This window comes from Poromitra crassiceps (genome assembly GCF_964638095.1).
Source record: "Poromitra crassiceps genome assembly, chromosome: 22".
In the NCBI taxonomy this organism is placed as follows: domain Eukaryota; kingdom Metazoa; phylum Chordata; class Actinopteri; order Beryciformes; family Melamphaidae; genus Poromitra; species Poromitra crassiceps.
Window position 1 is genome coordinate 1,263,587 of NC_139647.1, and position 120,000 is coordinate 1,383,586.

Sequence of the window (120,000 nt, forward strand, 5' to 3'; positions counted from 1 at the left end):
TGCAAACAGATTTGCATGGCATTGATGAAGATTGTATGTTGTAAATCAGCAGCAAACTGCTCCTGAACGCCCCCAGCAATACTCAGTGCTACAGAATGAGATAAGGCTTTGTGCCTACATACTGAGGCAATTTGACACACAGTGCTCTGCAAACCGCCGCAATCAGCCTGCTTGGATTTGGTGTTTCATTCACACCAGACCAAGTTAATCAAACTAAGAGCCACTGAGTCAAATGGAGCGAATCGCCGGCGTGATTAACATGCTGCATAGAGAGAGATATGAGGTGGAAAAGTCCAAAGTCACGGCACTGGAAATGAGGCCCTGATAGACCCACAGACAGATCCGACGTGACAGTCAGAGAGCGGGGACTCAGAGAGAGAGAGGTCCTCTCATTTAGTGGGAACCAGTGAAAGGAAATAAGTAATCCTAGAATCACAGAGCCACAGGGGGTTTCAGGTCATCTGCTTATAAAAGCCGGGAATAAATATGTGTGTCGGTGACAGTCATGTGACTCTGGTTTCCCCAGGTCCGATTCTTTGTCAGGGAAAGTAATTGTGAAGATGGAATGTATAGTCTGCAGGGCGGAGACATGTAAAGATCAGATGCTGCTCACAGGGTGGAGACATGTAGGTACAGATCACATGATGCTCATTAAACATGTAGACTAGAGAACAGGCCATGCATGGCTTTAATGCTTGGTCGCCATGGGCAACCGGCGCAGTCAAAGTCGACAATGGCTGCGAGGAATGTTTGCAAAGTGGCTGCTGAGATTAGAGACAATGTTGCTATGCATTATTAAACTCTATTTTTCATGACGTCTCTATTATGTTATATACGTCATCGTGCTGTAGGGGAGACTGGGTACGGTTGTAACACATTTTGCCTTGACTCTGAGTGTGTTTGTGTGTCTTTGACGACACGGATCATTTTAAAGTGAACCGTTTTAAAATGTCTTACATGCATGAATGGGTTGTCTTAACAAAAACAACTGAAATCTCAGTCAATTAAATTTTGCAATGTGGTGTTCCATCACATAAGTGTTTAATAAATGAGTCACATTAACACCTTTTTCAACAGTGTTACAACTATCCTCACCCCTGGTGATACAGTGGTAGCCTACAGCAGTGGTTCCCAACCATTTTTGTGTTATGTACCCCTTGAGCTGTTTTACCATGCCGATAGTACCCCCTCACTCATGTGTGTCCATAATTCTCCTAAAGTTGTTGCATTAAACTTATATTAAACTTTTAGTAGGCCTCTCTAACACATCTCATTAAATGAAAATAATTTGAATGACTCCTCTTTAATACAATTTTGACAGTTTTCAATTGGGAAAAAGTCGCCAGTTATTATCATTTTGGAAATACATTGTAATCAAATCTTTCCAAGTACCCCCTGCAAGTACCCCTAGGGGTACACGTACCCCTGGTTGGGAATCACTGGCCTACAGTATAGTGTTCCTGCCTCGCACTCCCGCCTCACAGCAAGAAGGTCCTGGGTTTGTTCGTTTCCCGCCTGGGGGCACTGGGGGTATGTCTCCCCATGCCTTCGGTGCTTGGTGCCCAGGTGGGCTATCTCATTGAAAGGGCGAGTTTGCATGTTCTCCCCGTGCTCGGCTCCCCTGGGCGTTCTTCCATACTACATCAATATGGACATATGGTCCTGAAAGACCCCGCGGATACCCTGATATGTGTTAATCAAAATATAAACTTGCTTTAAAAACGTTCTTGCCTCAAAATCTTAATTTTTTTGCTTTCTTTCTATAAAATCAGCAGTTTTGTTTCCACATCGATGAAACTGCACATGTAAGATCAGGAAGGAAATGGGTGTGTGTATAGTGATCATATGACTCTAGCTTATCCCTGATTGGTGGAAATTGTGCTGTTACAACTAACCCCGGTGTTACAAGCATACCCGCTCTCTCCCCATAAAGGCTTCACAAACCTCAAAAATGCATTATCAGCAAAACAGAATGCTTTGTGTTTGGCATTTAGCATCACAAAGTGGGAGCTAAATTCATTCATACTTAGTTATATTATTAGCCAAAAACAATATGCTTTATGTTTGAAATGAGAACATGAAACAAGTTAAAGGCTTCAAAGAGCAGTCGCAAAAGATGTCTAATTTTGATTTCATTCCAGAGAGAGAGAGAGAGAGAGAGAACACACACACAACATCAACACAAATGCTCAATAATGCATGTGCTACTAAAATGAGAGATAGCATGATGGGGAAGCTGCAGGGAGAAGTCAAAGTTAGACCACTTATAAATAATGACCAGTCTTCTCGGTCTGATGTCATAATGTGCTTCATCGTGCGCTGGCTTTCCTGTTAGCATAGCTGTCTCTCTCTCTTCCTAATGATATCCAATCAATAGCAATACGGCTCACTCTCAAGCACAACAAAGACACATTTGGATTACAAATAATCCAGTTCCTTTGGGTATTTTAAGTCAAGTCAGTATCGGCACTATAGAGAAGCGGTTATACTTCAGTGCCCAAAGGTCTGATTGAAACTTTATATCATGAAGACAAAATCATTGAAAATGCCAAAGTGAGGGCCAATTTGGCCCGGCCAAATGCAATAAAATATAGAGGAGATTTAAAACGTTTGAAAATGAAAAGTATGGACCATCTACCAATCAGTAGAAATCAAAACGTGTCAGACACAAGTAGGTGTAAAAGTGCTTATATATGTAGCCGATACTGCCCTAAAAAGGTAAACAAACGAAGCCTCAACATTGTACAGGACTTTAATTTCTTTCCTTTTGAAAGGAAGAATTGAGGGAGCTCACACTCTGAAATCTTATAGCGCTATAAATATTTTTGTCCTGTGAGGCTGACAAAAGGTCTTTTAAATTGTGATTATCTTTGAAGAGGTAAGGCACACTTAATATACTGTCATTGTGAGCGTGAGTATGCGATACCAAGAGGTAATGCCACTTGATTCCATGTTTCCTTAGGGGGGTAAAAATATCTTTCTATTTTTCTTGATTGGATTTTTTTTTATGTAATGCATTTTGCTTGTTCTTTTGAGTATGATCTTTTTCACTTTGTCTCGCAGTGCTTTTAATGTTTTATAAAGCACTTTGAAATGCCTTGTTGCCGTAACGTGCTGCTATATAAATAAACTCGCCTCGCCTTGACGGAACATACAGTCGACTACAATGGTCCGAGTCTACTAAGTCGCCAGCGGTTGTTTGTCAGAAAGTTCAGATCCTCCACAGTGTGTGTGCTGATATGACAGCCTGGATGGAACATGAGAAGGATCTGTCCCAGTGATTGGCTTGAATAACATAGGCTTTTGTTTGAAAGTGTAGTTTTTAAAGATTTGATATGCTCTCTTTACCGTGCTAAACACAACGTATTACGTTTTCTCCCTGACATCTTAGCTCATTCGAGGCACATTCAATGGAATGGAAAATTTCCGTTGCATCAGTGGAACAGGACAGTGTGAGAAAAAGGTCATTTCACTCAGGTTGGGCTTAGTCTCGCCTGCCAGACTCTCTCCACACAGGCTGGTGCTCATAAATCACATTTAATGAAGAATTATTGCTTAACAGTTGACATAGAAATGTAGTTTATATACATATATATATATATATATATATATATATATATATATATATATATATATATATATAAAATCATTAACAAGTAGATACCCCGTGCACAGCGCTGTCAGCCTTTTAGCGAGCCTGAAGAAGCCAGCAGGCAAAATGCGTTGTTCGCATGTCCTTTTTTTGTACTTGTTTCTAATATGAATTAAAGTCAAGAAATTCAGCCTACCTGTGTGCGGTGACTCTCCTTCAACTACTCATATATATATATATATATATATATTTAGAACACGGCTCTCTTGAATACTCGATTCTGATTGGTCAATCAACAAGGTCAACAAGATTCACCGGTCATTATTTCTCGACAACCGACCGCTGCTCTGCCACACCTGGATTAATCAGTTGATAAGAGCCTTTTGTCAGCAAGACACTACTAATTAGGCCAACCAGTTGCAGCTGTGGTGTCTTGTGTGCCAATTACGAATGAAACCGCTTTGTCGTTGAAAACGCTATTAAAAAATCTATTTGAATAATTATTTTTGTCAGATTATTGAATGATTTAGTTGTAGGCCGTGTTCTAAGCGGGATAATGTATAGTGAGCCGGTGATTACTGGAAATAATGACCTTCAGGTGAATGATTAATTCACCATTCACCTGTCGGTCATTATTTCGCCAGTAATCACCGGCTCACAATACATTATCCCTTACTTATACAACAGGTAGTTCCGGCCGAGCAATTTGATTGGACAAGAGGGATCCTACGAGTGCCGTTATTTCATGATAATGCACTGGTGCTTCACTGTGTGTAGATCACTCCGCTTCACAGCTGCTCTAATCAACAAAACGCTTCACAGCTGTAGAGTAGACAGTAGTAAAGTAGACAGCCTGCAGTTAATTAGGCTGATTAGGCTACATTTTCAGCAAAGCAGAAAGCTGAGGGGACTATTTTTGTTGGCGGAGGAATAAATACAGAAATCATATATTTTCTCAGCTTTTTGTCATTTTTTTAATCAGCTTTGTTTAATAGAACTGTTGTATAAAAGCAATATCGCACTCCCTCTCATGTGATATTGCTTAAATATATATATATATACTGTATATATATATATATATATATAGAGAGAGAGAGAGAGAGAGAGAGAGAAACCCATATACATATACTATATCTAATACAAGCCCAGCAGAAAGTATAGGGTCTACCTCTACATTAAGCTTGAAATATACATCTAAACTTGCTGTGTAAAGTGTTAACGCTTTGATAAAGAACAGCGCGTCTCAGCAAGATTTGCCAAACATCACGGCTTCTCCTGTCCCCTTGAGAGAGCAGATCCGTTTCTGCCTCCCCTAGCAATAAATCAAAACCTAAATGGAACAGTGTCCAGGCTCCAACTTCAGGTGGTGCAGAGCAGACTCACACAGGCAGAGACAGACTCTCTTGTGCCGCTCACAGTGCTAAAGGCCTTTCAGATAAAGACGGGGCTCAGATGACCGAGGAGGACTGAGAAATTTACTGTAGAGATGAAATGATACGTTACTCTCCCTATAGTTCAAATAAGCTTTAACGTGTGCTTGCTGCCCTTGCAATCAGTGCTGAAGTCTGTCTTCACTCACTTGACTTAAAGGGATAGTTCACATTTTTTTAAGTCTAGTCCTATTTGCTACTTACCAATGATGATGTTGATTGGTAGCAGATTCCACGCTGTTCCTCCTCATAGTAACAACTGGAAAGTTGTGCAAAAATGAATGCAAGGTCAATGGGGTCACGCTCACGGAAATGTACTTCATGTGCACTGTGGACTGGACACTGGATAGTCCTGGCAGTGTTGCCAGATCTCGCAAGAGAAACAAGCAAATTGATGGTATTTATCTAGACCTGAATAAAGACAATAGATTTAATTAAACTTTTTATTTAAAAAAAAAAGAGCTTTCAAACAACACAACAATAATCACAACATGAGGATATTTGCATTACTTTGAACTGATGGAAGAAAAGGATAAGAACATGTTACGGGGTTGCGGAACGGATCCTGCAATAGGGCCATATAATATATGGAATCATGGAAATTGGTAATAAAAATGGAATAAACTGTAAAATATGGAATTTCAGAATTTTCCATAATCAAAATCAAAAGTAGACCTAATTATTGTAGTAACCTAAATGATTTGACTGGTACTCTAAGGCCTACAGGATAGCCCTTCAGCCAGAGGCAGAACTCACCATCGTCCTCTTTGGACTTCTCTACAGCTGTGTACAGTGTATGACACAGGGGACACTCTACAGCTGTGTACAGTGTGTGACACAGGGGACACTCCACAGCTGTGTACAGTGTGTGACACAGGGGACACTCTACAGCTGTGTACAGTGTGTGACACAGGGGACACTCTACAGCTGTGTACAGTGTGTGACACAGGGGACACTCTACAGCTGTGTACAGTGTGTGACACAGGGGACACTCTACAGCTGTGTACAGTGTGTGACACAGGGGACACTCTACAGCTGTGTACAGTGTGTGACACAGGGGACACTCTACAGCTGTGTACAGTGTGTGACACAGGGGACACTCTACAGCTGTGTACAGTGTGTGACACAGGGGACACTCTACAGCTGTGTACAGTGTGTGACACAGGGGACACGGGACAGGTGAGATGCTCCTCTGATGTGGAAGCCATTTTCTCTCTGAGTGAAGCTGAAAACAAATCAGACAGAGATGAGATCATATTAAATGAGGGACGATACTGATAGGGATGTAAAATATGTCACTTAAAACACCAATCACCAGCAAGTTGCCTACAGGGGTGTAGTTCCATGGCCCAGTGTGTAGCCTATTTAAAGATGGCGCGCTGAGGCCATCCGCTGGTTATACAGTGTATTACACTTTGTAGGACAGAAAGAATCAAATGGCACAGCTGCTCAGATAGATCATCATGGTATAGATGTATTTGCATTTCCAAGCAATTTCCAATTAGGTTAGCCTACAAACAACAACAACAACAACAACAACAACAACAATTAAATAGAAAAATGTTATTCTTGCCTTTTTTGCTTCCCTATTTTTGCACACTGTGGTGCCAAAACAGTCATGGAATTGTATGATTTGGGTACGACTACAAAGCTGAGACTCCTGTGATTCCAAAGAGCCCAACCACATTAATGTCTGATGCCATGGCCTCATAGTAACGATTTCAAAATGTGATGATACAATTTTTCTTACTTGACCTTATACTGTATAAAAAATTACCTATTGTGAGCTCTATATTCTCTATATTCACATCCTGAACATCATTCCAAACAATGTTGGGAAATTTCCCTTTTGTTATTTTATTATTTTACTTTTGTTTATGTTTATGTTTTACAAAGCAAATGTTACTTTGTACTTGAGTTCTTCCCTGGAAGTGATTTGTGTATAGATGGGCCACCATTGTATTTAAGCGAGCAGTGTTCTACCTACCATTCTACCTGTATGCAGAATATATATAGCGAGACTATTGTTTTTTCATCATCATTGTAAAGCAACAGAACAGTAAAGAGGATATTAATGTGATGTGTGTACTTCTTCAGAAATATAGCCTCTTCATTTTGCTCTCAAAGTGCACCAGATTGATTAATTTTTACTTTAAAATGTACAAAATTGTCTCCCGGGGGGGGCATGCCCACGGACCCCCCTTGGGGGACTGCAGTCCAGGATATTCTGATTGGGGGCTGAGCCCCACCCCAAAGATCTAATCCTGAAACCGCCCCTGATTCAATCAATAGGCCTATCAATCACAACAAAAGACAAATTAGAATTACAAATAGCCTAATCCAGTTTCTTTGGGTAGGTTACTTTAAGCAATGTCAGTAGGCAGTAGGGAGAAGCTAGCTGTAACCTACTTTTTCTAGGAGAAATTTTCTCTGGGAGCTAATTTTTAATTCAGTGACCAAAGGTCTGTCTGAAACTCTTGTTGGTCATGCACGCTACTGAAGACATCATCATTGGAAATGCCAAAGCGAGGGGTCAAATGTATTAGGCTATACTGTATGGAGGAGATTTAAAACCAAGTTTGAAATGAAAATATGGACCACCACCACAGTATGGCCACCATCATAAAAACAACATGGTGTAAGTGCGTATGCTGTTCTAAAAAGGTAAATAGCACTGCTTATGTTTTTCAAAGGTCAAATATCATGACTGATTTCATTGATTTCATTTTAATAATGAAACCTGAACCATCCACTTCTGTAGGATATGATAGCTCTTTGGGCAGCAGCTAAAGAGACTATATAGGTGAAGTGGTAAGGAGGTTGGTGCAAGAACATGTATTAAATTATCCTGTAGACTAGAGCCTACATTTGTGTGTGTGTGTGTGTGTGTGTGTGTGTGTGTGTGTGTGTGTGTGTGTGTGTGTGTGTGTGTGTGTGTGTGTGTGTATGGCTGGAGGTGGAGATGGTATGCGTACGTTCAGAAGTGAGAGAAGTGTATGGATCGGATTATATCAATATATCTGAATAACAGATGTTATTAATAAATGATATCCGATTATACGATTTTTGACTTTAAATCATAAGCTACCCCCACTCGCCCACACAACATCCTTATGACACATGCACATACACACATAAAAATGCTACACTATACAAAATAATTTCATAGCAAAGTTTGAATTGCACAGTAGGCTATACCTTAGGCTCTCATTTCTTTCCACCAGCTAAATCAAGGTATGAGTTTCTTGCAGCTGGGTCTGTTTACTCTTAAATGATTAGCCAAAAGGCTAATAATTATATAATACATTTCAGAGTAATATTGGCTACAGGTGGCACAGCAAGAGTATGTGTAACACTTTATTAGTCTTACAGAGAGTCAGCATGGCCACCCAATTTGGGGCCCACAGGCCACATTACATTACATTACATTACATTACGTCATTTGGCAGACGCTTTTATCCAAAGCGACTTACAATAACACATTTTTTGTCAGCAATAGAGCAATCAACTATGGAGCACAGTCTATGACAACTACAACTTCTGAAGGAACAGTGGTACAAGTTTAGGTTAGTGGTACAAGGTTAGGCCACGTTTGCTTGTTTGTTTGATGGGGAATAGGTCCTATGGGTAGGTTTAGGGCTACGCACCTTGATTTGCAATTGCATGCACTGTCAGAAAGGTGACTTTCCCTTTAAATATGTTTAAATGCTCCCAAAAAGCATATGATTTTCTTTTAATCAACTATGCAAATTAATAAAATTACTGTTAAGCAGACAAGAGTAGATATTTTTGAAAATTTATTTTAAATTGAATGTAAATTGTCTCTATAATATTGATGTAATGTCATTTCATATAACATTTACTTTTGGCCCACAGCCCTCCATCCACATACATTTTTAGCCCTTCATAGGAAAGAATTTGGGCACCTCTGTCTGGTCTACAGCCTATTTGGAACATTTCAAAAGTTTAAGCCTTTTGGTTGACATTCAACAAATCAACTAGCACCTACTGTTGAATTAACAGATGATGTGACAATTCAGTATTATGTGCAGGAGGTGTGACAGTGTGGAACGGGAAGCAAACAGAATGTTGTTGAATCTCATCTAATAATTGTTGAAACAACATGACACACAATTGCGAAACAGTTGAATTGATGAATGTCAAATAATACCAACTAATTTAAAGCCGTTAAAACAACATCTCGTCACAAAGCGAGAAATGTCAAGCTGTTGAAATGTTACAAATAGCTACTTTGTCAACTCTGGGCGGACTATGCAAACAAGCGTCAGTTCATTAAGTGCGTCAGTTCATTTAAGCCTACCGCAAACACATAGGCTACTTTAAGTCCCTGTAGTAATTTGTAGGTCAACACTGGAACATATGCTTATAGGAAAACTAAAGATGGTCCTGAAGTTCAAAGATCCTGACCTTCTTGAGCCCAAACCGCAGCCTACGTGACGTGCCCTACGTGCCACTGACGATCTCACGATTTGGTGCCGAAAGTGTGGGGGTGAAAGGAGTGGGTGGGGGGTGATGTTGTTGGGACAAGTTTTCGGTGGGTGTTGTTGGGAAGCCACTTCATCAAAGGGGCCCACTCTATGTTACTAGGCAGGCAGGAGAGCTGTGGGACGTGTAGCGAACCCCATTGGTTAGGAAATACAGTAGGAGGGGCTTTTCAGCGTCGGGTATTTAACGCTTTGTTCCATTGTTGCAGCAGTGTGTTTTCCAGCTGGTCTGGCCGACTCCGAGGGACGCACTGTTACACCACTAACTGCCCAGTTTGCACCCGTATCGTTTTGTATCAAAAATGTCTTTTTCTTGCGACCACTCTCTGGACGGCAGCTTTCCGCCGTCCCCGGCGGAGGACAGGGGCTCCAAGCGGCTGTCCTGGGACAATCTGATGCACAGACTGGCCGAACTGAAGGGGCTCAACCACAGGCTCTCTGATCACTACAGCAGCAGGGAAACGGGTGAGTGTTGCAGGCTTTTGTCTGGAGATAGAGAGGCTCTGCGTTAGCTTGCAGCAATGGATTTTTAAATCGGACTGTAACACTGTCTTCTTGTAGTCAGATCTTATTTCTTACTGGGATATTAGATCTATGCTATCTCTTATAGTTATTGGTAGTTTTCAACAATGGAGCAACTCTTTCAGCCAGTTGGTTTCCTTTTGAGTTTATAGCATAAATCATTATGAATGGTTTTAGAATGAACTGATTACATTGTAGAGCTGCAACGATTAATCAATCGATTGAAACGCATTGCCAACTATTTTGATATTCGATTAATCGATCTCAGTATAACAATTATTTGATTAGCTTCTTAAATGTGAATATTTCCTGGTTTCTTCACTCCTCTATGACAGTAAACTGAATATTGTTGGGTAATGTGGACAAAACATGACATTTGAGGACATCATGGGCTTTGGGAAACACTATTGACATTTTATAGGCCAAACGATTAATCAAGAAAATAATTGATATATTGACAATGAAAATGATCGTTATTTGCAATCTGAATGACATGTGACCCTGTGTGTGGTCTTGTTTCAGGCTCTGTGACAGACATGTCCATATCGGAGTCGGAGAGCAGTGTGTTCTGTCGTCCCCTGGAGGAGACTTTGGCTGTTGAGGTCGTGGCCACCATCGCACAAAGGCTAAGCGACGCATCTCCTGCCCTGGGCTGCTCCCAGCTCATCGTACCCGACCGCCTGCTGCAGAACATCGGCGAGGTGCTGCTCCGCCTGGCTGACAATGAGCCCTGCGGCCTCAGGGGAGCGCTCATACACCTGTGCGTGGACCGGGGGGAGCAGGGCTCCATGTGCAGCGTGGACGAGTTGGCGGCAGACGCCAGCCTAGTCCCAACGTTCCATGTGACCCTGGTGCTGCGGCCCGAGGCTGGCGGACTGTGGCCTAAGGTGCACAAACTCTTCAGCGGTAACAAGTCCTCTGCACTTTCAAGGCACCTAAGACTCAGTTCTAGCTTCAGGGCCATCAGGAAGAAACTGTATTCCTCAGGGGAGCTGCTGATTGAGGAGTGCTGCTGACCAAGCACTCCTGTTCCCTGATCAATTCAACCTGATTCATCTGGACTGTGAAGAAGGCTGATAGTGATAGGTGAAGCATTGTCATGTTAAGAACGTCAAATAGCACTCAAAAGGGCTTCTCATTATAAAGTGGCATGCTGCAATGATGAACAGTGCTTTTTGGACCTATGTGAGTTAAATGTTTTTAGGCTGGACTGCAGCAGCAGGTCCAGCGCCCTATAAGGGTGAATGTCTGTCACTGATTGAGTGATGACATTCACATTGGTTGGCCGTGGGACGCCCATACACGGTCCAGCAATAGGTTATGACCTAGTCTTATAGGTCAATTAACAAGTGATTTGTCTTTATTACTGTATTATGAAACAACAATGTATCCAAGTTTTATGTGGAATTAATGTATGTGTCATGGCAGCTACTCCACATGAGTACAAGAAAAGTTTGCCATGACTCATCAGTGAATGAACATAGTTTTCAATTTGTTTTGAACGTAAATTCATGCCTGAGTGAGATGGTTTTATGTACGTCAAATATTCTCCTGAAACGGTGCTGCTTTTTGTATGACTTGACTATGTGACTTGAATCATGAACAAATAAATTATTTTCTGATAAGTCTTTGCACTGTTTTCCTTCTAAAGCCTTAGTAATGAATACATAAACACGTCAAAATCATGGCAAGTTGTGTGTGTGTGTGTGTGAGAGAATATGCAATAAAGACGGTCAGTCATTGGACAAATTTAATTGAAAGAAACTTTTATACAATTTTAGCATGATTAATTTAATAAATATGGGTTTACTTTTGTTTGTGCAATGATTTTCAATACTTATAATCCAACAGGCTACAAGCAAATCCACAGAAATAACATTAAATTATATACTAAATGATATTAGCTGAACTCAGATAAACCCTGCACTGTTAAAAGTAAATGTTTATTTACACTGGTATGAATGAACTATAAAAATCACACTTTTTTTGTAAGTGGCTCAGATGTCCGTCTACGAGAAGGCCAAGAGGTTTCTCAAAGCATGTCGCAAAACAAAGGGATCGGGGGACAGAGACGGCTAAATCTTAGCAGCTTCGTTTAGCATTCAAAAAGACAACTATGCTCTTACTTTCAACCGTGACGCCAAGTGGACTCTCACCAACCTGAAGACACAAGTGTTTTAAGAACATCTCAGCAGTCAACTCAAGGTTCTCACAGTTCTACAGGAAGTCAATCTACAGGAAGTTGCAGAGAGGTTCCCTGACGAGATCCGCTGCCCACCGTGAGTAAGGCATTCCCGATTCTCTTGGTTTGCTGCAGTAATATGCTCCAATTTGAGTGGGCTCCAACAGAGGGCTCCGAATTAGATTCAAGTACCGAAGAACCTGAGAAGAACAGAAAAGCACCAGTGACACAGTTATGCAGTGATTCTACACGGGGTCAACTCTTGTTTGGATTAATACACACACAAACAAAGAAGACCACAAATCAAACCAAAAATTTGTATTTCTCATGTACAGCTCAATATCAGTGGAACGTGTACAACAATAGAGAGGCAAAGTGAAACGTCACTTCCTGCTTTTCTCCCTGTACTACCAGCGCTGGAAAGAATATGAATGGCGGTGAACGGAGAACAACGTTACTGTTTTGATCCCGTTTGAATTGTGCCACAGGGTGCCAATGTTAATTTTGTCGCCAAACTGTTGCACTACAAGTTATAAATCAGAAAGACTACATACACTGTCGCCTAAGTGACGTCACTTTCTCTACCGGCAAAGCTGAAGACCGGCGACATGCCACAAGCTTCCACGAGCTATGTAGTTTTTATACGAGACTAACACCTACGTTTCAGTTTGGCGACAAACTGCGACTTTCTTTACATGCAAAGTTGTGTTTTAAATGGACAAAATTAACGTTGGCACCCCCGTGGCACAATTCAAACGGGATAAAAAAGTAATGTTATTCTCTGTTCACTGCAGAGCATGTGAGCGGAGCGTGGGGATTTTGGCTTGAGCGGTGAGCGGGGACCAGAGCGGGGACCAGAGTGGTACCGGAGCGAAAGTTGGAGCGGCACCGATCACCCGCTCAGTCCCGCTCCAGTTTCGATCACATGTTCGAACCAGAATGCATCGGTGCGTGGCCATGTGCACGCCCACTATTTTCTTGCCAGCTGCTGCGAGACGAGAAGGAAGAGAAACGAACATGCAGCCGACTCTGCTGAGCTCATGTTATTTGTAGTGAGCAATGCCCATTGCCCAGGCGTTTAAACGCAAATGAAAACACCCTGGCCTTTTGATCTTTTTTATTCTTTTGAGTGGAGCGGAGCGGTGAGTGCGAGTGGGTGAAATCTGTGTCGAGCGGGGAGCGGAGCGGTCTGGAGCGGCTGTGAGCTGGTGGAAAGGGCCGCTCCATGAGCGAGGAGCGGTAATTATCACCGCTCCACTCCGCTCACATGCTCTGGTTCACCGCCATTCATATTTTTTTCAGCGCTGGTACAGGGAGAAAAGCAGGAAGTGACGTTTCACTTTGGCTCTCTATTAAGGCCATGTACCGCTTATGGCAGCAACTATGTGTCAATGTCACAGTGAAGATTGTGGTAACTTACCCATATGTGCCAGTGGTTTCTAGCCATGTAGAATAACCTGAATCTCAGATAGTCTGGAACAGCTAGGAGTTCCCATCCTCTGTGCCCTTTGGTACAAGTCAGAATCCCCAAAGTAACGAGCACGATACAGTAAACCTTCCTCTGAGAAAAGGAGAGGGAGAGTACGTCAGTAGAGGGAGAGTACAGTACGTCAGTGAGGAAGGCCTCAATCGAATCTTCTAACACTCTTGAATAATAAAGCAATAAACAAATTAGCGCCAAATCTGTCACAATGATGCACCGAAAATACACTGAATATAATGGAGCTGCTGTCTTGTAGTAGACTCACTCTGTTGCTTCTCCTTCCAACAGTTGTTTCTGAGGTTGGAGATGTAGTCTTCTTCCACACTTTTCTCAACGTTTCTCAGGTTACTTCCGGAGAACTCTTCGTTGAAACGGTCTCCCACATAGAAAGGCACCTTCAGGGCTGGCGTATGCCTCTTTTGAATATGGCCAGCTGACCTGGTCCGCAGACAAGATACAACAGCCGAGAGTCAGAGACAAACGATGCCGTGTGCTTTGCAGAATGACACAATGGACACAGACTTACGGGCGGTAGCTAAGGCTGTAGGGGGGCTGGGACACCATCATCTGGCTGAGGGCAGAGACGACGATGAGGATGAAGATGGGCATCAGCTGGACAAACAGAGCCAGACCTCCCTACACAGAGAGACAATATGCTGATTTATACCATGGTCTGGGTGAATACTCGATTCTGATTGGCTGCAAGGTGTCCATTAATTTGTGATAATGTACAGTGATAATGTACACCTAGCTAAATGGTCTGTTCACCGTTCATATCAATGCGCCAGGATCACGACAGAGCCGTTTGAGCTCTATACCACCGTTAACGCTTAATATGGCACTTTTATAAGTTTAGAAAAAAATGTAGTCGGTCAAAGTAACTATTTAGATTACCCCTGAGTGCTCAGTTTATTAAAAATAACGGCTATTTAGAAATCTGATTTTCGTTCTGGTCAGCTGACAGAAGCCGGGCTCTCAGCTGTCAACTGTCAAACCCTCTGTTTACAACTTACAGCAACCAGCAGCCAGGCGCTCTGGGAGAGCGCGCGCTGCCTCTTATCACTGATACAAATCAAGTCGAAGAGGGAAAAGACGAGATCAACAAACAGAAAACAACGAAATGGGCAGTTAACAGCAACACACTGAGAGACATCCTTGCACAAAACATACCTGGACTCCCACATAAGACAACCGGTGGTTTTCAGTCTACTCCAGCCTCGCGCCATTTACGTCGTATAATTCCCTTGAATGCGAGAATTAACGAGCCAGTTACATGGCGTTGCATTCTTAGACATTGCCGTTTGCTTTTATTTTGTATGTTACATACAATTGGCTAAATTATTAGTTAGCTTGACTCTAGAATTGTGCCAGGGGCAGGCACTAAGCGGCCATTTTATCCAATGATAGCCTAATCTTGAGCAGCCGAGGGGACTATTTTGTCTCGCCGGTTCTCAACTCATATTCAAGGTTATGAAAACTAGATTTTGATTGCAAAATGCATGGAAATATAAATTAATGGTCTTGTTTTGTTTCTTTGGCAAGTGACCATGGTATAAGCGGGTTAATGCACTTCGAGGTGTCCATTATCAGAAATTATTGGACGACGTGGAGGCGTGAACCGTCTGAGGCGAAGCCGAGGATGGTTGCCTCCGCGAAGTCCAATAATTACATACTATACAGTAGTACAGTAGTATCCTTTCTCCATGCACCATGGAAGTAGGTGAAGTTGTGCTAGAAACCTCTACTCTGCCTACAGATGTACAGTAGGTGCTACAGTTTCATTACAGGACCTTCATACACAGCTGGTAAAAAATGCAACCATTATAAGGACTTACATCTCTCTGTTGTTCTCCTCTCCTCTCCCCTTGTCTATTCTGTTGGCCAAAGTGCATTCTGCCATTTCTGTAAACGTGGACATTGCCTGAAAAAGAATATAAGAAAGAAATGAGATCATAAACATACACATTATCAGTGGTTCTCAAGCATGTGCCACCGAGGCCCAAAAGCAAGCTGGTGCTCATTCCTAGAGCAAAAACAAAAGTGTTGCGTTTGTATTTTGTCATAAGCTACATTTTGATCAGAGGTTGCGTTACACTTTCTCGTTGTCTGCCATTTTGACAGACATTATGTCTGTCATTTGACAGGAATATTCAGTTAATTTGTTTAATTATGGCAACAGGGAAACTCAGTCGCAGGGTATCAAAAATTAATGTGAACAGCTTGACCCGCATAAGACTATAACCAGAATATTGCCAATAGCCAGGTTGCTCTGTGCATGTAAATGTAGCTAGAGATATAATAATAATTAATAATAATTGATTGGATTTATATAGCGCCTTTCTAGACACTCAAAGCGCTTCACATATCAGGGGAGGGAGGGGGAGGGAACTCAACTCAACCACCACCGATGTGTAGCACCCACCTGGGTGATGCACCAGTTGGCATGGTGTTTGAGTGGAACAGAAACCAAAATACTCTTAGGCCTTGATTGGCACATGGTTGAAAACCAGTGCACCAAAGTACAATACGAGACCCTAATTGACAATGTATACATCTGTCTTCCACTTACTTGATGGAAAGCCTCCACCAAAGAACATGTTGAAGAGGTCCTCAGGTGAGATGTCTGCTTCAAAGTCATGACGTTGGTGCCTCTGTCTGGTTGGGTGTGATTTTTCCTCTCCATACTGGTCGTACTGCTTCCGTTTATCAGTGTTACTCAACACAGCATATGCAGTTCCAATAGCTGAGAAACACACAAACACACATATTCAGTCAGAAGTTTACGCACTCACTCATTCACATATTTAGAAGGATTGAGGATTACTTTCAAGTTACCTTTGAATGCCTCTGTGGCTCCTGGTGCGTGGTTTTTATCTGGGTGGAACTTCAGAGCCAGCTTCCTGTAAGCCTTTTTAAGATCCTCCTCAGAGGCCGTCTTTTCAACTGCCAGAATTTGGTAGTAATCTTTACAGCTCTTAATCCTACAGGTGAAACCCCACCAGAGATGATTAGCAGATTGCATCACAAAGATAACAGTCATTTCATAGTAACGATGTGACAATCAAATAAGTTATCAAGCCCCAAGTAAAGATGCCAACCTACCTCTGAACAGAACATACACTGATCAATTTAGCAGCTAGCTATACATATGACAATTCAGACATTATAGATAAATCGAAATGAAAAACAAAGCTACATGGACTAACTTTTTCACAGCGTCCAGCTGGTCTGCGGTATAGGGTTTGGCTGTGTCTGTGGCCCCCTCTCCCGACACATGGGCCTCGTCTCCGTGGTTGCGATGTCTCATTCTGGGAGCATCTCCGTTCATAGGACTGCCATTCTCATCTGGGGGCTTCCCATTCTGTGTTAACGACTCCAATAAGTCTAAAAAATAAATACGGAGAAAGAAAGCGGGGTAATACGATATATGATTAAGTGCACAGGTTCAGTTTGCCACATTATTCCAAATGCCTTTCGTCAAATACGTTAGCTAGCTAACGGCTATCTGTTAGCAGCAAAGATGCTAGGGAAGCGACAGTCAGACTGCGAACGTGAATACAACAGTTAACTAGTTCCAAGCACCACACGTAAATCAATTACCAAGAAAATTAAGACGCCGGGGGCAGGGAGCTGGGAGAAAACTACAAATACCAGTGTCGGCGACGAGGTGCTAACGCTACTACTCATTATGCTAACGTTAGCTATTTTCGCTTGTGCAGCGATGGCCCACAGACTGAGATAAAATCATTGGTGTAACAGAAACAGATTCGACGTACTTTTGGCTTGGTCTGTTGGAAACAAGCGCTGTGCCTTTTCCAGAAACTTCCTGGCTTTGTCCGGCAGATTATTGCTGATCGCATTTAGAGAGATTTTAATGCACCGCTCAGCTTCGTCCTTGTTTGAGTCCATCGCGACACAGCGGAACTGTTTACTTGCCCCTGGACGCACCGAGATGACGTCGATGAGAGAAACTGCTTCGCTCGTAAATAATACGTCATATCAATGACACGCTCTGAACTGTCTGAAACGCTGGAAAAGAAGCTGCTGTGTTTCCATTGAAATCGAAACCACACTCGAATGATTCGTGTAGCCTTCTTCTGAGTAGGTTTGCTATTCTTTGAGATACTTCTTGGTGCCTTCAGCCCTCTGCAATCACTTCCTTGAAAAGCCTTAATGTCATGATGGCGTTAGCAGCTGCATGCAGGACGCATGCATTTGTCAAACACAAGATTCCTGATTCTCTGACGAAAGCACGTCTGTGTTTTTCAACTAAGGATGTTATTTCAGGTGACCAGGGGAAATCACCACTAAAGAAACGGCGGAAAAGAACTCCTAATAATGAGCACCTGCCCTGGGAAGAAAGACTGGCTGATGCTGTCACCCCTCTGTGGAGGCTGAGCTATGATGAGCAACTCCAGCTGAAACAAAAGCATCAGGAGAGGATACTGTCGCAACTCTCATCATCATCATCATCACCCATCACCGGGAAACTCGGCTTCCCTCTCCTGCCTATTCTGCCATCACCGGTCAGGGATGGCTACCGCAACAAGTCTACTTTCTCCGTCAACAGAGGGGTGGACGGCAATCCAAAGACGGTTGGGTTATATGTGGGTACAGGAAGGCAAAGAAACATTGTCTGTGTCAATGGAGACCACCTGCTCAACATGCCAGAGAAACACAAGCTGGTGGCCAGATGCTATCAGGACTTCATTCGCCTTTCTCCACTGGAGCCCTGCCTGCTCTTCTACACCGGGGGTCACTGGAGGGAGGTCACGGTGAGGACCAACGCACAGGGCCGCACCATGGCTATAGTGTACTTCCACCCACAGGCGCTCACCCCAGAAGAGATAGCTGTCCATAAGGCTTCTCTCGTGGATTACTTCACCCGGGGTCCAGGGGCGGTCTGTCAGCTGGATTCACTGTACCTCCAGGAGAGCTCCATGACTCGCTGTAGTCACGAGGAATCCCCATACCAGCTGCTACACGGTCAGCCACACATATACGAGGAGGTAATTGACACAGTATCAGGACAGTGGGCAGTGCCAAGGCGTTGAACCATCCCATTCATCTGTTATAGTTTCTGACTGAAGCAGCAGGCATATTTGAAGTAGAAACTCATCATAAAACTAAAGTGACCAAAACCCAAGTACAATGTGTTTGGTGATGATCATATTGCTAATCCCATTCCTATGTTATGCTATCATTCACAGGTGCTGGGTTTCAAGTTCCGCATCTCCGCCGATGCCTTTTTCCAGGTGAACCAGGCAGCTGCTGAGGTGCTGTACGGCACAGTGCGAGACCTGTGCCTGCCAAACCCAGAGGGAGAGGGAGGAAGGGCGAAGGCAGGAGGTACTCTCCTCGATGTCTGCTGTGGGACAGGTGCTATTGGCATTACTACGTCTCCCAGAGTGGACAGAATCATCGGCGTAGAGCTCATCGAGCAGGCAGTGGAAGATGCCAGACACAATGCGGCGCTCAACGGTGTGCTGAACTGCGAGTTTCTCCCCGGAAAAGCAGAGGCGGTCCTCCCTGGGCTTATGCCCCAGCTGAGCACATCAGATGGAGGCCTCACGACCGTGGTGAACCCCGCCCGAGCTGGCCTGCACTACCGCGTGATCCGAGCGTTACGGAACCAACCCGCTATTCGCAAACTGGTCTACGTTTCCTGTAAACCGGATGGAGAGGCCATGAGGAACTTCAGGGAGCTTTGCTGTGCTCCAGACCCAGAGAAGAAGCTTACAGGACAGGCATTTTCCCCAACTCTGGCTGTGCCTGTGGACATGTTCCCACATACTCCTCACTGTGAACTGGTGCTACTTTTTGAGAGATAGCAAATACTTCTTTGCTTTTCTTCCTCACCAAAATGGTCTAAAGAGCCTAAATCTTGAGCATTATTTAGCCACCTTCCTGACAAGCTAGCATGACATGGTTGATAATAATAATACAATCAATGTCTTACGTCTTCTAGTTTAATATGATACCAGAAACGTCACTCTGGCTTTAAAACGGAGCCCTGCTACAGCCTCTGAAAGCAGATTTTCAAAATCGTGATATTTCCAGAATATCGCAATATTTCCTAAAACCGGCCCAAGCCTACTCCTCAGGGTTAATGTGTATGTGTAAAAACTGTTGTCTGTATACAAATTAAATAAAAAAAATCCAATGCTCTGGTGGACCACCAGGCGGAACCACTGCCACACACTTCTTGAAAACTCAGCAATTGGAGTCATTTATCCCTTCTGAGTCAGAGACAAACGATTGCTTTGTCTATCCTGCAGCAGCAGTATGTATACAGTAGATGGCGCCATTTTCACTTCTGCAGAGCCATCTACAGCCTTTAGGGCAGAGTTGGCTAAATATAACTGTTGCACAATATTGAACATGAGTTACAATTTTAGCGCAGTTGACTAAAGTTCATTCAGAATGGGCACAGTGAGTCGGCCAGATTTGCCTCCAGAAAGGTTACGTCTGGGTTATGTGTCGTCACGCATTGCGACAAGGTTGAAGATAGGGTGTTCTTTTTGCTCTCGAGTGAGGTAATGGGATGCTCATGTACTGAGGCACCAAACCCTCAGGCCACATGGCAGGTTCAGCACAAAGAATGGTCAATACATGCACTTCACAGCACTGTTGCCACAATACTGACAGCATCAAGAGGTAAATGCAGGTCAGTCACACAACTCACACATTTCATCCCTTTTGTGCTGTCAAGCTTCAAGGTTGAACACTTTCATCATTTTTGACAGACAGCCAATTCTGTTGTGAGCAGTATCTGCTCAAAAGAAGTGAAATTCCCTTGTGAAAATATAACCTTTCTTAGTCCTGTTCAAAACGGGTCCCTATTACAGAAATAGTGGACAATATAGCGTGTTTGGCATTTTTTAATAGTGTCCGAATTCTCAACTGTTAATTTGATTCACTATATACAGCCCACTATAAAATACCCACAATGCACTGCAATTTCTTGTGAACAGCGAATGTACCCTATGTTTTCTCCCATCTACCACAATGCATATAGTGAACAATAGTCAATATGCCAATTCCATGCTGCCCCAAAACGTGCGACATAAGTGGCATTGTGTTGTGATCAAACTGCACTTTCCAAATCATCCACCTGCCCTTCAGACTGCATCCCAGCTTGGTTTTTAGAAAGCTGTATTTCAGACGGTTGGTCCAGATATTTTAGCATTATTAACTGCTCACTACCCCCTTAAAGAAGCCTTCTCTAGATCTATCTGTAATTTTAGACCATCTCCATGCTGCCATTTTTATTATCGAAGATTTTAGAAAAAAAAATGTCTCCACGCCATCGCTCGATTGCTTTTATGAGCAACAATCACATTTTTGAAAAATGTCAGTCTGGTTTCCGCTCCCTTCATACATGACATACCTTCATAGCACGGAGACTGCTTTGGTCAAGGTCACAAATGACAAAGACCTGTACTTCATTTTAATTATCCTTGACCTCAGCTCAGCATTTGATACAGAGTAGACCATAATGTCTTGATCGACCATCTGAAGAACTATGGTGGCATCAGTGATGTGTCTCTGGATGGTTCTTGACTATTGCAATGTACTTACTCTGGTATCAGCAAGCAAACATAGACCACAGTTGATACAAAAATGCTGCTGCCATGCTTTTAAGAGAAGCGACCATATTACACCAGTCCTTGCTGCCCTTCACCGGTTACCTATGAGTTTGAGCATTGATTTTAATATTTGACTATATATTGTTTTTAAAGGTCTGCTAACTGATGAGCCTGATCACTACCTGAGATCCTCCATCAGGGCCCTACTGATGGTTCCAGAATCTCCACTTATCACTAAAGGTGACTGGTCCTTCAGCTGTGGAACTCCCCAGGCTCATTTTTATCTTATGTTGTTTTCTTAACTGATTGTATTGAAACAATTTAAAATGATTTTGATCTTGTTTTATCTTATTTTTGGATGTTATTTTATTGTTTGTTTTATCGTCAAGCACTTTGTTTTTAAAAGATGCTATAGTTTATTATTATTACATTTAAGAGTGGCCTTTTATTGTGACCAGCATAAGGCACGCCCATACAATAATCATGCTGTTTAATCTGCATCTTGATATTCTACACCTGTCAGAGGAATGGATGATCTTGGCAAAGTGCTCACTAGCACAGCGTTCAACACATTTGGGAACCAAATTTGAGAGAAATAACCCTTTTGTGTGCATCGAAAAAGTCTTAGATCTTTTATTTCAACTCGTGAAACAAAAGTTTTGTGTTTATATTTTTTGTTCACGTATTCTCCTGGAAATTAACATCGGGCGGAAAATACAGAACAATTGACACCCTTGTTCTACATGGTTTACTGGTTTGTACAGTTATTTGCACTTTTCAACTGTGTTTTGAAATCAGTGTAGCTTACAAAACCACAAAAAGTCCCCACTGGAGTGGAAGCTGTACTTTGTCATTTGGAAATGACAAATGAGCGAGATAGATAGGAGCCAAGGGGCCAGTCATGTGTACACTGATGTCTTCATCATGGTGCCAGGTCAGACAGGCTGCTGGTCCTGACAGCAGGAGGATGCTGCATATCAGATGAGCTGGCCTGTGGTAACCTGTGTTACACTTTGTAATCAGCCATATCAGATTGCAGAGTCTTTTAATCACATGCCGTTTGCTCAAGCCCACTAACCAATAAACATATTTTCACATCCACACTACTGATGTCACAATTGGACTAACACACCTCTTATCCAATATCTTGTTCAAGTTATCTTGCAGTTTATTACCTCCGCCAATTACCTGTGCCAATAAGGTTATGTTTTCAGTTCTGTCTGTCTGTCTGTAGACAGTCAGTCAGTCAGCAGGATTATGGAAAACCCCATCTGACTCACAAAATGTGGATATCATAGCAGACTATTGGGCCTTGGCTGAGGTCTGCTATAGTTTTCTTTATTGCAATAAATAATTAGTTTTTTTCTCATGGCCTAATGGCCTGGGTTATGACAATATATGACAATTATGACAAGATCGATTGTTCAATCTCTAATATTGTCTGTTTTTGATTATGGAGATATTGTATATATGCATGCCTCATCAACTGCTTTGAAGTCGCTCGACACTGTGTATCACAGCGCCCTGCGCTTCATAACAGGCGATTGTTTTCTTACTCATCATTGTATTTTGTATGAAAAAGTGAGCTCGCTCTCTCTGACGGCTAGAAGAGAACAGCACTGTCTCTTATTTATCAAGATTGGACAGCTTCCACTGTATCTGTCTTCACTTCTTAATCACATTAACACCAGTTATTGTACTGCATCTCTCTGGACTCATTTAGAGTTCTCCTTGAGAACACACTGCACGAGGAATGCACATGTTTTAGCTGATTATCATTTGTTCTTATTGCTCTTATCTTGTCTGTCTGTAAACCCTTGTATATGTTCATTGTAACAGGGCGCTCTTGAAAATGAGAGCTTGCTCTCAAGAGCCTTCCCTGTATAAATAAAGGCAAAAAAAAAATGCATCAATATACAGTCTTCTTCAGATTGGAGGTGACTTGCTGTGAGTTAGCTGTGTGATCGGATTAACTCCATATTAGACACTTTTAAATCAACTAGGAATCTCGCACGCGGGTGGAGACTGGAGGTGATGCGCCACTTGTCCTCTTCTCCCTACTTATACCTGTATACTCCCACCACTTATACCTCAGCCAGGAAGCACTGATGACATCACAATTGCTCAAGCGACATCACTGATGACATCACAATTGCCCAAGGGACATCACTGATGACATCACAATGGTGACACACACCACCGCCGCCACCCACTTAGCAATTTTAACTAGAATATCCATCCATCCCAAGCAGTACTGTACATTTCAATTTGAAGAACAAAAGTACCAGTGTGAACTTGATTCATTGTTATTGTTTCGTAGTCGATAATGGAGTTATCCATCTCCAACCAAATGGATTACAATGTAATTGCTTTGTGGAACCACATAAACCATTTGACTTTGGGACTGACACGCAGCTCCAATTGGTAAGGTATTGTTGGCTAAACTGGGTGTGTTATATGAATTGCCTTTTCTTGCCAGCGAATGATATCATGGCATCCATCTCTGCCTCTGACAATAAAACAAACTGCAGGCCTACAGGGCATGTCTAGATGCAAGTTCGGGAAAAAAAAGTTGGGAATAGTCTTCCAGTGACACAGACTAAATTCCCTTGGGAAAATCCAGATGCCACAGCAGCAATTGGCAGACAATGCCAAATATGTCATACCCATGGATGATGTCATGCCCCACAATCATCGAGTGGTATCCTCTGGTGATGTCATACGCCACACTGACTGATGATGTCCCACAATCATAGAGTGGTGGCCAGTGGTGATGATGATGTTATAGCCACTGATGATGTCATAGCCACTGATGATGTCATAGGAAGCGGCTGCACCGCTTAAAGAAACATGACTGAGAGACAGGATGCGGAACCCACAATACTATTAGATACGATCACAGTTGCTTGAGTGACTTCACTGATGACATCACAATTGCTTGAGTGACTGACATCACAGACCCGCTTACTAATTACTTGCTGCATCCGTTTATATCTGGCAATTGGCAAATTGCCAGTTGCTATAGCAAAAATCATAAATCGCCACGGTAAGTGGGAGTTTCTACTCGCAAACTTGGGTATACCCAAGTTCATCCCCTTTTCCTACAACCCCCCCAAACACCTCCCATATCCCCCACCCACCCCTCGAATCCCAACTCGCTACCAGCTTCCTATCCCTATGGCCCTTTAACCAAACGTCCATGAGTGACTGACTGAGTGACTGTCCTGACTGTTCTATCTCACTCGCTGTGGTAAAAACAGATTAGATTCATCAACAACAACAGTGAAGTGCCTGGTCAGTTGATGATTTGTGCTTGATTTGTGCTTCTGTGGTGATCATTTAGATATATGACCATCTATATTCTATAATGTTTCTATGGTGTTTTCCTGTGAAATGCGCTCTGCAGCACACATCTGTGCACCGGCACCGCGCTGGCATTAACATAGGTGCGGTTCCGCCACTGTTCCGCAGCCATTCTGCGGCCAGCGCTGCCCCTAGGCGACCGTGGCAACTGATGGCACAGTGGTAGCGCTGTCGCCTCACAGCTAGAAGGCCCTGGGTTCGATTCCCGCATAGGATGCTGCCCGCCCCATGTTTTCAGTGTCTACTGCCTGGGTGGGCTATCTCATCAAAAGGGCCTTTTGCATGTTCTCCCCGTGCTCTCCTGGGCGTTCCTCCATAGAACATCGGCATGGACCCCCACTAAAAACATGCAGAAGGGGGCATCCTGGTGGCTAACCTGGTAGAGCGCGTAACGCAAAGGCTTAGTCCTTCACACGGCCGAGGCGGGTTCAAATCTGACCCGTGGCTCCTGGCTGCCCCCCGGAGGAAAGACAAGCCTGGATGGGAGAAATGGAGACTATATTTCATCAGCCACCGTCAGGATGCGTGCATGGCTGGCCTCATGCGTGTGTTGGGTTGTCGTGTGATAATAAAGACGGCTTGACTTTGACATAAATGTGTGTGTGTGTGTGTGTGTGTGTGTGTGTGTGTGTGTGTCATGGCTGAGCAACTTGAGGTGGGAGTGGCCAGTTTGTCAGGTGTGCTGGGAGTGGCCACCTACTTATAGAAGTTCTCAATCTGCTCCTTGTACATCTCCATGACCACCGACCTTTTCAGCTTCATGGTCGAACCCAGCTCTCCTCCGGCGATGGAGAAGTCCTGGTCTAGTACAATCCATTTCTGGATGCGCTGGGCGTTTGACACAGCGTTCTCGTTGACGCAGTCGATTGCCTTCTGGATGGCGCCATAGATGACGTGGTCTTGGCCACCTGAGATGTCAGAGACACGCGTGGCACTGCTGCCCATCCTCCTGCACAGTTCCACGCCAGACGCTGTGAGCTCATCCTTTGGTGCGCCTGTCTCGCTGTTCTCCTGGCACTTAATGGTGAGCAACATGGAGAGGAACTTCCTTTCATCGCCGATCAGCATGGCGTTGCTGATGAGTGGCAGGGCCTTCTTCACGGCATCCTCAATGGGGACAGGAGGGATGTTCTCTCCTCCTGCTGTGATGATCATCTCTTTGATTCGGCCAGTGATGAAGAGGAAGCCATTCTGGTCATGTTTGCCCAGGTCGCCAGAGTGCAGCCAGCCGTCGGTGTCCAGAGCCTCCTCAGTCTTGTCAGCCCTGTTGAGGTAACCCATGAAGATGTGGCGGCCCCAGAAGCAGATTTCCCCATTGTGCAGCAGCTTGGTCTTGCACCCTTGGAGCTCCTTTCCACAGCTGCCGAGCCTGAAGACGTCAGGCAGGGAGATGGTGTGAGGACCAGTGCTCTCGCTCATGCCGTAAAACTCATACAGAGGAATGTCCAGGCTGAGGAAGTATTCCAGGGTGTCTTTGCCGATGGGGGCGGCGCACGTGTAGCACTTGTTGCAGCGCTCCAGGCCCAGCGCTTTACGCACACTCTCGTACACCAGCTTCTTGGCCACGTGGTATTTGAGCGGCATGCGTCCAGCTGCTCCGTTTTGGTTCATCTTGGTGAGATGAGTCTGCAGACCCACACCCTTGGCCCAGGCAGCGACCTTCCTGCGCACAGTGGACAGCCTGTGCCCGGCAGCTGTCATCTGCTCCTTCATCTTCTCCCAGACTCGTGGCACGCCTATGAAGAATGTGGGACGCACCTCCTTCATGGTGCTTACCAGAGAGCCCTTGAGGGCGTCTGGCTGGGCGAAGTAGGTAGCCCCGCCAACTGCCATGGGAGTCCAGATGTCAGCCAGCTGAGCTGCGATGTGGCTGAGCGGCAGGTAGCTGACCACATGCTGCTGGCCCTGGGTGGCGTCTGTCAGGCGCAAATTGCGGCTGATGGCCAACGCTGTCCATGTCAGATTGTCGTGGCTGAGCATGACTCCCTTGGGCTGGCCTGTGGTTCCTGAGGTGTAGATGAGCATGCAGCACTGGTTGGCCTTCTGGCTGGAGATGATCTTATCTAGGAAAGCGTCTGGCTCATCACATCCGAGCTCCATAAACTCTGCCCACGTGTACAGATTTGGTCTCTTCTCTTTAAGAGCTTCTTTGTACTGGATAATCGCTTTCAAGTGTGGCAGCTGGTCTTGAACCTGAAGTATCTTCTGCAGCTGTTTGTGGTCCTCGACTACAATGACATTGGCCTTGCAGTTCTCTGCGACATACTGGCACGCTTCAGGAGAGTTGGTGCTGTAGATGCCCACAGGAAAACCACCTGCCAAAATGGCACCGATGTTGGAGATGAACCACTCAGGGGAGTTGAAGCCGAGGATTCCGACACCGTGGTAGCGCTCCAGACCAAGCTTGAGGAAGCTCTTTGCTGTGATGCGGCACTCCTTGTAGTAGTCTATGTAGTTCATACTGCTGTTCTGCTGCTCGCCCTCCTTCCAGCTCAAAGCGGTGTAGCTGCCGAAGCGCTCCACGGCTGAGGTGAACATCTGGTTTACTGTCAAAGGGGGCTCGGCAGCCATGCCAGACTCCCCCAGCCTCAACTTCACCTCCATGTTGCCCTGGGAGGTCCACAGGCCGGGCTCCCCTGCTGCTGTCTGTGTGGACATCATGGCTCTCACTTGACAAACAATTGTTCGAAATGTCCTGACACAACACACTTTGCTCATAAATAGGACAATGTCCATGACATCACTGATGACATCATCACTGATGAGTGACATCGCACTTGAGGGGGACATCACTGATGACATCAGCACTGATGTCATATTGTCCTTTATGACGAGCAAGTGTGTGGTGTCATGGACATTGTCCTATTTATGAGCAACTTGAGCAACTGCAACCAATTGTGTGCCAAGACCACTGATGACATTCGAGTGACATCACTGATGACATCATCACGGATGACATCATCACTGATGAGTGTTGGGAGGGTTATTTTTAAAACGTATTCCACTAATGTATTCCATTAGATTACAATTGCTCAAGTGACATCGCTGATGACATCACAATTGCTCAAGTGACCTCACTGGTGAGTCGTGACATCGCAATTGCTCGAGTGGCATCACTGGTGACATTACAATTGCTCGAGTGAGATCATTGGTGACATCCCTGGTGACATCACAACTCCCCAACTGACAGCTTCGTTCTCAGCAACATCTTATCCCCTCAAACAGTAGTTGTATTAACAGTGAGGTGGCTAGGGCCTAATCACTGAAGCTGTATACAGTCAATAAGTTACAGAGCTGTATGTATTGTTTTATTTGTTTGTGCCCCTCTGGGGCCGGTTGCACAAAACACCTCGAGTTAAGATTTTCCTTAGGGTCCGAGTTAAGGCGTCCATAAAATAAAATCAGCTGCACAAAACACCCTTAAATCTTGTCCTTAAGTTTTCCTTAAAATGTTTAATCTTGAGGAGAAGACTCGAGGGTGTTTGGTGCAACCGGCCCCTGGGCTTTACTATGTTATCCTGAGTTTTAGCTGCGACCAGCAAGGCCAGCAGCTCTAGAAGTCATTCTATTGGTCGGTCCACAAAAGTGTGTGTGTGTGTGTGTGTGTGTGTGTGTGTGTGTGTATGTGAAGGTGTGTGTTTGTGTTCATGCCAATTGGCTAAAAGGGGGCAGTGGGGGTTGGGGATTTCACAATGGAGCCGCGTAGCGGCCTGATAATCTAGTGAGACATGTTGCCTCTACCAGACAAATACTAACAGTCTATGCACAGCCTTTTCTGCCTGGAGCTGCAGAATGCATGTTTGCCAAGATCAGTGCAGACCTTGGGGACGGTTAGCTGGTAATATACATTAGGTCATAATAAACAATAATTACTGAAAGCTTCTGTATAGGCTACTGCTTAGCAGCCTTTGTGATAATAATCACGTTTTTTTTTGTTCATTTTAATTCAGTTTTGCTCCTTTTCTCCTTCACAACTTCACACCCTGGCCTCAGCATTTTTCTCCTTCACAACTTCACACCCTGGCCTCAGCGTTGCCAGGGCCACGATAATTATCGTATTTGTACGATAATTTTGCCCTCTGTACGATGTACGATCAATAATCCCCAAATTCCCATAATGTACGATAATTTGATCATTTTGTGACACTTAGTTGCAACAATATACTAATATGGATCATATTGTCTGTTTATACAGTACATGACTTCTCACAACGTCAGCCAATCATGCATTCATGTCCCCTAGGACAAATCTCATTTTAGTTCCTACCGGTAGAGTGCTGGAATTTCCTACTCAAGTAAACTCAAGTAGAAGTATTATTATTTTGCTGTTCATTTATCTTAGTGGTATAAAATGTAGGCTACTTTAAAAGTAAAAAGCACCGAATTTAAAATGGAAAGTTGAACGTTGTGTTGTGATTTTCATCATGATCATCATCAGTGGGCGGGCGGTGTTAGTGGGCTGTCTGTTGATGTAACGATTTGTGACATCATCAGTGATGTCATAAATCAGTGAATTGTGATGTCATCAGTGATGTCACCTGAGCAATCGTGATTTCATCATTGATGTCGCTCAAGCAATTGTGATGTCATTCGAGCAATTGTGATGTCATCAGTGATGTCATAAATCCTTCCTGGCTGATGCTATAAGTGGTGTGGAAGCATGGCCAGAAAGCAAGAAGAACAAGAATGTTCATTTGGACTCTCAGGTATGATAATTCAACATTTCCCACCTGGCAACACTGCCTGGCCGAGACATCATTTAAGGCAGGGGTTTTTCAAAGTGGGAGGCGGGCCTCCCCAGGGGGGCTCCAAGCAGTTTCAAGGGAGGCCCAGTGAATGGAAGTGAAAAAATATGACATTAAATTAGTTATCAAAAAGAGATCACATGAGATGCAGCAGTTTTGGGGAAATTTGACTGTTTTCCCCACTTTACCAGAACCAGAAACAAAGAGGGAGGGTGGGGACACCTTTTCCCAAGCTTTGTCTTGGGGGGGAACCCCACAGTCTCAGACTTTTAAAACCCCTGATTTACGGGATGTAAGATAAATGGGTGAAATTGGACATGTTCAATATTAATAAACTTAGAATGGGGTTTGCGCGCTGTGCAGCAGTGAAATTAATTTGGGACCCCCAAAGACCCCTGGTTTGGGGGGAACCACTGACTGGCCTATCTATACCACCCATCCTCCTCAGCCTGGTGGTGGTAGTAGGCTACATGAGAGTTGTCTTCCTGTATGTGCGTCCATTGCAGGCAGCTGAGCAATGACTCTGACTGAGTCATGCAAAGAAAAAAAGAAAAGAAAAATGAGCCAGCGCCCTTGACATAAACGATTATGTAAAAGATACCCGCTGAAGCTAATTGTGTAATTCTTTATATAATAAAAACAAAAAGTCATGATCAACACAGGGGGGGGCAAAAAGAAAAAAAAGTGAACGCGACTCATCATCACGCAGGGTGGTACACGTGAACATCAGATAAGCGGGCAGCCAATGAGACACGCAGGGTTAGTGGCATCAATTTCCCCTCGACCAATTGCTATAAAACGACGTCGGAGGCTTTTTTAACCGGCATCAACATCAGCAGGCAGCAGCGTTGTTTGCTATTCGCATCTCGTTGTTATCGCACGGTGTCCGGAGCAGCATAGAGCCGCTACAGCAACTTCCTCATTAGGGAAAGTGGTCGGAGAGCAGCACGAGCACATCTCATACTAGCCTGCACGGTGAGTACGTAGGTAGGCTGGCACAGCGCGAGAGAGAGAGAGCGCGAGCGCAGCCATATTTCTGTGACTTCACTGTTACATTTGGAACATCTGCCGCTGCTTGCACCCGCCCCTCTCTGCATCCCGCTAAGCCTGTAGTACAGCTTTCTAACGTGCTGCTGTATATCGTGGTAACTGAGCACCATCTCTCTTCTCTCCCCATCTCTCTGCCTGCCTAGGTATTAGCTACAGAACAGAACCCCCCCCCCCCTCCTCGCGCAGCACCAAAAATGACAGAGACGGAGAGCAGCAGGAAGCATCACTCCAGCAGCAACAAGCAGCAGAACGGAGATGCCATGGTGGCAGAAGAAGCCTCCTCCTCGACGGGGGACGATGTGTTTGACGACACTTATCGGGAGAAAGCGGGTCCGAAGCCGCCGAGGAGGCTGGTGTGGAGAAACATCATCCTGATGTCGCTTTTACATGTCGCCTCACTCTATGGATTCGTACTGCTTCCTTCCGCGTCGGCGTTAACCCTTGCCTGGAGTAAGTAGTACCTCCACCAGCACACACAGTTAGCTAGTCTTCATTTTGTTGAGTTTACCCCCCCCCCCCCCTCTCTCTCTCTCTCTCTCTCTCTCTCTCTCTCTCTCTCTCTCTCTCTCTCTCTCTCTCTCTCTCTCTCTCTCTCTCTCTCTCTCTCTCTCTCTCTCTCTCTCTCTCTCTCTCTCACTGCCTGTGCTGGAGCTCGGCTACAGTCAGTACAGAATGTGCTGACCCAGTGTGTTCATTGCAAAGTGGGTGGTACAGCCCGGTGTTATAGCTCAGACTCGTGTTGTGTTGAATGGGCCTATATGAGTCATAACTACCTCTGTTCACCGTTTGCCTATAGGCATCTATTTTAGCACACACCTTCTCCAGAGCTCAGACCTGTGACGACGACAGGCTGCTGCACTAGTGCTGCAAACTGTTTGGGCTGTTTGGAATGTGTTGTTGTTGCCATTCAAATCCCCCCGTTTTATCCCAAATTAGAACCATCTGCATGTTTGTGGTGGTGGTGTCCAAACTGGCAACAGAATAATTAAAATGGTGTCGTGCCCCTCTATAGGTAGACTGGGTTAGTCGAGGCATGACTTGAATTAGTGAACAGCCTCAACTCTGTTTCCACTCTGTCACTTGCATAATTTTCCCCTCTCTTTGCAATGCTGAGCTGCATATTATTTCACTGGGAGGAAGACAAAGCACAATCGGCCCATTGCAATAGGCGTCCCATTGTGAGCTGCATGGCACCGCCAACAGAATGTTCTTTGCTGCTAGTCGCAGGCCCCCGGTTCTCAAATCCTTGGTAGCCTTGTCTGGCTTCACATAGAAACACATTCAGCAGTTTTACAACAACAAATGTGAGCAGAGCAGACCCCGCACGCACGTCGCACCCACTGTCCCATCTCCACCTAAACAACTCCTGCTGCTCCAGGGAGAGAGAGAGAGAGGCTTGGGAGAACATGACGTCCGTGTGATTCTTACTGTCATGGCTGTGAAGTGTGTCACAGTGTGGTGGCAACAGTTTTCCCTGAAGGTTTTCTGTATCTCTCTCTCTCTCCTAGCTGCAGTCTGCTTCGTCGTCAGTGCTCTGGGTATCACTGCGGGTGCGCACAGACTATGGAGCCACAGGTCCTACAAGGCCTCCTTACCCCTGCGAGTCTTCCTCGCTCTCGCCAACTCCATGGCCTTTCAGGTAAACACAAACTAATCCGATGGAGCCGTCGGTGTGAAATTAAGTCATGTCTTGTGTTGCATGTCTGGCAGGCATCGTGTCGGTGGTCGCCACATGTAACCACACCTCTCTCTCACTTTCTCTCTCTCTCTCTCTCTCTCTTTCATACTCTCTCTCTCTCTTTCATACTCACTCTCTCTCTCTCTCTTTCATACTCTCTCTCTCTCTCTCTCTCTTTCATACTCTCTCTCTGCAGAACGACATCTTCGAGTGGGCCAGAGACCACCGTGTACACCACAAGTACTCTGAGACGGATGCGGACCCTCACAACGCCGTGCGTGGTTTCTTCTTCTCCCACGTCGGTTGGCTGCTGGTTCGCAAGCATCCCGACGTCCTGGAGAAGGGCCGCAAACTGGAGCTGACGGACCTGAAGGCCGACGCAGTGGTCATGTTCCAGAGACGGTAAGAAAACCAGAGACGGACCTGAAGGCAGACACAGTGGTCATGTTCCAGAGACGGTAAGAAAACCAGAGACGGACCTGAAGGCAGACACAGTGGTCATGTTCCAGAGACGGTAAGAAAACCAGAGACGGACCTGAAGGCAGACACAGTGGTCATGTTCCAGAGACGGTAAGAAAACCAGAGACGGACCTGAAGGCAGACACAGTGGTCATGTTCCAGAGACGGTAAGAAAACCAGAGACGGACCTGAAGGCAGACACAGTGGTCGCGTTCCAGAGACTGTTCTAGTTCTAGTTTTGCTGGCACAGAACTGCCTTCCTGAGGGTAGTTTTGTTTTTTGGAAAAGATGCATTTCCAGGATGAGAGCGATCGGTGGTGATCGGATCCTCCTTGCCTGTTTCCTGACCCTGGCCTCATACAGCTCACTCGTTTCTCTGCTGTGTGTTTTCTTCACAGAAGTTTTTTTTTTTTTTTACGTCACCTTTACGTCCTCTTCACTGTTTTGTTGCCGTTCGTGGTTCTGAATGTGTCTCTGTAAAAGGTGCTCACATTTGGACTGAACAAACTGAGCTTCCGTTGGCCTGACATAATGAACTCGCTGTGAACTTTTAAGGTTCCTATGCAGGAGTGGCATTTTGAGATAATACCTGCCCTCGCAAGGCTGATAAACAGAGAATGTCTAATTACACATGTACAGGCAGTCTCCAGACACATGTGCAGGCAGTCTCCTGACACATGTGCAGGCAGTCTGCAGACACATGTACAGGCAGTCTCCAGACACATGTGCAGGCAGTCTCCAGACACATGTGCAGGCAGTCTCCACACACATGTGCAGGCAGTCTGCAGACACATGTGCAGGCAGTCTCCAGACACATGTGCAGGCAGTCTCCAGACACATGTACAGGCAGTCTGCAGACACATGTACAGGCAGTCACATGTGCAGGCAGTCTCCAGACACATGTACAGGCAGTCTCCAGACACATGTACAGGCAGTCACATGTGCAGGCAGTCTGCAGACACATGTGCAGGCAGTCACATGTGCAGGCAGTCTGCAGACACATGTACAGGCAGTCACATGTGCAGGCAGTCTGCAGACACATGTACAGGCAGTCTCCAGTCACATGTACAGGCAGTCACATGTGCAGGCAGTCTGCAGACACATGTGCAGGCAGTCTCCAGTCACATGTGCAGGCAGTCTGCAGACACATGTGCAGGCAGTCTCCAGACACATGTACAGGCAGTCACATGTGCAGGCAGTCTGCAGACACATGTGCAGGCAGTCTGCAGACACATGTACAGGCAGTCACATGTACAGGCAGTCTGCAGACACATGTACAGGCAGTCTCCAGTCACATGTACAGGCAGTCACATGTGCAGGCAGTCTGCAGACACATGTGCAGGCAGTCTCCAGACACATGTACAGGCAGTCACATGTGCAGGCAGTCTCCAGTCACATGTACAGGCAGTCACATGTGCAGGCAGTCTCCAGTCACATGTGCAGGCAGTCTGCAGACACATGTACAGGCAGTCACATGTGCAGGCAGTCTCCAGTCACATGTACAGGCAGTCACATGTGCAGGCAGTCTCCAGTCACATGTACAGGCAGTCACATGTGCAGGCAGTCTCCAGACACATGTGCAGGCAGTCTCCAGACACATGTACAGGCAGTCTCCAGTCACATGTACAGGGCAGGCAGTCACATGTGCAGGCAGTCTCCAGTCACATGTACAGGCAGTCTCCAGTCACATGTACAGGCGGTCACATGTGCAGGCAGTCTGCAGACACATGTGCAGGCAGTCTCGTCAGTGGAGTGATGTTGAAGATACTTTGAACTTTGAAACAGGCAGATGTCCCCAGACCACCCCTCCTGCCGACGAGCCCGGCTCATAAAACACTTATCAGATGACATTTGGGGTGGTTGTGGGGACACTAAGTGGGTGTAACTGTGAAAGCCTTTTATTGTTGGAGAGTCTCTGATCTGCTGTATGTTGCATCATAACGTAAACATTTTCTTCATAAATGGCGCTCATATACATGATCATGCCAGTGGAAAGTTTGCCAACAGTAGAGTAACATTAATAGCCAGCTAGCGGAACTATTCTCAAGTGGGCAAAGCCAGCAGCACCTGCTGTCAGCTGAGGCAGAGGATGAAGAGAGGATTGATGAAGCTCTCCTCCTCATCTCAAGTCAACGATGTGCTATCTATCATAAGTGATTGATTTGATAGTTCTACCCAACATTGGTTACAGTTGGTTACATTTGCTAATGGGCTATTTGTCACCTCTAACCTCTATTTTGTTAACTTAAATAAGTGCACTGCAGACGGGAGTGCAGATCTACTTGAGCAAACGGAGACAATGCAGACAATAATATTAGTTTTAAATAAACGTTCATTTAAAATTAGCAATTTTCTGAAAAATCTATTACTATTTATTATTAAATTGTATTTTTTAATAATTAAACAACAACAATAACATATCGGCATCATATATGGGCCACCCCGCTCTCTAAATATCTGCATTTGCCATGGGAAAAACCCATTTTCAGTCGAGCACTACTACAGTATGCAGCCTCAGATGAGCTTACCCAGATGCTTAAGGGACATATCAGGGCATTTGGTATCGGATGCTTTAGGGGAATAGCAGGATATTGGTATCAGGGCTCCTCCCATGACAGATGTGTTATTGAATTAGGCTGCACAACAGCTTGGAAATCTGATCAATAAATTCCAGCATTCTTGCGCTAGAAAGAATGTAGATGAACCGATAAGACTTCATGTGACTGATTTTGTGATGCAACCGCAGCCTGGTGCTTTCCCTCGTAGGGAGGCACTAGGCAGTGGCAGTGCTGCTGTGGTCGGAGTCGTGACTGTCTGTGTCTGCCGTGTCGTCCTCGGCTGTCTACTGCAAAAGACATGGATACATTGACTGCAGGCTAGAGAAAATGCACCAGGGAATTAACACTTTGTGGGTGTTATGACTTATTGTTGGCTCTGTCTGTGTGTGTGCATATGTCTTGTGGTTGAAAGTCAGTTCCTCTCTGGCCCAAGCTGTACAGGAAGTTGTAGTCTGGGTCAATGGCGTGCGAACACTTTAGGGCAGATCCACCGATAGGGTTTGTGCCAGGGACCGAGTCACACCATGCCCTCGCAGCGGGCAGCGACTGGCCCATTTGGTCGACTCTGGAAGCGGGCCCAGATTTGTATCGCTGCTCTCAGGGACAGATCATTACCATCCACCAGAGCCAGCTGATCAGAAGGTCCTGACAATGTGTTAAAGTGCAAATGGAGATATAATGTATTAACATGTTTCCAATTGCTCACTGGGATTACATTTGTGGCCTTTTGGATTTGTTTTTGTCCATTCAATGAGTGCCTGTTCTGGAAATGAAACACATTTGATACAAACTCCCCCCCCCCCCCCCCAATCCTGGCGTTCTCCTATGTCGCGTGCATGGTCGGGTGTTGTACACAAAGATCATATATACGGAAGATGAACACTCCAACTTCCTTGACGGCAACATCCACATTTTTCTTCTCACCAATTCTCAATGGCTTCCTTGTTTTGCTCGGGAGTACAAAAAAACTTTTTTACATTTGTCTGTGCAGCCCACCACCACACAACAGCTTTTAGCTATGTTTAATTCAAGGTATGACGCTGGTGTGTGGAAGTGAACGGGTGTGGCCTATTTCATGCAGTGTCTCTATGGAGTGACTGGTGTTCACTGTCTTGCTTATATGGGATTTATACAGGCACATATTTTATTTTGTGTCACAGATACAACGTATTAATTTTTGGACAAATCCGAAATCTTAAAAAAAAATATTCATATCACATATGTGGTTAACACTGTGTGCAAATGCAGCCCCTGACAGTTCCAGACGTTCTCACCTGACCGTAGTTTGCTCAATTCTAATAGTCATCTCTCACCTCAGGCACTACAAGCTGTCCGTGCTGCTCCTCTGCTTCCTGATGCCCATGTTGGTGCCCTGGTACCTGTGGGGGGAGTCCCTGGCCGTGGGCTACTTCCTCCCTGGACTCCTGAGATACACGGTGGTGCTGAACGCCACCTGGCTGGTCAACAGCGCTGCACACATGTGGGGAAACAGGCCTTATGACCAGACCATCAACCCCAGGGAAAACCCATTCGTTGCATTCAGCGCCTGTGGTAAGAAAAAGGGAGGCTTCTACTGCCTATGGGAATCCTTTTTATTGAAGTTATTTTTTGCAATAATAACAATCTGTTTTATTAATTGGACCTAATCTGCTCATGTTAGGATTACTGTAGCATGTCATTTGGTGTCTTTTTGTGCTTTTGGCACATTTGAATGACATTTCCATGACTGGCTGAATGCTTGTCATGCCCAGTTTGCCACACCGGGGGCTCTGTTAAAGTTGATGCATGCAGTCTGGCATTCACGGTGGGCGGAAGCTTGCTAATCCAGACAGCTAATGTTGATTTTGTTCAGGATATCCCCCTGTTTTAGTACGGAGAGGTGCTCAGCTTTGTAGCAGTATGTTGTAAAGCTGGCCACTGAGATGATGGTTCTAGTTGCATCTCTTTTGGTTTGCATATACAGTATACAGTTTCATTTGCAGATAGGCCAGTGCTTTATTGAACCAGCTGCACACGGGTGCATAATAAGTATTATGCAAAATAGTCATCAGTCTGCTGATTTATTTCTAAAGACTAACTGATAAAAACATCAGATCTTTCTTCAACTCCAGATGGTTTAACTTTGATCTCGGTGTAAAATAATTTCCCCGGGCTTTTTCCACCTAAACGCTCTCCTTTGTCCAAAACTCCCTCTCTCCAACAGCTGATCAACCCAATCGCCAGAATGATACATTGGCATTTGACATGATATTATGTATCAACATCAATTTGAAACAAAACTGCAAAATATGGTTCTAAAAATGGCATTTTACGTCTATAATCGCAGCATAAATTTGAAACAAAAGACTGGTTAATTTGAAAACATCACTGCCTTTCCAACGTTAACGCAAATAAAACAACTTTTATTAGGTTTAGGCAAGTAAAACAACTTTGTTAGGTTTAAGCAACTTGTTTAGGCAGCTAAAGCGACTTGGTTAGGGTTATGGTTGGGGTTAAAACCAAAAGTAAAAACACGTTCCTCCCTCGCTCTCACCTGCAAGACAGTGACACTACAGGACAGTTCTGGTGGTTTGTAAATTAGTGTGGACACTTACAGATTTGGAAAACAAACTGGAATTGCCTGCTGTCCGAACACGGCCTCAGGACAAAATGATCAGTCACATGCTGTCAGGATATCCAACATGCAAAATGAGTGTGAAGCAGTTCCAAATAATACATTTAATTACCATAGCTTGTTGTATCCTCAACAGATATTGGTATATTAGTCGATTGGCAGAAAATTAATGGCAAAATATTTGTTTTATCATCGATTAATAATTTGGACTAATTTTTAGGGGGGGGGGGGGGGACTAAATTCTATTGTTCCAGCTTCTTAAATGTGAATATTTTCTGGTTTCTTTAGTCTTCTATGACGGTAAACTAATTATCTTTGGGTTATGGACGGTTGGTCAGGACAAAAGAAGACATTTGAGGATGTAATCTTGGGCTTTGGGGAAAAAGTGATAGACATTTTTCACCATTTTCTAACATATTATAGACCAAACGACTAATCGATTAGTAGAGAAAATAATCAACAGATTAATCGACAATGAAAATAATCGTAAGTTGCAGCTACCCACAACTGTTATTTTTGAATTGATGCTTATGAACCTACTTGCTAATTGGTGCATATTCTCCTCCTACATCACATTAAGTCTGTGATATTGTCAATATTTAGCATATGTGGGCAATGTTTGTTCTCTGTTCTCTCCGTTTAAATTTGTCACACTGATGATGTAATCAGTGATGTCATAAATCACTGATGTCATAAGTGTTGTCATCAGTGATGTCACTTGAGCAATTGTGCATTGTGACATCATCAGTGATGTCATGAGAGCAATTGGGATGTCATCAGTGATGTGAAGTTGTGACATCATCTGTGACGTCATAGGAGCATAAGGAATCCTAGGAATCGATGCCTAGTCACAATAAATACGACTGTTTGTTTTCACAGAATTGTGGCGTGCAGTGAACATTGTAAAATCACTAAAGCACGGCCTCTTGGGGCTTATTGCTTAATTGGAAACCTAGCTTATTTCCTGTCGGCTATTGTATTAGCAAACACTGCAACAGGAAGTGAGATAGGGGCAACTTAGAATGTTGAGTCAATGTTGAGTCTTCTATACCTGTCTTTTCTTCTTGATTTCCAGGAGAGGGCTTCCACAACTACCACCACACGTTCCCCTTTGACTACTCCACCAGTGAGTTCGGCTACAAGCTCAACCTCACCACTTGCTTCATAGACCTCATGTGCTTCCTGGGTTTGGCCAAGGACCGCAAGAGCGCATCCAAGGAAATGATCACCGCTCGGGTGCAGCGCACAGGTGACGGCCACTTCAAGAGTGGCTGAGTTGCGCGCCACGTGGCATAACTCCGTAGTAGATCCCAGCTTGTCAGACCAAGAAAGAGCTTAGCAACAGTTAGAGCAGCGTTTGGGTGGGGCCGTAGTGGTGGAGTGGTGGTTGCCATGGCTCTGATCTCTGCTTTCTGTTCATGAGTTAAACCTGTTCCTGAGACTAATATCGGCTTTAAACGGTCCTAGACCTTTCCATGAATTGTTATTATTTTTGTTTATGTTTTTGAAATATCTTCTCAAATTATTAGCCAGTGATGCAAGCACAGCGTTTTCACTATAATATCAGACAGGCAGTAGGAGAATGAGAGAGGCAGGTTGGGATGTCAATGGCCTAATGGCCGACAATATGTCAACCAAACAAGTCTGTGAGCAGTGATGAGAGAATATTAACCTCTTATTTATTCATGTGCTATTTATTAATACTCTGTGGCACTTTGGAATCTTCTGTGAAAACCTTTTTTTGAAAGGTGAGATTTATTTACAGGCAAGATTTAATCACATGTCTGTTCAATTGGGGCCGTTTGCTCTAACTTGTGGGGATAAAGTCGTGCTTTGCTTCATTCCATAGGGGTGGAGATGAATCTTGATATTTTGTTCAGTTTGATTGTTTTCGGTTCAAGTTTTTGTTATTTTGTTTTAGTAGTCTTACTAAATCATAAGCTGATTGTGTTTTAAGGCCAACGCCCAGAAAGTCAACGTACTGTGGAACTGCAGTTTGTCAGCTGCGTTATACTTTGTGATAATAATTAGTCGTCCCATATCCAAGGTGCTCTTGAAGAGTCTTCTTGGAGGACGAAGTTCTCTGGATCTTAGGGTTTGTGTATAACACAATGTATACCTCCTGGTGGAGTGAAGGCGCGTGCAAGTTCAGTTTAACACCTGAAGCTGTGGCTGGTCGCCCCCTGCCCTGTCGTCATATTGAAACATTGGTCAGGACTCGTAGCCCAAATGCCTTATGAGGGTCATGTACTTTCCAGTTGCACATGAAGGCACCACCTGTCCTCCTTATGAGGGTCATGTACTTTCCAGTTGCACATGAAGGCACCACCTGTCTCAAAGCAGACATGTGCAACTTCTTGAAATTAATTAGGGCTTGAAATTGCTGTCCAATCACGGTTGTGTTGTGACTGTCGCTACTATTTGTAAGAAGAAATTAGAAAAAATAAATCCCTTATCATACAACATTTATAATGAAAGAAAGGGACCATTTAAAAAAAGGGTAATGATGGTGGATAGATTTTTGCATAAGTAAACATATATTTTGTTCTAAAACAAGATCCAAACTTGTTATCTCGTTAATGATATTCTCTCATTAATTGTTGTAATATTTGTCACACTTGCTCTTTTTCAGTGCAATTATTTTTTACAGTGTTAACTTCTTGAAGTTGGAATGCCTTAAAAAACTGGCACATTTTTTTCAAGGAATGTTTTTTGCCCACTGTATGTACCGTAAATAAACCAAATTTTCTACTTGTGCAAAAGCTTTGCTGTTGTTCTTGTTGGTATTCTGTAATACTCCTAAACTGAATTGAATAGGTCTGTTGTACTGTTTCTGTAACATTCTGTGTTCATCAATGGCTTGGTGACAGTGACATAGGTTTTTATTAATGAATAGTTATTTTATAGATATATATTTAAAAAAAGACCTGTGTGACGAGTCGTCTACAGAGGACAAATAAACTGTGTTCCAAAAGCATCCCAAAACGACACCTTAAGAACAATCAAAAACGTTCTGACTTTTTGGAAGTATGGTCCTATTGTTTTATCGTGCGTGTAATTTTTGACACATGGAGTGGATTATGGATAGCATCTCCAATGTCTCCCCGGCCTTTCAACAAAACCTGTTTTGGGACGTCTTGTACTTGTTAATGATACTGTTGTGTGTCTACGTGCCACGCTGATGGCGATCATCCTCTGCTGGTCATGCTCAGCTCGCTTATGGCACACAAAGCACAATGTTGTAAGACAACTTGTGATAGGCTACCACACCATGCACATTTAAAATACTTCCAGGTGTTATTTTAACCATTTGCTCTCCAGGATTGGGTGGTCAGGAAATTCTGTTTTATAATTCTTTAAGTAGGATAATGACATCATGGTCATGCATTTAAGTCTGTTTCCATCATGGTGCAGAATGCTGGCCTAGTGGTTACAGTAGGTTCTCCATTCTTCACCTGGATGAATTTATCCCCATCAATCGCTATTAGCATGCAAGCCTCTGTCCTGCTGAAGTGCCCTTGAGCAAATCACTGAAACCCTACCAGCTCCAGAGGCGCTGCTCTGTAGACCCTGACCACTGACCGGCAAAAAATTAAAATGTCCTTACTGGGATCAATAAAGCAGCATTCTCTTATTGATCATATCAAATCATCAGTACTCTCAGCCTAACGAGCAATGTTTTTTTAAGAATCTGTGCACTTGCGCCATCTGCTGGAGAGTATCTTTAAGGCAAGTTAGAAGTGATATAATCCTTGTTATAAATGGGGTAAAAAAAAAAGATTTGAATGTTTGTCAGATAGTCTTTGGCAAGGTGTTGCGCTACAGGACAGAGTAGTCCAGATGCATGGTCCCACTCGGGTGGGTCTGTCTGGCTGGGGGAGCTGCATAGGCCCAGGCAGTGACATCAGCCCTCTCTCCATTGGCTGCTGGGCGGTCAGACCATCCTCTCCAAGGCATCTAACACGTCTGTGTGGTCCCTGCCAGGTTTAGCCCAGACACTTCACTGTGGTCTGTCACACCACCACTCTTTTTAAACCAGCCACTAGTGTCAAAGTGCACACAGGCACTTGTGTGACATACTGTTAAAATATGTAGGCTATAGGTTAGCCTGGTTGTTATTCAGGAAAACGCTGTGTCAATTGATCATATGGGCGTTCTGGATCTTGCTCGACCACACCCACGTTTGTCATGCGCACATAAACATTTCCATAAGTTTTGAATGGCATAGCCTCTATGCTCTCGGTGGTGGAGGAGGTGCAGTGTGTGTGTGTGTGTGTGGGGGGGGGGGGGGGTTGGGGTAGGTCAGCGAAGCAATAACCTACAGGTATGTCACTGCAAATATGCCTACAGATAGAAGCACTGCTATTTTTGCACATATTTCTGTGGAAGGTTGTTTGCTGAGGTTTCTGGTTTAGTTTCTCGAGTCTGTGCATGTGTGCGTGTGTGTGTGTGTGTGTGTGTGTGTGTGTGTGTGTGTGTGTGATAAGAGTCCATGTCCTGGGCCTTGTTGAGACCAGAGCCAGGCTGCAGACAGGAAGAAGCTGTTCTTGTGGCGTGTTTTGGACCTGACTCCTGACCACAGGGGGGGAGTGTTTCAGAAAAGTTTTGTTTCCAGGATGGGAGGGCTCAGCCACAATCTTCCCTTCATCAGTTCGGTTATGTTTATATCCCCTTATCACAAGCATGTCTCAAAGGGCTGACATAGCATCGTCACAGTCATTATACTACATCATATATCTACAGTACACACAACATAGGTTACATACACAACATACTATTATGGATGATAATCAAAGCTGTTTTGGAAACTGATCTATACAACATGCTGTAAAGTAGTGGAACCATTAACATCCATGCAGACCAGTATCACCTGTTATCAGTGTTGGGCAAGTAACTCAGGAAGTGTAATTAGTTACACATGACTGATTACTCATTTAAAAAGTAATACAATTACTTTACTTATTACTTGGTATCAAAAGTAATTAGTTACGTTAGTCAGTACTTTGCTTTAGCTACCCCCCCTTCCGTATGTGACGTACAACCTGTTTAGCCAGCTCATTTTAGAACTGACTCCACTTCATTGGAACAATAATTACGCTTACAGGGGGAGTCAGCTATCTGCCAGACTTCGTTTTAGTGTTTTAGTCCAGTGCGCTGGAGAAAGTAATGCAGTAACTTGAAGTTACTTGGATTAGTAACTGTAATATAATTACTTTTAGGAAATTGTAATCCCTTACATTACTAGTCACTGGGGAAAGTAATACAATTACACTAGGTTACTGCCCAACACTGATTATAATACAATACATTAACACATTTCGCTGCCTCCCCCCCCCCCCCCTCTCTCTCTCTCTCTCTCTCTCTCTCTCTCTCTCTCTCTCTCTCTCTCTCTCTCTCTCTCTCTGAGGGGAACGTATGCCAGTGGAGGGTTGACCAAACTGTTGAAATCCTGGGCCAATATTTAACCATGGTCCTCAGCCTATGCATTTCATCATAGCATCAGTGTGTCTTTATTGACCCCTGGATGATCACTCTTCACAGATAGCAGCAGGGCACACTGTACCTTTGCTCGGTGGACTGATCAACTGATGGAGCCTCGCCCGGCTTCGTCACCGTCAGGCTGGAAAGGTGCCCCTCTTATCAATCACTTTGATCATTGTCTTGCCTCAAACTATTTGAACAGTGTCAATGTGTGTTTCTACTATATCAACACTTTTTAGTTAAAGAGTGTGGTGCAGGTTAATCTTTTTTATGAATTAGCATTTATTATTTATTCATGATTAGTAGGAACAAACAAACAAACAAAAAACAGATTTTTATGGGCCCCCAGGGGAGAAATATGGAGAAAAGGGTGGCTTTCTAAATGGGCGATCTCCTCTTGGGATATCACTTGTTCCTGGATGTTCTGCTGGGGCCGACAGCAGGACGTTCTGCTGGGGCCGACAGCAGGACGTTCTGCTGGGGCCGACAGCAGGACGTTCTGCTGGGGCCGACAGCAGGACGTTCTGCTGGGGCCGACAGCAGGACGTTCTGCTGGGGCCGACAGCAGGATGTTCTGCTGGGGCCGACAGCAGGATGTTCTGCTGGGGCCGACAGCAGTGCTTTACAAAAACCAGTCTAGATGCAGCTATATGTGTGATTTGACCCCCCCCCCCCCCAAACACACACACACACACACACACACACACACACACACACACACACACACACACACACACACACACACACACACACACACACACACACACACACACACACACACACACACACACGTGGCCTCCAACCTGCACCATGCTCTTTATAGCCATCCACATTTGCATCATCATTTGGGTCCAAAGGTCCAAAAGTACTTTGTGATATTTTGGTGAAACTTTGTTTACGCGTCATGCCCTCTTCTCTCCCTCGCCACTGGGTTGGGCTTTATCAGCAGATTTCCACCCCGGAGACTAGTTGCGGCCCCCCGCTGGGTTCCCATGCTCTGGTGTTTCCTCTGCTGAGCTGAGCTGAGCTGAGCTGAGCTGAGCTGAGCTGAGCTGAGCTGATCCCTCTGATGCTCCTCTCTGCAGAGATCCATGGCCGCCCAGGGGATTGACCACCCTGCTGAGCCCCAACAGCTCCTATCTCCATCCTGCTGATATACCACACACAGCCCCGCTCTCTTCTTCTCTCCACACAAACAAAGCATCTCCGGAAGAGCTAGAGACTGTTGCAAATGCAAGGCACGCGTCTCCCCCCATGACCGGAAGATTTTTCTGTAAATAGTTTGGATGTTTTTAGAATTTAAATTGGCAATGCATTAGTGCACGTCGTGTAACGGTGGATAGCAAAGTCATCATCGTGCACGATGACGCCGCAGTAACGGCAGATTTCCGTCGATTTTTGTGAACTAATTTGGGAGTGACCCATAGATCGTCCACTCGCCTGTTCTCTCACATTCATGCTGACCTCTTGACCCTCTAGGTGTTGTGTGTCCAGAACCTCTAAGCCGCAAATCCTATTAGTCAAGAAGTCTCTGGAGCATCAAAGTACTTTTCCCCATTTCTCATCGATTGCGTCATCAATTTGCAACACCGAGTGAATCTCGCCCCGTCTTTTTTTAATTAAATCTATTTATGGAACCAAATGACGAGTAGCGGCACAAAGGTATTCATTTAAACAAACGCAGGTGAGAGGCTAAACATCAATGGTGGTATACATTAATAGCTTAAACACAAAAATCTAAATCGGACCGTAATCAATAATTGTATTGCCGGTGTCACGTAATAAAATGGACGGTCCAAGCTGTGACCATGGTGGTGTCACCTCTCTCTTCCCGGCACCTTGGGCTCATGCCTCATTACAAACTGGAGCTGGCAGGGCCCGGCACCCCCACCCAGACCCCCAGAGGGCTAAGACGGAGGAGGGCCGGAAGTTCAGTCCCCTCGGCTCGAGGTCGTGTCGACCTCTGGGTGGGGGGGGGGGGGAGTGGGGCCCCTGCTGCTTGAGGGTCTCTGAGCACCATCGCTCCGTGTTTGACGTCGCTTCACGCGTGCTCATCAAGGGGGAAGCTATGGGATTGTGGACATGCGATGTGTACATCTTTCACTTCCTCTTCCTCCCTTCTTCGTGGGTGTTTGTTTGCATGCGTTTGTGTGTGGTGATGCATTGCATATCGTATGTGTGCACTTTTGGTTTCTGTCTTCTTCTTCTTGTGTGATGTAGCACATTTTATTGCTGCTGTCGTCTGGGCCAGGTCTCCCTTGTAAAAGAGATCTTGTATCTCAATGGGACTTCCTGGTTAAACAAAGGTGAAATAAATTTGAAGGCATGTGATTGGCAGAGAGGGGGGGAGACTGTGACAAAGAATGAAATGGAGAGCGAGAGACTGAGACTGCATGTTTTGTCTGTGTTTAAGGCTTTTGTCTAGTCGGTCTGGTTGTTGGTCATATGAAGCTCTGTCCATATAAAAATGATGTTTATATCGTTTTTATTTATATTGTCTGTAGAGACCAAGGACCACAATGGCAACAAGTCCCTTGTCTTTATTGTGCTATCCTCAATGTTTATAAGATGCATGTATTTTGTAGGATGTATTTTAATCAGTGTAAAATAAAATAAAATAAACTAAATTCCAGATCAATCTTTGAGGAGAAGTACAGCAGGGTTGAGGAGGTTAAGGACTCTATGGTCAGTGCTTCTCTAATGTTCTGATGTTCTGTCCCTCAGGCCGCGTAAGTCTCCTCCATCCTGTCAGAGCAGAGTGAGCATGCAGATCAGGACCTGAAGGTTAAGCATGGTATTATCTTCATATCCCACCCACTAGCAGAGGATTAGTCTTCTTAACGCTGCACTTTCATCTCTGCTGCAGATGCAGAATTGACCCTGACTGGACAAGTGGACAGTGTCACAGGTGTGACTGGACAAGTGGACAGTGTCACAGGTGTGACTGAACAAGTGGACAGTGTCACAGGTGTGACTGAACAAGTGGACAGTGTCACAGGTGTGTCAAACAGTTGGGCTTTTAAATGTGAGGCTTTCCTACCCACCCACCGAGTGCTGTCAGCAGGTACTGTCCTGCCACACCAAGGCAGATGTCTTCCTAATAGTATATGTCCTTATTTTACATATGGGAATATATCATAAATAATATTACCTTTCATAAACAACATGCAGCTTACAGTGCTTTACACCAATAGAAGATAAACAGATACAATTATGTAAAATTGCGAGCAAAATACATTGGTAAAAAAGAAAGAAAGATAAGAATATGCAAATAAATAGCCAAAGTGCATTGGATTAAAAGAACACAATCACACACACAAAAAATAAAAACTACTAACTAAACTGAAAAGATGCATTTTTAGCAGTCGCTTGTAAGCTTGTGCTTACAGACCTTCTACCTCTAACATTCTTTGGTAGGGTGTAGGCGATTTGGGAAATTTTCTATTCAGAGCGTACCAGCATAATGTCGGTATCTATCACTCAGATTATTAACAAAGGACAAAATCTGAAATAATACATTGTTCCAATCTGCACACCATGTTGAAATTGGCTTTATTTATTTATATTTAGGTCCTAATTACTCTGATAGCCTATATTGTGAATCCACCTTTTGTGGTTCTTCGGTACAAGGGAGGCTCCTCACGAGTTCCTCCCTGTCACAGTGCAGACTGCAGAGCCTCCACAGAGCAGCAGTCTGTCACAGTGCAGACTGCAGACAGAGCCTCCACAGAGCAGCAGTCTGTCACAGTGCAGACTGCAGACAGAGCCTCCACAGAGCAGCAGTCTGTCACAGTGCAGACTGCAGACAGAGCCTCCACAGAGCAGCAGTCTGTCACAGTGCAGACTGCAGACAGAGCCTCCACAGAGCAGCAGTCTGTCACAGTGCAGACTGCAGACAGAGCCTCCACAGAGCAGCAGTCTGTCACAGTGCAGACTGCAGCAGAGCCTCCACAGAGCAGCAGGGCAGGGGTATGGCATGCTGGTGGTTCCTTTGTTGGTGAGAAGGTTTTGCTGCATGGTAGCTGCATGGCAGCCAGGCAGAGCAATCCATCCAGCCCACTAGGGGTCACCAGAGAAGGGAGGAGTTTTGATTATGATCATTATTTGGTCAATAAGATGTCAACAAGGTGTTTCCTTGACACTTTATTGAGTAAAAAAGAGAAAGGTGCAGAATTGAAACGCCCCCTTCTCAATGGGACCTGTAATCTCCTCTTTCATGTGCCATCTCAACTGAAGGGCCCTTGGCTCCGGCTGCCTGGCTGCTGCGCCTGGCACTTTTTACCCGCAGGTGGGGTGAGTATCCTCGCAGGCATTTGTTTATAAAAACCCACTTGTTTGGGGCACAATACTTGAACTAACTTCTTTTGAGGGAACAGTGTGAATCTGCGCAAAGCCTTTTCCCAACCCCCTTTGGAAGGCGACGGCCCATTGAGAGCCGAAGAAGAAGGGATTATACCTTCCCTCGACAGCGGTGCATTTCCGAGAGGGCTGATTAGCTCGGCATTCATTGTTAAATGGAGCAAAGGAAGGCCCTAGAGGAGTGAAAGGAGCCAAATAGGTGGGCCCGGCAATAAAACAGCCGCAGGGAAGCCCAGCACAGCACAGCACAGGCATCCCCGACTTTTCCCAACGTTTCTTTCCCCCTCATGCGCTCCTGAGGAGGGGCGGCGTGAAAAAGGAGATTAGCATAGAAAATTAGAGGCGGGAGGATTTTTTTTAAAGGGCAATTTGCCTCATGCCCTCCACCCGCACAGCCCCACTCTGTCTGGACAAAGTTAATTAAACTAGTATTAAACAGTAAAGAAACGTCCAAGCGCTGAGGAGTTAGGGGGGCTCTTTGAGGATTACCAGAGGTATTTGTAGAGGCGAAATTGAGAAAGGCGCGATGGAAGGAAGAGCATGGTGAAAAGTTTGTGTTATGCTGTGTGTTGCTTTGCCCCAGGGTATCCTATCTATCCCTAGCCCCGTCGTCGGAACTCTTTCGGCTAGCTATGCTAGCTACCCTAGAAAGTCTTTCTAGGGTAGCTAGCACGACCTAGCCCCGTCGTCGGAACTCTTTCGGCTAGGCTAGCACGACCTAGCCCCGTCGTCGGAACTCTTTCGGCTAGCTATGCTAGCTACCCTAGAAAGTCTTTCGGCTAGCTATGCTAGCTACCCTAGAAAGTAGGGCTAGTATAGCTAGCCGAAAGACGGGGCTAATCTATCCCCAATGTGAACACTGTGAAGAAATAAGGTTCTGTGTACCCGCGGACCATCAATGGATGCGTATGGTCTGAAGAAGCGGAGCGTTGTTCAAAGTGAAAGATATTGATAGTATTCTGTTACATCACTACACATCTTGGTAGGAGAATAACAGGTGATTGCAATCAATTAACAGGTGATTACAATCAAATGACCAATAAGCTGTGTGTATTGTAAGGCGCCATATTGTTATAGGAAATGCGTGTGACATCATGGGAATACTATGAATATCAGATTGGAAGAGTCTTACATTTTTTTTAATAAAAAAACAAACCACAAAGGCAACTAAGAATAAAGCAAAACTAGGAAATGCTGTGCAATAAATTAACAATGTACAGTACAAAGTGCTTCATTTTATATACAATTAAATACATCAATAGGGCAGCAAAGGTCAGGGCAAGTCAAGAGGATGGGAGAATGGACTATGCCCCGAAACGTCAAAAAAGTATGTTTGTAAAACCCAGTTAAGATATATAGTAGCCTATGAGTGCTGGGATGAACTTTGTGGGGAGTTAAAAGAATCAAACCTGGTCAGCTCTTGAGAATAATTCTAGAAGCTTATCATTCCAATGCTTGGTCAGATCCTTGACCGCTCAAAAAAACGATTAAATTATTTCCCAAAGCATTTGTTTATGAATGCAAATAAATAAAACGTGGCCTGGAGAAATTTTGAGTCGGATAAATATGCTTTAAATGCCCAGTTGCTGTCCAAAATATTATTGTAAAAAGTACAAAAATATATTTTAAATACATTTATACCAAAAGAATTCAGAAAGAAAAAAAGTTCTAAAAGTCCCCCTTCTCATATTGTATCATGTAGTGTTGTGCACATCTCCCCACCCTTAACCTTTCACACAAAACTGACAATTAAGATGGTCTGAATTTGCATTTTGGATCACTTTTTCCAAAACACATTTTCTGTGATGAAAATGATGATGATGAAGGTGATGATGATGATGTCATGTCAGTAACTCAGTGCTTCTTCCTCAGCCTGTGGCTCTTCCTGCGGCTGCCGGCGCTCTCCTTCCTCCCCCTCTGCCCTCCCCTCTTCACGCAGAAGTACTTGGTGACCGTCTTGCGACACTGCTCGCACTTCACCGCGCAGCACCAGTGGAACTTACAGTTACAGCTGGACACCGTCTCGGCCGTGCGCTCCTCCACGGCCAGGCCGCACTCTCCGCACAGCCTCTTGCAGCTCCTCTTCTCCCACCTGCTCAGGTTCTTGCCCTTCTTGAGGCACTCGCGGCCCTCTGTGCCCGGCAGGCCCAGCGTGCCGTTCTCCAGGCAGTAGTCGGGCGAGTCTTCCAGGTGGACCAGCTCCTTGCGGGAGATGGAGCTGAAGGTCTGGGCGACGGCGCCCCTGCTGGCCGCGCTGTTGCCCGCTCCGCGCAGCAGATCCACCTTCAGCGCCCGCTGGTACTTCTCCTTCAGGTAGTTCCCCACCTCCCTGAACTCGGGGAGCTGCAGCCAGCAGGTCTGAGTGGTGCAGCTCCCCGAGACGCCGTGGCACTTGCAGGTCCGCTGCATGGTCCCCTTCACAGCCTGAGGGGGGCGACAAACACAGAAGATTGACTTTGTTCAAATCCATCTCGAATTCATTCAGAGTCTGCTATATACAGTTTAGTGTGGAAAGAAATGTCCCGTATTGTGACGGCCACGTCGTCGCGGCATTTGGAGTTGTCACGATCAGGGACACGTCATTCTGTCACGTTGAATTCATGAGCGGCCATTGGGCAGAGTAAATGTCAGTCAAAGTCACCCATTTTAGAGGGTTTGGGCTGTGATTAGTTCAGACCAGGCTGAGAAGGCGGTCCGACCGAGCTGTCAATCATCATTACCGCGGGAAGCGTTAATGATGATTGACAGCGTGTATGCTTTTTTTTTTTCTTTACCATTATTTATTCAGGGGGAGTGTCACTGCTCATATAGGAGTGCCCTGTTCACATTCACACACACATTCACACCTGGAAGCTGACCAGTACAACCACAGTCTGATCTGCTGGCCACTGAGCAGCTCCACTGGAGCAGTTGGGGTTAAGGGCCTTGCTCAAGGGCAGCTCAGTGGTGGTAATGCGGGAGGGGCAAGCGCTGCCTTTTCACTTTCCCCACCCAGATTTATCCTGCCGGTCGCAGGGATTGAACCGACAACCTTCCGGTCACAGGCTCAGTCGCTTCTCTAACCATTGGGCCACCACTGCCCAAAGCGTGTGTATGTATGTATGTGTGTGTGTGTGTGTGTGTGTGTGTGTGTGAGAGAGTGAAAGGCAGGGTATATGCATTGTCTCTTGATTGATGTGTTGTCAAATTAACTGATTGTATTCTCAAGGTTTTCCAGTTAACGGGCACGGATGAATGCATTGAAAGGAAGAAATAATAGTTTTTTTTCCTGTCGCCCTCTAGTGTCTCCTGACTTTACCCGACACAAAACAGCTGTCGGTTGAAAAGGAGGAGCGCTTTTTGTCCTTCGGGAGGGGATGAACTTTCTGTCGAGGTGAGGCCTGAATCAAAGTTTCACATCGAGTCCCATTGTCCCTCCAGAAGAAATAGGAGTATTTATTTAGCGTGTTCATTATCAACATGTTTTCTAGTGTGTGAGAAGACCCAATGGAGAGTCCCACTGAGTGGAGAAATTAAAAAGGAGTTTTTCTCTCTTTCTCTCCCCCCCATCTTTTTTTTCTGTTACAATGATGCCTCCAGGTGCCGTGGGGATCCTCGAGCCCGGCGGGGCGTCGCGCAGCCACGGTAAACAAAGAGCACTTCAGCTGCACGCCTGTGGTCCCCTCAGAGTCCCCCAGGGGGCCCCAACAAAGACCAACATAAATGTGGGATCCGTATTGCAAGAATAAAACTAAACACTTATTTTAAAAAGCAGCATAATACAGAATGCTGTTGCAATGTCCGCCTCCCCAGGAAGTCCAATTAAGCCCGCACCAGCGATCCTGAGATTCTTGAGTTGGGCTATTGTCATAAGCGGCATTGAGCAGTGGTAAATAGGCCCTTCTGCTACAGCGAACACACTGTTATTATTGGGGACGAGTGGCACCTCACTTATAGGGATGTGAAAGCGATGCTTGGGTGGCACACTCAGTGGAAAAATGATTCAAAAGGTGCTTTACGTTGTGCACTCGGCTGAAGGGCCAGGGAGAGATTCATCAAATTGCAACCCACTTCTCTCACTTCGCCCCCCCCGACTGAAAGAACACGACAGATCTACAACTACTGTCGGGGTTTAGGTTGAGGTTTGGACGACGACAAGAAGTGAGCTCTAAAATGGGTCCAAAAATCCAAAGCGTTAAACATCACATCTTCCACTAATCATCCTCAAGCTTTTATACCAGTGTTTGTGTTTCATCCGGCACCTCTCGTTAAGGACCGGTAACTGTACTGTACCTTGCGCCCGGCTTCGTTATTGTGGAGGTTCATGGCCGCCCGTGCGTCCTGCCCCGTTTCCAAGGCGTCGACGAGCTGTTTGGAGATGGCCTCGCCGAAGCCCACGTTGTCACTGCAGCCGCCCCAAAGCCAGCCATGACCACCTGAGAGGGAGAGGGATGAAAATAGAGAGGCAAAGTGAAACGTCACTTCCTGCTTCAGCGCTGTACCCCTTTATTTTCCCATAGACATTTTGTAAAATGCTTCTAAAAATTGTTTTACTTGGTCAAACCAAACGGTTCCGCTATATTTAGAATCGGGAGAGACCATAGAACATTTCACTCGGACCAAAACTTAAAAAAAAAAACATCATCGAAAACATATTTTCTTTAAACCCGCATTTTTTACGTTTTGGTCAGAGTTCAATGTTATGCGATCTCTCCTGTTTCTAAATATATCTGTATCGTTTGGTTTGAACAAGTAAAACTATTTTTTATAAGCATTTTACGAAATGTCTATGGGAAAATAAATGGCGGATGAAAATCTCTGGTACAGTGCTGAAGCAGGAAGTGACGTTCCACTTTGGCTCTCTATGTAGTTCCCTGTGCTATTTGGCTGTGAGAGCATCTCACGTACTCACTAGTTATTTCAGAATGCACCAGCATTAGGACTCTTAACAGAAGGCACCAGCATTAGGACTCTTAACAGAAGGCACCAGCATTAGGACTCTTAACAGAAGGCACCAGCATTAGGACTCTTAACAGAAGGCACCAGCATTAGGACTCTTAACAGAAGGCACCAGCATTAGGACTCTTAACAGTTCAGTGTTTCTCTTACCCCGCTGTCCGTTCCTGCTGTCGTCACAGCCACAGTTGTCGAAGTCTCCGAGGCTGCAGTTCCTGGTCAGAGTGTACATCACTCCCGCCGAACTGATGGCGTGGACAAACGCTGTCTCCCGATTGGCTGGTGGTGACAGAGAGGCTCATTTACGATCCTTTCTCATTTTGGCTTATTTTGTCAGAGTGTCAGGCACTGATTACTTTTCTGATTGTGATCGGATAGCTGCTGTGTGAACAGACGCTATTCTTCCTGGGGTCCACACATAGATACCACATCCAGTTACAACATCCAATGATTAAAAGAACGGAAAATAACAGCAACAACAATGACAATAGTTCACTTCAATATTTCATTATACAAAATACAATACAATACTCATACAATACTATCCATACTATACCAATTTCCCACCACAAATTTCACTCAATAGCTTGACAGTAAGTGATGTTTTAAGTTTGAATTTAGAACTTCTTTACTGTATTTAAATGAGCAATTTGGGAGCGTAAACAATTTGGCTGTTGTATGTGTTGTTGTGTATGTATGTACTTTATGACTAATGTCAAATGCTTTGTTTGGTAACTTTAATACTGATGTATTCTTCAGAAATAAATCTGAGAAGGTTATGCATCTGGTAGTTTGCAAAGCCAGACGCAGGCCCGGTTCTACGGGGGTGCAAAAGCATGCATTGCACCCTTATTTTAATTGTCTGCATGCTCAGTTGAAAAGTAAAAAAAAAATTTTTTTTTTTTTTTTTTTAATAAATGCTACAGCTGCACACTTACTGTTTAAACTTGAATTATCGTTGTTGTTTTTCTTTGTTCTTTGATGTGATTTTATGGCTTTTTGGCACCTATATGTAACCTTTTAAGGTTGAGATAATTGTATTATCATTATATGGTCCAAATATTTCAGCAAAGCACTTGAAACACTTGAAATATTCTTGCTTGGGTGGTATCATTCTACTTGAAATGATGGTCAAATGCATTATTTTTAGTAAAATAACATGTCAAATTTTTCGAGTGGGCCCGGCCTTCGGCCGGGCATCTGCACCCCTTCCTATCTTGGATGCACCCTTAGTCATCTGGTTCTGGAACCGGCCCTGGCCAGACGTGCTACGTTGTTTTGGAATAGTTGTAGTCTATTATCATCACCGCCTATCTCCTACCTTGTCTATGTCATCACTACGATCTCATCACTCCGAAGTTAGAAACAGTTCACTCTTTTGGGAAATCCAAAATTTGATCCAGATTTTCTACATGCCGCCCCGGGGGTATTTATACCTCTGCTCATAAACTTCTGAATGAAGCTGATCTTGTCATGCAAAACACAGTTGTGTCTTTGTCTTGTGTGAATATCATGTTTTTACAAAGCCCTGAATGGACTCTGTGGCTCTGTAGGATGTTGTGACTTTGGATTAGTGTGTTTGTTTTGGCCCAGGGCGACCGTGGTCACTGTAATGCTCCTTAAGGGCAATGAATCTAAGCAATCTAAGCAAACGTCTCAATTCCAAAAGAGAGAGAGAGAGAGATACAAAATCAATTCCCCCTCTGAAAATACAGAGATCTGGAACAAACACACGTTGTTACTTACAGTCACAAATCTCACCAGAAATAGAGATAAGATAGCAAAAACATTTTAAACGGCACTATAAATTCATTAAGGGTATTTGTCCTGGTGTTGGCTAGGGATGGTACTTGTTGCATTATGAGTTCTTCTGAATGAATATATAAAATATGTGATGACGATGTTATTTGTCCAATAAGATGCTATCAGTATTATGCTTTCTGTCAGTGTAGGAATTTAGCCAGGGGCAAGGGCAAAAATGCCCCCCCCCCCCAAAAAACAAAAGTTGCCCCCAAAATATATTTTTTAATTTCCTACACTGTTTCTGTAATATCTGTCCTAGTTGTTGGTGCTATCGGGGAGGCTGAGGACTTACCGCTGCGCAGGCTGCTGTGTGTGGACAGCTGCAGAGCTCTCTCGGGACAGTTCCAGCGGTCCCATGCAAACTGGTATTTGCACTCCTCGATGCCACTCTGAGCCCCAGCTGCCACACTGCTGGAGTAGATCAGGTAAGCCTGCAGGGGGCAGGAGCGAGGAGGAGAAGGTGAGAACCAGAGAACAACATGCAGACATACCACAGCTTGGGCGTCCGGGTAGTGTAGCAGTAGATTCCCTGCCTACCAACATGAGGGTCGCAGGTTCGCGCCTGGCTGTGTCTGCGGGTGGGAAGCCGGAATGAGGGTATGTGTCCTGGTCGCGGCACTAGCGCCGCCTCTGGTCGGTCAGGGCGCCTGTTCGAGGCAGAAGGGAACTGGTGGGAATAGCGTGATCCTCCCGCGTGCTACGTCCTGCCAGTGAAGCTCCCCGCTGTCGGGTGAAAAGAAGCGACTGGCAATTGCACATGTATTGGAGGAAGCATGTGTGCGTCTGCGGCTCTCCCTGGATCGGCAGAGAGGGGGTGGGGCGGCGACGGGGCCAGCAGGGCAAATTAGCCAAGTACAATGGGGGGGGGGAAATCAGAAAAAAAGAGACATAGCACAGCTTGGAGCAGTGGGGAGATGGCTCAGAAGAAACGGACATTAATACATTAAAGTGACTGACACACATCCTGAATAGATGGTTTCCCTGATGCCCACGTGATTTTCAACATTTTTCATATCAATCACCTCTGATCAAGTCCACATTAGGGCCACGGACCCCCATTTGGTGAAGTTTTGTGAATATTCTTTTAATTGGCAGATATGAGTTTGTCCAGAATTCTGTATTGTAGGTAGAGTGGAACTATGGGCAAAATGGTCATTCTAAAATGACAAAACAATTAAGTTGATCAATTTGCTGGGGACCCCCTGGAATGCACCCCGGTGGTCCCGGACCCCACGTTGAGAACCGCTGACTTAAACTGAGTGAGCAGCCACGCTCTTCCTCAGTGGGACCTCGGCAGCTGATTCAACATGTAGAAAGGTCATCATGAGTCGTCAATGAGTCCTGAGCAGAGCCAATCAATCAATCAGAGCAATTTGGACATTTCTCCACAGACTGAGGGACAGCAAAGTCCAATCTGCTCTATATAGGGATGATCTTCTTGGTGTCAATTTTTTCCTTGTCAACTCACACTGTGTGTGTGTGTGTTTGTGCGTGTGTGTGTGCATGCGCGTGCGTGCGTGAGATCTTCAGACTCTAATTTTCCCATCATGTAGGATCGCCATACCAATTTTGTCTTTATTGATTTGCAAGTGTGGTGTTTTACATTGACATCCCCCTTTGAGGAAGTAGAGATGACAAGAGCTGGACATTTTAAAAAGGCGAGTGTGCTCAGCGTATAATTCTCTGGGAGCAGTCTCACTATTTGGAGGTCTTCTCACAGCAAATTCTGAACACCACAGTGTATATAGGGCAGGCTAACTGTAGGCTACATACATCACATACATGAAAAATATCTTTTGGAAGTCATTACAATAGATTGTCAATCTAATAACAAAAAAACAGCCTAAACTGACTCAAACTGAGTTAAAGTAATATTATATTTCTTAAACTTTATATTTGTCACTGTGAAGACCCGAGCGAAATTTGGCTGGTGGTTTATTAACATATGATGTTCCTGTGGTGTGAAGAACTCAAAATGCATATTTATTTTGGGTTTCCAGGGTCTTTAAACCAGTACGCTGTCGCCTTGGCTTTGGCCTGTGCTGCTTGAAGGCTATGTGCTAATATGTCTCAAGTGGCTTTGGGGGAGATGGAGCAGCACCTCTTTCACAGGAGTCTGGTTCACTAATGATGACCACCCACTAGAGCCTCAGCCGTGCCTGCCCTGGCCTCTCCTCTCCTCTCCTGCCTGCCTCTTCACACACTCAACCCAGGGACACAGAGCCGAAGAAGGTCAAGTGTATGGAGATAGGAAAAAGAATCACAAAGGGCCAAGAGACTATCACTGATATATCATTAGCGCCATTGTTGCATACAGACAGGGACCTGGGCTTGAGTTGAGATATCACAGGGGCAGCTGAGGGCCTATATGATGGCTCTGGAAAAAGGCATAGAGAGAAAAGATCAAAAGGAAGTTGGCTTACCTTGGGTCCAGTCATCAAGAAATTATTCACTGACCTGGAAGAGGAGACCGCTTATTAAGTCAGGGAAACCAAGTGTCCTTCACAAGACGGAATGCGTCTGTCCCCTGCTCACATCTCTCATTAGCCATCCCATCCACAGTATAACACAACTGACACTCCTGCTCTGGTCAAGAATGCCCGGCAAATGTCAGAACTGGTGCGGACTGAGTGCAAAGCATGCTAATATGACGATTTGAAAAAAGTATAATATAATATAATATAATATATTATTTAATATAATATAATATATTATTTAATATAATATATAATGGAGAGATTTTAACTATTCAAAGCAACTTCAAACTATTTTACATAGCCTACTGTATGTTGTAGGGTTTAGAGAGTTAACTTTAGGCTATAAACTCATCAAATGTTTTTATATTTTTGCAACATGAATCTTGAGCAATTTAATAATATAGCCTCTATAGTGAATTGTTAAAATGTTAGTGCTGTTCCAATTAGCTACTATTTATGTCATAAAAAAACTAAATTAGCCTACTGAATAAATTAATGAATTATCAAGAATTGAAGTTATCTTTTTTTTTGTAAATAAAGTTTTTATTTATTTACACACATAGACAGCATAAACATAACCAAACATTTTTACTTTCACTTATACATTTCCAGGCCTGTAATAAATGAACATACTTGGTTTCGTGATATATACACAACAAAAAATAAATAAAATAATTAAAGCAATATAATATAATATAGCCACATCACAGTGTCCCAGTCGTGCTATGAGCAAAGAAGCGGTCCCATGCAATTTTGAAATCCTCATTTCTATCATTGACTCTTGCCAACATGTGTTCATATGATACTATTTCTAACATGAATTCTACCCACTTTTTTAAATCTGGAGAGGATGTACTTTTCCATAATCTGAGAATCATTCTGGCAGCCGTGACCACGCAAGAATTGAAGTTATCTTATAGGTCATGTCAGGCCTTTACAAATAAAGTGTTGAATAGTGAATAGAAAAAGTGGATTAAGAGAACATTTAGCATGTTTGTATTGTATTGCAGTGATTGGCACTTTCCACTGCCATGGCATGACGTGCTTATAGAGCTAAACATAAGAATACAACATGTAACTGTAAAACCATCATCATCATCATCACCATCATCCTCATCATAAACCAAATGAAATGTAACTCACCAGCAACAGCCAGACCTCATGTGAGCCAGCAGAATGAAGATGTAGTAGAAAACCTCCAAACGCATGAACATCCTGGCAGGTGAGATGGGGTGCAGACGGTCTCACGGTGGAGAGGATACTGAGCTCCCAAAACCTACCGAGGGTCCCAGAGACCTTCAAGGGGGGGGGGGGGGGGGGGGGGGCTCTGAAATGGAGCCGCTCTCCACCCAACAAGAGATTATCTGCTTAATTAAAGATTTTCCCCCTTCTTACTCTCTCGGCCAATCACAAGTATTGCACCAAGGAGAGGCTGAAATGATCAAAAGGGCACCCCTGGGCCCACAGGCCGGCCAATAGGCTCTCTGCCTGGGCTCCATCCATCCAAGAGCGAAGGAAGAGCCGCTTAGTCCTATAGGAAAACTGTGACACTGATCCCTTGAATTTCAGTTTATTTAGACTATCTAGCATGTTGAAAGAGTCGTTAACTGATCATCACGGATTAGTAGAAGATATCTCCTGACGAATTGTTGTTTTGATAGGGCTCCAAAAATTAGGCCGATAAGGTTTGTTCTTGAGGAAATAGATCTGTTTAACAAAGGTGTGATTAAATCATTGTCATTGTTTATCACTGAAACACAGCAGGGCTGCTGAACTCACATGCAAGTTGCAACGCGCTATTATTTCTCATTTGACCATACATTTCACAAAGCCTCCCCAATAGCCCGAGCAGCGTGCCAATCATTTCCCCCACATCTAGGAACTAGTTCTTCTACTTAATTAGGCTATCGAAAATGCTCGTAGTGAGGAATAAGATTTGGCAATTTCTTCAGCAAAGAGCACTATAGGCCTACACCATAGATAGATTTATTATTTTGCAGTAGGCTAATAAAACATAACATGGCCTTTTGTTGTTATGTAGCCTACCAGTGAACTCGAATCTGAGGAATTGCAACCATCAACATGTTCCATGCAGGCTGAACTAAGAAAAGCAGCCAAGCAGTAGCTCTATAATGAAAAGGTAGCAATTATTTATTTATTTATTTATTTATTTATTTATTTATTTATTTTATTAGGGTGTGTAGGGGCCTGGGTCGTTTATATTATTATTGTTGTTGTTATTGTTGTACCATATCATTATAATATTCCAATACTATTGATATTTGTATCATTTTCTAAAAGATTCCTGGCCCAGGGCGCTTGCTAATAATAGCCAGTATGCTACTGGATTGGAGCCATTGATCACATGGGGTATTTGCATCACTAATCCAGACGGTCCTACCTAACTTTGGATAAGGGTTATTCCCTAATGACCCCATCTGACCCTTAGGTCCCTCTCCTTCTTGTGTGCAAATTAGGATTAGAGAGAAGTGATGTGGGGGCTTCTGAGGGAAGTTTTTGGATTAAGATTTCAAGAGGAATGACGGTAACCTAAAGCAAAAAGAAAATACATCCTGTTGTTGTTTTTTCAATAAAGTTGATTGAATAAACAATCAACTAAAGTAGTTAGAGTCCATCACAGAAAAGTGTCACCACACACGCACGCACGCACGCACACACACACACACACGCGCACACACACACACGCACGCACGCACACACACAAGTCCCTCACATCTGACTCAATGCGTTATTAACGCAGATTTTCTGGATTGTTTGCACATTGCATGTTAGACCCTTCTCACAGGGCCCATTTTGTGTCGAAAAGGCAGGGTAAACACAGCTGCAAGCAAAACACTAATGAGGGTTTCAAACTTCCATGATTGGAATTTGGAAACCCTCATTAGTGTTTTGCTTGCACCTGTGTTTATTCTGCCTTTTCGACACAAAATGGCCCCCGTGAAAAGGTGTCTATTCAGCTACCTCATGAGCATTATTTTCGCACATTCCATGGTTCATATTTGGCACATTCCGGAACTGCTCAATTATTCTTGACTTGTAGTAGCTACGTCCCGTTCTTATTATATATATTACTATTGTTATGTATGAAAAAAATGCAAAAGAAAATTCCTTGTAGGCTATGTGTAAACTTACCTGGCAATAAAGACGATTCTGATTCTGAAACAGCTGTTCAATCACTCAACGAATTGATGTGAAATAGCTCCCTCTGGTGGTAGCTAAAGTGTCTTGCAACCCACCCCAGTACACAAGGTGGCACTGTCGTATACTTTCCTTGACTCTTTCAGATGGAGTCGTTTGCTTTCGCTTTCTGCCTGTCAACGCTGTGTTTACACCGTTTACACCAGCACACAGTCAGACCGTGAGAGCGCCGTGGCTTTCCAAATGTCCTGCTCTTGGTTGTGAACGGGACCGCGTGCCGTGCATGATATCCCCGCTGCAGAGCCACGAAGAAGAGCGCATTTCGGACTGTTTTAGTGAAAGCAAGGCGGACTAAAGGCGACGGTCATGGCGACGGCAACGGTGGTGGAGGCTGATCCGACCACGACCGAAGGCACCGCCGCCGCCGCCGCCTTCCCCGAGGTCCACCACCACCCGGGCTGGGACGAGTCTCAGCTCCGCAAGTATCCTTTCACCACCAAGCCCATCCCGAGACTGTCCCACACCGACCCCAGAGCCGAGATCCTCATCAACAACGAGGTAAACTCACCAGCAGCAACACACCTGACCTGGCTCTAGTCTAGCTACTGTACATCTAACGTTATAGCTACTGCACATCTAACGTTACCTCTCATCATCACTTTGCTTCAGATTGAAACCTTTTCATACCAAAGATGCTCAAACATCATACCACTCAATCCTGTTTGCTAATGCGAATGTTTGTTGCTATATGACCTGCTGCAGACGTGCAGATAACAGCTGTTTGTGTTCTAGGTGGAGAGTGATAACAATGGGGGAAAATAAAATACATAGCCTAAAGCCTACATCATCTCGTTGTGCTAAAGTCTAGTGAATGAATGCATAGACAGCGAAAATAAACTATTCATCGTTTGGCTGCAGGGCTCATGGGGGTCCCCTTGATTCCAGTTTTTAGGACCACCAGCATCGGGTCCTGGTCTTGAAATGAATGACAAATGGCTCAGGTGTTGTTGGCTCAGGGTCAGGTCAGGAGCACATGATATCATACAATCCAGTAGAGATCAGGTTGTTGTTGCTGCTGCTTTATACTGTAAACAAGTGTCTTATTATGCTACATTTTCAGTCTGGAAGTGGCAGGTGAGTTATCACATTTAGCCTATAGAATGTAGGTCTCCAGAATAGGATAATATAATATTCAAATGCTATTAAATCAGTATTGGTTAACATAAATAACCTCCCATAGCAGGCAACAAGACTAGAGATATGTGTCTTTCGTTGGAAAAGGACATGACAGTGCATGAGGTGTCTGTCTCCCATACATTGTTAGTGGAATAGTTTCAGGTTGCACTTTAGCATGACAAAACAAGCAGAATAAATTACAGTTTTTTTCCTCTGGCAAAGCTGGTTTTCTTGGAATGTTTGTTGCATGTCAGAATAAGCCTAGACAGACCATGAAGAAGTTCAGAAGAAAAGTGTGGACGTGATGGGAGGGACTGGGAGGACCTTGGTTGGGACAGTGATGTCTGTTTTGATGATTAACTACAGGTCAGTATATACAGTATACGAGGGATGTCTTTACAGGGGTCAAGTTAGGAGAAACGTTGACATGTTTGCAGGTTGGACTGCCTGCTAGTGCAGCATAGTTTTTCTTTTCACAAGGAAAGTTCCCTATCTTTCACGCTAAATGCCACGTTATCGCTAATCAGCTTTTGGCCTAATTACAGGAAGCTCATTTTCAATTGGTCTCACTCTGATCCAGGCCGTGTAGATTGATAGTGAATCAGTGATAATCAAACACAACATGATTGTTGTTTCATTTAATCCACATTGCTACTGCTGCATAGAAATAGAGATGTTATTTCCAGCACTATTTCAAAATGGGCTGGCATCAGAAGACGCTTGTCACTCGCCCCAGGCTCAGTCTCATGATTGTGCTTATTAGTAAAAGCTATATCCATTTTCTGCACTTTGAGAATTGTTTGGAGGAAAGGATCAGATCACAACGGAAGGGGAACAGAACAGTCTTGTCAAAGAAAGCCAAAGCCATGCACCTCACTTGAACTTTGGAAGTGGAAAACTTTGCTTTTTAAATGGAAATTCCTTATGCCAGATGTAAACTAAAGGGTAATTCTGCCACATGACATGAAAACCTGGTTCAGGGGCATTTTTCAACAGGCCTTTTCTTTGAAGCTACAGTGTACCATTTCTAAACACTGGGCGAAAACAGGTTTTTGTTCCACCTGTGAGATGGAAAATGTGTTGTAGTGTGTAAATAGGCATGTGAACTAGAATGTGCAGAGAAAATAGGTTAAGATGAACAGCTGGATCAGTCACACTCGGGTATTGGGGGGAAAAAACCCTGCAGATTTGGGACAATAGAACGATGTTGGAACTTTGAGTATCTGATCCAGAAAGGCAGATTAATGTTATTCAGGAACACATGGTGAACAGCTGTATTTTTTGTTTGTTTTGCCAGCTTTGTCCTCCTTACGCATCCTTTTATTGTCTCACTGCAGTAAGTAACCTACATAGTGTTGCCTATAATAGCTTGCATTGTGTCATTATTATGACCTAACATTAGCATGCAGCAAACATGGGAGAGGTCATCTTGTCAAAACAATGCATCACGAGGCCTTTATGATGGTTCAACCTATGGATCCGTCAATGTATCCAGCATTAAACACACCTGACTGGCTTGAGCTGTTTTATGGAGGAACTTCCATTGAACTTGGAATAGAGGAGTGACCTATATATTTGTGACTTATATAGACTGAGTTGATCATGGCTCGTTTCAAGCATATTATTAGATTTGCAGAATTCTAGGACTCCCAATTGCCACACGCACGCACACACACACGCACGACTGAGGCAGCTTTCCAGCAGCTCCGTATGAGCTTGAGCAGGTGCAGAATGCTGTTGAGATGTCCAAATATGGCCCGTCCACACAGACGGTAAAGTAGCTCGTCCATAGCAGCGTCGCCACTCGTTCCAGATGGTGTTTGCTTAAAGTTTAATCCAAATTGAAATACACCTGCGCACAAGTGAAAGCGTGTGTGCAGTCTGCAGTCTGCAGTCTCTGCAGCGCAGCGGAGGCAGAGAGAGAGAGAGAACGGGAGCGCGCCCACTCACCGGGAGCGCGCCCAGCCCACCGAGCTACGTTCAGTCAGTCACGTAGCCCTCGCTCAGCTGATGGGATGTGCGTGTGTGTGTGTGTGTGTGTGTGTGTGTGTGTGTGTGTGTGTGTGTGTGTGTGTGTGTGTGTGTGTGTGTGTGTGTGTGTGTGTGTGTGTGTGTGTGTGTGTGTGTGTGCGTGTTGCGTTTCTCGTAAAAAGGGAGACTAGTTTAAAAAACACAGACACAAAAGAAGCTCCCGTTATATATAAAATAAAATAATATATATATATATATATATATATTATTATTATTTATATATTATTTTATATATATTATTATTATTATTATATATATATATATATATATAAATATATATATATATATATATATATATAGTGTTACCGCCTCAAAACGGCTGCTGTGAAATGGGTCTTTATTGAGTACCACACACAGTCCCTTTAGCAATATTATGGTGATTTTTAGCACAGGGATTTATTTGACTCAATAGGCCTCAATACTTGTATTATTTATACGCGAGTCCGTTAATTAGCAGGATAAACAGTATGCATTTGTATTATGGTATATCAATTGATTCAAATGCCCTTTCTCTTTTGTCTAGGAACCAGTGGTTTTAACAGACACAAATCTTGTGTATCCGGCGCTCAAATGGGACATTGGGTACCTTCAAGAGAACATTGGGAGCGGAGACTTCTCCGTATACATCGCAGAAAACCACAAATTCCTCTACTACGACGAGAAAAAGATGGCCAACTTTGAGAACTTTGTGCCCAAATCAGAACGACTGGAAATGAAATTCTCTGAATTTGTGGACAAAATGCATAAAACAGAGGAAATGGGAGGAGAAGAGAGGTAATGCGTATGTATACAGTTTGGAATGTCTGTGTGTTTTGAGCTCAGTGCACCGCTATATTCAAACGAAATCCGATGCAGGTTAGACTTTCTGAACGTAATTTGGTCCGATGCTCAATCAAAACAAAGTCTCTCTCTGATCCATGAACAGACCTGCAACCCAAATGTGATGTGAAATATCTCTTTCCTCTCATGACATCCAATGCAGCAACGTGAGCTGGAGGGGATGACTAAGCATTTACACAGCAGCATCTGGGCAGCAGCCGAGCACTGCGACCTGACTTGGCCTGCCCCCCCCCCCCCCCCCCACACACACACACCCACCACCCACACACACACACACACACACACACACACACACACACTGTGTCACTTGAAGCAAACCCTCCCTTTGACTCATCTTATGATGATTTGTTTTGTCTATATGGATTTACACTGTGCCGTATTGTTCTTTGTGGTTTAAAAAGATGTGGAAAAGAGAAAACAAAGATGGACATTTGCTGAGCTAATAAAGAACTATCATCATCATCAGTATATAAATGGGAGCTAGGGCTCTGTCTGTCTGTTACTCTATCTGTCCCACTGATGACATCATCAGTGATGTCAAATTCACACACACACACACACACACAAAGTCACGAGAGTGACTGAGGGAGAGAGAGAGGGAGACACTGTGCGCCTGCCAGTAGGGCAGGCAAGCTCACAGCAGCCGCGCAGCGGGCAAGGCCGCGCGGTGACCGAGCTCCGAATGCGAGCTGCAGGACAGGCGAGTAGCGAGCCCGCCCTAGGAATCGAGCGCGCGAGATGCCTACAGTACCTAGTACTGTAAAAAAAACAGAAATGACGCTCTCCCCCATCATCATCTGACTGTAGTGAAACAAACTAGAGATACTTTGTAACACAGAGAGAGCTTTTTCAAACATCTGAAATGTTTGTCATGAGCAATGTTACATTTGATTCAGTTTTATCTGTTTACAAGCACACAACTTCTGCATGTCAACGCCCCTTCTGCCTGAAGGGCTGCCCTGAAGACTGGATTGGTTATGCAATGCCGTTTTTCTTTTATTTTTTACTCTCTAATTATTAAGTATTTTTCTTAAGTTTCTTAAGTTTATGACTTTTGAAATCTAAATGCGTTTTTTTAGCGCGATTTTTAGAAAATGCTTCAAAAAGGCATAAAAGTGATTCACGTTCGTGAAGATTATCCTGCTGAACCCAAATTACCACTCCCATAAACTTGTTAACCACAGACCTTATTTTATGCATTTAAGTGAAATCCCCATTCTAAAACCCCATTGACTTTTTCCCCCGTAAGATCCAGGAAGTCCGGGACTTCGGGCCTTCCGACTACAAAAAATGTCATCCCTGCGGTCCTCTATTGTTTCCACCAAGTTTGAACAACGAAAGCTGGGAGAAACCTCTCAGTCTCTAGTTCAGCGAGTCTCATCTTTCAGACACTTTTCAGCACTTTTGAAAGTCAAGTCAACTGCATTTTGCTAGGTGTGTGGGTGCATCACGGCAAAGCAGCTCATACAGTCTGTATCCGTTTGTCTCTGTTCCGTGCTGTTTGTCTCTGTCCCATGCTGTCTGTCTCTGTTCCGTGCTGTAGGGTTTACCTGCAGCAGACCCTGAACGACACAGTAGGGAGGAAGATTGTCGTCGACTTCCTGGGTTTCAACTGGAACTGGATCAACAAGCAGCAAGCCAAGAGAAACTGGGGACAGCTGACATCCAACCTGCTGCTCATAGGCATGGAGGGTAAGAGATCTGTGGGCAGCTGTTATCCACTGAAGAAACAACATCTCCATCGTCTCTGCTGTATGATGGATGATATGACTTCGGATGTAGTCTAAGCAATTTATCATGTCCCTAATTTTAAACGCCTGTCGCTGTTGTCAGATGAAAACGTTGTAACTCCGAGCTTGGCGATTGTCGTTTTTTTTTTTTTTTTTTTTGCATCAGGTGGATGCATACATGCTTTACCACCCTTGCTTTTTATGAAACCATTTCAAAGCCTGTTGCATAACCTTCCACTTCTTGAAAAGCTGCCATTTTTGCCGTTCCACTCAAAGCGTTTCTTTCACATCCACATTTTGTACGAACCCTCTCTCTCTCTCTCACCGTAGGAAACGTGACGCCGGCGCATTACGACGAGCAGCAAAACTTCTTCGCACAGATCAAAGGTCACAAGAGATGCATCCTCTTCCCTCCCGACCAGTTTGAGTGTCTCTACCCGCACCCTGTGCACCACCCGTGTGACAGACAGAGCCAAGTAAGACATCGACACACACAAACCCACTCAGGCTTTATTCATTAATTAATTAATAATATCTTAATGTGATAATGCGGAAGATTTCAGTTTTGTTCTCTTGGGTGACACCTATTGGCGATGAGTGGTAATTACAGGTGCGATCCAAACAGCGTTATTATGTGACATTACTCAGTTTGTTCGGCCATAGTAACCACCCGTAATGCTAGCAGAGAGCGGAAAAAAGTAGCTTGTTATCCTACTTCACACAAGAGTTGTCAGGAACCTACAGAGTGAGTCTATTGTGTTAGCTCCGCCCACCCTGTGAACCTACAGTAACCTACAGAGTGAGTCTATTGTGTTAGCTCCGCCCACCCTGTGAACCTAACGTGACCTACAGAGTGAATCTATTGTGTTAGCTCCGCCCACCCTGTGAACCTACAGTAACCTACAGAGTGAGTCTATTGTGTTAGCTCCGCCCACCCTGTGAACCTACAGTAACCTACAGAGTGAGTCTATTGTGTTAGCTCCGCCCACCCTGTGAACCTACAGTAACCTACAGAGTGAGTCTATTGTGTTAGCTCCGCCCACCCTGTGAACCTACAGTAACCTACAGAGTGAGTCTATTGTGTTAGCTCCGCCCACCCTGTGAACCTACAGTAACCTACAGAGTGAGTCTATTGTGTTAGCTCCGCCCACCCTGTGTCACCACAGACACCAAGTTCATACATGCTGCAATACTGAAAATGCAAAGGCTTCCATCAATGAGCCATAGTCTCAATCACCTATTAAGTCACTATCAGATAGATAGTGACTTAACAGACATTTATTTAGATGAACATCTTCTGTATTATCACTTTAACTGTTGTAATTCAATTCACTTCAGTGAAACACACTTGTGGCAAGTCTCCAATCCAAAACAAGTGTAAACAGATAAGAGACTGCGTTATGTTGATATTTTCTAACAGATATATATTTCATTTTTTAGGTTGATTTTGATAACCCTGACTATGAGAGGTTTCCCAATTTCAAAAATGTAGTCGGCTATGAGGCAGTTGTGGGCCCAGGAGATGTGCTCTACATCCCCATGTATTGGTAAGAAGTGATTTTGTATGACTTGTTTAAATCCAGTGCCCGAGTATGTTACATTACCTAATAACCATTAGCTATTCATATAGAACTTTTCATACATAACCAAGTCCCCGCCCCTTTTCTCCCCAATTGTACGTGCCCAATTGCCCCTGCTGTCCTGGTCGTTGCTCCGATCTGGGGAGAGTTGTAGACTAGTAGCACAATGCTTCCTCTGATACATGTGCAGTCGTCAGCCCCTTCTTTTCACCTGACAGCGAGGAGTCTCATCGGCAGGACATCGGCGCGTGGGAGGATCGCACTATTCCCCCCAGTTCTCATCCCCCCCCCGAACAGGCTAGTGCAGCGATCAGGACACATACCCTTAATTTGGCTGCCCACCCGCAGACACGGCCATTTGTGCCTGTATGCACGCCTGACCAAGCCGGCGGTAACCCGGGGCTCGAACCTGCGACCGTGTTTGTAGGGAATCTATTGCCTGACTGATTGGCCCAGATAGACATCTGCTCAGTCAAAAGTAACAGAATACTGCGGTTATAATTCTTTAGGAATAAAGCTAGTCAATAGCAGGAAGTGGCAGTGATGGCCCAGGCCCACACAAGGAAATTGCATCACCATGCGCGCGGGCCGGCCAGTGACGGCTCCTGTGTGAGGGAACTCACACTCACACAATGTGCAATATTGCACATTTGACAGTAACAAATTAAATGTATATGGACACAGTGGCCCAACACTGAGCCAGGCCCTGACTGTCCAAACTAGATGGAAGTTGCTGATTTCACCCTCAGTGGTCTGGTTTCTCTTGAACGTGCAATGGTGTCATTTCCTTTTGTGGGCAGTCCTTGTGCTCGCATTCTCATTTGTTCTCCTGAGTGTTGCCATGGAAACGCCACCATAGAACAATTATACCAAACCACTGTTTAATGCTACCTACCATGCTGCGTCTCTCTCCCCCCACAAACGCTGCCTGAGATTACATAGATAAGTCCTCTGTTGATCCCTCACTCTGGAAATTAGCAAGTGATAAAATAAAGTGACAATATACATTGATTGCTTTGGGTAGAAAGGAAGACTGTAAACTTTATTTTTTGCAATTGCATTTATAGAAACAATTCAGATGTGATGGTAAAGGCTTCGAGAGTCTGGAAACCTTTGGTTTAGGTACCTTGAAAGTGCCTTGAATTTTCTTGAAAAGCTGTACGACCCCTAATGTGCTTTGCTGACTGTACTGTCACCAGTGTTGGGCAAGTTACTTTCAAAATGGAATATACTACAGTACATATTACTAGTTACTTTCATCTGAAAGTAATATCTTACTTTACAATATTACTGTCTGTGTAGAGTAACTCATTACTTATTATTACACTACTTTTGCATTACTTTCATCAAAAATAACAGCAGTAGCAGAATGACATCGCCGTCCCGGAACCATCCCGAAAAAGAATTTCAACCGTCTTGAAGTCATTGTAAACCATACAAAATTCTAAATGTTATCCTTTTCCTTTGTTATTGTCATCTATAGTGGTTATTTGCATAAAAACACAATTTGATTAGGAAATGATTGTATCTTTATTTAAATGTGTGCTTCGATAAAATAATAATAATTTGTAACTTGTGTTACTTGACAAAGTAACTGGTAAAATATTACTGAAATCCTATTGGTAACCGAGTTAGTGCTAAAAGTAATATATTACCTGCAATAAATATGTTACTTTTAAAATGCGTTACCAACAAACACTGACTGTCACTCTATGACACTCGTCTTCAAAGGTCTTATACAAATAATGTTTCACTTCCTTTACACACTTAAACACTGACATTTACAATGTTGACATAAAGTGGTTGTTTTTTTTCGTCGTCCGAAAAAAATCGCTACGCAGTCTGATGCGGTTTATTATGATGTTGTTGCCGTTCTATTCGCAATACGAGACAAATAGTCATCCTCTTTTTATCGTTTGTCGTTTACATGACAACATAGGGTGACCTGCAGCAGCGGTGCTGTGGACTGGAGCAGGCAGATGGCAGCAGGTCAGGGAAGAGAACCATATCGTACTGGACAGGGGCTCCATACTCGCCTTGACAAGCCGGGGCTGTGGTGCTCCGTGGCCGGGTGCCGCAGCACCGCTCCTCGGCTGGGCACAGGGGGGCCAGTGAGGTGGAGCGAGCACAGACGTCTCTCCAGCACAGACACAGACGGGTCAAACAGCTCGCAAAAAGGCATTTGACTGATGCGAAAAATGCAGAGAATCGAACCTGTTCCGAAAACTTTAGTGACGGAGGAAAGTTTCGGGAGTCGGTGTGTAAAGCTGCGAACATGCTCCAACGTCAGCCTCGACTTGGAGCGTTCCCGACGGCAGCTACACCTATATACTCGAACGTCAGCTTGACGCTTGAGGGGGTTGCAGGGGCGTCCCCAGCAAAATGAGTCAATTGTGTGATTTCACTAGGGTTTCAATGACTAGAAGTTAACCCAGGTAAAGAATGTAGTGCAGATATTTGGTAATAGCTTTTACTCTCTCTGCACGTCAGCCTCGGCACATTCGGCAAGGGCTCTGATGCTGTAGCATGTTTTCCGCTTAAACATGAGCCTTTAGGCAGTTTGTCTGATTGCAAGACAGAACCTGTCGAAAAATACGTTTTGATAGTCAGCCAGGATATGTAAAAAAAAAGTAATAGATTCTATTTTGATTTCTTTTCTTCAGGTGGCATCACATTGAGTCACTGTTGAACGGTGGCGTGACGATCACTGTCAACTTCTGGTACAAAGTATGCACCTTAAATTCACGGCGACTTCTTTCACTTGAATATTTTGTCTCGTCTTCACCAGGTTTTTTCTTGTAAACTCCAGTACATTGAATCCTTTGTGCAGGGCGCCCCCACGCCCAAGAGGATAGAGTACCCTCTGCGCGCTCACCAGAAGGTGGCCATCATGAGGAATATTGAGAAGATGCTGGGAGAAGCACTGGGAGACCCACATGAAGTAAAAACCCCCTTGCATTTATATTTGCATTATATTTAATTTCAGATTATATTTAATTTGATTTATTTGCTAATCATTCCATTCGACATTGTGCTGATTGCAGAAGCGGAACTTTGAACGCCACGCTGCTGCTTCAGTTTCTAGAACATCAAATCAGATTTCCAAGCAGCTCCTCCACATTTAGGTCATCTGTTGGGAATGGCGCATGCATGAAATCCCAGTGGCACGCTGACCCTTTCCAGCAACCCACTTACCAGGAATATTTATGGCTTACCTTATATAGTACAAAGGGAAGGGCTACTGCAGACAATATTAAAGGACACCGAGTGAAAGAATGCTAAATGTAGTCGTTCTATTTGATTGCTTTTGGATGTATTTTGACTCCAGACGATATAAAATTGCTTCTCCTAACTAAGAATCCCTGTGTTTCTCTGTAGGTTGGACCTTTACTGAAGACGATGATCAGGGGGCGATATGAGCAGGATTCCAGTTAGGACCCCCATCATCAAAACCGCTAACCAGACTGCTGCTGAACGTGTGTGTGTGTGTGTGTGTGTGTGTGTGTGTGTGTGTGTGTGTGTGTGTGTGTGTGTGTGTGTGTGTGTGTGTGTGTGTGTGTGTGTGTGTGTGTGTGTGTGTGTGTGTGTGTGTGTGTGTGTGTGTGTGTGTGTGTGTGTGTGCGCGCGTGTGAAACTGGTGTATATGCACTCTGACTTTGGAGCTATCATTGCATGGCAATAAGCGGACACATTGGAAGACATTGAAACCACTCTGCTTCGACCGTCTCTGAGCAAATCCAACGATTACAAGAGAAACATTTGACTAGGAGCTCATGGAAATGGGCCCTACTTCAACTTTTTGGGGGGATTCATTTAGCTTATCTCTGTAAAGTCTCTAGATATATCGATGTGATACATCGCTTCATTTAGCTTATCTCTCTGAAGTCTAGATACATCGATGTGATACATCGCTTCATTTAGCTTATCTCTGTTCCAACACATCAACAGGATGCATCGGTCGGGCAAATCTGCCAACCTAATGTGTACAACTGGTCCTAGACGAGTATCATTTGGGGTAACTTTTACCTCAATAGTGTAACGGCACAAGTGAGAGTTGGTATATGTACGAATCAGAGAATTAGAAAACACCTCTTCAACTACTGTATTTTATAACTGAAAACAAATTTTAAACTGATTTTGTTTGTACCTGTAAAGACGGCAGATCTTTTATTTTATTTTTTGAATAGTAATTTATCCATCTGTCTGCTGTAAGCGGAGTCCTCTGTGGGTCCACTGATGATGTGGTGTTTTGGGAGTGATCAGCAAGAATTGTCTGAGGAAGTTTACTTGCACAGTAATACAACATAGAAGCAGAGTGATGAAAACAGTATGAATATATGATTATCAAAATCAGACAGAAAAAGATGCAATCAATCTGCATGGGTGAGTGAGATGTCAAAACTAAACAAGGGGCTCATAGATCCACTTCGATGAATATGTGATTGCTTGCAGTTCATTGATTGTAGTTGAGTGGATGCTTCATGTATTGTTTATGCTGTTGCTTGTTTGATTCATACTCCAAGAACCTTACTGGATGTGCTTTTCTACATACCAGTAAGAACTGAAAATTGCAATTTAAGTTGCTAATATGGCTAATTTGAAGATAAAGAACAAGATAAAACTACTGTTATGATTTGGGGAATAATTACTGGTGATGATGTGTTTGGTATCTGTAGATGCCAGCTTGTGAAAATGTAAAAAAGATCAAATTGACTAAATAGAATATGTTGAATTGTTGATAGCTCTTACTGATCTCGTAGGACCACGTGGAACGCAGCAGTCTTTCTGCCTCTACAGTGCAACATGAGCCCCTTTCAGACATGCAGCCTCACAGGAGTGTCCTGAGACAGTCCATGCAGGAATGTCCTGAGACAGTCCATCCAGGAATGTCCTGGGACAGTCCATGCAGGAATGTCCTGAGACAGTCCATGCAGGAATGTCCTGAGACAGTCCATCCAGGAATGTCCTGGGACAGTCCATCCAGGACTGTCCTGGGACAGTCCATCCAGGACTGTCCTGAGACAGTCCATCCAGGAATGTCCTGGGACAGTCCATGCAGGAATGTCCTGGGACAGTCCATCCAGGACTGTCCTGGGACAGTCCATCATGCATGGGGTCATGTATAAATGGCTACAGGGATCGATATCCAGGGAAATTCTGTAGCACCGATTTCCCACCACGAGTCATAGTAACATTCCAGGGAATACCCCTGCATGGCTGATGTCTGAATGATGGCAGTAACATTGCAGGGAATGACACGGGATTTCCCATGGCATGTGTGAATAGACGCACGATGGCAATGTCCCCGAATGTAGCTGCATGTGTGAATAGTGAAAATCACTAGTGCCCAGTGCCCACTGAAAGTTTATCCCAGTAATTTACTGGGAACTGTCTGAAAAGGGCTATGATGCCCTCTCAACACATTCTCACTCCCAACCCATCAATAACTGATGTTTGGTCATCGTCATCTGGTCCACAGACTACACCGCTTAAATACAAACAGTCACTTTCCTAGTATTCTAAATGCAGCAGATGAGCTACGTAGTAAATTAATTGTGTTGCAATGTGTACAAAAATCAAATTCTGGGTGAGAAATTATACCGGTATTTGCACTTAACAAGCCTCAGAAATGCACTTATGTATAGTTTCATGCAGCCATATTTTGAAGGAGATCCAAATGTGAGAGCAACTTGGAAGATCATTGTTATTGTGCAATTTTTGAGCACTCTCTCAACCACTTGACAAAAACAGTACAATAGCGCATCAGACGGAACGTGCATTAAACAGAGGAATATAAGAATTGCATTGTGCTCTATGTGCCAATCCAGCAGTGTTGTACCGACCTTTACATGACTATTTCAGTGTGTAGAAAGCGGTTTGGTTGCTCTGTGACACTGGAGGAATGAGTGGATATGTGGTGAACTGTAAAGAAAGGAATATTGCCATGCTTCATATACCAGTAATATGTACATCTTCAGGGCAAGTTCTTCAAGACCTACATTCAGTCTAGTTTTTAGGATTCAATCTTTGAGGTCTTCGAATTGTCGTCTATGTAATGTGCATATCTGTTCTAATGTACAACTTGATGGAACGTACCATTTCTTATGTAAAGACTGAATTTACCTGATGTAAATCAGAGGTTTGATCTTCCTCCTCTCATAGGTTACACCCTGTTTACTGTACTGTATGTGCCTTGCTCAAAAGTGGCATGGCATTAAATGTTGCAAGAACATTGATTTTTATGTCAAGATTTGTTTTTTTACTCTGGCATGAAACCGCTTTAATTGAATGAACATAGTCTCACTATATGCCTGTTTTTTGTTGCTTTGAACAAAATGTGCTCTTAGTTCCTCTGATTAAAGGTTGAATTTGTTTGCAGATTTGTGAATGACTGCTGAAAGATGTGATCATTTCTTCTGCACGTAGCTTTTAAATAAAATCTAACTTAATGACGCTTTTGAATTAGTTCATGATTAGGCAGGTTGAATAAATCAAAGAATAAGATGGAAATACGATACAAAAATTTGTATTTATTTACTATAAATTGTGGCAACAATTATTTCTCTCAAAGCGAGGTCTAGGGTGTCAAAATGCATTACTTGTGACTTGAACACAGCTTGACTAAATGATTCATACCAGTATGCTTTACACAAACACAATCACATTACCTATAGTAATTAAAGACAACATTGATACTGATGACAAGATCAGTATCAGAAAAAACATTGAACAAAAAAAAAAAGTTTTCAGATCCCCCCCACCACCCCCATTTTTCTCCCCAATTGTACTTGACCAATTCCCTGTTAGGGTGTCCACCCCCTCTGCTGATCTGGGAGAGTTGGAGCCTAGCACATGCTTCCTCCGCTACATGTACAGTCACCAGGCGCTTCTTTTCACATGGCGGCGAGGTGTTTCACTGGCAAGACGTGGCGCATGGGACGATGGGAGGATAATCACGCCCCCCCAGTTCCCCTCCCCCCCGAACAGGGGCCCCGACCGACCAGAGGAGGCACTAGTGCAGTAACCAGGACACATACCCTTGATCCGGCTTCCCACCCGCTGACACGGTCAATTATGCCTGTATGGACGCCCAAACAAGCCGGCAGTAACACAGGGGCTCGAACCTGCGACCCTTGTGTTGGTAGGGAGGGAATCTACCGCTGCACTACCTGGACGCCCATCTTTTCAACACTTGTTTGTGTTACACCTAGACTCAAATGGGAAAATACAAACATTTTCTACCACTAACTAAAAACAACTGCCTATAGTGTCTGCTCCAGCAGAATGCTGAGGGCACAAATACACACACAAAACTTGGTAAAATTTTTTATAAATAATTAACAACCAATGTATCCTAATTGACAGTTAAGTGCAGAATTCAGTCACAATTAAAATGTTCACAAGCAAAGCAAACTCACTGAGAACATAGATGAGATGAACGTAACAAGAGTGGTCAATTTCAGTAACATTGTAAACCTGTATCCAAAAGCACTCTTCACACAAAAATCCTTCAACAATTTGAAACAGTGCAAATCTAAACATCTATATCAAAAATAAAGACAATGCTATTTGACTGAACTTATCTGACGTTATTTAAAGTCCAAGCAGTATTTTTTTTTAGCTTATATTTTTAAAGTGGACAATCTTAGTCCTCCATTCAAATTATCATGCCAATAATTGAGATGATGAAAAAATATAATTTTGGATGAAAAACATCTTCATTGAGTGAATTATCTCCATTATAAGGAGTTAAGAATTGTAATGTCCAGATGAAAATCTACAGCACCACTAGACATAAATTGTAGCTATTTACAGCAATGAAAATACTGTTATTCTTATTAATCTCAGTGACTTTAATGGTATAATTAATTAATTATACCACATCATCAGTTTTAGAAAATACAAACAAATGGAAACCTCGAGCAAAGAAAAGTATCTCAAAGCAATGTCAGAGCTAGTAGATTCTACTAAATTAGTGGTCCATATGAAAAAAGGTTGAGAATCACTGGCCTAAGAGTTCCACAAACAAAAACACAAACTACGACATCTCCATCAAAATACCACACAAAACAAGGGGTAACCCAGGGGTAAAAATGATAAAACAATAAAATATACAAAAATAATGAGGCAGATAACGGTAACAAAAACATACGGCTATCTTCCCCTGTATGAGAAATATCTCAGACATTCAGCCAAACTAAATAAATAGGGATGTAACGATACCAAAAACTTGATAATATATGATAATATTCCATATAAAGTCCATCATCATACTGTATATACAAGGGAGTAAGTGGGCTGTTTGTTTCAATTTTTGTCATGTCTATTACATCATTAGTGATGTCACTCAAGCACTCGATTATGTCATCAGCGATGGTCACTTGAGCAATTGTGATGTGCATGCCAGTAGAGCAGGCTAGGCCACGCAGCAGCCGAGATGCGGGCGAGGCCACTCTGCGGGTGAGCTGCGTATGCGAGCCCACGCGGCTGGCGAGCTGCAGGGCAGGCAAGCCTAGAAATCAAGCACGCGTAGCGCACAAGATTTCTAGTGATATAGCAGCTCTATAAGTCACTCGAGTTTCTGCATTAGGGACATAATCATCACCATTCATTAAGAAGCACTGATGTTATCAGTGATGTCACGTTTCGATTACATCATCAATGTCACGATACTGAGCGACATCATTAGGGAGCCGCGACGACAGGAAGATTGTCAAAACCATCCAGTTAGCGTTAGCATCGCAGTAGCATTAAGTTGACCGCTAGCTTCCCTGAAACAACAGGAGAGAAGCCACATCACAGCTTTTTTAATAAAGGAAAATGGGAGATAAGGAATTGATGTGGGCATTGGAAAGCGGGGACCTGGACGAGGTGAAAGCTCTACTGGTAATGACAGAGGATGTGAACAGGACTCTGGAGGGCGGGCGGGAGGAAGCCGCTACACTTAGTCTGGGCACCTTCCACCCCGCTTTTTGTCATGGGGGCGTAAACCCCGGACCCAGAATTAACACCGGATGGCAATGCGCCTAACAACGTCTTTGTTGCCGTTAGCTTGACGCGGTGATGTTACCTAAACTAGAGTCTGATCAAAACAAAGCTAGCGTTACATAAAACAAAACGTTTATGCAATATGGCATCTCCGCCACCACCGCCTGACACACCGGTCAAAACGGTGAAAGAGGATTCTGATACTTGGGTCAAATTGTCAAGTTAACGTGAAAGTTGACGAGCTAGAAACGCTGCCATCCGGTCTAGGGCGGGCTCTAGGCGGGAACCAGTAGGGTGACAAAATCAATTGTGGGCGGGAGCCAGGCTCTTTCTCGCCGAGAAGAGCCTGGTGACGCGAGGTTAGCTACACTATGCTGCAGACTGTGGCCAGGCAGACATGTTCGACTTCCAACGCCCCAGACAAACATGGTCACTCCGCTGCTCTCCGCCATTTACGAGGGTCACCTGACCTGACCTGGTCACCTGACCTGCGTCAAGATGCTGCTCGAAAAGGGAGCCGACAAAGTGCGAAAAGGACCGGACGGCCGCAGTGCCTCTGAAGCTGTCGAGAGCGACAGCATAAAGGCTCTCCTGAAGTGAGACGTCCCGCGACGGTATCGAGATATTTTTTCCTATCAAGGTATCGCGAAATGTACGATATCGTTACATCCCTACAAATAATAAATACATTAAAAACAATGTAAAACAATAAAGTCAATAGCTGCTCTTATAGTATTGTGCTACTAATCAATGGAATCGGTACTTCCGTGCGGGCTTGAGGCTGACGTACGTCTTCTTCATGTCATCAGCCTCCTCTTTCTTCACAAGCTGATACCTCTCCCCTTTTGTGGTTACCACCTGGTTGCTATGGTACCGAACTAGCTTCTTTGGAGCCTGTAGAATTCACAACAGAATGGACACATTGTATCGTATGGAGCAGATTTGATATAAGCTCAATTTCAAAGATGAAGTATGAACAGCGTGGACTTACATCTTTGGGGGCGACAGGCCGGTGAGTTTTCTTATCATCTTCCCTGTCTATATGCATGTACCTGGGGAAGTCAAAACAGACACACATTGCAACAAAGTAGTGAAGCTAATTTCTCTCAGCAAGGGAGATGAGAAATGTTGGACTTACTTCTCAAGGATGCTCTCTTTCAGTTTCTTCTGGTCCACCACTGAGGACACAGCCTTGCCATGGTTCACCTGAGGCAACAGAATAGACTGGTTGTTGACAGTTTGCTATACACACCATGTTGCTTTGCAGACTGCTAACGTGCACGGAGTGGGTAGGGGCCGACACCAGGAACACTCATCATCAGGGTTCCTTTTCAAAGACTTTCCAGGCCTGATTCCCTCAAATTCAAGGACCCAACATGGCAGTTTGAAACATGGATCAAGGTCAATTACTGTTACAACACAGCATTTTCATGAGAACTAGCAGCTTTCCAGAAGCTCACAGACAACTATTAAAGAAAGAGAGGCTTGAATGTGTGAACACTTCACAACTGTGCTGGGTTAAAAGTAAAAGAAATATCAATTCAGAACTTCAATTTCTATTCCTGCACAAAATATATAAATTCAAACACTTTCAATGACCCATGTCTAGTTATGTCTATTTAAAGACAACTTTGAAGGCCTTGATATTTTTAGCTGTGACCAGCAGCTCTATAAGTCACTCTGTCAGTCGGTCCACAAAACGTTCACCACCCTTTACCCTTTAGCGGGTACAGTTTTCGCCTTAGGAGGCTGAAATTTGGCATGGAGGTCGAGTGTGTGTGTGTGTGTGTGTTCATGCCAACTGGCTAAAAGGGGGCGGTGGGGGGGGGGATTTTGAAATGCAGGGTGGCAGAGGCAGAGTAGGGTGGGGCTGTCCTTGCCATCCTGCATTTTGGAAATTTGCATAATGTGGTCGCAGCTATCGCGAATTCGCGCTTGTTTTCCTCCAATTCACAAACTTTGAAGGATTTAAAGCAGAGGTTCTCAAATGTTTTTCAGCCAAGGACCCCTTACAAGATAGAAAATATACCGGGGACCCCCTCATTCTGATTTGTGATTTTGGGCTAAGCTTAATTGTTTCCACGGTAACGTGCTCGACTTTTAATTTGATAGGTTTGTTATTAGAATGTAATCCATGAACCATTTTAGATTTAAAGCATAAACTATTTTCGTTGAACTATGAAGATTTTGCAAAAAAATATATATACATATTTTTTTTACATTACATTTACATTACGTCATTTAGCAGACGCTTTTGTTTTGTCCAAAGCGACTTACAATATCACAATTTGTCAACAGTACAGAAAACCACTATGCAACACAATCAATGACAGCCAAGATATTTTGATAGACTAGCACCATGTAGGAAGTAGTTTGAGAAGGAATAAGTAACATGTAGCATTTTGTTTTTTATCATTTTTTTTTTTTTTTTTTTTACCTGAAAACTTTTCGCGGACCCCCTGGCAAAGTGCCACGGACCCCTGGGGGTCCGCGGACCCCCATTTGAGAACCACTGATTTAAAGGACGCGCCGCGTGGGACCCGTGATAATGGCACTCTCTCAGGGTGCTGCAGAGACTCACATTGAGAGGAGAGGGGCTGAGCTGGACATCCCCTTCGATGATGAGGCGCACGGCCTCGTCCATGTCTCCTTTGGCGATGGAGAGGGCGCTGCGGGCCTCTGACAGACTACACTTAGGAAACATCTCCAGCAGGTGCTGTTCCTGGGCCTCCCATTCAGGCACTGGTACCTGGACAAAAATCACATTCATACATAACGACTATAATGATTATTTTCATTATCGATTAATCTGTAGATTTATTTTCTCTATTAATCGCTGAGTTGTTTGGTTTGTAAAATGTCCGAAAAGGGTGAAAAACGTCGATCGGTGTTTCCCAAAGCCCAAGATGACGTCCTCAAATTTCTTGTTTTGTCCACAACACAACCCAAAGATATTCATTTTAGTGTCATAGAGGAGTAAGGAAACCAGAACATAATATTCACATTTAATAAGCTGGAATCAGAGAATTTTTACTTTTTTTCCTTAAAAAATTACTCAAAACAATTAATCCATTATCAAAATAGTAAATAGACAAAAAAGTTGATTGATAAGCTGTAAAATATCCTGCCTACATTACATATCTCAAGTCATGTCAAGTCATATCTTTGTCAAGTGTTTGATATTTGAGGGATCATTGCAAGTCGATTGTCTGTCAATCGACTAATCGTTGTTGCAGCTCTAATTGCTTTTATTTCATCTCAATATGAACAATATCAAGAATAACAGACAAATGCAATTCCTCATAAGACATATGTGAAATGATGTATTTTCAAAGATTCTCTAATCAATCTAATGCATAAGATATTGCTGATATTAATGTGCTTGAAGTTCATTACCTTGGCAGTGGCGCCCTCTGTCTGTGCATTAAGGCAGTGCATCTGTTTCGTGGGTCTTGAAGGTCCAGTCGACAAGGCTGTGAGTTTCACTGAAATATCATCTGCTCTTGCCATCGACACACTGTTTTCTGTGTCAAGTGAACAGCAAGCATGCAAATTAGGATCAATAAACTGTAGCAGTGATATCATCAGACTATGTTCTCCAGCTAATATGAATGAGCATCTTTATCCAAACAAGGGTCCTAACTAAGATGATCCCCCCTTCCCAAGTTTAATTTGATGCCACTTTCATAACTGCCCTATAACAAAATTATAATATTCACTTGAATTTAGCCCTAATATAGGTGATACTCCTATCATATACATAAGATGCACACGTGTTACCTGAGCTCCGAGCTGTGGCTAGCTTTGAAGCCAAGCTGAACATCATTTCACAGACTTTGACACTGTGAAATTAAAACACGACATTGTAAATAAGTATAACAGACAAATGCGGTGGTTTAATCTCATGTATCTGAGACGTAGCAACAAATCAGAATATAGGTCATGTGCGGTCATCTCTTTACCTGTCGATTTCTGCAAAGCCAGGTATGTACGCCTCTAGCATTTCAGCAAAGTCCTCCACATCAAAGTTCTCCTCCACACTCTCCTGGGAGCCGAGGTCCTCCAAGACTCCAGTGATGTAGGACAGGAGGACATCATCCAATGTGCTGCATAAAATGGTGAGAGTTGCGTGCACGTGAGGTGACTGTAATGACACATTGCATACCTTTTGATTTGAAAGAGGATATATAAATGGGAGCTAGGCTATTTGGCAACATTCTTATGGCAAACATACTTACCTGAGATCCGCACCAGGGATGAAAGCCTGAATGAACTCGTGCAGCGCACCATGGATAATTTTCTGGAGGTCCATAGCGTTCTCCTAACTGCAGGTGAGACAAATCAATTGATGTATGCTACGCTAGTCGCTGGTGTGGTGGGTGGCTGGTAGGCAGCAACGGCGTAGGAGTTCTAACCTCAAAATACCAAACACAACTGTTACAGTTGTCAGCAATGCTGCTGGGCAGTGAGCACAGCGACCTCGCATACTAATACCATCACAGAATGTTATCAGCTTGACAGCTTCACACACAAGTGAAAGAGAAACAAACGAAATGCTAACGTTAGCAGGTAAGCTAATCGGACATTAGCACGTGTGTCAATTAACGCTGCAGCTAGGCTAGGCTAGCAGGAGAGTCGCGTGCGGTCAGTCGCCTAAAAGTTAACGTTGTTTTGATGGATTTTCTCACCAACATCGGCCATTCATTACCGCTAATCCAAGAGGAAAAACCGTTAACGTTAGCTTGTTAGCTGCCCAATGTTGGCTAACAACGACTGCTGACGATAGCTAGTTACACGCTTAAATAACATTCGTTTGTATCGTAGTCGCCCAGATAAAGCAGACTTACTGTCACGGAAATGATTGGGACATGAAGGTAAGTGTTTTCCCCAAATGTATGATGCTATGCGCGTGGAGGTAAGGCTGGATAGCTTCACCTCGTTAGCTCCTAACACAGCTGTTAGCTCCACACACGCTTCAAAACATCACTACGTCATTTCCTCTTGTCTGGATGTAAACAAACTTCTGCATTGGCTATCAGAGCTGTAAGATTTGATGCAGTTCTTGGTCAAAATTCGGCTATTTCATTATTTGTATTGTATGATATCATATAGTTTAGCTGATGTTTACACAACATGTAATGTTACATTAGTGTTATATATCCATAGATATTATATAAGAGTGTAATCAACCTTAGCCTGTGGCGGTTAAAGGGAACATCAACCCAAAATATAATCAATCCACGTTATTCCTATTCCTAACACACTGCCAAGCCCACATATAAAAAGTAGAAATTCTTTAAAATTTCGAATTATTTATTTTCAAAGCTAGAATTGGTTGAGCTATTACAGTGTGTGTTGGGTTGGGTGTGGTCTTGTGGCGGTGGTGGTGTGTGTGTGTGTGTGTGTGTGTGTGTGTGTGTGTGTGTGTGTGTGTGTGTGTGTGTGTGTGGAAACTGTGACCTGGCCCAGGGCAATGTGTTGGTGATCTGACGACGAGCCAGATGAACACCGGTCACCAGAGATGAAGGAATGAATGGACCAGTGTTTAGTGGTTAACGTTCTGCAGCTGCTCCGTAAACACGGCATCAGAATTGGAACTAAACCACACCTAGACTAAAAAAAAAGTAGCCTATTATTGCTAAGTGTTGTTGGTTTCATCCAGACTTCACTCTCTGAACTGTCCAAAAATCAACGGCATATTAGCATAGTATGTGAATTCTTCCATTTAGGCTCTTGAGTTGTTGTTCAGTTTTTTCTCTTGGGAGATCACATTTCAGAATTTTGTCGTGACCCAGTAGTCTATTTTTGCACATTGTGTGCAGGCTAATCAAACCATCCATCACCTGTTTCTCCATAGTAAATTAGAATTTTAAACTTCCTGCAACACACGTTTGGGTGCTGCTGACTCAGTCTCTGAACATTGGTCTAGGCCTACGTTAGACTATAGTCTACTCTCACTCGGACATAATCTCATATCTTTTGCCAGATCCATACATAGTTGATGATCAAGGTGTTATCTGAGGCAACATCAATGATGTCATTAGATCCTACTCTCAGTTACCTCCGCCTGTGTTGTATTATAGCAGATATGTAGCGGTAAATCATTAATGCCCATTCAATTGTTTCCTCGCTCCCTTGGCAGCATCTCCTGCCAGCTGTAGTATTTCATCAAGCCTATGCAGGAAATATGCTGCTGATAAAACGAGTAAGAACAATTCTCAACTTGGCTGAACTCCGTTTCAACTCTGCGGTCACGGCTAGACAGGTGGAGTGAGGTATCAGGAGGAGAGCGTGTAAAATCTACAGCCAAGGAGTGCATCTCGTTTTCCCCCACATTGTTCACCGTTGACACTGAGAGGAGTCTGCACAGGCCCAAGGGGGGAAGTAACTAATTACCTACACTTACTCACGTTACTGTAATTGACTAGCTTTTTTTGTTTATTACCAGCCGCGTCAGCGCAGGGCTGGTATTGTTTTCACCTTGTGTGTGTGTGTGGACACCTATTGTAGCACGAACTATACCACATAAGCCATTTTGAGTACTTTGTCAGGCATTTATATGCCTGTCTGTGGACAGATTTTGGGAATGTGATAGCGTCAAAACCGTGCAAGATGCAGTCCCAACACTTGACAGGTGTGTAGTAGTAGTCCACACACACCTGTCAAGGTAACTGCTGCTCCCACAAGTTATTGGTATCACCACCAAATGTGAGGTTTCGGGCAAAGTCCTTCCTCAGACTGATATTATAATAATTATAATATCAGTCTGAGGAAGGACTTTGCCCGAAAAAAAATAATATTATTGTTATTTTCAGTTGCACTTCGGTCCTGCACCTGAGGCCTGTACTACGAAGCTAGTTTAATGCCTTATCCGAGTAAGTTTGAGTTTAAACCTGGTTTAGCCGTACTACAAAGCAAGTTAACTTTCAATCACCATGGCAACTGACGCTGCAAAGCTAACCTGGTCGCGACCAGGTTAGCTTCAGAGGATAAGATCAAAATCCATGACAGACCCATATAATCGGCTCTCTGGAGTCACTCACCGTTCATATAAGATCGCCATATGAAAAATAGATTGCAGTCAACTGAGAATATAACAAGAAAAACATTTGTGGCTCTGTAGGCTACATAATTAAATTAAGCCTACTTACCACTTTATGTCTTAACAGCTCAACGATGCGTGGAGAAATATGATCACTATTAATCACCGCGGAGCATATCATGAATGGACCCTCAAATGGAGTGAGGGTGATATTCTCCTACATGCCAGAAAAGCCTATACATATAATATAGATATGGGATAAATATGGATAGCCCCAGCAGTTTTCTCTTTTATAGTAGGCTATTAGGCTTTATACTAGGCTATTTTATATATGAATTATTCGATCAGTGCAACCACACACATGAGTGATAGAGATCATTATTCATTGAGCATGCGTTTCTAAATCTATGGTCTAAATAGGCTTACAGATTGTGGAAATGTATAGACTGAGATTACACATTTACATGTGTTGCTGCTGCCTGTATCAATGCAGCTGTATCAATCGCTGATCAAAGTAAATCAAATGACTGATGTGAATACAAGCTGCTGCCTTAGACAGCCCTTCAGCAGACTATCCAACGCGGATTTTCATTCTGACATTAAATCGCGGATACATTAAATATCCGCTAAAACTCTGATCATGCACTGCGCTTCATTGAGGAAATGGGTGTGGAAATGGGTGTGGGCGTGGATAAACTCAGCTGTTCATATTGTGATTGGCTAGCGCACCTCTTTCGCGTGGACGCGCGCCTGTGCACGAGCGAAAAACGTGCGCGTGCACAGGCAGATCCCAGGTCCACTTACCTAGTAAAAAACCAGCGTCGTAGTATCAGTTAACTAGATAGCTTTGATCCTGTTCAGTCAAACCAGATCAAAGGGACTTATCGCGGATCTGTTAAACTAGTTTCGTAGTACAGGGCTCTGGTTCTTCAACATTTGGATGTGCATGCTTTTTGTTTACCTTCATGTAACATTTGCCTAAACTTTTATATTCAAGTGAAATTTATATTACAGTGTCACAGAAAATAGAAAATAAACCCTCAACAACAAAGAACAACCCTGGAACCTGTATACAATCATCTGCCTCATCTTTTCCAATTCAGAATTCATTGGTGATGAAAGAATAACATTTTTTCAAGCTGAAATTCAGTGGCATTCCTCTTTAATATTTATTTTATTTTTCACAAGAAAGTGTCCTAACACTAGGTGGCAGCATTGAGTTACTGGTGACAGCAGGATCTCTTCCACTTTTCTGAGGTGGTTGTTCTCTCGGGAGCTGCCAGTAAAAACAACAAAAGTGATTTGTAGCTATCAGAGCAAATCCAAAATTATTTATTTCGTGTTATGATGAATTACTTGTATTATTTATTAATTTTTTTATTCATCCCCTATTGTTTATTCTGTTACTCACCTCAACCTTGGAAACACAACGTTGTGTGTGTTAAGTCAAACCGCAACCTCACAAGACTCTTCACAGCTGCTCCAAGATTACTTCCAAAACAGCAACACGCCCGCACTTTAATTAGGATAAACACATACAATTATCTGCCACGGTGTGAAAATCATTCTAGCTCAGTTATGTTAGTTGGGTTTAAGATTATAACCTTTGAGTTTGACTTTGAAATGAGAAGCCTAGGGGAACAACAACTCCAGGATTGCTGCAGTTGTGAACTTCTGGGCAGACTTCCTTAGTTTCAGCTCTCTACTTTGCCTTTTTTTGCCGTCTTTGTGCTTGTAGGCAAGTGGTGTACGAGGGTGTGTGTGTTCGTGCACGCGTGTGTGTGAGACAGAGAGAGAGAGCGAGAGAGAGACACGCGTGTGTGTGAGACAGAGAGAGAGAGCGAGAGAGAGACATGGTGCACTGGCTAGCGTCCTTAGCCAGTCATGCACTTCTCATTTCAGTCATTTAAACCATGCTGAAATTTGTGCAGAAGTATGAGAAACAAGACATATTTTTTTTAACCAGGCGAAAACTGAACATATAACTTCCAGAAGGTGACATGAACCTACATTTTAAGATAGAATCCTCATATTTATCGGCTATAATGTTGTGCAAAAACCATATCATCAATCACTGTGTGCGTGACAGTGCTTAAAATAGAGGATAAGTAAATCATATTTGCAATACATTGTATTTGAAAAAAACAACAATTCCAGTTTAATATAGACTGTTTTAGCGTTCCCAAAGAATGGAGACAGCGAAAAATTGGCAACATCATCATAATGAATACAAAATTGATTGCATTTTTCTGCTTTTAGGAACAAGAACAATGCTCTCAAAGCAACCATTTATGCTTCATAATCAGAGAAACATACCCATTAGTTAATTCATATTGTCATCTCAGGAAGTATTTTTTTACAATATATATGAACCGACTCGCACAAATCAGTTCCAAAAGTTCTAAAATGCATTAGTTATACGTCTTGTAAGTGGAAAACAAGCCTGCGTGTGCGTGCTAATGGTATGTTGACACGTTAGCGCTCCTATATGCCGGGGGTACGATCAAGCATGTCAAGCAACAATGTCGAGTCAGGGCACATAATGTGGATATTGTACTGGTGGCACAGATTTCCATTTTTACACAGACAATGGGGACTGGGAGCAGGCAGGGGCATGTCTGAGAGAGAGAGGGGGGGGGGAGAAATCTAATTTCACTATTCTCATCAGAGTCACCAAACACTGTGTGTGAATGATTTACTGCCAAATTAATTACCTTTTACCCAACTTTAGACAATAATGTTCAGAGCTGTCTGTCGGAACAGTTCTGTAATTATTCTATTAATGTTCAATTTGCAGTTCAGCCAGAGTGACTTCATATTTAGATTTTTATTATATTTTCTTAGTGAACGTGTAGCATTGCATCCACAATAGAAAGGCGTAGAATTATTCGATATTTCTTCAATTGAATTACCTGTGCAGCAAAGATGGAATCAGCACATTACAGTATTTGGTCTTAACACAGAGGGGAGAGAATTTGTTAAAATGTTTAAAATACATTACGCATCTGTTCCAAAGCATTATAAAAGGGTGCATTTAGTGAGTGAAATCATGCACAGTGCAGTTTAATTAATTTAAACTTTCACAATATGAGGTTTCCCGCACAATTATAAGCCAGCTTTAATCAAATCTAATACGTTCAAGGAAGCATTTCACCTCTCTCACCTCATACATTTGCCATTCAAGGCATTGTGTTCAAACAAAATGTACAGACTTAACAAGTTGTTTTGTATTTTTTAAATTTGATTACTGTGTATGTTTACTTCAGTTTGAGTCACTGTTTTACTTTTTCATTTTATTTTATTTTCAACCATAGTATACATTTACCATAGTTTACTCATTGTATAATTTTTTTTCTTTTCTTTTGAAGAACAAGTCAAGTGCAGCACATTAGCGACTTGAATGGACGTCGGAGCACCAGTGGAAGCTGGCTTGTTGTCGGAGGGCGAGGCTGACCTGATCCAGATCCGGGCCACCTGTGTGGGCTAGCCTGCCCTCCCGTCTGCCTCCTGTGCTGTCTCCAGGAAGTGGTCACAGGCTGCCCGCTGCCCCTCAACCCCCCCAGCCCAGCCCAGCCCGCTGCCCCTCCACAACCACCCCAGCACACACAGCCCCCCGGACCAGACACAGGGTATGTGAGACTACAGGGTCCAGACGGAATACACACACTCACACTCAAGCGCACCAAAATATAAGAATCTAGTCTCAAATCCATCTGAACAAGTACAAAACATTTTTAGAGAGAAGAGTGGGTTCACCTCGAATGAGTTATAAAGTGTCAATACTATTCTTAATATTAGCATTGTAGTAAAATTAGTACACAATCTGTCAGAATTTTCTGGAAATGGCCACGGACATTCTTGTCGATGCATTACTTCATAGCATCCTTAGAAATAGATCCATTTGTAAAGCTGGTGTAAGTGGCTGACTTATAAGGTGTTATTTTGATTGCAGTTTTTGCAGAATTTTGTCATAATAAGTAGATGGGGCAGAAGAATAAATAGGTCGATTCAATATAATGTATTAATACTAATCTCGGGGCCCGTCTCAGTAAGTGGGGCTGGCCTCCCCTGTCTTGGTCTATGTGTCTCTGTTCAGCAGTCGATAGGTTAACCTGCCCCGCGGCATCCATCTTGTGCGGGCCCCCCTCGCATTACCATTGATCTGAGGGAAATAAAGAGCACACGTGTTATTATATACAGCCAGGGAAAAAACAGCCTCTCAATGTGATGGAGTGAGCCGGCCAAACGTATGAAAGATGGCCTCTCCCACATATTCTGTCTTCCTGTCAATAGTACAGCCTTTTGCCCACAACCCAGATCGATAAGGACTTATCTTTTCATGATAACGCCTAACGACGTCGCCTCTTTTCTTCTTCTGATATCGAAGTTCTAATTCACCACCTTTTTTTTTTTTAATCGTCCATGCCGCGCTATGTATATTTTGGACACGCCGATATAACGATATCTTATTTTTTTGCTTACGTTATATTTTGTTTCTAAAACGTCCTGAGAAATAAATAAAAATCGCTGTGTATATAAGCCCACCAGGTTTTGAGACGTGGCAGTTATAAATTTACATGTTGGTTTTCTGGACGTTTTCTCTGAAGCTTTTGGGGGTCTCTCATGTGTGAGACTGCTCAGCGGAGAGAAGACACCCCTCTGTAGAAACATCTGTTGTGGAAATGGCTGTCAGACTCTCCTTTTTGTGGCTCCGTCTCTTCTCTGCACAGAGACTGTCATTTGTTTTGATCATTTATGTGGGTGAAAGAATAATGGTGAAAAATCTAGAGGAGGCGCCCATGCAGTCGAACAGTCTACACTTTCAGGTGTGTGTGTGTGTGTGTGTGTGTGTGTGTGTGTGTTTTTTTAAGGCAAAGTGTAACATTTCTCTGTGATTTAGAGAGGCATCGTGGTCTGCATATTGAAATCTCATATCATATAACTGTGTTGCTCAATGCAAAATCAAAAGTATTGCACGTGTGGAATTGTAATGGTCTGACAAAGTTAACTTTTCCGAAATATTCTGCGATGAACCATTTCGGTAAGCATACATTCCCTGTACATTTGCTTTATGGACAAGCTGCTTAATATGATAACCAGATTTGTATATGCAAAGAAGTGACTGGAAAATAGAAACTCGCATTTGTATTTTATTGTTTGAACTAGTTTCCTTGTGGAAAATGCACTGCTGGCAGCAGGGATACAATGCCTATTGTAGTCTTGTATTGTGGCAACTTTAGGAAGGCTCTGATGAATGGATGTTAGCAGCGCATGTTATTTAATACAAGTCAACCCAGGCTAACTGCTGTGAACAGATACAACGTCAGCCACAGGAAACCATTCGTCTCCACGAGAATGACTAATATTATCTGAATGAGTATGCCAAGTATAACAGGTGACAGTCCTGAAATATATTTCCGAAGCGTCGGGTGACTTTCTCTCAGACTGGCCCTGTGTGTGTGTGTGTGTGTGTGTGTGTGTGTGTGTGTGTGTGTGTGTGTGTGTGTGTGTGTGTGTGTGTGTGTGTGTGTGTGTGTGTGTGTGTGTGTGTGTGTGTGTGTGTGTGTGTGTGTGTGTGTGTGTGTGTGTGTGTGTGTGTGTGTGTGTGTGTGTGTGTGTGTGTGTGTGTGTGGACGCCGCGACACAGGAAGTGTTTTGAGAGCACCTGTACTGTCGAGCCGCGAGGCACCTCACCTCTCTTGTCTCCAGGTCAACTGCCATTTATCTTAGTCACCCCGATACTTCAGCTCCTTCCTTTACACTGCTCGACAACACCGTGCAGTCACAACACAACAGCTAACACTGACACTACAGCCCCACTGCAGGGTATATCAGTCACAACACAACAGCTAACACTGACACTACAGCCCCACTGCAGGGTATATCAGTCACAACACAACAGCTAACACCGACACTACAGCCCCACTGCAGGGTATATCAGTCACAACACAACAGCTAACACCGACACTACAGCCCCACTGCAGGGTATATCAGTCACAACACAACAGCTAACACTGACACTACAGCCCCACTGCAGGGTATATCAGTCACAACACAACAGCTAACACTGACACTACAGCCCCACTGCAGGGTATATCAGTCACAACACAACAGCCAACACTGACACTACAGCCTCACTGCAGGGTATATCAGTCACAACACAACAGCCAACACTGACACTACAGCCTCACTGCAGGGTATATCAGTCACAACACAACAGCCAACACTGACACTACAGCCTCACTGCAGGGTATATCAGTCACAACACAACAGCCAACACTGACACTACAGCCCCACTGCAGGGTATATCAGTCACAACACAACAGCTAACACCGACACTACAGCCCCACTGCAGGGTATATCAGTCACAACACAACAGCTAACACCGACACTACAGCCTCACTGCAGGGTATATCAGTCACAACACAACAGCTAACACTGACACTACAGCCCCACTGCAGGGTATATCAGTCACAACACAACAGCTAACACCGACACTACAGCCCCACTGCAGGGTATATCAGTCACAACACAACAGCTAACACCGACACTACAGCCCCACTGCAGGGTATATCAGTCACAACACAACAGCTAACACTGACACTACAGCCCCACTGCAGGGTATATCAGTCACAACACAACAGCTAACACTGACACTACAGCCCCACTGCAGGGTATATCAGTCACAACACAACAGCTAACACTGACACTACAGCCCCACTGCAGGGTATATCAGTCACAACACAACAGCTAACACTGACACTACAGCCCCACTGCAGGGTATATCAGTCACAACACAACAGCTAACACCGACACTACAGCCCCACTGCAGGGTATATCAGTCACAACACAACAGCTAACACCGACACTACAGCCCCACTGCAGGGTATATCAGTCACAACACAACAGCTAACACTGACACTACAGCCCCACTGCAGGGTATATCAGTCACAACACAACAGCTAGCACTGACACTACAGCACCACTGCAGGGTATATCAGTCACAACACAACAGCTAACACCGACACTACAGCCCCACTGCAGGGTATATCAGTCACAACACAACAGCTAACACTGACACTACAGCCCCACTGCAGGGTATATCAGTCACAACACAACAGCTAACACTGACACTACAGCCCCACTGCAGGGTATATCAGTCACAACACAACAGTTAACACCAACACTACAGCCCCACTGCAGGGTATATCAGTCACAACACAACAGCTAACACTGACACTACAGCCCCACTGCAGGGTATATCAGTCACAACACAACAGCTAACACTGACACTACAGCCCCACTGCAGGGTATATCAGTCACAACACAACAGCTAACACTGACACTACAGCCCCACTGCAGGGTATATCAGTCACAACACAACAGCTAACACTGACACTACAGCCCCACTGCAGGGTATATCAGTCACAACACAACAGCTAACACTGACACTACAGCCCCACTGCAGGGTATATCAGTCACAACACAACAGCTAACACTGACACTACAGCCCCACTGCAGGGTATATCAGTCACAACACAACAGCTAACACTGACACTACAGCACCACTGCAGGGTATATCAGTCACAACACAACAGCTAACACCGACACTACAGCCCCACTGCAGGGTATATCAGTCACAACACAACAGCTAACACTGACACTACAGCCCCACTGCAGGGTATATCAGTCACAACACAACAGCTAACACTGACACTACAGCCCCACTGCAGGGTATATCAGTCACAACACAACAGTTAACATCAACACTACAGCCCCACTGCAGGGTATATCAGTCACAACACAACAGCTAACACTGACACTACAGCCCCACTGCAGGGTATATCAGTCACAACACAACAGCTAACACTGACACTACAGCCCCACTGCAGGGTATATCAGTCACAACACAACAGCTAACACCAACACTACAGCCCCACTGCAGGGTATATCAGTCACAACACAACAGCTAACACTGACACTACAGCCCCACTGCAGGGTATATCAGTCACAACACAACAGCTAACACCGACACTACAGCCCCACTGCAGGGTATATCAGTCACAACACAACAGCTAACACTGACACTACAGCCCCACTGCAGGGTATATCAGTCACAACACAACAGCTAACACTGACACTACAGCCCCACTGCAGGGTATATCAGTCACAACACAACAGCTAACACTGACACTACAGCCCCACTGCAGGGTATATCAGTCACAACACAACAGCTAACACTGACACTACAGCCTCACTGCAGGGTATATCAGTCACAACACAACAGCTAACACCGACACTACAGCCCCACTGCAGGGTATATCAGTCACAACACAACAGCTAACACTGACACTACAGCCCCACTGCTGCAGGGTATATCAGTCACAACACAACAGCTAACACCGACACTACAGCCCCACTGCAGGGTATATCAGTCACAACACAACAGCTAACACCAACACTACAGCCCCACTGCAGGGTATATCAGTCACAACACAACAGCTAACACCGACACTACAGCCCCACTGCAGGGTATATCAGTCACAACACAACAGCTAACACTGACACTACAGCCCCACTGCAGGGTATATCAGTCACAACACAACAGCTAACACCGACACTACAGCCCCACTGCAGGGTATATCAGTCACAACACAACAGCTAACACCAACACTACAGCCCCACTGCAGGGTATATCAGTCACAACACAACAGCTAACACCGACACTACAGCCCCACTGCAGGGTATATCAGTCACAACACAACAGCTAACACCGACACTACAGCCCCACTGCAGGGTATATCAGTCACAACACAACAGCTAACACTGACACTACAGCCCCACTGCAGGGTATATCAGTCACAACACAACAGCTAACACTGACACTACAGCCCCACTGCAGGGTATATCAGTCACAACACAACAGCTAACACTGACACTACAGCCCCACTGCAGGGTATATCATCACAACACAACAGCTAACACTGACACTACAGCCCCACTGCAGGGTATATCAGTCACAACACAACAGCCAACACTGACACTACAGCCCCACTGCAGGGTATATCAGTCACAACACAACAGCTAACACTGACACTACAGCCTCACTGCAGGGTATATCAGATTGTTGTAGCAGATTGTATCGATCACCTTCAGACACACGGAAGTCAATTTTGGAGTACATGGTAATTTTACTATACATGCATTTGTTTTCAAATTTTATAGGTACCCCAAATAACTGTTACCGTACGTTCACAGGCGGGAAAAAGCTTCACTCTGGTTCCTGGTCACCACAAGCGATCAATTCGCATGGACCCGCCTTTGCCCTGTCAAGCCCTGCCCCGCTGCTTGGTTGGCTGCCTTGCTGTATTTCTGTCTCCAATTGGACGATTTCAAAATGGCCCCTCCTCTCGTCGCTGCCGTCCACCGCTCATCACCATGCAAAGCATGCTGGGATACCTGGCGTCAGGACATCGTGAACGGCGAGACGAGAGGAGGGGCCAAAATCAAAATAGACCAATTTGAAGACGGAAACACAGCAAGGCAGCCAACCAAGCTGCAGCAGCGGGGCAGGCCCTGACAGGGCGGAGGCGAGTCCATGTGGACTGATCGCTTTTGGTGGGCAGGAGCCCCGAGGCGAAAATCGTGTCATTCGCGCTGCGAAAATTCACATCAGTCGCCTCATTTGCGAAATCACATCTACTCACGCGTTTTTGCATTGACTTTGTATGTAATCTCATTGCACAAATTTGGGAAAATCAGCCCAGTGTGAACGCCCAGTTAGACATTGTCCTGCAGCTAACAGGGACATGATATATGACTGATGTAACACTGGGGCAGATTGAGGACTTCCTCTATAAGTGGATACACTGTGACAGCTGAATAACATGTCCAGTGTTGAGGCAGTACATCTATTATCTTGAAGCAACAAGCAAAAAAAACGAAGCATTTAACTTTGACAGTGTCTTCATATAACGCTGTTAGACAGTCAACATCAGTGCTAGCCAGGCATATTGGCTAACGGTCCCGCGGCGCGGGTGGGGCTCTGCACACTTGTTTGCTCTTGTTCTGAAAGCACACCAGTGTGAGAGAGAGAGGAACACTTGACGCTGTCGCTGTCTGATGTTGACACGCTGGCTGTGCTCACACTGTCACTGACCTGCATGTGTTTAGCGTGCTGCTGTAAGCTGGCAGTCATAGTGTACTGACACTGTGTCACGTACATGCAGGGCTCTTCAAACTCCCATCTTTATATCTCACCAACCTCTATATATCTCAATGACCATTAGTCAAATATACGTCGCTAAACTGTTAGGGTTGAGCCGAGTACTCGGATGAAACAATTATCCGCTTCAGATCATGTACTTTTTACGAGTATCATCTGCATACAATGTGTAAATACTCGTGATTAGGGCTGGGTATCGTAAAACAAAAAACAAAAACGATACCAGTAACAATACCAATACCAGTACCCTTAAACTTAAGTAAAGGTTAAGTAAAGTTAGTTAAGTTGATATACTGTAAGTGCCTGGTTGGTGACTAGGCCGGCAGGCAATATTTGACAATTTAGCTGGAGCTCAGTCAAACTTTATTTAACGTTAGTTTTCATTGTGAATTAGAAAATGGTCGGGGGGGGGGGGGGGAATTTACGCCACACCGCTTCCGTTTCCAGTGTGTGTGCGCGGTTATGCCATATCACCATATTACCATATCCAAATTCTAAGATGAGATCTAGTCTCATATCACAATATTGACCTAACTGCCCAGCCCTAGATGGCTATCTTTACAGAATTACATCAATGTCTGAACTAAAACAACATTTGCAGTTTGGATTTGATCATAATCATATGCAATATCAAGGCAGTGAAAGCATAAAAACAAAGTATGCCTCATATGTATGTGTGTGTATATATGTATATATATATATATATATATATATATATATATATATATATATATATATATATATATATATATACACCTGTGTGTGTGTGTGTGTGTGTGTGTGTGTGTATATATATATATACTGTATGTATATATATATATATATATATATACATACAGTATATATATATATATACTGTATGTATATATATATATATATATATATATATATATATATATATATATATATATATATATACTGTATATATATATATACATACAGTATATATATATATATACTGTATATATATATATATATATATATATATATATATATATATATATATATATATATATATATATATATACTGTATATATATATACATACATTTAATTTAGACACAACAGCAAGATTCCTGCCTGAATGAACAGGATGCAGGCAGTTTGTGACTCTTTGAAGCGGTGAGTGACGGCTGATAACCTGTTGGTGTGTCTCCTCTGTCTCCCCGTCCCATCCCTGCTCCCTGGGCACGCCGTCTGTCCCCCTCCTCTGTCTCCCTGTCCCATCTCTGCTCCCTGGGCACGCCGTCTGTCCCCCTCGGGCCCATTATCAGATCCCCTCAGCAGCTGACCTTATTGTAGAAAGACTCCACTTTACAGCCCCATCATGTCTGTGACAACACAACGCTTTTAGGACTGAAGACGTGGCGTTTTGTGCTCATTGTGATCTGTTTACACTCCCCTTGTTTTAGTTATTTATTTGACTGAGCTGAACGATGTGTATTTTTATAGGTAACCAGGAGCTCCAAAGTCTTTTTTTTGTTGGTTAAGACAAATAATTGTGACATTCAAATTTAGAATAATTTAATAATCCTCAATTTACAATGAACTTATCACATGAAATAAGTAACAACCTAACAACTTAAAAATGTAGTAATTTTAAGCGATCAAATTTGATTTTATTTCTTTATCAGTGGTTTATTTTTTGTTTATTTCATTAATAATTTATTTATTTATTTTATTATTTATACAAAATCACAGCATTATGGATAATATACTGAACACAACAGCGTGCTCTGTAATCTTTTTTCACACTAACAAAAAAAATGGACAAGGCTGAGAAAAGCCTTTTGCAGAGCAGCTGAATTTAACGCCAGAGGTTATGTTATTCTCACATATGTGATTATTAATAATCTTTTTCCAATCATGTCTCGGCCGATCGGCCCCTCTCACTATCGGTGGGAAACGTGTTATCTCCCTCCACCATTCATGGATACATTTATTGGATCCCCAAGTCTCTGGGATCAATCTTTTGGCCACCAGAGGAGCATAACTAATGGCAACATTACAATGGCTTTGTGCGAGGGACCGGCCGGATGCGGGTTAACCAAGCAGGAAATAATCTAGGATTTTATATCCTGCATGAATGGCCATAGGATATGCTGAGAATAAATTAATCCCCCCCAAAATTTTGAGGTGAGGTTGTCCTTTGAATGGAACCGTTTCAGGGGGGGGGGGCGGGCTTGTTTGGCTGATTTTCTCTCTCTCTCTCTCTCTCTCTATCTCTCTCTCTCTCTCTCTCTCTCTCTCTCTCTCTCTCTCCCATGCCCACGTGGAATTTCTTGGCCGATAATGACTGTCATCTTAATGCTGAGCCAGGGTCAGACTATCTATTCTGCCTCTGACCGCAGGTCGTCTAGACGGCCTTCCTCTTGGAAAAGCCTCCCCCCCTCCCCTCCCCTCTTCCTTTTAAAGAGCCCCACTTCTTATTTTCCTGTTGTGCCCAAACAAGGATTTTATAAAACGGGTGACATCGCCACACAAGCTGTCTGCCGAATCGCCCTTAATTAAAGTGACGTTTAAAGCTTCCCTGAGACACTAATAAACCATTAAGATCCTCCTAATTACTGTGTGCAGAGGAAAAGGGGGACACACACAGACAGACAGTGTGGAGGTAAGCCTGCTGGCATTTGGCCCCATAAGCTGGGCGCCACACAAAAGAAAATGTCCCCTGGGTTACCCATCCTACCAGAGAGAGTCCTCTCTCCCCCCCTTCCCTGTGTTCTTCTTTATGAATGAAAGTATATGACATGTGGGGGCCGAGGGTCCATTCATAGAGCTGGTGGAATGTGTGAATCAGGGCCTTGAATAAGGCAGGAATCACAGCCACCTGATCAGTCATTAGGCGCTCTTTTGACGTTATTGTTTTAATGTGCATGGGCGGAAGCGGCCATCTTCTTTGTCTCCAAACACTCATTCACTCATCTGATGCTGATTAGACTCATAGTAGCACAAAGACGGATAGCAGAAACTCCATGCAGGAATATGCTCAGAAAAGCAGTCACCCCCCCCCCCCCCCCCCCCCATTGAAAGGTTTGTATCGATCGACCAATTAATTAAAATACACTTGGAAAAGTTTGGATGTAATGGAAATAAGGTGTTCACAGATAAGCCCCATATGGCAACTTGGCCAAATGGCTGCAATTGATGGAGACTCACTGTTAGGGTGAAAAGAAGCAGCTGGCGACTGCACATGTAGTGGAGGAAGCATGTGCTAGTCTACAACTCTCACCAGATTGGCAGAGGGGGCGGAGCAACGCCCGGGACAACAGGGGGAATTAGACGAGTACAATTGGGGAGAAAATGGGAGGAAAAACCAGAAAAGAAACTTGATTTAAAAAAAGAAGAAGAATTTGTCACATCTGATCTGACACTGATGCACAAGCACAGAGTGTGTGGACTGGGGACAGTCCCTGCAGCTTCAGTGGCAGAGGCCAGTGCAGAGTGTGTGGACTGTGGACAGTCCCTGCAGCTTCAGTGGCAGAGGCCAGTGCAGAAAGGTTCAACGTGTTTGGTCCATGTCCTGCTCTGCAGATTAATGACATTAACGAAGTTTCCATTAGTCGTGCAACGGGGGGAGACATGGGCGTCCATGCGGAAAGCCACATGACTGAGGCGGAGATAAGAGAAAATGAAATAGGTCTTGGTGGAGACAGGAGGGGCCAGGAAGTGCCACTCCAAATTAGCCGCAAGGCCCAGTTTGTTGTTACTTCATTAACCCAACAGCCCCGGGACAAATAAAGAGCGGGGTCACGACCTTTAGCAACGGGGAGGCCTGAAGTTTGTCAAGAGAAGCTCCTCACAACAACCTCTAGCAACAGGGAGGCCTGACGTTTGTCAAGAGAAGCTCCTCACAACAACCTTTAGCAACAGGGAGACCTGGAGTTTGTCAAGAGAAGCTCCTCACATGTAGACCTTAGCAACAGGGAGGCCTGAAGTTTGTCAAGAGAAGCTCCTCACATGTAGACCTTAGCAACAGGGAGGCCTGAAGTTTGTCAAGAGAAGCTCCTCACATGTAGACCTTAGCAACAGGGAGGCCTGAAGTTTGTCAAGAGAAGCTCCTCACATGTAGACCTTAGCAACAGGGAGGCCTGAAGTTTGTCAAGAGAAGCTCCTCACATGTAGACCTTAGCAACAGGGAGGCCTGAAGTTTGTCAAGAGAAGCTCCTCACAACAACCTTTAGCAACAGGGAGGCCTGAAGTTTGTCAAGAGAAGCTCCTCACAACAACCTTTAGCAACAGGGAGGCCTGAAGTTTGTCAAGAGAAGCTCCTCACAACAACCTTTAGCAACAGGGAGGCCTGAAGTTTGTCAAGAGAAGCTCCTCACAACAACCTTTAGCAACAGGGAGGCCTGAAGTTTGTCAAGAGAAGCTCCTCACAACAACCTTTAGCAACAGGGAGGCCTGAAGTTTGTCAAGAGAAGCTCCTCACAACAACCTCTAGCAACAGGGAGGCCTGAAGTTTGTCAAGAGAAGCTCCTCACAACAACCTTTAGCAACAGGGAGGCCTGAAGTTTGTCAAGAGAAGCTCCTCACATGTAGACCTTAGCAACATGGAGGCCTGAAGTTTGTCAAGAGAAGCTCCTCACATGTAGACCTTAGCAACATGGGGGCCTGAAGTTTGTCAAGAGAAGCTCCTCACATGTAGACCTTAGCAACATGGGGGCCTGAAGTTTGTCAAGAGAAGCTCCTCACATGTAGACCTTAGCAACAGGGAGGCCTGAAGTTTGTCAAGAGAAGCTCCTCACACATAGACCTTAGCAACATGGAGGCCTGACGTTTGTGAAGAGAAGCTCCTCACATGTAGACTAGGGCTGTCACTTTTCATTCGAAATTCGAATGCAACTTCGAATGTGGGGGGAGGGGTTCGTTTTCGAAATGTAATTTGAATGTTCGAATTTTTATTTTATTTTTTATTATAATTTTTTTTTTTTTTTTTTTTTTTTAATGAACCAAAATTAACCAACTGCTGCTTGCTGGTAATGTTAATCCCATGTCAGAAAAAGTCTCCAGATTTGTCGCGTTAGTCTCTTCTGAGAAAGATTGTCTCCAGGGTCTGAAAAGTTGTCTCGAGTTGGATGCAGCCAAGTTTGTGAGGCAGTGTTGTGACTGTGAGCGTCCAAGCTAACACGTCGGGCTGATGCCCGGTGGCCTGCAGTGGGTTGCACCAGCTGTGCGTAAGTTGAAACGTAAGCTAGTTTGAACGTAAAGTCTCACTAAGTCCGAGTTTACACACTACTAAAAATATTTGGGTTGCACTAAGTGAAATAGTTACAACGTAGGCATAAGTTAGAACTTAAAATTTACACCTACGTCTTACTAGGTGTAAAGTCCTCCGTAAAATAGCAGTCGGCACGGATTGCAACTTGGCACCGTGGCGCATCGTTGTTTTGCGTCCGCAATGCGCTCTCCGTGATAAATTACACCCTTTGATATTTATGACTCACGCTTTTGTTTCCCACAAGCTGCAGCACTGCATACAAATTAAAATAACCGCAACAATTTAGTGAGGCAGGATGGTGGTATAGCCTACAATACTGATGAAGAGCTCACAGATAAACGTTAACAGTAATATGAACCTAAACGAACGTTACTCAATAACGTTCTCATTTGATTAGTGTTGATGAAATATGAAAGCACTAATTTGCGGTGGGCAACATGTCCTGTTTTCACTCCACTTAAACAACCGTAAATAAACACCGTTTCCACCGTGCTTTTCACTGATTGGTCACAGATACTGTACACGTCACTGTCTGCGACACTATTTTGGTTAGTATGGACTTTAGGGTCTACTAGTTAAGATGTACCTTACGTCTCCGTGGTGCAACCAAACAAAGACACAACTTTAGTGTCAAACTAACTAGTTTGAACGTAGCAGTTAGTGTGGACTTTACACCCTAACTTAAGACAGAACTTACGTTCAGCTGGTGCAACAGGCTGCTGGACTGAAAACATTTTTTTTTTTTTTTTTTTTTTTTTTTTTTTTTTTTAATTAACCAAAAAACTTCGAATATATTCGAACGAATTTCGGGCAATTAAAGTTCGTTCGAATTTTATTTTGGGGAAAAAGTGACAGCCCTAATGTAGACCTTAGCAACATGGAGGCCTGAAGTTTGTCAAGAGAAGCTCCTCACATGTAGACCTTAGCAACATGGAGGCCTGAAGTTTGTCAAGAGAAGCTCCTCACATGTAGACCTTAGCAACAGGAAGGCCTGACGTTTGTGAAGAGAAGCTCCTCACATGTAGACCTTAGCAACATGGAGGCCTGAAGTTTGTGAAGAGAAGCTCCTCACATGTAGACCTTAGCAACAGGAAGGCCTGACGTTTGTGAAGAGAAGCTCCTCACATGTAGACCTTAGCAACAGGAAGGCCTGACGTTTGTGAAGAGAAGCTCCTCACATGTAGACCTTAGCAACAGGAAGGCCTGACGTTTGTGAAGAGAAGCTCCTCACATGTAGACCCTAGCAACAGGGAGGACTGAAGTTTGTGAAGAGAAGCTCCTCACATGTAGACCCTAGCAACAGGAAGGCCTGACGTTTGTGAAGAGAAGCTCCTCACATGTAGACCTTAGCAACAGGGAGACCTGAAGTTTGTGAAGAGAAGCTCCTCACATGTAGACCCTAGCAACAGGAAGGCCTGACGTTTGTGAAGAGAAGCTCCTCACATGTAGACCCTAGCAACAGGAAGGCCTGACGTTTGTGAAGAGAAGCTCCTCACATGTAGACCTTAGCAACAGGGAGGCCTGACGTTTGTGAAGAGAAGCTCCTCACATGTAGACCCTAGCAACAGGAAGGCCTGACGTTTGTGAAGAGAAGCTCCTCACATGTAGACCTTAGCAACAGGGAGACCTGGAGTTTGTCAAGAGAAGCTCCTCACATGTAGACCCTAGCAACAGGAAGGCCTGACGTTTGTGAAGAGAAGCTCCTCACATGTAGACCTTAGCAACAGGGAGGCCTGACGTTTGTGAAGAGAAGCTCCTCACATGTAGACCCTAGCAACAGGAAGGCCTGACGTTTGTGAAGAGAAGCTCCTCACATGTAGACCTTAGCAACATGGAGGCCTGACGTTTGTGAAGAGAAGCTCCTCACATGTAGACCCTAGCAACAGGAAGGCCTGACGTTTGTGAAGAGAAGCTCCTCACATGTAGACCCTAGCAACATGGAGGCCTGACGTTTGTGAAGAGAAGCTCCTCACATGTAGACCTTAGCAACATGGAGGCCTGACGTTTGTGAAGAGAAGCTCCTCACATGTAGACCTTAGCAACATGGAGGCCTGACGTTTGTGAAGAGAAGCTCCTCACATGTAGACCTTAGCAACATGGAGGCCTGACGTTTGTGAAGAGAAGCTCCTCACATGTAGACCCTAGCAACAGGAAGGCCTGACGTTTGTGAAGAGAAGCTCCTCACATGTAGACCCTAGCAACAGGAAGGCCTGACGTTTGTGAAGAGAAGCTCCTCACATGTAGACCCTAGCAACAGGAAGGCCTGACGTTTGTGAAGAGAAGCTCCTCACATGTAGACCTTAGCAACATGGAGGCCTGAAGTTTGTCAAGAGAAGCTCCTCACATGTAGACCTTAGCAACAGGAAGGCCTGACGTTTGTGAAGAGAAGCTCCTCACATGTAGACCTTAGCAACATGGAGGCCTGAAGTTTGTGAAGAGAAGCTCCTCACATGTAGACCTTAGCAACAGGAAGGCCTGACGTTTGTGAAGAGAAGCTCCTCACATGTAGACCCTAGCAACAGGGAGGACTGAAGTTTGTGAAGAGAAGCTCCTCACATGTAGACCCTAGCAACAGGAAGGCCTGACGTTTGTGAAGAGAAGCTCCTCACATGTAGACCCTAGCAACAGGGAGACCTGAAGTTTGTGAAGAGAAGCTCCTCACATGTAGACCCTAGCAACAGGAAGGCCTGACGTTTGTGAAGAGAAGCTCCTCACATGTAGACCTTAGCAACAGGAAGGCCTGACGTTTGTGAAGAGAAGCTCCTCACATGTAGACCCTAGCAACAGGAAGGCCTGACGTTTGTGAAGAGAAGCTCCTCACATGTAGACCCTAGCAACAGGAAGGCCTGACGTTTGTGAAGAGAAGCTCCTCACATGTAGACCCTAGCAACAGGAAGGCCTGACGTTTGTGAAGAGAAGCTCCTCACATGTAGACCCTAGCAACAGGAAGGCCTGACGTTTGTGAAGAGAAGCTCCTCACATGTAGACCTTAGCAACAGGGAGACCTGGAGTTTGTCAAGAGAAGCTCCTCACATGTAGACCCTAGCAACAGGAAGGCCTGACGTTTGTGAAGAGAAGCTCCTCACATGTAGACCTTAGCAACAGGGAGGCCTGACGTTTGTGAAGAGAAGCTCCTCACATGTAGACCCTAGCAACAGGAAGGCCTGACGTTTGTGAAGAGAAGCTCCTCACATGTAGACCTTAGCAACAGGAAGGCCTGACGTTTGTGAAGAGAAGCTCCTCACATGTAGACCTTAGCAACATGGAGGCCTGACGTTTGTGAAGAGAAGCTCCTCACATGTAGACCCTAGCAACAGGAAGGCCTGACGTTTGTGAAGAGAAGCTCCTCACATGTAGACCCTAGCAACATGGAGGCCTGACGTTTGTGAAGAGAAGCTCCTCACATGTAGACCTTAGCAACATGGAGGCCTGACGTTTGTGAAGAGAAGCTCCTCACATGTAGACCTTAGCAACATGGAGGCCTGACGTTTGTGAAGAGAAGCTCCTCACATGTAGACCTTAGCAACATGGAGGCCTGACGTTTGTGAAGAGAAGCTCCTCACATGTAGACCCTAGCAACAGGAAGGCCTGACGTTTGTGAAGAGAAGCTCCTCACATGTAGACCCTAGCAACAGGAAGGCCTGACGTTTGTGAAGAGAAGCTCCTCACATGTAGACCCTAGCAACAGGAAGGCCTGACGTTTGTGAAGAGAAGCTCCTCACATGTAGACCTTAGCAACATGGAGGCCTGACGTTTGTGAAGAGAAGCTCCTCACATGTAGACCCTAGCAACAGGAAGGCCTGACGTTTGTGAAGAGAAGCTCCTCACATGTAGACCCTAGCAACATGGAGGCCTGACGTTTGTGAAGAGAAGCTCCTCACATGTAGACCTTAGCAACATGGAGGCCTGACGTTTGTGAAGAGAAGCTCCTCACATGTAGACCTTAGCAACATGGAGGCCTGAAGTTTGTGAAGAGAAGCTCCTCACATGTAGACCCTAGCAACAGGAAGGCCTGACGTTTGTGAAGAGAAGCTCCTCACATGTAGACCCTAGCAACAGGAAGGCCTGACGTTTGTGAAGAGAAGCTCCTCACATGTAGACCCTAGCAACAGGAAGGCCTGACGTTTGTGAAGAGAAGCTCCTCACATGTAGACCCTAGCAACAGGAAGGCCTGACGTTTGTGAAGAGAAGCTCCTCACATGTAGACCCTAGCAACAGGAAGGCCTGACGTTTGTGAAGAGAAGCTCCTCACATGTAGACCCTAGCAACATGAAGGCCTGACGTTTGTGAAGAGAAGCTCCTCACATGTAGACCCTAGCAACAGGAAGGCCTGACGTTTGTGAAGAGAAGCTCCTCACATGTAGACCCTAGCAACATGAAGGCCTGACGTTTGTGAAGAGAAGCTCCTCACATGTAGACCCTAGCAACAGGAAGGCCTGACGTTTGTGAAGAGAAGCTCCTCACATGTAGACCCTAGCAACAGGAAGGCCTGACGTTTGTGAAGAGAAGCTCCTCACATGTAGACCTTAGCAACATGGAGGCCTGAAGTTTGTGAAGAGAAGCTCCTCACATGTAGACCTTAGCAACATGGAGGCCTGAAGTTTGTGAAGAGAAGCTCCTCACATGTAGACCTTAGCAACAGGAAGGCCTGACGTTTGTGAAGAGAAGCTCCTCACATGTAGACCTTAGCAACATGGAGGCCTGAAGTTTGTCAAGAGAAGCTCCTCACACTCCTCTCTAGCCTTCAGCGTGTACGGTCGTGTACAAGCTGTGCTCCGCTGCTATCGCTTGCCTGCTTCTGCTATCTCCCGGCCTACGGCCTTTATCTACCAGCCTGCCTGGCGTGGATTTGGGACCCTCTGTTACCTAAGGGCATGTCGCCCTGTAAAGGATGTACTGGCCACCTTCAAAAAATTGCAATACTGGAAACTACCATCTATTGTTTGAAAGACACTAGGATTACCTCTACACAGCCTCAGAGCTCCCTCTCCAATGGATTCACAGAAGCTACGATGCCGAATGCTAACTTAGCGTTAGCTACTCCCTCATCGGGTAATGTACATGCATCTTTCATCACAGATACTACGAATGCTAACAGTCTGCTAGCTCTCCCACCCTTGGGTAAACTGCCCACACATGTTCCCGAAAACATTGCCTCCCAAGCCTGTGCTATCTCGGGGAAACAAACTGATACTGTCCTCTGGAATGTCCAGGGAGCGAAGCCGAAAAGATTAGTGATCCCTGGACCCTCAGAGACTGCCTCTTATCACCCGGAAATTAGCTCAGCCACGGGCTGGCCTGCATTAGCTAGTACACCCCCTGTTAGCACTAGCACAGATCAACCATGGATTATTGTGAGAGGTGGAAAGAAGAGTTTTGCTCCTCCACCACTGATGTCCCTACAGCTGGTAAACAGATTTCAAAACTCCTCCAGGCAGCACTATGCCACTGCACACAGCACAGTGCCGCACTATAGCACTGCACACAGCACAGTGCAGCACTATGCCACTGCACACAGCACAGTGCCACTCCTCCAGGCAGCACTATGCCACTGCACACAGCACAGCACTATGCCACACAGTGCAGCACTATAGCACTGCACACAGCACACAGCACTATGCCACTGCACACAGCACAGTGCAGCACTATAGCACTGTACACAGCACAGTGCAGCACTATAGCACTGTACACAGCACAGTGCAGCACTATAGCACTGCACACAGCACAGTGCAGCACTGCACACAGCACAGTGCAGCACTATGCCACTGCACACAGCACAGTGCAGCACTATAGCACTGCACACAGCACAGTGCAGCACTATAGCACTGCACACAGCACAGTGCAGCACTATAGCACTGCACACAGCACAGTGCAGCACTATGTCACTGCACACAGCACAGTGCAGCACTATGCCACTGCACACAGCACAGTGCAGCACTATGCCACTGCACACAGTGACAGCACAGTGCAGCACTATGCCACTGCACACAGCACAGTGCAGCACTATGTCACTGCACACAGCACAGTGCAGCACTATGCCACTGCACACAGCACAGTGCAGCACTATGTCACTGCACACAGCACAGTGCAGCACTATGTCACTGCACACAGCACAGTGCAGCACTATGTCACTGCACACAGCACAGTGCAGCACTATGCCACTGCACACAGTGACAGCACAGTGCAGCACTATGCCACTGCACACAGCACGTGCAGCACTATGCCACTGCACACAGCACAGTGCAGCACTATGTCACTGCACACAGCACAGTGCCACTCCTCCAGGCAGCACTATGTCACTGCACACAGCACAGTGCAGCACTATGTCACTGCACACAGCACAGTGCAGCACTATGTCACTGCACACAGCACAGTGCAGCACTATGTCACTGCACACAGCACAGTGCAGCACTATGTCACTGCACACAGCACAGTGCAGCACTATGTCACTGCACACAGCACAGTGCAGCACTATGTCACTGCACACAGCACAGTGCAGCACTATGTCACTGCACACAGCACAGTGCAGCACTATGTCACTGCACACAGCACAGTGCAGCACTATGCCACTGCACACAGCACAGTGCAGCACTATGTCACTGCACACAGCACAGTGCAGCACTATGCCACTGCACACAGCACAGTGCAGCACTATGTCACTGCACACAGCACAGTGCAGCACTATGTCACTGCACACAGCACAGTGCAGCACTATGTCACTGCACACAGCACAGTGCAGCACTATGTCACTGCACACAGCACAGTGCAGCACTATGTCACTGCACACAGCACAGTGCAGCACTATGTCACTGCACACAGCACAGTGCAGCACTATGTCACTGCACACAGCACAGTGCAGCACTATGTCACTGCACACAGCACAGTGCAGCACTATGTCACTGCACACAGCACAGTGCAGCACTATGTCACTGCACACAGCACAGTGCAGCACTATGTCACTGCACACAGCACAGTGCAGCACTATGTCACTGCACACAGCACAGTGCAGCACTATGTCACTGCACACAGCACAGTGCAGCACTATGCCACTGCACACAGCACAGTGCAGCACTATGCCACTGCACACAGCACAGTGCAGCACTATGTCACTGCACACAGCACAGTGCAGCACTATGTCACTGCACACAGCACAGTGCAGCACTATGTCACTGCACACAGCACAGTGCAGCACTATGTCACTGCACACAGCACAGTGCAGCACTATGTCACTGCACACAGCACAGTGCAGCACTATGTCACTGCACACAGCACAGTGCAGCACTATGTCACTGCACACAGCACAGTGCAGCACTATGTCACTGCACACAGCACAGTGCAGCACTATGTCACTGCACACAGCACAGTGCAGCACTATGTCACTGCACACAGCACAGTGCAGCACTATGTCACTGCACACAGCACAGTGCAGCACTATGTCACTGCACACAGCACAGTGCAGCACTATGTCACTGCACACAGCACAGTGCAGTCACCCACATGCTCATCAGACACATCAGAATGTGCCACAGCTCCATTGAAAATCCACCTGGCAAAGCTTGGAAAAAGGTGACTGTGGCAGAAGAAGCACCAGATGATTTTCTGAGCACAGGATCTATTTCCTCCCTCAGAAGTGGAGAGACTTTCACAGCATCAGCCTCTCATTGTTTGTCAAGGTTTGTCGTCCCTCGCTTCGGGACAAGCCCTTCACAATGCTAAGACGCTATCAAATAGGATAAAATGCAATAAGACATTTTTTCAATTTTTTTTGCTTTTAAAATAAACCTGCTCTTATGCAATCCTTTGTGTTATTGTAACTATTTGAAGGACAGCTTTTGCGGGGAATTCTTTCAAAAGTTTTCTAATATTATTACGATCAACATCATCATTACGATGATGATGGTGTGCCTTGCGTTTCTGTTTGTTGCTCTCTCAGAACAGTTGGTGTACTTCGAGTGGTATAATGGCGTGGTTGTTGTTTGTAACTGGAGCCGAGCGGGAGCTCTTTATTTGCAGGCGGTGACTTTATTAGAGTCTATGGTTACAGACCCTTGGAAGGAGCGCTATTGTATTCTCACCCCTTCTCTGGCAAACATACCTCTTCCACTCCTGTCCTTTGTGTACAGTTCATACAAACAGGCCCGACGGACTCTGCGGAAAAAACTATCGGGAGTCAAATCAGGAGTTATTGGTAATCCGGCTTATTTTCATTGATCAAAATGCGATGGGGAGACGCACGTCACTTTGTTGTCACACACGTTGCGATGAGTCCGTATTCCACCGTTCATTTAAATTAAAAGCTGCCAGCTGGAGTGTGCCTCTCTCTCTCTCTCTCTCTCTCTCTCTCTCTCTCTCTCTCTCTCTCTCTCTCTCTCTCTCTCTCTCTCTCTCTCTCTCTCTCTCTCTCTCTCTCTCTCTCACACTCAGCACCATGGCTGAACAGTAGCTGATGGGCTGGAGGTTCTGTGGCACACGGGTAGACAGGACAGGAGCAGGGTCCAGCGGGTGTGTACTGGGCCTGCAGACACATCTGCCTGCTTGATTTCACCTGGTAACTGAGCATGTAGTATTTACTTCACGGCTGAAATGCAATCAGGGGCTGGGAGCTGGCAAGGATGCAAGCCAGTTTTTTCCCTGCAAGAAGTATGGAAGACTTGAGTCGAAGAAGTGGGAAAGGGGGGGGGGGGAAATGTGTTGTAATACTTTGGAAAGTGACTTCAAAAGCAAAGTGCATAATTTGAAGATTTTTTAAACTTTCATTTTCAGTATTTTTGACTTAATTTTTCGGATCAATTCTAGTGTCAACCCATTTTTTGCTTCATCCAATCATTCAAATAATTGGTCAATTCTTTACAGAAATATTGATGAACTACTAGCAGTGGTATTATGACCTTCGCCAGTAGTTCAACAATGTTGCAAAAGATCAACTGTGAAATTCATAGGGCACTCAGTTGTTCTTGTTAAAATGCTACTAAAGCTTAAAACACCCCAAAAGAAAACCTTAGTTACATCATTTTTATTTATTTATTTATTTATTTATTTATTTATTTATTTATTTATTTATTTATTTATTTATTTATTTATTTATTATTTATTTATTTATTTATTTATTTATTTATTTATTTATTATTTATTTATTTGTTTATTTATTTATTTGACAGGGACAATACCTAAGCATTGCTACGTAATATGTGGCCATCGATGAACATAATTATACTGTAAGTTAACTGTTACAGTCTTTTTGAGTGCCACCAGCATGATGTTTTTTTTAGCATTCCTAATTTAATCTTTCTCCTAGGGCAGGGTGATCATTCAATATTATATATAATATATATATTATATTATAATATAATATATATATACCATGTTATCCTCTTTCAGTGGAATCATATCGTGATGATAATGAAGATACGACACACACACACATTTCCGCAACCTAAATTGACGACGACAAGCAAATTGTACTTAAAAGTGCTGATAAAAATGAGGTATGGTAGGTATATTATTTGAATATTTCTATTTTGTTTGACATCACGCCTATACCATTGCCATTCGGTTCAATGAGATAAACTAAAGATAAAGAGAAATTAATTTGATTACCGGTATTTAACATGATTTTGCACAAATGAACCATATCGTGATATAATTTACTTTATATTGATATAGCCTGCTTATCACTACCATCCTTATGATTATCAGGATATTAATTTCGACCATCGCCCAGCCCTATACTTTCTCCTGAGGAAAGGCTCAGTAAAAACAGGGCTACCTTATGTTGATTATCACTGATTATGAAATGCACCATGAATGAATACACAGCTGCTAACGCACCAGTACAGACTAGTAGCGGCTTAACGGCATTCCTGCTGATAAATGTAATGGTGACACTGGTGAGGCGTCCTACGCTAGAGTGCTCCCCCCCCCTGTGCGTGTATAAACATTTTACCTCCTCCAGACAAGAGTCACCTCTCTAATCTGACTGAAGACGTGTGTGGAGAGGCTCCTTTATCCTCGCGCCGCTTTAGCCGGCTGCTCACAGAAGAGCTATTCACCTGCTGCTAATGTGGAGTGAGTCTTTCACTGGAGCCTGTTTGCCTGCAGAACCTCTGAAAAGAGAGGAGACGTTAAGAGAAGCAGTTAATCTGAAGCGCTCTCTATCTGTTTCAGTCTGCCCAGGGAATGGACTCCTCCAGCTCCCTGGTGCCTTCCTTCTCAAGAGCCACTAGAGAAGTGCTCCATCAGGACTTTTCTCACCGGGCTCCTGACAAAAGACACAATGCTTCAACAAAATAAGCAGTTTGAAGCAGTTTGCCTTTTTTGGGGGGTCGGTGTTTAACGAGCTTGATAGCACACATCATTCTGTTTATCTATCACCCTTCATCATATCACTCATATCCCAAATATTATCCTTGAACTCTTCAGTGTTTTGCAGAAGCTATTGACAATATCCCATAAAGTCTACCTTAATTCAATAAGGAAACTGTAACCCCCCCCCCTTTTTGTATTTGGTGTAACCCATAAAATAAACTGTACACGTATGTACAGTACCTGTTACTGCTTGGGGTGGGGACATATATGTACCTTTTGGTGCTCACAAAGCTACACATAGTTTACATTGAGGGCCAGTAATTAGCCTTAGGGGTTACATTCATGTCGATTGTATCTTGGGGGACAGAAATGGACTCCTCCTACTGTACCCTTATTTCTGAGTGCGCCGATGTGGTAAATTCTTCACGATACAGAGAAGTAATTATGAAAAATGCACGAGCGTCAAAGCAGAAGATTAGCCTGTTTTTTGACGTGTTTTTCTCATTTATTTCTGAGATACCGCGCAACTTCTTGCCGGTAACTGATAAAACGCCGGATGTCACGCAAAACAAATACGGTGAAAAACAAACGAGGAAGGAAACGGATTCTCTCTACGGTCTTCAATTCTCACTCCGGCCTGTAAAGATAGCGGATTATTGATTTGAGTGCAGCGCTGCCAAAATATCCATCGGGTAAATTCTCAGACTCCGGCAGTAAAGCCTCGCTCTCCCTTAAAAGGCACCCGAGGACAAGAGTGGTACCAGAAACAACATGACCAGGTCAGTGTTATTTACCTTTGTTTGTGACAGTGGGACAGCCACTCTTTTACTGACCCTTTATGGAGCCGTCCCACTGTGGCGGGCAGGAAGTGGAGTGACCTGTCGTTAAAAGGCGGGACTTTAAGAAACACAAGAGGAGCTTTGGAGAGAGAGTGGCTAATCGGCTAGGTAGCCACAATGGCAGGTGGCTAATGAAGGTAAGGGAGGGGTGAGACTGAGATGGAGGAGTGGCAGCTGAGCTAAGGGATGAGGAGGAGGGGGGAGAGAGTCTCTTCGTGAGGAGGAGAAGGTTTAGCAGTTAGAATGAGGCTATATGGGAAGTAGCTGTTAGCGAAGCATTGCATTGCATTGAGTCATTCTGCTTATCTGGCATGCAGCAGTTACGGCAACACAATGAATCGTAAATTAATTCGGCAAACGCACAGACACACACACACACCACACACACAGTCATGCCTGCAAAGATAGACACAGAGCAAGCCCCAATCCTCACTTGTGAAAAATGAGGCCAACACGGAAGTACCAAAAAACGGCATGTTTACAGCCTGGTACAAAAAACGGATTTAGTCTTTATAGCTAATTTCCCCTTTCATGACAACAGTACGGGGGCTGGGGGCGAATTGTGATACAGTACAGTTATTCATACAGTCTATGGCTGCAAAAATAAGTGCTTGTATAGGAAGTGTATGGGAAAATGACACAACTTGTCACTTGATTTATGACCTCAGTAAACACTTAGTGAATGAGTTGATGGTCTCAATCACTAGTTCCAAGTCTTCTTCAGTCCAGCATGATGTTCATTTTGTAAATGATGCTCCCAAGCAAACGATGCTTTGGGGCGTGATTGACAGGTAGCCTGTCCAGTGACCGTGCTGCTCGCCAATCACAGACCAACAGCAGGTGGCGCTGCGGCTCTTCTCGTCCAAATATGGTCACTTCTGGCTCCAAGGAAACCAAGATGGCGACGGTCACAATGAGAAACTCGAGGCTTCAAATCGTGAGTTCCAGAAACCAGTGGGTGACGTTATGGTGGCTACGTCCATATTTTGTATACAGTCTATCTCTCTCACACACACACACACACACACACACACACACACACACACACACACACATACACACATACACACACGCACACGCACACACACACACACACACACACACACATACATACACACACACACACACACACACACGCTGGTGTTTGAGTGGGTGCGACAGATGCCGTACGGACTGTTGTACTCTCAGCAGTGAGGGAGGCCCTGAGGGGCTCTGCTGTCTGACAGGACACCAGGGATCAGCTGTGACACAATGACACCACTCCCCTCATGTCACACACACTGCCGTAACACCGCCGTTCACTCTGTGTGTGTGTGTGTGTGTGTGTGTGTGTGTGTGTGTGTGAGTGAGTGTGAGTGTGAGTGTGAGTGTGAGTGTGAGTGTGTGTGTGTGTGTGTGTGTGTGTGTGGAGCATCATCATATCACATATACATTTGTATATATTAGATCTATTTATTAATGGCACTGATATGGCATTGCCTTTAGCTCAACTATGCACGTGCACAGGGCAAAGTGTCTGCTGCACAATGTTTTTCCCCATTGCTCCAAACTCAGAATATTGACCACCGCCCGCCAAAAAAAAGACAGAAGAAGAAGCATTCAATGAAAATTAGGGGTGTCACAATATATCGTCCCACGAAATTTCGCGATAGTAAAACGTCACGATATGTATCGTTGAGATGAAATCTCATATCGCGATTTTTTTTTTTATATATTATTATTTTTTTTTATTTTTTTTATTTTTTTATTTTTTATTTTTTTTCAAAAATAGACTAAGAAACGTCTTGCAAGTTCAATGTGTGGAAAGTAGTTCAGTTGAACAAGTCTCTGAAGAGACACATGAGAAGTTATACAGGAGAGAAACCATTCAATTGAGTTTCTGGCAAAACTGTTTACTTAACAGGAAAAACTGAAGATGCATAAAAAATAGACTAAGAAAAGTCTTGTTGTTTGAGTTTGAAGAAAAACTGAAGATGCATAATGAGAATTTATACTGCTGAGAAACTTTTTAGTTCAAAGTAAATCTAAGTGACGGTGTAACTCATTCTATTTCAAGATAAGCCTTATCTCCAATCTCATGTTTTTTCTAGTTGTTATTGTAATAACAATTTCCCACAACAGCATGTTTTGTATTTGTGCATTTCAAATAAAATACTACTTTTCCAGTCATATATTGTCATTATTCAAGTTTAAAAAAATATTGTTAAAATCGTATCGTATCGTTATCGTGAACCCAGTATCGTGATACGTATCGTATCGTGAACTGAGTGTATCGTGACACCCCTAATGAAAATATGATGTGCAACTTGCATGGATGGATGTACAGACATAGGGAGAACTGGGAGAGTGTTGTAGGTTGCACTGCCCATGTTTGGCCAGTTGAGGCCATGCTTTCCTCAGGGTGAGCGCAGAGTCTGCCTTCAGCCTCACCACAGCTCCGGTCCGCTCGCCTTCAGCCTCGCCACAGCTCCGGTCCGCTCGCCTCCGAACCAGCCACTATATCACTTTATATGGGTCATGATGCAGGAAGCACGTCCCTCATTTGCATAATCATCCAACAACGCCAAACAGATGACTCACGAAGGCCATTATACTCTTTTGACCAAGAAGGAATTCATCCCGATAGTCAGATAGGAAGACCTCCCATGCACTGTAGTAAGACAACGACTCTTAACCTTGTCTAAACCTTCTTTAAACACGTTCATATGTTTACACAACGTAGTAGATATTATTATGTTGCGCGTACGTACACAACACACACAGGGGGGCTGTAGAGTGCCTAAGTCACAGCCTCTTCCGGGTTCAGCACGGGGGGCCTAGGGGAATGATTAATTTCCCCATAGACGTTTTGAAAAATCATTATAAAAAGAGTTTTGCATGGTCAACCCAAGCGATTCAGCTATATCCAGAATCAGGAGAGACCATCGGACATTTCACTCTGACTTTTAAAAAAAATAAAAAGGGGGGGGGGGGGGGCTTATTTTTGTTTGAAAAAAAGAAAAGCCTCGTTAATAAAAAGCAGGTTGCTGTATCAACCTGCCCACGATACTGAATCTGCTGTCTGGGCTTTCCTAGCAGTGGTGGTCCGCACCATGTGGGCCGTGCGTGCTGGTCAGTCTCTCTCCAGGTGCGGACCCCCCCCCCCCCCCCCCCCCCTCCGTGGAGAAGCACACGGTGAGCCAGGGAGATGTGTGGCCTGTGAAAGGGATACGCTCACCCTGCTAGTGGGCTCAGAGACTCTCCTTTGTTTCCTGGCATGTCTCACATACTTTGAGAGGCCAGATAAGCTCCAGCGCCATGAAACACTGCTTTATGTTTGGCCTCCGTAACGTCCCAGAGAGGGCAGCGCCAGCTCAGAAAAGAGGGCAGTCAGTGAGCAGGTAATATGTCCTCCGTTACCCTGTCCCCACCTTTATGGATGTCTCGTTTAAAGGGCCAGCGACGTGTTTATGTCGTCCCACCAGAGTCTTTCACCAGAGAGAGTGTCTTTCACTGTGTTCTTTCACTGTGTTTTTCAAGAGTGTCTTTCACCCCCCCTTGCTGAAAGACACTCTGATGGCTCGAGCCAAAAACCCAAATAATAAATCTTCTCCCCTGACTTCTTCTCTCTCCACCGTCGCCCCTCTTTGCTCTTATTGCCTTCCCTCTCTGAGGAGGGGTAAGCTGGGATGCTGAGGGGGCAGGGGAGGGGGGTCTTGGCTGTTTCCTGAAATCGGATTAGCAGCTACTCTACACTTAGATTGCAGGGACTGAGGCTTTAGTTTAGCCCGGCTCAAGACCACCCAACAGGTACACAGGTACATTACTGTGCAGTAGCAAAGGAAAAGTGAACGGTGAGGGGGATAAAGATTGAAAACTCAACAGAAGGTTGAGTCCAGTGAGTAAGAGGAACACAACGCGTAGGCCGGTGATAGCACATGCTTTAGTACAGTGCTAAAGTGACAGTGGCTAATATGAATGATTTCACAAACAGCAGGTGGGGAAATTGACTAGGGTTTCAGCCCCCCTAGGCTCACCTGCAGCGTGGCCTCGCCTGCTCTATTGGCATGTGCAGCACACAATAGACCCTTTTCACGGGGGCCATTTTGTGTCGAAGAGGTAGAATAAACACAGATGCGAGCAAAACACTAATGAGGGTTTCCAAATTCCAATCATGGAAGTTTGAAACCCTCATTAGTGTTTTGCTTGCACCTGTGTTTACCCTGCCTTTTCAACACTGATGACATCACTGTCACTGATGATGTCACAATGCCTATGACATCACTGATGATGTCACAATGCCTATGTATGACATCATCAGTGCTTATGACATCTTCAGTGCGATAAATAAGATGATTTTGGTCAATAATAATGATGTGACTGATGACATTACTGATGATGTCATAGACATTGTGACATCATCAGTGGGACAAAAATGGAAACAAACGGACAGACAAATCCCATTTGCTCCCTTTTATATAAATATATAAAAAAGGATACAATGACAAAACAAACACAAAAGAAAGAGCAACCTCAAAACCTCACTTTTGAAATGTATTCCGAACCACCAATTTGTGAACTTCTTCTTCTCGTTGAACCAACTCTCTGGGCCTTCACAAAAGACCTATCTCCGCCCCCCAGCCCTCCACCGCGCGCACGCACGTTATCCAAACTGTCATGCTGCTTCCGCCGCCCGCTGCATCCCACAGTAAGAAAAAAAATAAGAAAAAAGAATCATGAAAATTAGTTTTTGGCAACTGGCTCACAAACGCACTCTCCTGTCTGCTGCAAGTCACCAAGGCTTTGTTAGGCAGGCCCGCTCTGAGCCCACAGCCTTCAAGACGCCCATTATGCAGCACGGACTCAGCGGGGCAGAGAGAGCAGGAGTGTTTGGGCCGGTCATGTGACCAGTCATGTGGGCACACAGGCATCTTCTCCAGTCTGCAGTGGCACTGGAGATCGTTTGTGAGTGGTACAAACAGAGGGCTGCAAGGCAGGCTGCAAGGCAGGCTGCAAGGCAGGCTGCAAGGAGAACTTTTCATAATTGGGAGTTATATAAGTTCCCCCAAATCCTCACAGGAGGATTTGTACGTTTCTCCTCCCCTCCCTGCGTTTCACCCTATTGTGTGTTTTTGAAAAGCTTGTGTGCGCAGAAGGCCCCCTCTGCCAAGGTGACAAAGCCTCAGACATCCATCTTTGTGTTGGAGGTTAAAGGAAAACAGTCAAGTCCTCAGGAAGAAGAGCTCTCTAATTGCCTGCTCGGCTTCAGCTTTTCCCAGCTCTGTTTTACAAATTAAACGGCGCCACAGAGCACGCTGCATCAGCTAGCCGCAGAGCACGCTGCATCAGCTAGCGCGGGCGTGCGCGTACTGTGTGTGTGTGTGTGTGTGTGCACGCCATTACATGTGTTTGTGTGTGTATGTGTTAGCGTGTGCACCCTTATCTCTGTATATATACACACCACTAGCAGTAAGCTTGTTCACAACTTGTGCTCCCTAAATGGCTCCATTGATGTTGCCAGATCCATAAGACGAGCACATCAGCTGTACAGCCGGACGAGAGCTGCACTTTTTATACTAACTAACTCCGGGCTTCTCAAACCGCTTCTGTCAGGGGCCTCTTCTGTCAGGGGCCTCTTCTGTCAGGGGCCTCTTCTGTCAGGGGCCTCCAGTGCAGAGAGAAGCTCTGATGACAGTGTGCACAATCACAATCACAATCACAATCAGCTTTTATTGGGCCAAGTATGTTCACATACAAGGAAATTGGCTCCGGTTGGCTTAACTCTCAGTGTACTCTCACACAAACTTAACTCTCAGTGTACTCTCACACAAACTTAACTCTCAGTGTACTCTCACACAAACTTAACTCTCAGTGTACTCTCACACAAACTTAACTCTCAGTGTATGTCTCTCACACAAACTTAACTCTCAGTGTACTCTCACACAAACTTAACTCTCAGTGTACTCTCACACAAACTTAACTCTCAGTGTACTCTCACACAAACTTAACTCTCAGTGTACTCTCACACAAACTTAACTCTCAGTGTACTCTCACACAAACTTAACTCTCAGTGTACTCTCACACAAACTTAACTCTCAGTGTACTCTCACACAAACTTAACTCTCAGTGTACTCTCACACAAACTTAACTCTCAGTGTACTCTCACACAAACTTAACTCTCAGTGTACTCTCACACAAACTTAACTCTCAGTGTACTCTCACACAAACTTAACTCTCAGTGTACTCTCACACAAACTTAACTCTCAGTGTACTCTCACACAAACTTAACTCAGTGTACTCTCACACAAACTTAACTCTCAGTGTACTCTCACACAAACTTAACTCTCAGTGTACTCTCACACAAACTTAACTCTCAGTGTACTCTCACACAAACTTAACTCTCAGTGTACTCTCACACAAACTTAACTCTCAGTGTACTCTCACACAAACTTAACTCTCAGTGTACTCTCACACAAACTTAACTCTCAGTGTACTCTCACACAAACTTAACTCTCAGTGTACTCTCACACAAACTTAACTCTCTGTACTCTCACACAAACTTAACTCTCAGTGTACTCTCACACAAAAGACAAAGAAAGGAAAAAGTAGGCTCAGGCTAAAACCAACAAGAATCACAAAGGATCATTAAACATTAGCATTAACTACTAATATACAATGCAATAATAATAATAATAATAATAAGTGTATGCCAGAGCGTCTATATTGTAAGTGTGTGTATGAAGGGAATATATATATGTACAGTATATACAGTTATTGATACTGTATATAGGCGGTGTTAATATAGTTATTTACATGTTTAAATAAGCTCCATGTATAAAACAATTTGGTCAGGTAATTGCACAGTTATTTACATGTCTAAATAAGCATCATATACAGTAATAAGCAATCAGGTAAGGCGTTGCAGTTATTTGTGTATAAATATCGTAAGCTACGTGTTGTGTTGTGTTGTGTTGTGTTGTGTTGGGGTGTGTGTGTGTTTCTCATTGAATCACACTGGGGACAGGGTGTGTGTGTTTGAGATGCAGGGATGCATGGTGCTAACCCTCCCCTGAGTGGTAATGCATCAACTGTTAGCAAAACATTGTTGCCGCCGCCGTTGCCTTGCTATGTTAATAAGCTGTGGAATGGGGAGGGGCTGAAGGGATGGGGGGAGGGGCTGAAGGGATGGGGGAGGGGCACACAGATGTAATTCAAGGTTGGTTAACATCACAGGATTCATAATCCATCTACAGATCATGCATCTGGCAGACCTTAGGTCAACTTTCAAAGTCAATAGGAAAACACAGTCAAACACACACAAACACAGATAATGGTTCATGCCATGGTTATGGTTTTGCGATAAGAGATGACGGCGATTTTGATTTTAGATTGGAAGGCAAAAAGCGACCGGTAATTATGATCAAAGATGGTGTTCAATTTCTTAACTAAAATACATGTATTCAGTGAATAATTGAACACTAAAAACCAATTTGTTACAAGCCTTTTCTGTGTTTCTAATGGCGGTGCCGTTTCCAGTGGTCCGCTTCCCGTCCCGTCAGTCAGTGAGGTGTTTGAGAGCGATGGCTGCAGGCTGTGTAAATGTATTTATGAATGCATGATTTTGTCAAAGTGTGTACTTGGCTCTCTCCTCGCTCGCGCTGTCTGATAACTGGTAACCCCAGCTGTGTGTGTGTGTGTGTGTGTGTGTGTGTGTGTGTGTGTGTGTGTGTGTGTGTGTGTGTGTGTGTGTGTGTGTGTGTGTGTGTGTGTGTGTGTGTGTGTGTGTGTGTGCGTGTGTAAAGCTGAGGCTAGCCGGGGCATTGAGGCGTAACCTGGCCCCAGTCAGGCCAGTGCGCAGAGGGCAGAGACCAAAAAGCCTCCAGCAGTGTTCAGTCTCTCTCTCTCTCTCTCTCTCTCTCTCTCTCTCTCTCTCTCTCTCTCTCAATCTCTCTCTCTCTCTCTCTCTCTCTCTCTCTCTCTCTCTCTCTCTCAATCTCTCTCTCTCTCTCAATCTCTCTCTCCCTCTCTCAATCTCTCTCTCCCTCTCTCAATCTCTCCGTCTTTCCATTGGGGATTTTGAAATAGGTAGCCTGGAAGATGTAACATGTATTTATTTTGTACACACTATACCCCGGGTTGCTTTGCCCCCTCTCTACATGCACATGCTTGCACATTTTACTGGCCATATTGTGGCAGGGGAGGGGGAGAAGAAAAATCAGATTTGCAACTGATTCAGTTAAGATCTGTCAATTTCACAGCTTCTAACAACCGTGTTATAACCGTGTATATTAGCTGTTTCCATGCATCTCCTGAGAGTGGATGAGAGGGACATTTGTATATCCTCAGTACTGTTAGGTTCCCTCGCTCTCCTCTCTCTCACTGAACTGCTCTATCCAGCGTGGAGCGTATTCACGCTGGATTTGAAATCAGATTATATATGGGTCTGCTCAATTGACTTAATGGATTTGAAGAGACTAGATCCTATTAATAAAGGAATAAAAGAGATTGGTGTGGGATGGGGGGGGGGGAAGGGGGTGACTTTGCCCCTGAGGCTGTGGCCCCACCAGTGGCACTAGCGGGCTAATCTGCCATGCAAATTAAATCCTGCCGCCCGCGATACACTGGCCCCTCTAATGTCCTCCATTACACACCTTGTATGTGTTGTGATCTGATCTTGTAGACAGATAGGTTCCAGCTACAGTCAGATCTGATATTGTAAACAGATAGGTTCCAGCTACACTCAGCCACATCAGATCTGATATTGTAGACAAATAGGTTCCAGCTACAGTCGGCCACATCAGATCTGCTATTGTAGACAGATAGGTTCCAGCTACAGTCAGCCACATCAGATCTGATATTGTAGACAGATAGGTTCCAGCTACAGTCAGCCACATCAGATCTGATGTTGTAGTCAGATAGGTTCCAGCTACAGTCAGCCACATCAGATCTGATATTGTAGACAGGTTCCAGCTACAGTCAGCCACATCAGATCTGATATTGTAGACAGATAGGTTCCAGCTACAGTCAGCCACATCAGATCTGATATTGTAGACAGATAGGTTCCAGCTACAGTCAGCCACATCAGATCTGATATTGTAGACAGATAGGTTCCAGCTACAGTCAGCCACATCAGATCTGATGTTGTAGTCAGATAGGTTCCAGCTACAGTCAGCCACATCAGATCTGATATTGTAGACAGATAGGTTCCAGCTACAGTCGGCCACATCAGATCTGCTATTGTAGACAGATAGGTTCCAGCTACAGTCAGCCACATCAGATCTGATATTGTAGACAGATAGGTTCCAGCTACAGTCGGCCACATCAGATCTGATGTTGTAGTCAGATAGGTTCCAGCTACAGTCAGCCACATCAGATCTGATATTGTAGACAGGTTCCAGCTACAGTCAGCCACATCAGATCTGATGTTGTAGTCAGATAGGTTCCAGCTACAGTCAGCCACATCAGATCTGATATTGTAGTCAGATAGGTTCCAGCTACAGTCAGCCACATCAGATCTGCTATTGTAGACATATAGGTTCCAACTACAGTCAGCCACATCAGATCTGCTATTGTAGACATATAGGTTCCAGCTACAGTCAGCCACATTAGATCTGATATTGTAAACGGATAGGTTCCAGCTACAGTCGGCCACATCAGATCTGATATTGTAGACAGATAGGTTCCAGCTACAGTCAGCCACATCAGGCTGGAGGGGGAGCGATTACTGGGGGAGATGGAATTTTCATTCCTGCAAAGTGTCCCTTGCCTTGGAGGAAGGAGCTCTGGGAATATCCCAAGATAGCCTCCAGATTGGGACCGACACTCGTTTGGTTTCTCCTCTCTTATTCTTCTTCTTTTCTTCTTACTCAAGAGTTCCAGGCAGGATTATGATGCCGTTGAGACTGAGAGCTTTAATGAGAGAGAGTGGCAGTATTTGGGCTGTAACAGAGCTTACCTCGCGCCTTTTCTCCTTTTCTCTTAATGAGGTTGTACTTTGCTTCATTCCCTGGGAGTCTACCTCTCTCACTGTTTCTGTCGGGCTGTCAAAGGTAGCTGTAAAA

The 120,000-nt window shown here is 44.4% G+C and overlaps 8 protein-coding genes and 1 pseudogene across 9 annotated transcripts; 5 read left to right on the top strand and 4 right to left on the bottom strand.

Moving 5' to 3' along the window:
* Nucleotides 1-9,821: 9,821 nt before the first annotated feature.
* On the top strand, nt 9,822-11,065 carry LOC310796338 (DNA damage-inducible transcript 4 protein-like; the record flags this gene model as incomplete). The annotated part of the gene is made up of 2 exons (XM_083658513.1): nt 9,822-9,992; nt 10,572-11,065. Exons 1-2 carry the CDS (start codon nt 9,830-9,832, stop codon nt 11,063-11,065), a joined length of 657 nt encoding a protein of 218 aa, XP_083514639.1. The 5' UTR covers nt 9,822-9,829.
* A 770-nt stretch (nt 11,066-11,835) lies between these two features.
* On the bottom strand, nt 11,836-17,623 carry dnajb12a (DnaJ heat shock protein family (Hsp40) member B12a; the record flags this gene model as incomplete). The annotated part of the gene is made up of 9 exons (XM_083658349.1): nt 11,836-12,431; nt 13,652-13,792; nt 13,980-14,152; nt 14,241-14,350; nt 15,550-15,635; nt 16,284-16,457; nt 16,550-16,695; nt 16,921-17,098; nt 17,491-17,623. The coding sequence occupies 8 exons, from the start codon at nt 17,621-17,623 to the stop codon at nt 13,671-13,673; spliced, it is 1,122 nt and encodes a 373-aa protein (XP_083514475.1). The 3' UTR covers nt 11,836-12,431; nt 13,652-13,670.
* A 187-nt stretch (nt 17,624-17,810) lies between these two features.
* trmt2b (tRNA methyltransferase 2 homolog B) lies at nt 17,811-19,609 on the top strand. The gene is made up of 2 exons (XM_083658338.1): nt 17,811-18,723; nt 18,925-19,609. The coding sequence occupies exons 1-2, from the start codon at nt 17,893-17,895 to the stop codon at nt 19,543-19,545; spliced, it is 1,452 nt and encodes a 483-aa protein (XP_083514464.1). The 5' UTR covers nt 17,811-17,892; the 3' UTR covers nt 19,546-19,609.
* A 5,753-nt stretch (nt 19,610-25,362) lies between these two features.
* On the bottom strand, nt 25,363-27,324 carry LOC310796069 (long-chain-fatty-acid--CoA ligase ACSBG2 pseudogene; annotated as a pseudogene). Its single transcript has one exon. The product of its transcript is annotated as a long-chain-fatty-acid--CoA ligase ACSBG2 pseudogene (transcript).
* A 2,922-nt stretch (nt 27,325-30,246) lies between these two features.
* scdb (stearoyl-CoA desaturase b) lies at nt 30,247-40,520 on the top strand. Its single transcript, XM_083658085.1, has 6 exons — nt 30,247-30,386; nt 30,605-30,911; nt 31,970-32,100; nt 32,336-32,541; nt 36,475-36,707; nt 38,846-40,520. Exons 2-6 carry the CDS (start codon nt 30,656-30,658, stop codon nt 39,043-39,045), a joined length of 1,026 nt encoding a protein of 341 aa, XP_083514211.1. The 5' UTR covers nt 30,247-30,386; nt 30,605-30,655; the 3' UTR covers nt 39,046-40,520.
* Nucleotides 40,521-49,464: 8,944 nt separating this feature from the next.
* wnt8b (wingless-type MMTV integration site family, member 8b) lies at nt 49,465-58,039 on the bottom strand (the record flags this gene model as incomplete). Its single annotated transcript, XM_083658037.1, has 6 exons — nt 49,465-50,034; nt 51,883-52,025; nt 52,699-52,824; nt 54,641-54,779; nt 56,772-56,805; nt 57,969-58,039. The coding sequence occupies 6 exons, from the start codon at nt 58,037-58,039 to the stop codon at nt 49,465-49,467; spliced, it is 1,083 nt and encodes a 360-aa protein (XP_083514163.1).
* A 2,214-nt stretch (nt 58,040-60,253) lies between these two features.
* hif1an (hypoxia inducible factor 1 subunit alpha inhibitor) lies at nt 60,254-72,176 on the top strand. Its single transcript, XM_083658179.1, has 8 exons — nt 60,254-60,542; nt 63,715-63,965; nt 65,575-65,723; nt 66,092-66,237; nt 67,202-67,308; nt 70,005-70,068; nt 70,172-70,282; nt 70,720-72,176. The coding sequence occupies exons 1-8, from the start codon at nt 60,351-60,353 to the stop codon at nt 70,774-70,776; spliced, it is 1,077 nt and encodes a 358-aa protein (XP_083514305.1). The 5' UTR covers nt 60,254-60,350; the 3' UTR covers nt 70,777-72,176.
* Nucleotides 72,177-74,343: 2,167 nt separating this feature from the next.
* Nucleotides 74,344-77,009, top strand: LOC310796070 (myotrophin-like). Its single transcript, XM_083658220.1, has 2 exons — nt 74,344-76,314; nt 76,804-77,009. Exons 1-2 carry the CDS (start codon nt 76,162-76,164, stop codon nt 76,927-76,929), a joined length of 279 nt encoding a protein of 92 aa, XP_083514346.1. The 5' UTR covers nt 74,344-76,161; the 3' UTR covers nt 76,930-77,009.
* Nucleotides 76,936-81,287, bottom strand: cuedc2 (CUE domain containing 2). Its single transcript, XM_083658158.1, has 9 exons — nt 81,177-81,287; nt 80,568-80,654; nt 80,292-80,435; nt 80,110-80,171; nt 79,726-79,853; nt 78,911-79,078; nt 77,468-77,535; nt 77,321-77,381; nt 76,936-77,223 (listed from the first exon to the last, which is right to left on the bottom strand). Exons 2-9 carry the CDS (start codon nt 80,639-80,641, stop codon nt 77,077-77,079), a joined length of 852 nt encoding a protein of 283 aa, XP_083514284.1. The 5' UTR covers nt 80,642-80,654; nt 81,177-81,287; the 3' UTR covers nt 76,936-77,076.
* Nucleotides 81,288-120,000: the final 38,713 nt, after the last annotated feature.

Coding starts and splice junctions, on each gene's coding strand:
- trmt2b (XM_083658338.1), top strand. CDS start 17,893: ATGATGGCGTTAGCAGCTGCATGCAGGACGCATGCATTTGTCAAACAC. Junction 18,724..18,924: donor AGCCACACATATACGAGGAG/GTAATTGACACA, acceptor TATCATTCACAG/GTGCTGGGTTTCAAGTTCCG.
- scdb (XM_083658085.1), top strand. CDS start 30,656: ATGACAGAGACGGAGAGCAGCAGGAAGCATCACTCCAGCAGCAACAAG. Junction 30,912..31,969: donor GGCGTTAACCCTTGCCTGGA/GTAAGTAGTACC, acceptor TCTCTCTCCTAG/CTGCAGTCTGCTTCGTCGTC. Junction 36,708..38,845: donor CGTTGCATTCAGCGCCTGTG/GTAAGAAAAAGG, acceptor CTTGATTTCCAG/GAGAGGGCTTCCACAACTAC.
- hif1an (XM_083658179.1), top strand. CDS start 60,351: ATGGCGACGGCAACGGTGGTGGAGGCTGATCCGACCACGACCGAAGGC. Junction 70,069..70,171: donor CTGTCAACTTCTGGTACAAA/GTATGCACCTTA, acceptor TCCTTTGTGCAG/GGCGCCCCCACGCCCAAGAG. Junction 70,283..70,719: donor CACTGGGAGACCCACATGAA/GTAAAAACCCCC, acceptor GTTTCTCTGTAG/GTTGGACCTTTACTGAAGAC.
- LOC310796070 (XM_083658220.1), top strand. CDS start 76,162: ATGGGAGATAAGGAATTGATGTGGGCATTGGAAAGCGGGGACCTGGAC. Junction 76,315..76,803: donor GCACCTTCCACCCCGCTTTT/TGTCATGGGGGC, acceptor CACCTGACCTGA/CCTGGTCACCTGACCTGCGT.
- cuedc2 (XM_083658158.1), bottom strand. CDS start 80,641: ATGGACCTCCAGAAAATTATCCATGGTGCGCTGCACGAGTTCATTCAG. Junction 79,854..80,109: donor AGCCACAGCTCGGAGCTCAG/GTAACACGTGTG, acceptor CACTTGACACAG/AAAACAGTGTGTCGATGGCA. Junction 77,382..77,467: donor AAAGAGAGCATCCTTGAGAA/GTAAGTCCAACA, acceptor TGACTTCCCCAG/GTACATGCATATAGACAGGG.